This window comes from Melospiza melodia, chromosome 4 (assembly GCF_035770615.1).
Source record: "Melospiza melodia melodia isolate bMelMel2 chromosome 4, bMelMel2.pri, whole genome shotgun sequence".
Taxonomy (NCBI): Eukaryota; Metazoa; Chordata; class Aves; order Passeriformes; family Passerellidae; genus Melospiza; species Melospiza melodia.
The window spans coordinates 21,751,161-21,874,921 of NC_086197.1; the positions used below are offsets into that span (position 1 = coordinate 21,751,161).

Genomic DNA, 123,761 nt, shown 5'->3' on the forward strand with positions numbered 1-123,761 from the left:
TAGCCTTCTGATATCAATGGAGTCAGATGCATCATTTTCCTCCCCTCGTCGGGGTTGCCTTGATATACTATACTATACTCTAGTAATTCCCTTTTCAATCTACATGCAGTAATCTTTTGTTCCTAATACACAAGATCCCCTTTACTGTCTTCATTGCTGGAAACCTTTTGACCAATCTTGAGGCTGGCACCCTCCCAAGCACCAAAGGGAATGTCAAGTCTTGATTATCCCAAGACTTTCTGGGCTGGCATAGTGGTTTTTGGAAAGACTTGCAGCTCTTATTAGCAATTCAGCAAGCTGTGAAGCTATGGAGGTTCTGGAGGCTTAAAAATCCACATTGAATTTATTCTTGAATGACATGTTCAGTTTTGCCTGTTTGGATTTACTATGCTCAAAATAAACCATACTATTAATAAACTCTACTATAAACTGGGCTGAAATGTAATGAATCAGTCCTTAATTTGTTTTCAGTAGAGAAGGATTTAGGATTAGCACATCAATTTAAACGTTCTATACTTTTTAACTGTGTACCCGTGTAGAGGGCATTAGTCTGGAAAGGGAAGGTGAGAATGGATGTTTCCCTCAAAGAATGAATGAAAGCTTTCCAAAATTCAGACTGAAATTACATATGTCAGTCCTGAATCTGTCACTACCCATTTGTGCTGTTTCATTGTATGTAGGACACAGGAATCTCTAATGTTTCTCAGGAACATTTCCTCTCTAAAACACATTCACTTCTCCCCTTTTCCACCAGCTGCATCTTGTCACCAAGGTGAAAAAAAGAGCGCTGTCGTTTTTTTCTGAGGCATTCTGGTTTCAGGCCCTGGCCATGTGTGGTTTTCTGTGTGTAGCACTGACATCTACTGACCGAGCTAAAACCCACAGCCTTAGCACGTGGGAACCGCTCTGCCTCTATTTTAATGGTAATAGCAACATTCGGAGCTTCCTCTCGTTCAGCGACTCTGAATCCAGACCCATGGTGTGCCATTAGGGGAGTTTTCCCAAGAAAGCCAAGCAGAGACTCCACTGGCAGCATCATCCAGGCGTTACTGCACAGTTCACTGTGCTCATCCCTGTACATCTGGACTTTATTATCCAGACCTTTGGGGCTGTAGATCACTTTAAATGAGCTGTGCTCGCGGCAGGGGTGTTATTTCATGTCAAGAACAGCATGGAAATCCATGTTTTATGAAATTCTGTCCCAAGGTTGCACTGGAAAAACTGGCACAAGCAAAATTTACTGATCACTGAGCTGATACCAGCAGATTAGGGATCTGATTCAGTTTTAGCAAATATTTCTCTCATTGTTGTGTTTGCAAATAACTAGGTGGAAGGAAATAAATGGTGGAAGTGGGGAATACAGATAGCAAGACTCTGTCAGGTTTTCTGGTTAAAGATTCAGAAGAAGAATTAAGAGAACATGTAGTGAAAATGGGGACCTGTAATGTGGCTGTGAGTTAATGAGTCTCACCTCTTCCAGAGCACAGATGTAGAAGTTTTTACATTCAAAGCCCCTCTGGAAGCTGTGAGTGTTCCAACAGATGTCTCATATCTTGTTTAATTATCTACTGAGCCTATAATAATTAAACAAGATATGAGACACCTTTTAGGCACATTTCAAAAAAATAATTTAGGGTGCCTTTTCACTTTATTGCTTCGTAAGAAATAAGGAAAATGAACACCCAACCCACCTTTGCTATATTCTATGACTTTGTACAGCCTGAATCTATTTTGAAATGAACAAGGAACATACCAGTAACTCCCATGATACTTTGTTTTGACCCCTTTTAATATTTAGAGAGAAGATCACCAGACCAAAAATATCTGGAAAGATGAGAAAAAGGTTTATGAAACTATTTATGAAACACAGTGGTCATATTTAAAAAACTATTTCTATCCTCACTCAGTATAATTTAGTTTGCATTTTACAGCTATCAGTGCCCAGTGCTTTGAGGTTGGGTTGGGATTTTCTCAGGAAAGAGAACAATTGGGCAGTGCTCACGGGGTGGGATTCCTGGGGTGTCCTGCACAGGGCCAGGAGTTGGACTTGATGATCTGGATATGTCCCCAAGCGCTCCCTGAAAGCCTACTAAGGCCACCAGTAGATGGTGGTAACAACACAGCTTCTTGGTTGGTTGGGTTTTTGTTGTTGTTGTTTGTTGTTTATTGGGTGGCTTTCTTTTCGTTTTTCTTTGCGGGGGGGCATTAGGGTTTGTTGTTGTTTTGGGGTTTTTTTGGGTTTGGGATTTTTTTGGGTTTTTGGTTTTTTTGTTTTTTTTTTTTTTTTTTTTTTTTTTTGCTGTTGTTGTTTGAGGAAAGAATTGGCAAATTTTTGTGCTCCCCAACAGGCTCCAGATGTGATAATGAGCCACAGTTTCATTGCTCAGCAGTGGGAAAGAACGTGGCTCCACCTGAAGCAGGCACAAAAACCCTGTAGATGTAGTTCTAATTTCAGAGCAGCTAGCTGCAAAGGAAAGGGGATGTTTTCCTTGCTTGCTACAGATTTTCTTTGTTTTTCTTCTGTATTTAAAGGCTGGAGGTTTAAATTTGTGGTTTGATTCGCCCTTTAGCAGCAGCGCCCATGTATTGCAAGGGTGATGCTGCAGCAGCTTTGGTTGGTGTAAGTTTTAAAACCTGGTATAAGTTTTTTATAAGGCCCAACCAAATTCCTTTTTGCAATGAAATTTAAAAAGATAATGTAGAGGCCAAGGTAAAGATCTTCCTGTTGCTTGAGTATTTCTTTGTCTGCAGCATTGGTTTGATTCCAGCACAACAAAATTTAATCTAATGAATGTTTAAATGTATTTTGACCACCTCCCTGTTCTTGCATACCTTAAACAGACAATTCAAACAGAAAACTCACCAAACCAAATAACTGAATCTGTGTCTATTGGACCAATGTCCAAACATTGTTCTGCATATGAATTTTTTTTCACTTTTGCAGCCAAGTCCTTGCAAAAGCAGCACATCACCAACCAAGGTTTTCCCCCACAAAAATCATACTGGAATGTAAAATTTTAATTCCCTCTGTCTAAATTAGCATATATATTTGCTGGTAAAAGCATTTCAGCTGATTTAACTACTTAAGGTGTTCATTCCAGTTAACAATAAATTTGATATTGTTGTAGCTAAAAGTGTAAGAATATGAAGGAAATTACACTGGTATATGATTAATTGCAATCTGAGATGAAGACTTACTGGATTATTGCACTCACCTTGATTAAAGAACCATACTCTACAATATTCACTACTAGTTTGAACATTTAAGAAGGTGTTCATTTCAGTTAACAATAAATTTGATATTGTTGTAGCTAAAAGTGTAAGAATATGAAGGAAGTGACACTGATATACGATTAATTGCAACATGAGATGAAGACTTACTGGACTATTGCAGTCACCTTGATTAAAGAACCATACAATATTCACTACTAGTTTGAACATTTATGAAGCCTTCTGAGATTCAGCTGGTAAAGTGAGTGTATTTCCTTCTGGAACATAAAAACTACTTTATATAAAATATAAAATTCTATCTTATGCCATCAAATAAAATATCTGACAAAAAAAAACAAACCCTTATATAACACATACAGTTGTGAAAAGTAGAAAGCTTTTATTCCTAGTTTGAGGCAATTGTTCCACACATTTAATATTTTTGGCATTGCAGGATGTGCTACATTAGCATTCAGTTGTTTTATTATTATGAATCTCACACCATTCTGTGTGCAATGATTAGGCAATGCTGTGATTTATTGGAGCCAGGTGGCCTGCCACCACAACTAATTACCACCTAGGGAGAAGTTATACTCTGGAAAACTCAGGAAAACACTCTTCTCAGGTGTTCCCTTCGTGCCCTTTTCCTCCCTTTTTTCACCGTCCTGGTTCCAGAGCTTCCAAAAAACGAGCATAAATCAGGGCTGAGTTTGAGACTCAGAAAACCTGAGCTACTGGACAAGAAGTGAGTTGAAAGAGCAATGAGTCAGGCCCTTTTTGTGTGCTTCACAGCCCAGCCTGAGCAGCCCCACTGCTCAGAAACATGACTGAGAGCAGCTGTGCACACTGGTCACTGTGCTGCGCTGGGGCTCCAGGACGTTCCCTTTAATCCTCCCCATTAGTCAAAAAATCCAGCCAGAAGAGGTCAAGAAGCTGTAAAAGACGCAAAGCCTCTTGTCTCCAATGCATTCTTTGTGGTCTATTTTTACAGAAATCTCTCCTGGTTCAAGCTGTCCCAAGATTAATGGTTCAGGGAGGGTTAGTCAGCCTTCCCGGCCATGGAAAAGCAATCACGCCACTCAGGCAGCGCAACAAATTGATAAGGTGCTGTGGGAAATGCTCCTTTATATTCTGGCAGCCTGGGCCCCCAGCCTGTGTCAAGTGTGCTCAGAAGATGCCACAGCCACTCGGCCTGTGTAAATATCTGCCACAAAACCTCCCCAATAACGTCAAAGCAAACTCACTCGAGGGAAATGAGCCCTTCCTGTAAATAGCCGTGAAAGAGCCGCTGTGTGGCTGATGGGGGTATTAAACACTGTTTTCCCGGAACATTTACACCACGGCTAATAACAAATAAGCCAGAGTACACTGAAGGTTTATCATTTGTCATTGCATTTGGCAGGTAAATTACGGTTTTGCTCAACAACAGCAGCTTTACAAGCTGAGAGAGGCTTTGCAGGTTCAGCAACCAGCGAGGACCATCTTGATGCTGCAAGTGTGTGGCAGATAAGGGGCTCTGGGGGGACAGCCCCTGGGTGTGACCCTTTAGCAGTGTCCCTGCACCCCTTTGGGGATGCAGCTGGGCTGGTGCCTGCTCGCTTGCACTGACCCTGCTCTGCAGTGCTTATCCCAGAGCTGCTCAGGGTTATAAACTGGCTGATAAACCTCTCTCTCCTACTCTTTTAGAGAAAGTCCTCTTTCTCTTTTAGCTCACCAGGCTGTGAGAGGAGCTGATGCAAAAGCAATTTATTCAGCTCAAACCACCATGTGACACTTTGCCCTGGCTCCAAGTAGGATGGCGAGTGGAAATCGTGGGTTTTATTACCTTGTCCAGTAGATTTTATTCAATCAGATGCAGGATTTAACTCTTTGAATACCTAATGATGCTGGTTGGTAAGTAGTGATGGTTTGAAAACCCCTAAATCTGTCTCGCTGCTTTACAAGGGAACCTGAAACTGAACTCGTGGTTTCAAACTCTGTCAGGCCTGGTGCTGTGATCCCTTCCCTGGGGAGGCTGTTCTGGTGCCCAACCATGCTCCAGATGAACAACTTTTTCCTGATGTCCAGGGTAAACCTTCCCTGACACAGCTTCATACCATTCCCTCAGATCCTCAGGGAGAAGAATGGCACAGTTGAAACATAGCACAAAAATTCTTTGCATCAAGTTGAGTGATCTTCTGTTGCATGAGTCTCTCTCCTACCCTGGGCTGCTCCACAGCAGACTGCTCACCAATTTCTGCTCAGAAAGGTTTTAATCTGGTGGCTTACCCCTGCAAACCCTGTTTTCCTGGTGTTACATACAAGAACTGGACCCTGAGAGGTGGTGAGGACAGCTCCAGAGAGCCCCCTCCCTCAGCCTTATCCATCATACAGAGCCATTTATAGAGGGAGTCCTCTGGTGTGGTACATCCTTGGAAAAAAGTATTTGTGTGGATATCATGAATTAGTTACAGTTGGCACAGAAATTGCTACTGGAATATTAGCTGTGATTATGTTTGATTTTAAAATTTCCTTCCTTCCTTCCTTCCTTCCTTCCTTCCTTCCTTCCTTCCTTCCTTCCTTCCTTCCTTCCTTCCTTCCTTCCTTCCTTCCTTCCTTCCTTCCTTCCTTCCTTGGCAAAGCCACGTTTGAAGTTTTCCCTGTGTACACTGCTCTTTGAACAACCTTTGGCCAAGTGATCATGCTAGTGAAGTGTTTGGTATCAAGGCAGAGCCTTTCTTTCCTTTGTCAAGCATTGGAAAGGGCTGCCCAGGGAGGCAGTGGAGTCCCCATCCCTGGAAATGTTCAGGAAATGACTGGATGTGGCACTCATTGCCCTAGGCTGGTGACAAGGTGGTCAAAGGTTGGACTCCATGATTTTGGAGGTCCTTTCCAGCCTAAATGATTCTGTGATTTTTTCACACACTGTTGCCTATTTCTTGGGCAACATGTGAGAAATCTCATTCTTTTATTTCTTTTGGAACCAGATTGAGCCTCTATAACCAAGTGACTTCACACCTCCAGTACCAGGAATATGAGTAACCATAAAAAATAGCACAGATTTGTGCTGGTCAGTTTTAGGGAAGGTACTATGAAGCTGCCTAATTTTCAGATTTTTTCCTTTTCTATCTATTTTTTTTAAAGTTCACTGATTTCCATCGAGGACAAATGACCATCAGATCTGGTCAGCAGGACAAGTAATCCAAAAAACAGACTTTAGATATGATGCAAATAATCTGTCCCTATTAAGGCAAAGTTCTGCATTATTTCTATAATGGAGGATGAAAATAAACAGAATATTTCTTTAATTGATGTTTTGATTACAGTAGCTTTAGAGTGCAGACAATAATTTTCCTTCACAGATCAAAAAAACCCTTGAAGCTTTAGCAGTGCAACAGAAAGGGAGATGTGGCAAGAAGCTGAGGTTATACGGTTCAGCTCTAAATATTCTTAAATATAGGGAGGCTCTATTGTTGTGGAATTTCTGTACCTTGATTTAAAAGCCTCAGTCTGACCATGAACTAACATGAGTATGAGCTTTGGGTCTCAGACCCAAAATTATAACTGGCTGCTTATCATCAATGGCTCCAGCTTTAATTTGCTGAAACAAGGACAACTGGGGCCTTTATCTCTGTTTTCTTGCCCCTCCTCTTCCCATTTCCTTCTGCTTCCTCTTCCCATTTCCTTCTGCTTTTTAACTTTCCTTTTTTTCTCTTTCTCCATCCCATTCTCCTTCTGTTTCCTTTGCTTTCTGCTTTCTCCTTTTCTCTTTCTTCTAGAGGCAATTTTTGTATTATTACTTTTTTAAAAACAGATTAACACTTCATAGAATCATAGGATCACAGATTGATTTGGATTGGAAGGGATTTTACAAATCATCTTATTCCAACCCCCTGACATGGGCAGGAACACCTTCCACTGTCCCAGGTTGCTCAGAGCCCCATCCAGCCTGGCCTTGGACACTCCCAGGGATGACAAATCCACAACTTTTCTGGGCAGGCACACTTGGTGTTGTCATTGTGTGCTTTGTGAAATTTTTGCCTATGAATTTACATCACCACACTAGGAGAAACACAAGCTTCAGCACCTGTCGTGACTTATGATTTTTCTTTCTCCCGGTCTTATTTTCCTGCTGATGGGTTAGCCTACTCCTAGACAAGTTTTAAAACTCTCAGGGATGCAGCTGTTGAAATGCATGTTAGCTTAATCAAAAAACAAATAAACAGCCAAGATGTGTGGGAAAGGAACCAACCGTCCTCACTGTGAACACAGCAGTGTGCAGGATGGACATCTTTTCCCTTTAGTTCCTCTTGTGATTCAAAGTTGGGTTTTTTCACCCATGAACCAGAGAGTAACATTTGATCTCAGTTTGACTTCTGGAATAGGTCACTGTGGGGTTGGGGAGCAGAGATACGCAGAGATGATGCGTCTGCCTGGAGATCAGTTTCTTGTGGCTAAGGCAGAGCAGATAGGAAAGCATAAATCAAAATAAATATCTTTGTCCCTGCTGTGGTTGACATGGGCTCCTGTGGTATCCAGGGACAGCAGAGGATTTGGAAAGAAAGGTTGCAGTGTGATAGTATTTTTCCCTTTGTGGTTTACTCAGAGTCTTGCATGGGAAGATGGGGAATGGCTCTGAGCACAGATAATTGGGATGAATCAGTGTTTCTAATTCCACCCAGGACAGCCTCTGTGAGAACTGGAGAGGTTAGCCCCAAAACACAGCACTGGTTTGGAAACACTGCTGTCTGTTTCAAGGGGAGCCAGAGTAAATAATGTGCACAAACGTGACTCTGGACTCTCATTACAGAGAATAACATTAAAATTATTTAATCTCCTCTTATTTTTGTTTTATAAACAAACTAGATTACCTTGAGGGATGAATTAGATAGTAAGGACTGCAGTGTGGGAGAAATCTCTGACTTCTGACTCTGTTAATTGGAAGGTGCATGGACTTAAAACTTGCAGACTGAGATGACAAGTTCAGTAGCAGTGTTTCTAGAGAAATGAGTCCAAAAATTATTAAAACAAATGAGTAAATGTCAAAACAAACAAACTGGACACATAGAGCCCACAGGTCCTGATGGGTTGCTCCCACAAGGGTTGACTGATATCATTGTGAGGCCACTCTCAATTCTTTTTGAAAAGTTGTGACAATCAGCAGATTCCTGCTGATTGGAAGAAGCAAATGTCACCTTTATCTTCAGGAAGGGCAAGAAGGCCCTTCTGGTGAACTACAGGCCAGCCAGCCTCACCTTAATCCCTGAGAAAGTGATGGAGCAACTAATCCTGAAAATTATTTCCAAACAAATAAAGGACAAGAAGGTGACTAGGAATAGTCAGGAACAAATGTACAAATCATGCTGATCAAGCTCATAACCTCACAGACAAACTGGCAAAGTGGAATTTAGATAGGTGGGCAGTGAGGTGACCTGAAAAACTGGCTGACCTGCAGGATCAAACACTTGTCATCTATGACATGAAGTCCACTCACCAGTGGTATGCACCAGGAATTCACACTGGGGCCAACACTGTTTTAAAATTCTGTCAATGATGTATAAAAGTGATGATAGTTTGATTTCTTTCTCTTATTGCAAAGAAAAATGATCCTGGATCCTGTTTTACTTCCAGATGCAAAAGTCCCCACGAAGTTTCACTGGATCAAAGACTGAACTGAAGATATCCAACTAAATCCATATTGCAGTAATTATTACACTCCAGATGAAAATTTTCACCTCAGCACTGAAAAGTAGTGGGAAATTCTTGCATTTTCATAAACCAGAGAGGGTTATGTGTGCTTCAATTATTTTGTTCCTTCTTACTACTGCAAAAAAAAAAAAAAAAAACCACCCTTAGAAAAGTTGAAATAAAACTAATGTAAGGAAAATTACTCTGTAAAACAACACTGTGAGATTTTTTTTCCCTCTCAGTGTAAACTATACCAAGCTCGCAGGAAAAGAAAAAAGATTCTTCAGTAATTGTAAATATAGCCTGCAGTAATCAGACTGACATATTATATCTGTCCTACCATGGGAAACAGTACTAGATAATGTTGAATTGCAGTGTGGTTTGTTTGGGGTTTTAGCAGTAATTTCAAATGTTTATTAGGTGCTCCAGTTCTGGGGTACTCATAGTCCCCTGCTCCTCCATGGCCTCACCAGCTGCAGGGTGACTGCCCCCAGTCAGGAATTCCACTTGCTGGGAAGGTCCAAGCCGGTGTGTCCTGGGAGAATAGGACTGCATCAGCCTGGACCCATATCTCTGGGATATCCAGAGGATATCCTGCCTTCTCCATGCCTGGGAGAAAGCTGGATAGCTCTGGAATAGAGTGAGCTGAAAGGTCATCTGTGGAATCAGGGGTTTAAGGAAGAACAGAAAGTAAGGCAAACTGAGAGTGGATGTGTACCCATATTTTCGTGCTTGTGTGAATGCCTGCCTGGTTTAGAGCAATTTCATGAGAAAAACAGGTCAGGGACAGCTGGAAACATGCTGCAGCACCCTCGGGATTTAGAAGAACCTGGACTTCACTGATGGTGGTGAGTCAGTCCCTCACACACCTGTGGTACTCTGACAGCTGTAGCATTTTCATTGGGAAACTCTGAAGAGAAGGGAGTCTCATCCCCAGGCAATGTTCTGTGGCCTCACTCCTCTTCCTAAACCATTAAAGGGACTTCTTTCAGAAAGAAGAAGAAGAAACACTGATCTTTATCCTCATTCCTGTCAGTGGGTGTCCTGGCACACCCGAACATGAGACATCCATTTAAATGGTTGGAAGAATCAGTACTCCCTGGTGGATGTCTCTCAGAAGGCTCTGAGGGAAGGCACACCTCTGGCAGATGGAGGGACCCAAGGAGCTGGTGTGTGACAGGAAAGCTCCTGGCCATGAAGATGGCTGAGGAGATGCTGCTGTGGTGCTCCACCCGTGTCTGCTGGAGGGAGCAGCAGCTGCGGTGCAGGCAGAGGCTGAGCCAGGCTGCAGGTGCTCAGTGAGCCCACAGCTGTGCAAACATCATCACCCCTGCTCCCACAGCTCCCACAGAGTGAGCAGGTACACAAACCCTTGGATTCAGGGCTTCAGGCCAGCCAGGATGGGGAACTATTTGCATTTGGCTGGGGGCACAATCAGAGCTGCTGAGAGCACAGATGATCCATGGGCTTAGACAGCACAGCTGTTAAACTGAGCTTAAGTTAGCTCAGCTGCTCAGAACCTGGTGCTCATAACACCAAAGAGGGTTGATCCCAGATGTATGGGCCATGCAGTGAAGAGCTGGACTCAATGATCCTTGTGGGTCCCTTCCAACTTGGAATATTCTCCAATTCTGTGATCTGAAGGCCCTGGTAAATAAAAACTGAATCTGGTCTTGTGATGCTTCTTTGTCATTTTTCCGGTTTTCCATCTCAAAATAGGCTACAATTTCTGTGCTAAGAAGCTCTGTGGTTTAGGTTATACAGCTGAGGCTGGGTCTTTACAAATTCATCTGACAGGAACAGAGATTTTTTCCATACCTGCATCAGAAAGTGGCACGTACTTCTGAAGCACAGTCCTTCCCTGAGCCTTTCCTGGCACTCCCTGCCAGGAGGAGTGTGAATCCCATTGCCACAGGGTTTTTTGCCTGTGTGACACATCAGTCATCTGCTCAGCTCTGGTGGTGCAAATCCAGAATTTTGGGTAACTTCAGCAGAGCTGCTCAGAAGAGACACATGCAGCTGAGGTCAGGATCTGTTCCGCTTAATTAAATAAATAAAGGTTAAGTATCCTGGAAGATCCATTTTCCAGTGTCCTTAACCTTCTCTTTGCTGGTGACCTCCTTATTTATTTATTTACTTATTTTCCAACTGAGCTTTTCATGGCCATTTCATTGACATAAATTTTCCAGCTTTTTTAATACAGAACATCTGTGGTCCCTATGCAGTGTCCTCTATAGGTCATGGGAAAGCTTTATCTTACTAACAAGCTCCATTCCTCTATATATTCAGGCCCAATTGATGGGGCCAAGTGTGTTTATAAATAAATATTGTCTTGTAATGACCGTTTCCATATGTCCCAGAGGAATAGAGATTTTGTCCTTTTGAGCTGGCCAGCTGCCTCCTTTGTAACAGTGAGAACAGTTTCCCCCTGTCTGGTTAACATTTGATTTATGTGGAAATGAACTCCCCAAGGTGACAGGCCAGTAATACTGAAGAATGCAATGCTCCCAACTACCCTTTAACAGTCAGGGAACTCTGTTCATCCACCCACCCTTCATTTTTCTCTTAACCAAACTAAATTAGTTGTATTTATTGAATCTCTCTATTTGTCCCTGACCAGCTCTGTCTGCCTCAGCCAAACAGGGACAAAAGCATGAGGAAGGCAAGCAAGTTCCACTGCAGCTCTGTCACATATCTGTCACTAAGAAAAATGACCACTGATGTAAGACATGGTTAAATTATGGAAGGATGTGTTTGCTGGGAAATGCAGAGCATGGATTGCCAAAACGTATGGTGGATGATTGCCTCCTCTTTACTGATGAGAGCACCAAGAAATATGCTGCCATATGGCTTCTCTTCTGCACAAAGTGTGATCCAATAGCTGCTTATGACTGAAGAATGATGCTGGGCCCAGAGTTATTTCTTAACTCTGTCCCAACAGAGACAATATGTACTTCTTACACAAGCCTTGATCTGCTCTGCATCCTCTGCCAACTAGGCAGCAGTGCAGAAGAGGTCAGGATCCATCTTTTAAAGGCTTTCAAAAGAAATCCATTGGAGACTTCAGAGAACAACACACAAGACTTATGTAGGATTTCTGTTAATCTTCGCTTCTGAAATTGTTCCTTGAGCTACATATACATGTGTTTATGTGGAGATATACACACAGAGTAAAGAATGTTTATTCTGATTTTCCACTCTCCCACAAGGTTGTACTGTGTGGAAGGGAATGAATGCCTGGGGATTTCTAGGCTTTGGTTTCTGGTAAAGCCAGTCTGATAAACTGTCTCATTATTTATCAAGCCTCCTGGCTTGATAAATAATGAGAATACATTCCTATGGCTGTAATTTCATCCTACCCTGTAGTCTATCAGAAAGGTAATGAGGAAAGAAAGGTAATTTTCAAGAACTTCATTTTATTATGCAGAAAATTAATCCAAGTATTATCCCTCTCCCTTAGCATGCTGGGGTTTAGCACTCAGTAAAGAAAGGTTATATCAAAGTAGGACATGTATTTTGGGTATTTAGGTGTTTCTTCATTTTTGTGAGCTATATTTTTGTGAGAAATCCGGTTTTGACTGGTGCATGAGGGACTAGACAGAGCCTCCCTTTCCTGTACTCTGGGACATGTTCCATGGGAGAATTCAGCAGAAAACCAATTCCTGTAAATTAACTTATGACATCCTTATCATGTTTTCCAACTCCTCTCATATGGTACAGCAATGTATGTCAGAAGGGAATGTGTGCACTGAGGTCTGGTTTCAATACCAGTGAGATTTTGCATTGCAGTCCCAGCTCTTCTATTTCAAATGGCAAAGGGAAAGCTGTGCCACCAAGAAAACGATATAAAATACTGTTTGTGGATATTTAATTACAGGTTTATGAAGTAGGAAAAAACCCAAATCCAAACAATCACACGCCAAACCAGCACAATTGATCTGTTACTGCTGGGATCTGTTCTTTTTTTTGTTGTTGTTATGTAAACTGCATGACGGCCTGGCTTTCCAACGGTGGGAAAATCTCCTGAGAAGAAACGTGTCCCTCGCTTCCTCTGGGAATGCTCAGTACCCTGGAGATTCTTCTTGCTTGACATTTTGTTTCTCAAGTGACTACTGGACCTTTGCTCGGATGAGATAAGTCATTTTTCTTTCCCTGGCTACAAGAAGTACATGTAATTATGCAGTTGTAAGGCTTAAGGCTAAACTGGTTTGTGACAGTGGACATGCAGGGGGTTGTCCTCCCAGAGCTTTTCTGAGCCAGACTGAGCTGGGCTCTGTTACTTTGGCCATGTTTTGGTGGCAGGTAGCACAGCAAGCTCAGGAAATCCCTGGTCAGTGGTGGGCCATTGCCCCTCCCTGCCCTCATACATTTTCCCACAGCAAATTTGGGACCAACATACTTGAATGCAAACTAGGGTGTACTTTTTATGTTTTTGAGCCAGAAACAAACCCTGTTTATAAAATTAAAAAAATTGTTCTATCTTCTGGAAATATAGCAGAGTTAGTGTGAATAAAGGTTATAAAATATGATGAGGTTGCATCTGGAAAACCTGAAATCCTCCACAAAACACCAGATTCAGATTATGCTCAGATTATGTCAAACAAATGTAGCTAACCTGAACGCCTTCTTTGCACCTGATAGTGTTTTCAGACAGGATCTGCTCACATTCACAGCATTTGGAAGGCACTTTGCAGGCAGGACAGATCTAATAAATGCACACAAGTAATCCAAACAGTCTACTTAAATTTATTTTAATTGTATAGTGTTTGGATCTGGCATTTCAAACAGCACCAGTCTATCCTGCAGTGTCTGGAGTTCTGTATCCAAAAGGAGCCAATTCTCTCAAAACCAGTACTGAACTGTGAGATATTATTTTAGGGAAAACCAAATCTTGTTCTCTTACTCGATTACTGATGTATCTTTTTTTCTTTATTGAGGTTCCATTTCTACATAATCTTCTTCTCCTTTTTTTTTAGCCAGAAAACCTATGGAACAAAAGTAGCCAGCTGCTATATGGAAAGGGTAACTAGAGCCTTACTGCTGTTTCCTTTTCCATCAGAGGTTGCACTGAAATGTCTAAACAAGGATATTTGTGTTTGTATGGAAGTTTAGGATTAAAGATCTCCCTGGGACTGGAGGCACACACCCACGCTGCCTGGGAAGAGCTGCTTCAGGATTAGGAAAACTCCCCTGCTAGACAGATTTTTGCTCTGGAGATCCTGCCACTTTTCCCTTTGAACGCTCCTCCTGCCTGGACTCTTTAAGTAGATATTTAACTGTAGGATCCTTAACTGTAGAATTTTCCTAATTTGGAAGGGGCTTCACACAAGTGTGTAGGGATTGCTGAACTGTTTAGGATTTCAGAGCTCCTCAGGTGTTTTACAGAATCACAGAGTGCTTTGGGTTAGAAGGGACCTCAAAGCTCATCCAGTTCCATCCCCCTGCCATGGGCAGGGACACCTTCCACTAGACCAGGTTGCTGACATTCCCATCCAGCCTGGCCTTGAACACTTTTTATCTCAGTAGGTAACAGCGTCCCAAGTGTTTTAATTTTGTTCTCTTTACTCATATTAGCAGGCAGAACTATACAATTCACAATTTCTTAGGTACCTATGTCTTAGCAAGTGATTCTCAAAACAACAACTGGAATCCAGCACTTGAAGATCTCCCCTTCAGAAGCCTTTGATCTGAAATAAACCAAAACCACATTTACTTCACCAGAAAGAAAAGTACATCTACTAAGAAATGTAGTTAAAACTGTGACCAACTGACATTCTCTTCTGCTTTCCTTAAAAACTGTCTGTCCCTTGACTTCTTCAGAGCATTCCCACATTAGCCTGGTTCCCTAGAGGAGCTGTATTCTCTTCTCTTGGATGACAAATTGCTTCAAGCCTGCTCTATCTGATATCCCTGTTTTCCATCTTTCCTGGTCATTGTCTCATTATAATACTCCATGTGTGCTGGAGATGGCTTCTCCTACCATTCCTGGGTTCTATTCTTCCCTTTGGCCAGCAGCCCTTTGTTGAGCTGGTTCACTGGAATGGCCCAGCCATTGTTTCAGCACTCACACTCCTCTGTTGACCACAGAGAATCCACGTTGTCAGTGCTCAGAGCATGAGCAAGACCCTCACATGGCATAATCAGCGGCTTAGTAGGAGGAAAAGCAAAAGCCAGGGAATGGAAGCAGGAATCTGGTTTGCCTTTGACAGCCCCTTGAACTGTGCTCTAGCAGCTGGGAGCAAGCTTTCCCTGGGGGCACATCAGGCACATGTGCTTTGGAGAGCAATGGGGGGATTGGGCTGATCCTCACTGCTGCTGCTGCTGCTGGGAGCTCGCATGGTCAGGCTGTGACCCAGCTGTGTCCCTGCCTGGTGAAGGGGCTGCACGTAGCTCTGTGCTGGCTGCTGATTTCCATCACCGAATTCCATGTCCTGCACGGCATGTGCAGCTCCCCTGTGGCCTCATCCATGGCTGGGGAGTTCCCCAGGGACACAAATGGGCACTGAGAGTGAGTGCTACCCTTTAAAAGCTCACATCTCTGAGGGAAACAATTTGGCAAGCTCTTTGAATCTTTGTTAATGAACATTTCACCCCTTGAAAGATATTTTTGCCCTCTTCTGTGTGCATGGTGCTGATGGGTCTGTGTTTGTGACAATTTTACCAAGCTGAAATGCCACAGCCTCTCGATGATTTCAGGTACCAAATTATTGTGGGCAGGTTTTTCAAAGGGAGTTCTGGAACCTGCTGCTAGTAAGCAAACCTCTCCCCTTTTCACAGCAGGAACAAAACATCAACAAACTTTGAATGTGTATTTGCAAACATATTTGTACATGCACACATTCTTCCTCTGCAGTTTATTTCCCCAGTGTCATATCCCAAATGACATTCCCAAAGTACCCATATGAAATGCCCAGAAATCCTAATGGGGGTAAGTGCTCCCAGCCTTTCTCCACCACTGCATGCAAATGTAAGTCAAGTTGAAAATTGCCAAGAGGAAAGTGACCATGAGAAACTCAGAGACACTTGACAGAAATCTAAACCAACACATTGGAAAGAGTTACAAACAAACTCTCACAACCAGAGCTCCTCCTGTGACATCATGTCGCATTAATCACTGCTAGGTTGACCTAATAAGGATGAAAATTCCCACTTCTGAGCCTGCTCTCCCAAACAAAAAAAATGCATTTTCTGCTGTGTTGGACCTTCCTAATGTCTGCCAGAAGAGATGGAGCTGAGAGTTTTGCTCAGATGTCAGTGTAGTTAGCTGAGGCCCAGGGTGGGAGAGAAGTCCATCTTAGCGAGGGTCTTTTCTCCCTAAAGCACAATGGAGTCTCTGAGAATGAGGATTCATTCTATAAATATATAATGGAATCTTTTGGCTGGAAAACCAAAGTAAAAATAACTTGGAGAATCCCTACTGTCAAATCTGGCAGTGCTTCTTTAAATATATGTGTGTGTGTGTGTGTGTGTGTGTGTGTGTGTATACACACATACATATATATATAAACGTATATATATATATATATGTACAGGTAAACAAGTTTTTCTCCTTTGATTTGATAATGTGCCCAAGGAGAACTTAAGTTGAAGGATTTTACTGAGGAATTAATAGTTCTGTGCTTGAAGTGGAATAGGAAAGAATGTGTTGATGTACACAGATGCATGGTTTTGGAAAGACTAAGCAGTTATCACCACTTGCTGGCTGTGGATTGCAAACACTGTGCAAGGTGTGACTGCCTACTTAAAATGATATTTCTGTTTTGTGGGCACCACTAAGAGCCTCTCAGTGAGCAAGTGCTCAGATGTTGGCATCTGAAATGACAAAGATATGATTGATTGCGTGTTTCCATGCTAAATTATTGTGCTTGTATGTGTCTTGTGCATGATTTCAGATTAAACATTGCCACCTGTAAAGTCTCTGGCACCTCTGTTTTTAAGACTGTTCCACCTACCATTCAGTACATGGTCAAGAAATTTTTATTTCAGTTTTCTGAACTACTTATTTCTCTGGTTTTTTGCCTTTCCTCTCATAATTGATATGGCAGAATTATGCTGCTTTTTATCTTTAACCAGAGTATTGAATTGATATTTGAACAGATTATTGTCCCTTAAGGAAAACACCCATGACTGGTAACACCATACTTGCTGATCCTACAAACTGGAGGATATTAATATCTTTAAAATTAGGTTAAATTTAATATTTTATGGAGCACATCCAGTCTTGTATTCCATTTTTCATGTGGATGTTGACAGTGTAAAGGAGCTGACTATAAGGAAAGCTTCAGTCAAGAAATTTTATTACTCTCTTAATTTAACACAAAATATTCAAAGAATGTAGTGAGATTTTGTATATGGAAAAAATAGCACATGCCAAACAATTTAATCTGATCAGCCAAGAATAGTATCTGTTTATAATATGATTTAAAACACCAGCTAAGGCTGAGCAGACAACATTTATTAGTACTTGATATATTTTTGAAAAGCTGTGAGACGAAAAGCTGACCACCCAAGGGGAAAACAATTGTCACTTGCTCTCACTCAAACTCAGCAGAGTTTCTCTCAGTGTGTGTCACAACCCTTCAGTTTTGCTTCATGTCCTGCCCTTGACTGCATTTGGAAACCGTGACAGTCAGCAGAAGCAGCCCCTTTCTGACAGACCAACCAGATGACCCAGAATGAAAGACCTAACATCAAAAAATACACCCTGAAGGACAACGAGGCTGGGCCACGGGAGGATGCAATCAATTTTCATGGCTATTCTGGTTACAAAAGAAAAAAAAAGCACTTGAGGAAAGCAGTGAAGTTCCCTGGATGAGGATGATGCTGAGCCCCAAACCACAATACCCTTTTGCAGTCACTCCAGTGCCATTCCTCAGATTTATGGTCTTTGTAATAGACCTCAGACCATAAAATCAAGAAATATAATTTCACTTTGGCCCACACAGAAGCTGGTTTTCTCAGCCTTGCTACTAAGCCAAAATTTAACAACAGCAGGAATCCAAGTAAACTCCTGTAACAATGAGATACCCTAATTTTTACAAATTGTCCCCAGGGACATTTGTCAATGCTGTTTGAAGAATCCACAATTAGCACTGAAATGCATTGGTCAAATTAAAACAACCATTTGGGGCTGCCTAACTCTGCTGGGGTTTCTGTTCCCCCATGTTTGTTTGTTTCCTCTGTGGGAGATTAATTTAAGACTCAGAGGAAAGCTTTCTTTTGACCAAAATTCATTAAACTCTCTCTATCCATAAATCTGCAGTGCAGCAGGGACCATTAGATCATCCCATCCGACATACTGAGCAATACAGGCCATGACATCATGCACAGCTACTCCCACACTGGGCCCAGAAAAGTCTGCAGAGAGTAACAAGCATCCTCCAGAAAACTGCAGCATGTTTGTGCTGGGAGTGATGTCTTCAGATAGATAACTCTTCCTCAGGGTACAAAAAACAGGTGTGAAACTTCTGTTAAAGGTGAAGAGGGAATCCAACATGATTTTATTGCCTCTTTGAATTTTTAATAACCTAAATGTTCAAATAATTGGTAGCAATAACTAAAGTATGGACTATATTTTCCTTGAATGGACATTTTTTGTCTTCCTTGCATTGAAGTGTGTCTTGATGAACATTCCCTTCACTGCTAGCTAATAGCTCATCAGTGTTCTGAGAGTCCTCAGCCAGGACTCTTACTTTTATATATAAAAATACTTATTATTTTTAAATATTTCTTTTAATCCATGCCCTTGGTGGTGGGTCCTGACTGTGAGTGCCTCAATCCCAGTGGCTGGTTCTCTTGGACAGCACTGATCTTGTCTCTGCAGGCTAAATTTCTCTTCAGCATCCAATAAGGGAATATGGGAACATATTTTATCTTTAATGTCCAGTTATCACATGAGAAATCTCTTTTTTTTTTTTTTTTTTTTTTTTTTTTTTTTTTTTTTTAATGTTCAAAGAATTCTTAAGGGAAAATAGAAAACACAATTCAGGGAGACAGGATTATTAATAGGAGAAGCATTAGAAAATTCCTGTCTATCATCTTCGATTAGTCTGGATGTCATGCAAACACAAATATAGGGAAAAATATTTTAATATAAGCATGTGGGGGAAAAATGTTAACTCTCACATGGCTATTCAAGCAACACCCCCCCCCCCCCAGTGTTTTGAAAACACCAGGCCCAGCTGAGATTATATTTTGTGAAAATAATGAGAGCTTTGCTCCTTTCATCATATATCGAATGGTTTTTCTCCTGTCAAAGCTCCCTTCTGGTCTTGAACTAACTACTTTTGCAGATTGCAGCAAAAAAACATTTGCTAATAATAACCACTGGAGTGCTTGGAAACTGGTTTCACAAAATGTCCTCAGTCTCTAGTTTGTGATGAAGAAAAGGATGTGGAGAATTAACCATCTTTTTTATTTTCAATCAGAAAAAATAGTGTGTCCATGCTGTTATCCAGATTGCAAAGTAAAAGCACAATTCCTGAACTTTATGAAGTGTAGATAAAGGCTCAGACTTCTATGAAATTCATTCACAATGGCTGCGAGGCAAAACCTCTGAAATGACCCTTTGGCCTGGGGTGACACATGGCTTTAGGGCAAAGGGCCATGGCACACATGAGATGTTAACTAAATCTGAATGTTCCTCTGGCTCTCACTTTACAAGGTCCTGAGTACCCCAGAAGGCCCAGAAGGAAGGGGAGCCCTTCTGTGGAAAGAGCCAGGCACTTGTACTGGCCAGGGCAGATCGCTGTGGGACAACATGCTCATGAAGACATGCTCAAGGGGCAGAACTGTTTTACAGGGCCAGAACTGTTTTACAAGGCCAGAGTGATGCCAGGGGTAGCAGAGAGGTTCAAGGTGTGCCTTGCAGCAGGACCTTGCCAGCGCCAAGCTCCAGCTTCTGTCCCTGGCTCGCACCAGATTCTGCAAAAGAGAGCGCAAGAAGTGCTGAAGGTGACAGCCACAGAATCAGCTGCCAACAGGGAAAGTTTCCTCCAAATCCTATCACTCAGATCTTGGCTTCTACCCTGGAGCATTAACCTTTATATCCCCTGTAAGCACTGCCTGTGTTTGTTTGCTCTGTCCCCACCACAGTAACTCTGAATCTTCTGGGTGTCCCAAATGAGCACCAAGGCTCTCATTGCCATTTCTGTTTAAAACAGAAAAGCTCCTCAGGTGAGAGCTAGGAAGAAAAAATAAAGTGTAATCCCAGACATTATGCCTGTCCTGGAAGGACTTTATAATTACTTTTCTGAGCTTAAAAAATTTTTGCTGCACAAAGAGCCAAAGCATATTAAATTCACAGAATAAGTCATGTCAAGTATGCAGTTCTAGTTACACCATGCTGCAGAGGGATAGGAATGGTAGGGACACAAATAAGTGTGAAGGGATGATGTTAATACCTTATTTAATCTAATTTACTAAATTAGTATCAACGAGATGGACAGTTAACTGCTAACATGAACTGTCAGCACTGTTTGGTAGAAATATCGCCATCATCCTTAACTTGTCAGGCTGTATTGCAAACATTTAAATTTGAAGAAGGCTTCAAATTTAAAATAAAACCCCTTTCTGATAAAGTTGCCAGGGAGAATAAATAATTAAATGTATTGAGCTGTGCTGCTGCCAGCTGATGCCCTCTCAGCAGGCAAAGCTGGGTCTGAAAGGACATGCAATGATATTGCAAAGCTGGGTCTGAAATCTGTCCTTTCAGTCAGGGAAGCATCTCCTAGGCCAAGGACCTCTCTCCTGCTCTCCACCACTGGCTGCCTCTGTCCCTGACCTCTTCCAGGACTGCAAATCTTGCTCAAGAAAGGGGCTTTGCACGAAAGGATTTTCTGCACGTAGCAGGAGCACAGCACATATGAACATTACATTCATGGCACAATGCTCTGCCTTGTTTATCTGTTCAGCATCCTGGCATATGACTGAGGAGTCTTAGTGTTACCTCAAAATACCAATATCCCTGCAGTAGTGTTCCAAGAAACAGAGTGTATAAGGTGTGAAGCAGAGAGAGCCATAAAGATGAAACAAAATTTGGAAGGAGAAAATGAGAAAATGGTTCTGGGGGAAAAAAAAAAGCTCATTTGAAATACTGAGAGAATAATGAGGTAATACAGGTAACATAAAATTATTATTCAAAAGAACCATGGAAAAGGCTGGGATACAGGAAGGACCAGGAGTTTAGAAGAATGAATGAAGAATACAAAGGGACAAGAAGGAGAGGAATAGGGAAAAATCAGAGATGGAAGAAATCATTATTTGTTGGAGGTTAAGATTTTTCCTTTTGTTTCTTTCTCTTATGGAATTTTGTCCCATCTGTGGCTAAGAGACAATAACAAGCAGTACTTAAGAGAGGCAAAACAGTGGGGGAAGCATGCAGCTGGCTACTCTCTTACCTGGGAGGTTTTCTCTTTGGAAGAGCAAAGATGTCATGAGATTTTGGCCAGGTGGTGAGGGGCTGGGCTGGGCTCCTCTTGCCCTTGGCATGGGAGCAGGCACAGCCAGTCTGCAGTCGCTGCCCAGAGGATTCGCTGCCACAATGGAGCTTTTGTCCTTCCATTGCGTCTCCTACTGTGGGTGAGCCTTTGCTTGTAAGAGCAGTTGTTGGACGGGGACATTACTAACACCCAATCTGACTGGAAGGGACCCTTACCATCTATTTGGGTGCCTCAGGTGAGAAACCCAGGACCCCAGCCCTCCTCCCCTTCCCGGCTGCATGCCGCAGCTGCTACAGGAGGAGCCTGGCAGCCACTGCCCAGTCCCACTGCTTTCTCCTCTACACTCTAACCCAGCACCCCTGCCTGCCATGACACCTGCTACAGCTGCGGAGTTTCTGATACATTTCCTTGGCTGCTCTGGTGTCTGCTGCCCCCTGCTGTCCCAGCCGCTGCCCCCCGGTCCCTGCTGAGGCCCATTCTCACCACCCAGCCCACCGCCATTACCGTGTGAGGGAGACGCGGCCGAGCTCGCGCACAGCGCCCCCTGCAGGAATCAGCGCCCCCGCCCTGCCCGGCCGGGAGCCAGCAGCGCCCCCGCTGGCCGTGACCGGAACTGCAGCAAAGGGGAGAGCGCCATGGCCGAGCCGCTGCGGGTGCGCTCCTGGTGCTGCTCGTGTCGCTGCTGCTGTTTGCTTGCCTTGCTACACAGACCAGTAAAGAACTGTCATTCCTTTTCACATATCTTTGTCTAAAAGCCCCTTAATTTGAAATTTGTAATAATTCAGAGGGAAGGGGGTCATATTCTTTTTCCCACCTTCCACGGCAGACACCTGTCTTTCAAACCAAGAGATTATTGTAACTCTTTTTATTATTATTTTGTATAAAACCTGCTTTTGCACAGCATCTGACTTAACCATGTGTCCAACAGAGAGCCTCAGAGAAGTTCACAGTCCTGCAAATGGAGGACAGAGACAAATTGTAATACAGTGCTTCACTCTGACTCTTCTTGGAAGCTGCAGCTGATCACAGTTTGGACACACAAGGGACAGATTAATTTCTCCAGATGCTCACCATCCACCCTTCCAGAACATTAATGGGCAGGCCAGGGAATGAATAATTTCAGCAGAAACTTCAATTTCCTCTGCTGCTTCAGATGAAGTATTTTGTCAGTTTTTGTTCTGAAGAGCATCTGTTCCAAATGCAGGGAGTCCACACCTCAGAGCAATACCCCTCCATGCCACCATCCAACACCTCGTGAAGCCTGAAACCATCCATCCAAAAATTGCTGATGAGCTCCTTCAAAGAGAATGAGAATCCAGCTTTGACTGTTTCACCACAGAGAAAAAAGCAAACATTTAAATGTTTGAGTAGCTTGGAGGGTCAGAACAAGGATAGTACTTCTCTCGACCCACAGACATAAAACAATTTCTGCAAGACATTTGAACAGGAACTTGTCCATAGTTATGCTTACTCACATGAGAAAAAACACATATCAATTTAGGCTACCAAATGGGACAGAATTAGTTGTCTTATTTTTATGTATTCCTGTAGAAAAACGTGTGTTGACATTTTTTGGGAAGGCTCCAGGTAACAAATGCCCATTTTAATTTGAAGAGGAAAGCTTCTTCCCACCAATTCTCAATGCCAGATTATATAAAAACACAGGTGAGGCACTGCTAAAAACTCAGGAATTCAGCAGCAGCATCCAAGTCCTTCTGAAAAGCATTCAGATAATTTTGAAAATACTATCTCTAATATTATTGGCAGGCTTCCCACTCATTCTCGTTCATGAGTTCCCACTGGCAAAAAAATACCCTTCTTCTGGAGGATGCAGACTTAATCCTATGAAAAGTAAGTGAAACAAATACATGTGTTTCCTTCATGTATGAATCTATCAGAGAGAGCAAAACAAGATTTGGTCTTCTGTCATGATGAGAATGTTAAAGAGGCATCTTCTTTTTCCAGCTTGCATAATTTCAGTGAAACAGATGCCCAGGTGGCAGCCAGGAGGACTGGGATTTCTCAGCTTGGCCTATAGCTAATCGAAGATGTGTGTTGCCCTGCAGCCAAGTATTTCACCCTGAGAAGGAGAGCAGCACCCCATCATTTTGCTGGTTTTCCTGCCTGGAATGACACCAACTTTCCTGTGGGATGGACAGGTCACAACACCTGACCTGAATTTGCTCTCAAAATGCCCTTGCCACAAACCAACAAAAAAGAAAAAGCCTGGGAAACCAAAGATCAAATGGTTGCTCTTCTCCAGTGAAATCCTTGAGGAATTTAGTTATTCCCTTTAAGAGAACAACAAATTCACACAAAAAAGATCAATATCCAAATCTCATGCACAAAATCTGTGGGAGCTGTTGACTATAGAAGTTTTGTGAAGCACTCGCTTGCATAGGAAAGCCCCACATTTTGTGACAGCCAGCAGAAGAAAGAGACCCTTGATAGGAAAAATACGATTAAAAAAATCAGCATGCCATAAAAACAAGTATAAATACACATTATATTACATGAGTGAAGTGTGTTTTCTTTAGTGTACGTGCCATTTTTTATTAATTCATACACTAAGTGCTAAGGTGTTTTCTAATGCCATTAGGTGGTGCTTTCGGTAAGTAATGGAATAAATAGTTCTTGCACGGTTCTTTTCTGCATTGTGTTCTTCTTTTCTTAAGTAAAAGGAAATTGAAGCAAAACACCACAGGTGCCTCCTCCTTCTGAAGCCCAGTGCCCTAGCACAAAGCTGTGCATCACGTTTCTGAGGCACTCTGGCTCCCCTCGGGTGTGATGAACTGCACTTTGGGCACGATGAGCGAGGAGTTGGTTCTCCGCATGGAGTTGCTCCTCCGAATGGAGTTGTTTCTCCTCATGGAGTTGCGCTTCCTCAGGGAGTTTTGGTGGGACAGCTCGCTCTTCTGCAGGGTCTGGATGAGGATGGAGGGCTTCTCATCAAGCTCCCGGGCACTGCAGCGCGGCGCAGCCACTTTGACGGTGTTGCCGAACTTGGAGTAGTCGACAGCGTACACGCCTTCCTCCTCGGTGACAATGGGCACAAAGCGGTGACCCCACAGGATCTCCTCTGCCACGTAGGAGGTTCTCGCCTGTGTTGTGATGCCCGTGGTTTCTACAACCCCTTCCAGTATCACAATGAGCTCCAGGTCCTGGAGCGCCAAGTCGGAAGCAGAGATATCATAAAGAGGACTCCGCTTATCAATGACATGACAAATGATCAAGGGAGCCACCAGGAAAATGTTGTTGCTTTCGATGGGGTTATCCACAGGGATATCCACCTGGTGAATGGGTATGACTTCTCCTTCAGGGGTCATGGTCTTCCTCACGACCTGGATTCTCACTGAGGCGCTGATGATCATGCTCTTCCTCAGGTCCCCCACGCGGAACATGAAGCAGAGCTTGCCGTTGCGGACGGCGATGACCGCCTGCCGGCTGAAGATCAGCGTCTCGGCCCGACGGTGAGCCTGCGCCGTCTTCATGAAGATGCAGCCCAGCATGACGGCGTTGATGATCAGCCCCACAATGTTCTGCAGGATCAGGACTGTGATGGCCAGGGGACACTCCTCGGTCATCATCCTGCCCCCAAAGCCAATGGTCACCTGGACTTCGATGGAGAAGAGGAAAGCGGAGGTGAAAGACCTGTAGGGGAAGATTGCACCCAGTTAACTCTCAGGACACGGAGCACACACTGAGAAGCTGTTAACATGTATTTCCAGAAACAAACTTAAGGACATGTTTGTATGGCTCTAGTACACATAAGCCTTCTGTTAACACCAGCCAAAGCATTGCATGCTTGGTGGCTCAGATCTGTGTGCCTGGTGTAGTGTCTAATGGTAGCAGGGAAGAGCTCAGAGCCTGAGCTCCTCAAGACCATCTGGGTGACCCTGAGCAGCTCAGGGAATCTCTGTCCAGGAGCACAAGCTGCCCACTGGCTTAGTGAACAGCTCTGGAACAGCTGGGCTTTCCACCTTCTCCATCCCATGAAGCCCTTGGTGGAGAGAGGTAGTTTTGGCAAGCATGGGCAATCAGCTGGCACACTGAGATCCTTCCACCAGCCTGTGCAGGGAAAGGAAACAGGGAAAACTGCAGCACTTCACTCTTTCTACTTGAATCGTGACCCAGAATTTCCTGGTGGGGAAAAAGGGGCTTTCCCAGATTTGTGACACTTCCCAAACCCTTGCTCGCCTTGTGAGTGAGCAGGATGAGGCTGCAGAGAGAGGCCAGTGGGCCCCAGGTGCCCCCTGCACACCCTGGCAGCAGGACAGTGCTCACTGCCAGGGCAAGACCAGCTGGAAAATTTCAACACAGAAGTGGGATGTAGAAGTGTGGGTTTAAGTGAAATACCCTAAAATGCTATGGTGCTGGACATCAGCAAATGCTGTCCACAAACTTCCCAAAGTACATTATTTATAGTAGCCACAAAGTCATATTCCCTGTATATATCAGGGTCCTTAACTTCCTTTTATATTTATTTATTCCTTTATTCCTTCCAGATACATCCCTCCAGTGCAATCCAATAAATCTGAAGCATCCAATGCTTAACAGGGCCATACCAGAAGAAAATATATCCTGCCCATGAAGATGGGTCTAAATAATTCATTGGCTTTGCTTTACTTTTCAATTAATCTGCTTTTAAATTATTTTTTTTCCTTTTCTAGCCATATTTTCACTGGGGTATCGAAGATACATTTAAATAGCATAGGCAATATCAAGGATAATTTTCTGGGCAATAAGAAAGTCCATCTTCAAGAAAACCAGCCAGTCTCTGCACAGGTATCTTTGAAATAACTTTCTTATTTTGTCTTTTCTATTCTTAATCATTAACAAATTCCTTTGTATTGAGGGGGTTTATTTTGTATTTCACTCTGAAGAAATCAGGGACAAAGGAGTTACTTAATAGAATCCATGGAATTATTTCTTATAATCATGAATATTCAGTTATACGCAGAATGCAGCTTCTGGATTCAATTTCAGTCAGGTTACTTTAGCTTAAAACTCTGTCCAGTAAGTAGTCTGACTTCCCTTAGCAACATCCTTCTTTAAAAAAAGAAAAAAAAAATCCATCTTTTTAACAGTGGAAGTAAGTGAAAGAGCAAGTTTGGAAAGCATTTTAACCACATGAAATGGGAGAGAGAAAGTGCAAATCACATGGTTCCCAGGTCCTTCCCCTCACAGCTGTGCAGCAGCTTTCCATTTTGGATAATGTTTGCTTTCTGTGGCAAAGAGATGTCAGGCTTAGAAATTTCTGCAGTACTTTGTAAAATGAAAGGGCTGTGCAAGCTCTAGGCACTAGTTAAAATTTCCAAAGCCAGGTTTTCCTGTAAATAGGTAATGGCACCCACCCAAGAAGCTCTCCTGAAATATCTGTGGGCCTAAACCTCAGGGAAATAGGCTAAAATTTTTTTGTCATGATTTTGGCATTCCAATACTAAAAGTATTTTACATCCGAAAACTTGCCATTCTTAAAGATGTCAGCAATCACATCATTACTTCATGACTTTGACCAAAGTGGTCGCCAGATTTCCCTAGGAAAGGAAGAGATTTCTCATGGCTTGGGCATGGGCACTGGAGCAGCTGTTGCCCGGACACCCGGATGAGGGAGGGGTGTGTGCTCTTTGGCACGGGCTAAACCTGAAATTGTATTGATTCATTCATTTTGTTTCCAAGCAGATATCCTGGAAGATCCACAGGCAGCTACGGAGAGGGAACAGGGGCAGAGTCCTGGCTGTGGATGTGCCTGGCCCCAGTGGCATGAAGCCCTTGGCCCCCAGCTCAGGATCTGCAGGGTGACACAGCAGCCACGCCGAGGGAGCCACCAGCCACACGCAGGGATGTCCCCTCAGCTGACCCTGGAGAGCTGCAGGGTTGTAGCTGTTCACTAATTCCGGTTGGACAGATCCCACAGATCCCAGAAACGCCGGGGGTAATGCTCCTGCGGGTGCAAGCTGGGTCATGGCATCTCATTTCAGAGGACACTGCTTGTGGCCAGACATCAGAAAAAAAAAAAAAGACAGCAACCCCTGCTCCAATTCCTCCTAACTTGGTGAAGGGAAGCTTGGGAAAATCCCCTCTTCTTTTACCTTGGAAAATCCCAATTTAGCAAAAAACCTGGCTTTTTTGCTAAATTAAATCTGAATTAAATCTCTGCTACCTCATGAGCCAGATACAACGGCCCTTCAGACTTGTTGAGGTACCTCAAAACTTCCTGGGAGAAGGGAGAAAAGGGAAGTGGATTCAGTGATATCTCAGAGCACCCTGCAGCACCCAGACCCTCACAGAATTGCAATGTATAGAGGCAGATGATCTGGGGCAGCCTGGTGGTACAGAACCACCAGGTTCTATCTAAAAATGTTAATGTTTAATCTAATGTTAAAAAAGCAGATTTAATTGATGAGATCCTTAAGTTATCTTACAGTTTACTCCACCTCTAATCCACAGTCTTCTCTTCCATGTATGTTTGTGTCAGCTTATCAGTGCCCTGACAATTCTCATGGCTTTGGGGACACTTCAGCAGGTGATATTTAATCCAGTCACCCCTTAAGCTTTCACTGTCTGACACAAATGCACAGTGTGGAAAGTGTTCCTCTGTCCAACTGCAGGCCTATGGCTTCAGCAAGGTATTTTGAAGCCCCACATATTTAACACTCTCAGGAGAGTCATCTTGAAACACACTCAGTTTTGTCCTAAGTGACACATTTCCTGGCACCTCTGACTGGTGCCCTGCCTGACACCCAGGGCTGGTTCCCTGCCTCTCAGAGGGAGCGCCTCTGGCCGACGTGGCGCTGGGGATGCTCCCGCTGCCGTAGACAACGTTACAATACATATAACACATACCCACTCTTGCAGCAGGCTCTTATCTCGACAGGCAATCGAGTTACCCACAGAGTGTGGAGACACATGAAAAGCAGCAGGTCTCCCTCTCTTTCAGATCCTGTAAGGAATCAAAGACATCTACAGTATAGTATTTTCCAAGCCCGGGAGGCTTGCTGAATTTACACAATCTAGAGGAAAACACTGCACTTTTCAACTGTCTCAACCAAACCCAACAGTTCATGTAAACCAAAAGCTGCACTTCAAACAACACCAGGACAGCTGGCAGCTCTGTCCCCGCCCTTCCTTCATCCCACCAAACTCTACTTTACCTGACACACGTCACGCACGGCGTCCACTTCGTGCTGTTCGAAGGGTTTTCTGTGCTCGGGTCCATGTCGCCATGGGCAAAGGCCACCAGCCACCACATCATGGCAAAGAGCAGCCAGCTGCACAGGAAGGACATGGTAAAGATGACCAGCGTGTGACGCCACTTCAGGTCCACCAGGGTGGTGAAGATGTCCTGCAGGAATCGCCCCTGCTCGCGGATGTTCTTGTGGGCCAGGTTGCAGGCGCCGTTCTTGGCGATGAAGCGGGCTTTGCGCGGGCGGTCGCGGATGCGCGGCTTGCGCAGGTTCTCGGCAGCGATCCGTGCCAGCACATACTCTTCAGGGATGATACTCTTGCGAGCCAACATCTTCCTGCCACCATAGTCCACTCAGCAAGATGCAAAATGGGGGGTGGTCCCTCTAGCAAGTATCTGCAAGGCTTGCTTTACCCTGCAAAAAAGAGTGAACCTGGTCAAAAAAGAGTTGTCACCCGTGCAAGAAGCCCCGATTAAGGTACCCCCTGCCAAACCCCACTGCATTAAATGCTGGTCCTACAGTGCCCTCTCTCTCTCAGACCACCATTTTTATATGAGCAGCTGGTATCAGCTCATAGCAGATATGAAAGATGCTATTTGGAAACTCGTTGCAGGAAGGGAGGCTGCACAGCAGTCTCACAAAGTCGCTGTAAAGTACCGTGACAGACACCAGCTCGGTTCCTCAGGCTGTTTCTCCGGGAGACAGCAGTGCTCAGATGGGGACCGGAACACGAAGCACTAAGTTATTCGCATCCTTCAGGACCCGAAGAATCAGACGTCTGTGGTTAGAGCCGAAGTTAGTCTGCGGAGACGCGAGGAGACTCCCTCCGTACGGCTGCAGCCCCGCAGCTCATCCAGCAGCCTGTGGGGAGCCCCTGCCTCGTCCCCCTAGAGCATCACAAGAAGGAACTGAGCTGGAGGCGCGGCAGGCAGGGAACGGGACTCCTCGGAGCAAGCGGTCGCATTTTCCCTCGCAGCTCTCCTTCCCTTCCGGGATCAGGCGGGGAAACCCTCCCTTTATTCCCAAACTTTGTCCCCAGACGGGTGACAGAACAAACCCACGGAAAGCCCGGCTCCCCGGCGGCCGGCCCGTCCCACCGGGGGAGGGCAGGGCTGCCTGACCCCCCGGCGCCTCGCACGCTCCCCCCGCCCCCGGCCGCCACTCACCGCGCAACGGGGCGGGCCGGGCGGAGCGGGCCGGGCGGAGCGGGCCGGGCGGAGCGGGCCGGGCGGAGCGGGCCGGGCGGAGCGGGCCGGGCGGAGCGGGCCGGGCGGAGCGGGCCGGGCGGAGCGGGCCGGGCCCGGGGGGATGCGCGGAGGGGCCGGGGCGGGGCTCGGCCTGGGGATACGGGGATCGGGGTGGGGATGGGGATGCGGGGCTCGGCCTGGGGATGGGGATGCGGGGCTCGGCCTGGGGATGCGGGGCTTGGGCTCAGGATGCGGGGCCGGGGCTCGGAGCAGCGGTCGGGATGCGGAGCACGGGCGCACGCGCTCCCTGCGCTGCGCGGTGCCTGTGGACGATGGGTTGATGGAGTTTTAGGCAGGTTCCAGCCCGTTTAACAGCGGGACGAGGTGCTAACGCTGCTGGTCTGTGCTAGTTACACAGCGCTGCGCGTCTGCCTGCTTCCCCCGGCGAGCCAAGAGCTGTGCCTTCCTAACTTTATCTTCCCTCGAATCTGGCTGAGGCAGAGGAAGCGAGGCTTGTGCGTAAGTGTTTGGGGGACCAAAGCCAGAATCTCATGACCTTTGCAGCTTTGGATAAACTTAATTACCTGTCTCTGCAAGAAAGGAAGGAAAACATTTCTTTTCACGGGTCACAGCTCTTGCTGAGCAGCGTCAGGCCCGTTGTAATGTTTATCTGGGAAATGGGCGCTGGCAGATGAGGATTTGTATTTGGGATGGGTAGGAAGAATTATGTACAATGACAACCTCTCCTCCACCTCCCCAGTGAAATCCCTGAAGTTCTTTCTCTTTCCCACTGGTTGAAGTTAACAATTTTGGCCCTTTTGTTTAATGGAAACTTGCATTCTTGGAAATTGCAATTTTTTGTTGTTTGATTTTTTTTTTTTTTTGGTTGGGTGGGTTTTTTTGCGTTTTTTGGTGGGTTTTTTTGGTTTTTTGTTTGTTTGTTTGTTTGTTTTGTTTTTTCTTTTTTGTTGTTCTTTGTGGGTTTTTTTGTTTGTTTGTTTTGTTTGGGTTTTTTTTTGTCCTGAAGTCTTAGGGTTTGTGATGGCGAGAATAAACAGTGCATCAACTTTATGAAAATATCTGCATTCAGATTTTAATGAACGCATGTGCAGAGATTTTGTCAGATTAACTCCCTTGTATCCAAGGAGTGAGAGTGTGTGTGTGTGTGTGTGTGTGTGTGTGTGTGTGTGTGTGTGTGTAGTAGGGAGGTTCCAAACTTTTCTGTGTATCACTCAAGTGAATCACCTCTAGGGTATAAAATTTCTACAGAACAAAATACCTCACTCCTCTCTGTAAACTAGGGAAAAGCTTGACAGGCCTGGTGCAATCAGGAAGGTTTTAAGCATACTCAGGCTTGGAAAAACTGAGAAGGCACATTTGACAGGCAGTATAATCCTCAGCTTGAAGATATCCACCCTGCTGAACACATGCACGTGCTGAACTTTAAATAGATGAGTGGTTCCTGGAAACTTCTCCAGCACTGGCCTTTGCTAATACCACATACCCAGTAGCCAGAGGAGAGACAGACACAAAGCCCCAGTCATATTAGGCAATTAGCTAAATATTTATGTGTGAAATTAACTTTAGGCAGATGGGAAGCTGAAAAATCAAGGTCTAAGCCAAATGCCTTTAGATTTTAACCAGACTCTGAGTACAAACACATAAAATCACTTGGGTGGGTATCTGCAGGGTCAGCATTGTTGGTGTGTGGCACTTCATGGGCTGGGCTTGGAGATCTTGGGAAATTACCCTTCTGTGAATGAGGTGGCAGAGACAGCTCTAGAGGGGCTGCTTCATTTGTTTCATGCAGCCCCAAAAGTGCATCTCACTTGCATGTAACTATTGGAAATAACTGGTTTAGTACCAGTTCCCTTTCCCTTTTTCCCTTTTCCCTTTTTTCCCTTTTCCTTATTCTCTTCCTCTACCCTTCTCCCATTTAGCTCCTGTGAAGTTTTTGTTCACTTCTAGGGCTGGTGTTCCCCAGTACAGCTGCTAGGTGCAACCAAAACCAACTGTCTGAGAACTGCATGGAACACTTCCCACCCCTCACTTCTTCATGAGATCCTTGAATTGTATGACTTTGCTTCTGACACAAATTAGCTCGTGCCACATGCCCAATGCACAGTTTCCTCTGAAGTTCTTGAAATCCACAGCTTTATAATCGGGGACACAGAAACACCAAGAAATGTTGTTTTATTTACTTGCCACTTCAGAGCATAAACCCACTTGTGTGGCTGTTTTCAGCCTCATTCCTTCTCACCCAGCCCCTGAAGCTGCTGCTGCACTCCCCACCCCATCTCTGCTGGTATTGAGTGCAACTGTGCGGCATGTAGTTAGTGTGTGGATTAGCAGCATGGAAAAATGGATCAAGGCCATCTTTGAGGGCAAGTGGGAGCAAGGAGTGACATTCCTCAAGCTACTCAAGTGGAACAGAAACTGCTGCCAGCACTGGCACTGTCAGGAGTTCTCTGTGAGCTCTCAGGCCCACATGTTCCTCACTAACCTGCTGGAGGTTTCCTCCCCCTTAAGTGGGCACCATGCAGAGGCTGAAATTCTTGTAGCTGAGATAGGAAAGGATCCATCAAACACACACAAATATCCTGGGCACAGCCCCAATGTGGCTGAACAAAGTTACTGATCCTTTCACCCACCATCACACATTGCAGGAAAAGTGCTTATCTTTTCCTCTCTGCCTGTTAAATACTGGAAGAGAAGCCTTCCTCCTCACTTCTCCTGGAGATGGGTTTTGAGGAAGCCTGCTGGGCCATGACTGCCGGGATGTGAGGATCAGGAGCTCCAGCCATGACTCTCAGCACAGCATCCATTTATTCAAGTTCCAGTCTATGAATATGCTCTGGAGAATGACAGCTACTAAAACCCTTCCCCTCTGACCTTTTAAATACTTGCTTGGTTGCCACATGCACACTTCAGTCTGAGATTTAGTTAATAGCTGGGAAAATCTCCTAAAACATCTCCTAACCCATTTGGTAAGGAACAGAGTGTCTGAGTGTTGTGAACACAGCCTTTTCAGGAAAAAAAATGATCAGAATTGATGGCAGTTTTAGGTCCAGTTTTCTTATGGCCCTTCATGTGTCTCCTTCTTGCTGTTTCATTCCCCTCCACCCACAAGCATTACTGATATTATGGTGAATATCACTTTACAATTATGCCTATCTAAAATCAGGATTAAATAGTGCGCTTAGACATGAATCTGAAATTTCCACATTATAGCTCTGTCCAGCCCTTTCAGAAAATCCTGCTTTGTAATAAGTTTTGTTTGAAATTCTAATCTTAGCTTAGAGATAGGATGACTTTGCAGGCGTCCAGAGATGTCATGTACTTAGAGCAAGGCTTCCACAGAGACACAAAGCTGATAAGCCATATTCGGACAGCATGGGTGAACTCTTCCCTACATGAGCTGGCAGGACATCCATCAAACATGAAAGAGCAGAAACTGCAAACTAAGGGCATCTGTTACCCTGAACTAGCTCTTTCTCCCCCTGTTTCATGCAAGAGCAGCAGGACAGAAATAGTTTTTATCATCAGAATACATGTAACGAGTATTCTCGTATTACCCTTGTCCAGTGTAAGTTGCATAGTGAAGTTTGTTGTTCATTACGTGCCTTTTCCTGGAGTTTATCCTAAGACTCTGGGAAGAGCAACCCCAGTTTGGGACTGTTTCCTTGCCTCCCCATGCCATAATTTATGGGAAGGCTGTAAATCAGTTTCTCAGTGGGTTGAACACAGTGGATCTCTAGCTGTGTTCCTAGAGCATGGTGTCCCTTAGGTGCTTCCCCTCCCTGGCTCACTGGCTTTTTCAGGGTTAAATTAAGATTATGCCACTGACAGAAGACAGATGCTATGTCTCACCTTCAGATCTTGTCACACAATATCTGACAACTCAAAGCCCTCAAATCTCAGAAGCTCTGGTGGGACCTGAATAAATAGATGGCCCCAAATCTGAATGATTCAGCTGTGAAAATCTGCAGTACTCAGAGATTCTTAGGCTCCCACCTTCCTGCCTCTGAAGGAGAAGTCAAATTGCTGAAAGAGTAAGGGCCTAAATGTGGCTGGGAGAATAAAAACACATATAACCATTAAATATGGAAGAATATGCTGCCTTGAAGCGTCTGCAGCTGTGCTCTTGAAGGGTGGAGGTTCTGGACCATGTCATTTACACGAAGCTGCATTAGTTCCTTAGTTACATGGTTAAATATTTTACTGCACATTGAAGTGATATTTATGGATATAGCCTGAAAATCCTGAAATAAATTAGAGGGAGAGTTAAGAAATGTCATGGTAATAGCTATGAGGAACTCTTCTGGGCAGTCCTAGCTGGGACTGTTCATTACTTACTTATACCTTTAATCCAAAGGTTGTATAACCATGTAATGTATTTATGTATAAAGCAGACTAATATACATACATGGGAATGAATTGCAGTGGCCACTGAAATGTGCAGTGTGCTGGATGCTGTATTATTATATAACAGATCATGGGATGAAAATCCCCATGTTCCATGAAAATGAAAGGAGGCATCTTGCACATGATGAATGACAATTACACCTAATAGAAACCAATTAAAATTACCTTTTAAATCTGCTTGTTTATAGTGTTCAGAATGTGCTATATTATGTTAGAGAAATGAGCAGCGCCTGCCAGGAGTGTCTGTTCTGTTTCCACGGGTAATATCTAGCAGCAGACAAATGCTATCAATAGTGAATAATTAATAGTAACTGTAGTAAATAGATTTTCTAAAAATCTCTCTTCTCTTGACAGATTACACTTGGAAGTTTCTTGGCTTCATTCAAGCCAATACTTTAAGCTGCGCTGCCAAAACAAAACAGCATCAGCAAGTTGCTAATTTGTACGAGTCAGCACACTTCTGCCTCACAATAATTTTTTCATCATTTGAATACCTGATAGTCTTTCCTTACAGTTCTGCACAGAGGTCAATTCTAGAGGAGAAAAAACAGAGCAGTGAAAAACCAATGTGGAAATGATTGGTATGTTTGCATGGCAACGAATAATTTGATTTACAGTTTTGTTTTCAGACTTTTCTTAGTAGTCTCTTAGTTTTGCCTCTGAAAGGATTTCGTTTCCAAAGAAGCTGAAGAGTTCTTCACATGCCACCATGGAATTCATATCAGAGAATTTACATAACATATTTTGATTTTAAATAAGGCTTTCAAAAGATGCTACTTGACGTTGCAAATATGCAGAGTTAATTGTCGCTTTTAATCACATTTATTGGGAGAATCTTTGCTCTAGAGAGGTTTTTACAAGTGGCACTGTGGTTTCAGTGGATATTTTAGAGCTGATTTTGACTGGCAGTATCACACTGAGGACACGGGGTTATAGTGCTTCCAAGGGGAACATACTCCAACTTCTGACACTGGATAATGGAAACATGATAATGAAGACATGGCCCCTGTCAACAGCTTTTTTTATAAAAGTAGCTGTTGACTCAAGTGTGTTATATCTCCATTTATTTTTTTGATGAAATATCTACAAGCATTCATGTAAAATGCTCGTGTGAGATTTCCTTCTGCTTTTCGTGATGCATTAACAAAATTGCCTGTGAATGTATTGGCATCTTTACACAATAAAGCACAGCAGTCCATTGCTTTGGGAAGCAAAAAGAGCACACTCAATTAAATTAAACAACTTATGGTACAAGGTGGTTTTACTACTTGACCACATTTGAAATTGTATTTCTATTTTAAGAAAACATATTTCAGTGTTATTGCTCTTTGCAGAGGGTTTATATATAATGAGATGCAAACTTCTTTGGGCTATGTTCCTGCTGGTACTAATTGAGTTCCCTGGAGGTGCATGAATTTATAGCAGAGGTGTTCTGCTGTACCTAAAAGGGGCTTGTCCAAGTGCTTGAGAAGCATTGGAGAATATATTCTTTGAGCTGACTGATACAGCTGGGAAAAGCAGGCACACTCCTGCAAATAAAGAGCTTTTTCAGGTCTGCAGTGAGACTGGAACTTATTATAAGCACTTAAGATACCTCTTGTATGTATCACTTGGCCTAACAAAGCAGAGATGACTCCCTGCAGAGACTTTGCCTGGCTTATGCCCCTGGCTTAACAGAGCTATCCCAAACTGCTCAGGGGAAGTTCTGGTGTTTCCTAGCATGATTAAGATTGGGCTCAGTAGAGGTTGTATGGGATATTTCTAGTCTAGAAGAAGCAGGGATGAGCTATTATGAGCTGTGATGAGTTTGATGAAAGGCCACTTACAGGAAGGGAGCAGTTTGATCCATGCCAGCCCTTAGACCCGGCTCAAGGAATGGAAAAGATACCCACGGGTTGTAAGCCAAAGGTTAAGAAACACTGTTGTGGCTCCACAAGCCATTGCACAACCAATTTCTGTACTTAAAGGGGACCTACAGGAAAGATGGGAAGGGACTCTGTGAGGGAGTGCAGTGGTAGGAGGAGGGGGAATGGCTTCAAACTGGGAGAGTGTAGGTTTAAACTGGATATTGGAAAGAAATTCTTTCCTGTGAGGGTGGTGAGGCCTGGGCACAGGTTGCCCAGAGAAGCTGTGGCTGCCCCTGGATACCTGGCAGTGTCCAAGGCCAGGCTGGATGGGGCTCTGAGCAAGCTGGGATAGTGGAAGGTGTCCCTGCCCATGGCAGGGAGTGGAACAGGAGAAGCTTTAAGGTTCCTCCCCACTCACCATTCTGTGATTCTATGATCAGCAACAACTTTGCTATTTCTCTCCCAGGAACAGTTAACAGAAAAATAATGCAGATGGAATGAGAAATATTATTTATAATTTATCACAGAGGTGTCTTTCCTCTGTCCATAGTTAAATTTACACACAGCCTGTGTTCACATTCAAAGCTCCTTTGGAGAAGGAAGAACTTCATAGTTCTGAAGCACAGTATCACAATACTGAAAGCTTGCTTGGTTTAATGCCTTGAAAAACAAACCAACCCCAAATCATGGTGTCACTAGAGTAAGTGTCCCCCTGAAGAGCAGGGGTGTTATGAAAGAAAGTTCAGGAAAGGGAAAGGGAGAGTGAGTGCAGAGCTGTGTGAGAGAAGAAATGGGACAAAGGGCATGGAGCTCATCTGGGAAGGAGTGGGAGGGCATAGGCATAATAAGGAGCATCCAGAGATGCAAGCAGGAGCCTCAAAGGTCTATGACACAGGGAGATGGTGAAGAAAAAAGAGCAAGGAGGCTGTGGAAGAGAAGAAGGGCCTACCAGCAGAAGAGGCAGTGTGACAAGAATCAAAGGAACAGTCTCCAGCTCATGTTTCCTTTACTGTGCACGTGACAGCCTTAGGAAACTGCTCCCAAATGGGACACACTTCAGACCTTTACATGAAATCAAAAGAAATTTGTTTCAAAGATTTTGTACCTTCTGCACCCTTTTCAGTAACAAAACAGCTGTGCAACCATTGGCACCACCCTCCTCCTTTAGAGGAAAACACAAAAAATGTTCAGCCTAAGCCCTTGGGGTGTCTGTACCATCATGTGGACAGAAGCTGTAACAGGAGGAGATCTCCTGTATCTGCAGCAGGTGATTTATGTTTGTTATCTTGTAAGATTTGTGTATTTTGATTAGGATTAATGCTTTAGAAATGGGATTGTTCTTTTAAACCTGCTGGGCAGCAGTGGGACCCACTGCAGCAGTCACCCAACACATCAGCCATGGTGAGTCTAACATTGGGGCCAATATTCCTGCACTCCTCCCTCCAAATGGATGGAGCATGATGAGGTTCTCTCACCCCATCATGTGTTCCTTTTCTCACATATCTATTTTCTTTTCCACCTGTTCAAACAACAGAGTTCACTTCTAAAGCTGGGGGTGAGCAAACCTGCAATGGCTCTGGGACAAACCTAAGAGAAAAGAGATGCTAATTATTGGCCCCTCTTAAGTATTACAAGACACAGTCCCAGGCTCATGGCAGCCCTTTAATGCAGTGGGAACAGGGATCTCAATGAACTGGCTGGCATCACTTAAAATAAATCAGGATTACATTGCTATCAAAGACACACAAATCAACAAAACTTCTTGTGTTTCATCTCTATACCCAGTCTGGCATCAGGGAATCCAATTATCCAATTATCTTTTCACTAAAGACAATTAAATTAAATCAAGAATAATTTTGGCCTTTTGGCCATGAAATTTGGAGAACAATATGTGCTTCTGCTGCAGGCATCTGTTTTTTAAAAATGTATTTTATTTGAATGACAAAGGTCAGCACGGGGAATTAATCCAGAAAAGTACAAAAACGCTTTCACAGCTGTAGACAGGGAAATCACAGAAATACTTCCCCTCATAAAATGTTCAAGACTGAGCTCTTTTGTTTCGTTGTGTCACACAGGTATATTTTCAATAATTCAGAGAAAATAAAAACTTCCAAAAATTAATTTAAAAATATAAACCACTGTATCATCTTTTGCACTGTGAGACTAAATGGAAGCCAGTTTCAAGTCCTTCAACTTCTCCAAAATTGTTGCGCTTTTTTTGGGAGGGGGGGGAGGGATGGAAATGCTGCCCCTTATGTTATTTTAATGCATTATAAATACACTTAAGTGCACTTAGTGTTCTTCCTAAATGTTGTAGCAGCAGGTGAATAAGAATCACCTTGAATATTACCAGTGAAGCTGATCTCTCAAGCTGTACCTTTGAAAATATGCCTGTGAAACTCCTTCTGGGTGTTTACTGCCCATGGGTCAGGATCAAACTGTGTGTGAAAGTCAGGTGTAGACAACCTTTGCAAAGCTGCCTGATGTAAATATGTGTCTAACTTCATCTACATTCTTGAGGATATAGCACTAATTTGAAAATCACACCTCCTTGCACTAGATCTGATTTAGAGGTAGGCCACAAATATATAAAGGAAAATAAAAGTTGTCTCCAAATAGAACTTGAAGGACTAAAGACATATAAAACAATTAGTGGTTGGCTAATTACATGCCATTTTAAGCAGAATATTTTAGTAGACATGATTAAAGGATTGGCTAATATCAAGTTTATAAATTCAGATCAATTTTAATACAAAGTCTTCAGATACTGTACAGAATTCCTCTATAAGCCTATCAAAGCATGCATAATCATAGGATGATTTGAATCTTTAGTGAAAGTTGGAAGAATATTGATTTAGGAACTCACTGTACGAATAAACCATCATTGCACTGAAAATAGTTCTGTCATGACAGAAGTGTGCTTACTAAAGTGAAGGACAGGAAGAATGTCCTTATTCCTGATGAAATTCCTTTCCCTTATTCACTGCCCCTCTGCTACAACTTGGAGAGCAAAGTTTATGCCTTCGGAATGCAGCAGATTGCCCCAAGTGTTATGGGCTTGGATGTTTTTCCTAATTTTTCCCTCGGGACAGAATGCATCTGGGGAACCTCTTGCTTCCTTGACAAACTGCACGATTTGATTGCTGGTTCCAGCATAACATATGCAGTTTATAAGATCAGTGCTTTTTCTCTCTTTTTCTCTCTTTAAACAAAAATAAAGTCAATAAAAAGTCCAAGGAAAATGCCAAATTCTCAGGAAGTAAAAACTTCTCCCTCCATATGTGCATGTGTGTGTGCGTGCATGTGTGTGAAGTTTAATAGCTTTGAATAAAGTGCCATTTTTATTGCTTCAAGGGATACATATATTGCAATAGGCTTTATTATTTTGAAAGATGGAAGTGTGAAGAAATAAGCTCTAAAAAACAAAACAAGACAAAAAAGGTAAAAGTGATGTTACACTGAGTAGAAAATATTTGCATTTCATCTGTTTAAAAATAAGCTGTTAAAATGCATTGTGTGGCAGTTCACATGTCAGCCCGGACGAAGGAAGCGAAGATGCCATCTTCCTGGGAAAGCAGGTTCTCAGGAGTATCATATTCCAGAATGTTCCCTCGCTTCATGACGATGACCAGGTCTGCAGTGAGGATGGTGTGAACCCGGTGCTGCCACGAAGGAAAGCAAACAGGTTTTCATTTGGGTAATTCTCTCTAATGGGCCTCGTGCAAGGCAAACCCCATTGGGGAAAGGCTGTCCTTATTTACAGCGATATTTGTAATAGATCCTTGTGCTTTAACCTGAAGAGATCTTCAATTACTTTACAGCCTCTGCCACCAAGCCTAAAAATACTTAAGCATGAGCTTCACTTTTTGCCATTATGGACAACACAGCTGTTGGAATAAATCCTATGGCACCATTGAAATACATCTTCCCCTGTGGGAAATAGGGATGAGAAGCATCCTGCACTGTCAGGTGGCTTAGCATCCTCCTGCTCTGCTCCTTGTTCTCTGCACCCCAGCAGTCTGCTCTCCATCTACCTCAGGGCATTCCTGGGCTATTGCCTTCTGTAAATCCCTTTGAGATTTAATTTGAGTGTACTCCAGGCAACAGTTTAATCCCATAAACTACAGGTTTGAAACCAGTTTGAGCTTAATTTCAAGGCCATATGAATACAGCCAGTCAGGTATAGTGTGATATTTCACTAAAGAGGCTGAAACTCAGAGATCACTTCAGGGGTTGGATTCCCTTGACATGGTAGTTTCAGTGTCAGCTGCATGTCTAGGATTTACATATGATCCACATAAATAGTCATGAAATTAAACAAACCCAGGAACCACACAAGAAACACCTTTTTGCACTGTCCTCTCAGAAGCTGTGCAATAGAAAGGAAGCAGAGTGAAAGGAAACTAAAGAGGTAAAAATAACTACCAAAGAGCCAGAAGTCCTGTGAACAGTGTGGACTGAGAGAGTCTACTTGTGAGTCTTCACCAAAGTGGTGAACAGGCCGTCCTCTTTGAGGAGTAAGTTTGAGGCAGTGTCACATTCAACTAGAAAGCCCTCAGAAAGGACTAGGACAATATTGGCATCCAAGATGTGAGACACACGATGCTGGAAAAAAGAACAGAAAAACAGGTGGGTGAAGGAAAGATCAGCTGTGAACGAGGAAAGCAAGGAATGAAGCCAGCTCCGTGAGGAAAGCTAAATATTAATGTGTGCTGTTTCACTTGAGACACTGACTCTGGAAAAGCAAAGCTAAAGAAAAGTGAGATTCCAGCCAGAAGGACAATAAGCATGGAACTGAAGGACAACAGTGTCACCACCAGAATCTTCAGCATTTACACAGCCAAGAACCTTGGAGCACATTGTAAATGGGCTGGGTTAAGTGGCTTGCCTGACACAAACTACTCGATGACAGGCTTGAAACCAGAGTCCAGGAGGCCTGACTGTAATCTCTAACCACAGGATTCCAGATTCCAGACAAGGATTCCAGACAAGGCAAATGAAACAGCTGTTGAAACACGTATTTATCTCGTGGAAAAAGCCTGTTTGTTGACTAATGCCGCTGTCACAGGTGGAAATATTCTTAATGTGTCCACCACATCTCTATGCACGTGTATGTATGAAACATGTATGGATATAGGGAACTTTTGGGCACTAGAAGTGGCAGAAAAATGGGAAAAAACATCATAAACCGCTAGCTGAAAAGATATTATTCTGGGGGGAAATTCCCATTGATTCTGATGCCTTAAGTTTTAGCTTTCATATGTTCCAGATTCTGTACTGCCTCAGTGTGTAACTCTGAACTTCATATAAAGTGTTAGCAAGTTCTCTTCACAGTTTAGTCAGACAAAACAATACTTTTCCAGCCTGAAAAGCAAGGACACTGTTGCAGCTTCAGGCCCCAAAAGTACCAACAATGGTGAATTGAGGAGAGCAATGTGGGAAGATGGGCCTGCATAACCTGAAGCTGTTACTAGACATTTAACCCAAATATGTAAATGGACCAAAAAGTATAAAAGTGTGAAAATTCGTGACATGATGTCCATCTTGGGTGGAGCCATGGCCAGGCTCTTGTACTGCTCAAGGTATATCCTTTGAAGGCCTTTTTAATAAATATCTATCTTATTCTTTAATACTGTATAGCCTCTGGTAGCCTCTTTAGGCATCAATTCCAGTTTTTAAAACTTTTATTGTAAACCCCCAGATTTTTATTCCAAAGGAGAGAAAAGATAACCCAGCTTGAGAAACCACATCAAGAATATTATAAAATCTCAACTCATAAATTTGTGCGGTGTTTGTAGGCACTACACATGCATAGCCTTCAGAGGCAAAATTCAAACCTAGATTTTGATGCAGCTTTCAGTAATAGTTCAAACCATGCATTTGCTTTCAATTTTTTAGTGAGAATAACTTCAAATTTTGTTGGAGACAGTGCAGATGCTGAAGTTCCCTGTAAAGTCTTTGTTCAGATCCAAGTGTTTTCATTTGATAGCAAGATGGCATTTACTGCAAAATTTCAGGTTGAAAGTAGGTGTCTGACTTGTTTTGGTATCATGGGAATATTCTGGCCTTGTGGTTTAGTTCTATTTTGTGATACTTTCAGTTTTATGTTGTGGTGTTTAACTGGTGAAGGCCAAGGTTAACTGCCTGAGGAATGAGGAAAAAAGAGCTTTTTCTGGCTTAATACTTACCGCTATTGTAACAACAGTGCGGTCGGCAAAGGCAGTCATCACAACCTTCTGCAAGATGTTTTCCTGTCAGAGGAAAAGGCTCATTCCAGTTACTTCATCCTGTTACATTCTAATTCACATGTTTTTAAGCATATTCCACACTATCTCTTTCCCAGCAGGGAGATGTCACACCTGTGAAAGCAGGAGTTCTCTAAAGCGTTTTATTTTATCCTGAGAAACAAAAAAACTGCCAGCTTTTTCTGCTACAGAGATCTCACACTTTGTGGCTGACACTTAGGGAAGATGCCTTTCTCCTGGTAGATCCTTAAGTAACTGATTGCTGTACTCACTGTGGCCATGTCAATAGATGCTGTGGCTTCATCCATGATGAGGATGCTGCTCTTGCGGACAAAGGCTCGGGCCAGACAGAAGAGCTGCCTTTGCCCCACACTGAAGTTTTCCCCTCCTTCTGTGACCATGGCATCTGTAACAAAACCAGTTCCTGTGAACATCTGAACACCTCTGAAAGGGTGCCCCTGAGAGCTCTGCTTGTGCACTGTTCCAGGGCCAAGCAAAATCCCCATAAAAGCCTGTAACCATAACCTTGCCTGACCAGTGGGATGGAGGGATACCAAGAAAAATGAGCACAGCCTCTTGGGAAAGGAGAAATATATCACTAAACAAACAGTTGGCACAAATTGTTAGAAAATCTGGTAGGCTGCAGGGTAATATCTTAGTAATATTAAATATACTTAATATGGAAATAAATATGGAAGTTTCCTTCATGAAATGGATCTGAAATGGCAAGAAAAATACTCTGTCAGAGTTTACAGCTCTGCTTGCAGAGCCAGGTTCTGCTAAAGGAGGTAAAATTGTTCTTCTTTCTCCTTACTAATTATCCCACTGTGATTATAGAATCATCAAATTTTCTGAGTTGGAAGGAGCCCACAGGATCACCAAAATCCAGCTCCTGGCCCTGCACAGGACAGCCCCAAGAATCACACCATGATGCTGAGGTGTTGCAGGATTTTTCCACAGTGCATGGGAAACCAGACTATTCTTCAGCTTTTCAATAAAAATATTCTCTACCATGAAGAGTGTCTGGCTCTCCTACATGATGATCCAGAGTGTCAGATGGGATGGATCTGTTTATCTGTGTGCATGCATGACTCCATTATTGGCCCATCATCCAGAGATTGGTTCCGACATACCAAGGCCTCCTGGCAATGACTTGACCATGTTCTTCAACTGAGCAATCTCCAGAGCTTCCCAGAGTCTGTCATCAGTGCACTTGCATTCAGGATCCAAATTAAAGCTGCAAAGAAAACCATAACAGGAGTCTTGTCACCACAATTACTTTCAGGTTTTCTGCAAATTAAAACCTTGGCATTGTGTGTCGCTTGGCAGACTGTGCAGATGGATTGGGCTGGGCTAGGAAGGTTCCTTGGCTGTTCCATCTTCCCCTGTCCCCCAGCTCCCACGACAGGCAGGCTGTGCAATGCTGCCTGCCACCCCCTGATGGCATACACCTACCGGATGGAGCCGCTGAACAGGATTGGGTCCTGCAGAATGATGGAGAGCCGGGACCGGAGCGTGTGCAGAGGCAATTTGCTGATGTCTATCCCATCAATCACTATCCTCCCTGTGTCAAACAACACACAGAACACCTGAGGGAATTGCACAAAGCACGTGATCCACAGGTAGCAGGTGGAAAGGTGGAACAGCCCCTCTGGGCTGGTCTCTGGATGATGGGACACTGTCTCTGTGAGCTCTCAGCCCTGTCAGACACATGGGGAAGGTGAATGTATCTAATTACCCAAATCAGGGATGTCCCAGTTTATTAGTGATACTGCCACCTTGCTCTTTTCCTTTTTCTTCCCTCCACCCTCCCTTAAAGGAAATTACATGTCTTCCCTTCTGTGTGACTAATGGTAGCACCAGAAGGGTAATTTATTGTGGGTCAATTACAGCCAAACAGAGCAAGAACAAGAGCAACTTATGTTGCTGTGCCTTTCTTTGCTCCCCTTGAATTCAACAGTTGCTGAAGACATTTCCTTTGAGAAGGAGCACAATTTCTTTTGCATAATACATGCATATATACTGGGGGTTGGAGGTGACAGGGAAGGGATGGGCCAAGGCAAACTGAATGAGGATATGGTGAAGGCTATTTCCATCAGGCACTTCTGCAGTTTTCATGTGGATTGCTTCACTAGGCAGCTGCACTCCTTGCTGGGATGTACTTAACATTCATTTCATCAGTTCTCTCCCCCAGCAGTGAGAACCTAACTGTGAACTGGCAAGCACGTGGATATTCAGAGCTTTGTACAGGTGTCCCTTCTGTCATTCCCATTGTCATGATACTGCATTTTGTAGGTTGTTCTCTGTGACCCTCTTCCAGTGGAAGACTTCATTGACCCCCTAGCTGGACTACTTCTATTATTGTAGTTTTATGCTTTTACTATATGGCCAGAAGAATCAAGATTTTATCTGTAAGGTGCAAAGTCCAAATCAGGTTATAGGACTTCTGCTTGAGACATTGGTGGTTGCATAAACTTAAGCAAGTCCTTTTCTTCACAAACATGAATATTAGAGTGGGTTAGCAGAAGATGAGGTAGAATAAGGAGGGAAAAATTAATATGGCATGCTTGTGGAATAGGGAAATTTTGATAGAAGCATATTTGATGGAAGCCAGGGTGCTCAAAGAAAAGAGGAGATGAGAGAACCTAATGGAAAAATTAAATTTGAGAGGAGCTGGGAAACTGGGAAAGAATTGAGGGGTGGTTAAGCAAGACACAAGAGAAATGAGAGGTTGTTTGAACATTGAGCAAGAGAAGCGAAACACTAAAGAACAAAGCAAAAGTTGGAAAATAAAATAGGACAGATAAAGATTTAGGGAGATAATGAAAACCTAAGGAACAGCATGAATGAAATTTTGCTTCTAGTAAAGTTACTCGAAATCTTATTATGTAACTTTTATTAGAGTCAGGACCCCACCCAGAAGTGGATCAGCATGGAGGCCAAATATGGATCCAGCTGGGACAGGGATGTGCACAAAGGATAAACAGAGCTTGATTAGAAAAGGCTTAGATGTTCCCATTGGGAAGAATCAGGGATACAGGAGAAGGAGACAAAGAAAATATACAGAAAGAAGACTTAAGTAAGAGGAAGCTTCAAGCTGGCCATAAGCATAGTTATTATTTCTTTGCAATATTTGTAAATCCAGGAATCATGGTCATGAATCAGAAGCCTGTGACCACAGACACGTATAGGCACAGAACCACAACAAAAGCAAGTATTAGCTGCATCAGATTCACTTATCCTCCCACATCCTACTGTGCTTTCTCTGGCAAACATTCCAAGCACAATGGCTAAATTAGAAACATGGAAATTTTTGAAACAAAAAGATGTCTTTCTAGTGGTTTTCTATATTCCCTCAACAGCACACATGTATTTGTATTATAAATGCTGAAAAGCAGTCCATGCCAATTAGCTGGAACTAATGGTAAATGCTACAGGAGTGAAAACATAGCAATATATTTCCAATCCTTGAGTCAAATTCTGCTGCAGATAAGGGAAAGCATAATAAAATAAAAAAAACCAAACAAACAACAAGGGAATGGACTTGTTGAGTTCTAGTTTCTACTCTGCTAATATTTTGACAGCTATAATAAGTTAATGCAGTTATTCTTTAGGCAAACATTTAGACACTCCAGAGAGTTACATATTTTTTGTCCTGTCTCAAAAATTGCATATTGTTTTGTCAGACCATATGCAATTTTTTTTTAAATTAGAAATATAATCTGTGCACAACATTTCCTGGGAGAACCAAGTGCTATTTGCAATAGGGCACTTTGTACTTTGAAGGATCAGGCATAACATTTCTAATCAAATCTCTTCTGAGCCAGAGAACCAGGCTATAAACTATCAAAAAGGCTCATTGCTTCTTCTCAGGAAATAAGGGGGGAGCAGTTGAGGAATAACAACATATTCCAGGGAAAATGGAAAAAACCAACCATCAAAAATGTCCACCATTCTGAAGAACGCCAAGGACAGGGAGGACTTGCCACTACCAGTGCGACCACAGATCCCAACCTGCAAAAAATGGAAGGTGTCACTTACAGAGTACTTACCTACTTACTCCTTACTCCTTACTTACACCTGCAGTTCTCTGGGGAAAGCTGCACTGGATTGTGCTGTTGGTGAGTAGAAAGGTCCTTCCCAAAGGCAGGTGGCACACCAGGGAAAACACAAAACAGCACAGCAAGCATATTCCCCTTTTCTCCCCCTCATCATGAGGACTCGTCCCGGGGGCATTTCAGCATTTTGACATGGATGCCAATGACACTCTGTGCTGAAATGTGAGATACTCTTGTGTTTTTACACAGTTCAGTCTGATATCCTTCTAATTTATCTGCCATTTAGACTTACTGTTAAGCAAGGAAAATGGACTTGGAAAGACATGGGATAGCCAGAAGAAAAATTGCTCCCAGCCAAGAATAAGTTTTATCAGTGTAAGTTTTTCATCTGTGCCCAAGGACCTCAGAGAGGACTGTAAATGTATATATCTGATAATGCAAGTTGTTAATCTTGTTCTTCCGGCACTTCAGAAAGGAAAGCTCAGTAATGAAGAATCTGCACCAGAATGAGGATGATGGGCAATTGCTGGACATGGTACCTTTTGTCCTGGTTTGATATAGGCCTTCACATGCTTCAGAACAGGCTTCAGGTTGTTTTCATAGCGAACACACAAATTTTCAATCTTGATTTCCCCCTCCTGGGGCCAGTCTTTGGGGACTTGAGAGGGATCTGAAATAGTTACAGAAAAACAAACTGAAATGAGTGCTGCCAGAAGGTCACCCTTTACAACAGTCACCTTTCCCCTCTCTCCTGCCCGGGCACCTTCCTTTAAGCCACTGGAAATACAGAGCTGCAGTTCCCTGCCAAGGGGAGGCTGAGCTGGGAACTGCCTGGCAGGCACTTGGCTTCCATATCTTCACACGTAGGGATGAGGGCAGATACTGAAGTGTCTCTTGGCACTGCAAGAGGGACAAGCCAAAGGAGCAGAGAACGCGGTGTCAGAGCAGTGTTAGCGTGGCCTTGGGTCAGTGACCGGCACAGGAAGGGCAGCTTGAGGAAGGAAGTTGTTACTGCCACACAGCGTGAGCTGTTGACATTATCACAGCTCTTGTTTCTTCCTGATTTGTGAATACACAGCAGGTTTTGTCTCTGGACTAAGGAGCTTGGCTTTCCAGGGAAGCTTCTTGACCTATGAGCCATTTCTTGCACTTCAACCACTTCTGAAATAGCAATCAAGGCCAATTTGAAGTGTGTGTAGCACAAATTCCAATGTGCAGCTCAGAGAAGAGTTGCTGAGGTCTGCTTGCCAATGTGGCACTATCTTTAGTTCCCATCTGCTAGAAAGATCAGAGATTTTGAAGCATGTGACATTTCTAATTTTTATCCTTATTTTTGTTTTCTAAACAACTTACATGGATGTTTTGTCATCTCATCTATAACTGTGGTATTTTTGATTGTACTACAGAGTCCTGCTCTGCCTCCCTGGCATTTGATGGGATTTTTTTCATGTTGACTAATGTGAACAACATATTATCATAGCTTCTCTTAGCTATCCTTGTCATCACACCAGTGGCAGCTGCTACACCTCAGTGAGAACAGATTTTGGGCAGAGAGGTCTGTACAGATTTTGGCCAAAGAGGTGTGCATGACCAAGTGTACCATTCTTTCACATTACCATGTAAAAGCCCCAAAAAGATTAAGAACAATACCCAGGTAGCCTTCATAGTTCTCTGACTCCATGTTCAGGAAGCTGTGTACTTTTTTTACTGCACCCATCTGCACCTCCAGATCAGCCAGATTCCTCACTACCCAGTTCAGGTAGTTGGTTATCTGCATCACAAAATGAAAACAAGGACAGGGTTCAGCCTTCTTTTTGTTCATCTACCCATCTGGAAATAAAGGCTGGATACATTTGTGAAAATCCCTGGCCTGATTCAACACTGTGGGTCTCTTTAACATTACAGCAGCTCAAGACTCAGTGCAACAGCATCAAATCCATAAGAAGCCAGTCATACTCCAACACAATTAGCCCTAAGGCAGCAATTTGGTGCTTGGTATTCTCATCCTTGTTTTTTGAAGGAGAAGTATGGAAAAGTTGTACCTATACTCTGACTGATTGAGGGATCTCTTGTTTTTAACATCTAATAATCAGCGCTGAAAGGTGTCTTCTTTAAGCACACAAACAGAAAAAAAATCAAAATTGAAAGTGCTGTTTGGAAATACTTTTTATTATGTATATTCTAATCTTTCAAAAACTGCAACTAAAGATTTAGAAAGTTAACTATTTGCAAATATATTGAAAAGATTTTTTGATAATTTCATTTCTACATATTTAGATAGTCCATTTCCCTCTGTGGAAAATATGAGAAGTTTTTAGCATTGAAATATATGAGGGAAAAAAAGTGTTATCAGCAATATTTCCTTCCTGGTTTTTATTCTCATTTGTAATGAAAAGGATTTCATCAATAGTTAAATCAGTAGTAAAGATATTACTTTTAGTAGATAAGAGTTGATTATTAGTTCTCTAACAATACTCAGTAGCTTAGAAAAACTCTTTTCTAGGCAGGACTTACTGTTTAAGGCTGAAAATTGTAAATCTGTTTCCTAAGTCAGTATTTAGGTGCTTCTGTAAAAAAGAACTGATCTTATTAGGAAGAGTTGACTGACAAGAATCTTTAAAACTTGAGATATTTTATGTACCTGAATGAAGTTTTAGAAACTTAAAAACAAAAACACCCTATGCACAAATGTATTCAGAGAAAGACTTTGCTGTTTTTTCTGGTGAGTGCCAAATAAGGACTTTATTAAGAATAAATCACCCAGTCTCACTTCTTTACCACTAACCTAATATTGAAGCAGTAATCAAACAATAAATAAATTTCAATGAGATTCAGCAAAAATTGTGGTTAGTTTAGAGGACTTGGCTGCTTGCTTTATCCTTAAGATAGAGTTCTTGATGGGGTATTCTCTCCTTTATGTTCAGATATCTGCTTATTTGGTATCCAGCTTTTAAGTTAGGAATTTACAGAAATGGGAAAGTATGCAGATAAGTAAAACACTGAGGAACTACTGCTTGCAATGGCAGGCTGCTATCCTAGATCTGGCAGATTTGATAACACAACCCGGCACCCAAAACTCTGCCCATTACCTCAGGCTTCACCACAGTTGTGCAAAGGAGTTGGCAGGGTTTATAAAAGAGGAGAGAATAAATTCAGGATGTTCACTGTAAACACAATTGCAGTACAAACAGTTTGCTCTTATCTAGGTCCAAATATCAGCCCTCTTTCAGCTGCAAAGAATAATTATTTAAAAAAAAACAAACTACGCCAGGTGAGGCAGGTAATGATCCAGCTGCCTTTAAAAGTTCATCAGGGTTATTGTGGGCAGGAGGGAGAAAGGTGATTACTTGGTGCCTAAATCTCTTCTTCACCTGTTGTGCCAGACTTCAGCACATGCCTGTTTCACACCAATGAACTGTTTGCAAACACAGGCTAAAAACAAAGAAGCCAAGGATGATGCAGACATCCTGACGCTTCCAGATCCCTGCTAATGAAGCAGCATTACCAGGAATGTTTTCAGAGTGAAGCTGAAGCCCTGGGACTGATTTTCAGTTGTTGACAGATTCTCACACTGTTGCAACAGCAGCGCAGAGGGGATCTAAGGTCTCCCTAAGGCAGCTGCTGAGGACTTTCTGTTGTGGCCATGGGCTCACCAGCATTTACGTGCAAAGCCAGATCTCAGGGTTAGACCCACACCTTTATCCCTTCCTCATACCAGTGCTTCAAAGCAGACAGATTTTTGCCATGTCAGTCATGGTTTCAGAAGTTCTTCCTGCCACTATCATCATCCTGCCTTTGTCCCCACTCTCATGGTTCATTCAGTAATATTTTGTCCCAACTCTTGTGCTTAATTCATGAGTACTTCTACTCTCTGTGGTGATTGTCATTCACTCTGTGCTCATGATGAACACTCAGCCTCTCTTACAGCCAGGTACACTAAAATACTGTTCCTTCACACTGCTAATGACGGTGACAGAATGAACCAGATACTGGACCACCACAACCTTGTCATCCTTAAGTCCATCTCCTCTGCATGCCTACTGCTACCTGGCATGATGAACCATGCCCACAAATGTCCCAATGCTCAGATCCATTCATAATTGCATGAACAATCTTGGGCATCTCAGTAATTTCCCTCCAAGGGCAAAACCCATAATTCTGTTTCTTCAGCAATTATTTCATTTGGTCTTTGGTTAAAGATTACCCAGATGATGACAATCTGTATTTCCTGGCAGGTTTTGCCATGTAGAGGTGGAAACAGTGCTGTGTTGTACAAAACAGAGTGCACAGCAGGTCCTCTTACGCATTTTTAATTTTCCTGCTCCACTTGGGAGCACACAGGGCCTGGGAATGGTTGTGTTTTTCTAATTGGCTCATAAAATCTGAAGCAAGTCCAAGTTGCCCTGAACTCTCTCAACTTTGGCTTGAGTCCATTATTTGCAGGATTCTTTTTTTTCAAGATTAAGAAAGCTGGGAGATGACAGTGTACACATAAAAATATTATAAAATTAATGTGTTGGTCTGGAAGTTCTTACACTTGGCCTTGGCACGTACCGTCAGAGCATACAGGAGACCCAGCCCCACGAACCCCGAGTGTGGCCCTTCGGTGATGGAAGTGACAGCAGCAGTCAGGACAATACAAGCACCCAGATAATCCTGGAAGGAGAGACAGGGGGACAAAAAGGAAAAAATGCAACAACCAGAACATTTCTTTACCTGTGGAGCAGTTATGCTTTACTAAGAATTATTTATGTAATGACATCTAGCCCTTAATTTTGGTTTGTTTTTTTTCCCTGGAAAAGGTCATGGTTGTGATGCCCAAACTGAAATACTCAAAGCAACTTGCTGAACACTAATGAAATAGGCCAGTAATCGCTGCAAATTCATTTGGTCTAAGATATCCCATGGTGTCAACCCCAAAAGCAGCAGGGATAAAAAATCTAATAAGCATATTAAAAAAATCATGAGAAGGATATAACAGTGACAACCCTAATTCCCACCACTAAAACAAATCAATTCCACTCTCTGCACTCTCCTTCAGGGCTTCTCAACTATGGATCTGCCTCCTCAAAAAAGGAAGTATCACTGACTTCACAAAGTCCAGGAAGGCTTTTGGTAGAATTTATACAGGCCATGGACATGTTTTATTGGCAAAAGCTTTGCAAGAGCTGGAACCCATTTTCTGGATGTTTACCTCAGGTTTGAAGCATATGCCACATGTCATGTTGTGGAGTCAAGATGCTGATTAATGGGATATAATTGGTATTCCCACTCTCCCACTGCTGCCTGCATTACATTTACTTTGGATCACATTCTCTATTCATTTTTCTCCTCCTGTCTGATAATACCATATCAGGAATCTTTCCTTCTGAGATTTGAAATGAGGACTGCCTAGTCCATCTGTCTAGAAAATTATGAGCAGAATACAGACTGAAATTTTAGGGGAGAATGGATTCAAACTGACAGAGGGGGGAGTTAGATTTGCTATGAGAAAGAAATTCTTCCCTATGCGGGTGGTGAGACCCTGGGACAGGTTGACCAGAGAAGCTGTGGCTGCCTCATCTCTAGAAGGCCAGGCTGGATGGGGAACTACCCATGGCAGGGGTTGGAACTGGGTGGGGTCTCAGGTCACTCCCAGCCCAAATTATTCTGTGATTCTGGGATTCTGTGACTCACACCTATGGAGCATAATGGTCTTGAGTCTCCATCATCTGCTAGGACAGGACTGAACAGCTGCTATTAAATCTCACAAAGTTTTTAGTGATCTTAGTATCACTGTGCCATTAGGCAGAGCTAGATGAACTATTCCTTGGCAAGATCACATTATTTCTAATGCTCTCATGAGGCGAAGTGTATTCTTGGACCAAATTCATTCTGCATGTAAGCAAGTCTAAGACTGTGAGATATTATCAGGCTTCTTCCAGGATTGGCTGTTGCTCTGTATTTATCTGTCTTAGATTTGGAAGCAATTTCAGCTGATCCTGGATGCTGTAAGAAGCTGAAAGCTTCAAGAACAAGGGAAAGCTTTGCCATCATAAAAAATGCAGAATAACTTCATTGCTCCAACAGGAAAAGAAGGTGAGTATACAGCCTTTGATGTGAGGATTAATCACTATTTATGTCCAGCAGAATCAGGTCACTGCTCTGTTTATTCACCGTTCTTTCTGTTTCAGATGAATAAGGGAATCACTTTGCTTACCTCTTCTTGCCTTGCAGATCAGGAAAGTCCCTCACAGAAAGCCCCCACAAAACCCAGGAGCCTATGTCACTGTCATTGGCTGCATTGTGCCCTGCTGCCCATTTTATTTCTGGAGTCTAGCTATGCTGTCTTTCATGATATCAAACAATAAAACCACAAACAGTATGGCCCTGCAAGGGTTTAGCTTACAGCTGTGGGATTAACCCTGCTGCTAGAGAGATACTTCAAGACCTGGGAGATCAGTGTGCCTAAAACTGCCCTGGCAGAAGGATGGCATAGTTCATAAAGCCACTGAAAAGCCACGCTCTGCCTTGAAAGTAGTTCCTGCTGTGGCAGGTCTGTGGATGCTGCACAGTAGTAGAGAAAGTCTTGTTTGAAGTTATGTAAATGTTTGTTCTTGCACTCCCTTCAGACGCTAGACAGCACAGCAGCAGAAGATGAGGCAGACTTGTATTTTCTTACTCCTGGCCAAGAAAGCTGAAATCCTGATCTATTTTAAGGAGCTGTGTGTATTATCTCCTCGCGAGATTAATACTCGTTATTATCTTCTCTGCATCAGGCAAAGTCTCTGTTTGCTTCCAAGGTTTCAAAACCATGGCTGGGACAAAACTGAACGTACCGTCCTGACCTCCAGCCATCTGTTGGCAGCTGACAGAAATAAGTAGGCAATGTTGTTCGTGTCCGTCAGCTCCAGCATACGTTGTTTAAATCTGGCTTCGTGCCTGCCGAGACCAAAGTTGTTACATTACAACACATTACGCACTCACACACAAAAGGGTAAAGCCTTAATTCTGCTCTGCCTTCCCTCCCCCCAGCCCAAAACTTTTTGCCCTTCTGTTTTTGCCAAAGTTTGGGTTAAAAGCTCTTCCCTAAGAACGTCCATCTGCTGCCACAGCTCCCCAGAGCCAGAGCGACACGTGGAGTCAGGATTTGGTTGACAAGCAATTCTGCTGGACTAGGGTTTGGACCAGAGACTGTCCCCTCAAAGAAATTGCAATGCCAGGGTGCTGGGACAGGTTTGGTTTCCTAGAGCTGATCCACCTTTTATAGCTGTGGATTGTAGTCCTCTCCTCCCACAGATGAGTGCTGCTGTGGCCTCTCAGCTCCTCCTCACAGGTCACTAGCAAGGGCAGAGGGCTCACCCGTCAGCTTAAGTCTGATTTCAGAAGTCACCTGGCCAGCTGCAGGGCTCTTCAACAGGGGTGACATCCCTGAAGTTTCAACTAATATGGATGTAGACTGATCTGTAAATCAAACCTTTCAGCTACTCAGCTCAGCTGTTTTCTCAGCCAGTCACACTTTGCCTAAGCAACTGGGAAAATACAATCAGGGAGAGCTAAGGATCACCTCTAAATTAGAAAAATGAGTGGTGTTACCTCCACTGCCACTTGTTCCTCTCTCCCCCACACAATGCCCATCACATTTAAAGAACAGGGCAAGGATGCCAGAGTGCTGAAGAGCTGAGGTACATTTGGGAGGGCAGGAGGAAATCTCTATTGGTGCTGATGTTAAATGCATGGTGCCTTGCACAGTCAGATGGAAATAATTTTGTTTGAAATCATAGTCTATTGTCTGGTGAATACCCTCACTTGATTAAACCAGCTGAACTTCAGCAGCTCAGTGTCTGTTTATCTTCCATTTCAAAGTGTTGGGGCCCTGCTGTGAAGCACCTCTAATGTCTTTTCTTCCAGAAAATTCCTTTTTTTCCTGCTGTTTCCTGCTGATATTTTATTTCCCTCTGCACAGCTTGTAAACAGGACGAGCAACCTCCCCAGAACAACTGGTAACAGTAATGATGCGATGTGGGGAGGAACAAGGATGCACTGACTACTCTGCTCATCTGCTTTCCTGGCAGCAAAATTCCTGCTCTCCTAATGGAAAATCTGACACACTCAATCTGTGTTTTCATCCACGTTCAGCTCATCTTCTGGGCACTTTCAGACTTTTATCCTGTCAGATGACGAACAGCAAAGGTCACTGAGATTGTTCTCTGATCCAACAGTACTGCTTTGCGGTAAGTTATGTGAGGAGCTGCTCAGTTTTATCCTGGAACATACTGAACCCAAGCTGCAGAGAATGACTAACAGCACCAGCAGTAAAAAGAAACTTGCAGACAATAAATGCAGGGGACTTCAGGTTTGGTGGGCAGTGGAGCACAGGCGGGGAAATGAAATGGCTTTGATTAGCACCAGAAATCCTGAAAAACTCAATTGTTGTGGTGCCCTCAGGTGCCTTTTGCTCTCTGCCACCCAAGCCCACGTTACCTTTTTGTGTGGCAAAAAAGAGTTGAACCACTCAGAAAGTGCTAAGCTCCTTCAGCTTGTTCAGGAGATAACCTCAGGTTCGTAACCTTCCTCAGGTCATGAAAGGCCACTCTGAACCTCTTGAGAAGTACTCAGCATACATCAGCATCAGGCCCTAATGATGACTTCCAGTTTCAATACATCATTCTGTCGATGAAACTAGTTAAAGCTTGACCACTGGCTCACACTTCTACAACACAACATGCCTTACTGCAACACTGTGTGCTAACAGCTGAGGTCCTAAAGCTTAGCTTGATGTGAGGAAACAGCCTGAAGCTGATCAAATAGGTGTGGAAATGTCATTGCAGTGGGATCTGCTCTGGTTTGGAATTCTGCATAGTGCAGAATGGGTGCAAGGTGCACTTACTGGGAAAAAACCTCAAGCTGGCACTTTGACAGTCAGCACCATAATGAGTGAACATAGGAGAGTTTGGCCTATATTTCAGGTAGTAGAGAGAAAATGTATGCATGGAAAGCTGGAAAAACTCCCTGGATCTTACAGAACTGATTTCTCAGTTTTGATTAACAAAGGGAGGTTTTACAATATTCAAATCAAGTTCTGTTCTGCTGCAGTTTTCTTGGAAACTCTCTCAAGTTGCACACTGCCTTTCAGTTGGAGAGCACCAAAATGATGTCTCCTTGCTTGGAGTGGGTTAAACACAGAACTGATTCAGGGACACTTGGATATAGCAGGGGGTTTGAAGGGGCAATGCCTCTGCCTGCTTGGCAAAATACAGCTCCCTGCTGTTCAAGTTAAGGGAATGGTTAAAATAGACTCATTAAAAATTTAAATATCATATCCTAAAAATGTAATAATCTTTAAATCAGTGCAACACCAATACATGTGTTACTGAAAATATGCAAAATGTTTAAGAGGCAAAGCAACATGAAAAAAATTCATTAACTTTTTCCTAAATGGCTGAATAAAGTTCTTCAAATTCAATAGCTGGCCCTCAGACATGCTCCAAGGAAGCTGAACAGGCTGGCCTCACCCTCAAGCCTCCCTGTAATAATTTGTTTTACAAATTTTACCCGAATGCTCTGATGGTGGTAAGGCCTTCAGCTGTCTCAGAGAAGTGACACAGCAGAGGGAGCTGGGTGCTGTCATCAAGTTCCTGGAGGTCCCTGGGAGTACAAAAAACAACAGATGCCCATTACAATGCAAACATTTCTGTCTGTAGAAATTTTGCTGCACAGCAGACAAGAACAGATATTTTATGTATTGCACGTATTCTTTTCAGGATCACACAAAATTTCTATAGTACAGAAAGACACTGGCATGGGAATATAACATTCCTTTTTTTTGGCCACAGGAGCCTTTGAATCATCTCCCTGCTGCCCTTTCCATCTACTTTTGGTCACTTTAAGCTTCTATTTGCCCCCTAGGGATAATGACATTATCATGTCTCTCCTGGATAAAAACCTGCTATCCATTTTAGATAGATCCTCATTACATTTTATTCTCACAGATTCTGATATATTAATGAAATTAAATTAAATTCAAAACCATTGATTTTAAACTTTATAGCATGTTATTTGTGACTCTTAGGTCAGGTATGTAATAGAGTCTGTTTATATATTTTATGACAATAACAAAAAAAGCTGTATTTCCACATAAACCTGGCCTCATTTTCCATATCTGGAAGTACTACAACATGCTGAAAGTAAAGTATTTCAGATGATAGCAGATCTTCTCTTTGTGCTGTTAACATTGGTTGTAGCAGAGACAGCACTGACAGAGAAATAATATTAGTGATAAATTTCCCTAATTACTCAGCAATGACACTTCCAAGACCTGCATGGAGCAACAATATTTAAGTCCAAAAAATTCTAGTCTTTTAAAAGAGGAACATCTTCCAAACCACAGAATACAAAATTACATCTTTCTGTAACATTCTGCCATTGTCATAGCAGCCAGTTGTACAAACAGAAGAAAGTCCAGCTCATTAGAGATTAAAACTCGTTATCAAAAGCCTAAAAATTTTGCCCACTGTATTAGATAGGCTAGGAGAAAAAACTGCTTGATGTTGCTGAATGTTGCAGTGTGCAGAACTGAATTTGCTGCTGATGTTTTGATGATAAATATCTTTCAAATTTATGATGGAAAATACACAGAAGTTTTTGAAAGATGTAATGGAAAATAAAACAAAGAGTCAAAGTGCTGCAAGAAATATTGTAAATATTTGCATTTCTAAAAATTATTGAGGCTTATATGCCTGCAAAGGACTGCATGCAAGTGAGTTACAAACACTAGCTGAAGCTATTCCTTCGTCCTACATTTCCCAAGACTAATTTTTAGGGAAATAAATGGGATGTTTTCATTTCTATTGTCCATCAAAAGAACACAAGTCACATCTCAAGTGATTTAAAAAAGTTTAATTTAACAGAATAATTTGAGAGTGAAAACCAGGTCTCCTGATTTGTCAGCCACCTTGAGATCTGGTGTACTACCACACCCAGCTTCATTTTGGAGGTTTGGTAGGGCAAGAACAAGGTTTCTGAAAAATCTCAGAGAAATTAAGCAACTTATTTCAGATTTAAACATTTCTGCTTTGTGAATTCTCATTACAGAGTTTTCTTCTAAATAAATCTTGGAAGATTCTGTCTGATAACAAAAGACTAAGGGATTGAATTTAAGAAAATCTGGCTTCCTGAAGATGTTTTATGAAATTATAGAATAAATTTAGCATCAGAAGCATGACTCTCATTTTACTGAAAAAACTGTACTCTTTACACCCAGCCAAGTCACCCTGAATATGGAACACTCTACAGTGGAAATGACTTTCTGTGGAGTTTTTTCCCCCAATATGAAGGAAAAACCATGATTGATGTTAATCCAGGGAAATATTTTCTGTTCTCTACTAACACTCAAATGTCAAGGAGGAGTTTTGACCAGATGCAAGCTCAGCTGATAAACAAACTTCATGTTCATCTCACTCTAGAGCCAAACAAATGCATTCAGTTGGTGTTACTTCCCCAGATACCCCATTTGTAGCCAGGTCAGTTGGAAATATTCCCCAGTGCATGTCTCAAACTCATGCATCAAGATCAAAAGCAGGATGCCATGGCCATTTCCCTCTTTTTTAGCTCCTACAACCTCACATTCCATCACAGTTCTTATGTAGAATATTTCATGGAGGAAACTTTCAGAACGGTTCTTTAATACGTACTTGGAGGCAACCCTGAAGTATTTCTGGATGAAATAAAATGCTATGCCCAGGGGCACAAGGGCCACGAGGAACCATGGAGTGGCATAGGAGATCATCCCAATGGCTGACAGGCACAGCAAGGTGGATCTGGTCAGAGACTCCAGTGTGGGAGGGATGTGCTAGAGGGAAGTGAAAAACATCCATGAAGAAAAAAATCCTGGTAGCACCACTATACACCTTTTCCTATCAGAAAAGTGACATAATACCACTAGATACTCATTGATGTTCTCCCAATATCAAGAGTCTTTCCATTTCTGTGGGTCTCATAGCCAAATGTACAGGAGTTAAAAAATGAGTCAGTAGGTTTTTGTTTTCTAAAGGTCAGAGTTTTAAAGATCATGGGGAAATAGGAGCCATTTCCACCTCATTTATATATCAGGCAAGGAAGAGAAAATTGTTCTTGATATGCCAGATATTTAGAGAAGTAGAATGCTCTGTCTCAGAGTCTCATAATTTTTATTCCATATTTCCATCAACCTTACCTTCAGGATTATTGTTTATCCAAAAATTTTAATGCACAGTCATAGTGAAAGTTCTTCTCCCTGGATGCTTTAAATCCACAAGTTCTGCCAGTCATGGTGGAACATTTATTTCTCACACCTACTCCCATACATTCAAAGCTGTTATATTTTACTGTCTTTCCTGTTTCAAGTCCAAAATCTGATGTTTTCTTAATCCAATTCTTCCAACAGAATCAACCACTCTGCATATGAAGAAATGAAGAACCACCACCTCCCACTATGTTTATTTTAAAGGTTACTTGCCCTCATTACTACAAATGTTGTACTTTTTGAGTGTCCCTATTATCATTCCCAGAGCCTGGTTTTGCTATGCCCTTCTCTACTGAATATTTTAGTACATCATCTTATTCAGATCTACGTGGAAATTTGCAGAGTCAGGATAATAGAATGTACTGCTACATCTACCTGATCAATGATATTTGTGTCAGCAGAGAAGCGATTCAGAATTAGCCCCAGGGGAGTCATGTCGAAGAACCTGTTGGACAAATTAAAACCAAAAAGTAACCTGTAGAGGAATTCCAGGTTTGGAATTTAAAGTCCAGTCAGACAGAACACAGAACTGTGTACAGCCATTGTCTAAAACAAAGCAATAAACATGAATAACATGCCAGATCATCTTATCTGCATCTTGACTGTCTAAATGCTTCTTTTGGCACTTTCCCCTGAAAAAAAAATTGTCTCCTCTTCCACAAACCAGCTCTCTTGTGTCCTGATCTTTCCTTCTTGCTCCATCAGGATTTAAGATCTCTTCCAAAGATCACAGCCTGTTCTTGGCTGCTGCTCAGCCTCCTTCTTATGGGCACTAACCCCAGATGTTTCATGGAAGTACTGTGATAAATTCATTTGTTATTCAGGCATCCTTTGGCCATTCTGCTGCCTGTGAGACCCTGGGTATTGTGCACAGAAGAAGCCTTGGTGCCCACATGGTTTGACACCATGGCCATTGCTCAGAGCTGGAGCTGTGCACTGGAGCCTGAACTGCCCTCAAAACTGTCCTTGAGCCCCCAGCCCTGAAGGGGTGCCAGCTTTCTGAAAATTTCAGCCAGATAGAAAACAGGGGCAAAATTTCACATGTTCTCTCATGGAATGTTTCCCCCTCCACCATGGTTATCTCACTAATTATTTTCTCTTTCTGATGCCTTGAAGGAAACAGGTCAAATTCAAGAGCTTTTCCTGGGAGTACCCTGGCAGCTGCAAAGAGGACAGGTTTAGACCACGTAGCTTTCCAGGGACATCATTTTTGCTGTACCTGATTGGTCCAAGGATGATCTTGTTGAGGAGATTGTGATGCAGGTTCTTGGCTGCTGTGAGGCCCATCCACTCCACAGTCAGGGATGTGATGAGGCAAAGGACAATCCCAGCTCCAGAGAGGATGCTGAAGACAGCTACATGAGAAGTCTAATGGAATGACAAATACATCAATCCTAGAAAGAAACACCCTCTTTTCTTTTCTGCTAGGAAGTTCCCAAGGTACCTGGTGCCCATCAGCTACTATATCCGATCTCTTGTATTAGAAAATTATATATCATCTTTGAGAAATAAAAGAAATATGATGGAACTGCAGTGATGGAACTGCAATTCACTAAGTCCACATAATTAGAAGTCCTGGCAGGCCTAAGATCCCTCACTCTATTCTACCCCTCAAGACCTTGAAATGGTAGCTCTTAGAGCTGTGAAGACTGATTATGTGGACAAAAAGAAAGGATTGTTAGCCAAGAAACAGGGAAACTGAGTAGAACCTCTCAAGAATTAAGGCATTTGAGAGATGTTGGAAAGTTCCACTTTAGTAAGTTCAAGCATTATGAAATTCACAGGGCAAATCCTAAACTGATCTGCCAGGGTTATAGCCCATTTAAACCTTCTGAAAGTCTAGTAGATCTAGAGATATTGTACTTGAGTCAAAATTACAGCTATACGCAGATTGTGCTTTAGCAGAACAATTGAAGACTTCCATTATTATTTTTCTGGCAGGAAAAAAAACTACTTGACAGCCAGTACTTAGGAAAGTGGGGTCATTGACTTAGAAGACCAGTTGTAAAATCCAGATGGAAAAGTTTAGTATAAGGCTCCTTACTTTGAAAGGTCAGTTATTTTTCTACCCTCAAATATTATTCTGTTTGAGTTCTAAATTGTCAAAATTATTGATAAAATTTGAATTGCCTTATTTTAACATTAAGAATCCATTCATCCTGTATAATAATCTAGCGGTGATTTCAATCCAGCTGGCTTCTAGATGAAAAGCAAAAAATTACTTTAGAACATTTTTTTTTTTCATTTTTTTTCCCTGTCAGGCTCCAATATCTGGCTCACCTTCTCTTTGCTCTTATCCTCATCAGCATTCCTGGCTTCGTTTGCATTGTCCATGGATGTCCATGTAGCAAGCCAGTAATCTATGGCCACAATAACTGAGTGTTTCAACAGCTTGGAGAAAATCATCAGAAAGAGCAAGAAAAATCCTCCAGAGGTTAGATATCTCCAACAGGTTTTCCATGGCATCTTTGTCCTGAGCCTCAAGACAGTTGACATGTTATCATCTTCATCTTCTTCCTCTTCCTCCTCTGTGACTCAGATATTTGATCAAGTTAGCATGGATTCAATAATAACTATACCTTTTTTCCTGGATTTGTTGGGCATTTTTTCTTCTGCTTTGACTTTAAATTTTAAAGCCAAAATTCAATTTGTCACTTAAGAACAGCAAACACTTCAGACATATTTTCATAAGACTTCCCCTGTGCTCTTTAGCTATTCTTTAGTTTGCCAGTCTTTGACTTGTCACAGTTTTGTTAAGAAAAAGTTTTTATAAACCAAGTCTTCACTACTTATTGTTTGGAGCAGAGACCAGGCCTTTCCCAACCTGTTCATCAGCTTTTATTATATAGTCAGAAGAGCAATTTGGAAGATTTTAGAAAACCCTCCAAACTTTTCCATCCAGACTCTTCATCATCTGTTTGCCTGAACAAGTTCAATTTTCTCTTCAGTCAATAGTTCTAAAATGATAACTGATCACGTGCTATTGAAACACAAATGGTGGAAGATTTCTGCTATGGAAAAAATATATTTCAGAGATGTATAAACACTAAATGTTTTTTTTTATTGCAGATAATAAGAATATATATCTCACAGCCCTGCAGGAGGGAAATTTCCCCAAGGAAAGGAAATGTTCACATGCTCTTAACAGCTACTACATTTTTTTTCCTTTACAATTTTTAATATTGTTTTAATGTTGTTTTTAATGTACTTCTACCTCATCCCACAATAACTCCAGGCACTGTGAGTTAGCAAAGACATTAACTTGTTTTGACACATCCTTATCTCTGCATGATGTTTAGGGAAATATATGGAGAATCCCTTGAACAAGTCCTATTGTAAACAGGTAAAAATGTTGGACTTTCCACTATCAATACCAAGTGTCATCAATAGAGTTACACTTTGCTGCTAAGAACTGCCAGCTATTAAAGTGCAAAGGCAATGAAAAATGGTATTAAATAAAGTGAAATTGTAAAACAAACCTTCATCTTCATCTTCCAGTTGTGACTTGGATTCTCTGGGATACATGGCCCTTCTAAGGGTTTTTCTCTCAAGAGTTGTCTGGTCAGCTTCCATATCCTTGAATAATTAGGTTATTATTATTATTATTATTATTATTATTATTATTATTAATAATAATAATAATAATAATAATAATAATAATAATAATAATAATAATAATAATAATAATAATAATAATAATAATAGATTTTATTCATTTGAAAGATCATTTATTAATTTGAGAGCTTAGCTGTTCAACAATCATAGTAGTACTTGCAGTAATCTCAAAGAGACTTTATATGGATCATTTAACTTACAGAATGGAAAAAACACAGTACTTTTCAATTTAAATTTCAGAGAATTCAACTTTGCCCACTTCTTTCCCTCTCTCTGCTATTCTTTCATTCCCTCTCTTCTGGAATGCAAAAAACTTCAAAAATAGTCTTTAGAGAATCCTAAATGTTCATGGCAATAACAGAATAAAAGGATAAGAGATACTATAGGAAGTTTCTGGGTCCAACCCTGGCCCTACCAAAGGATCAGTTGTGCACCACATTTCCAAGGGTTTCTTGGCTAAGATGTGCTTACAAACCATCCATGATGGATATAACACACACTTCGTGGACAATCTATTCCAGCCCCTAAAACTCCTTACAGGTCATGTGCTTTTGCCCTAAAGTCAAGTTGAAAATGTGCTTCAGGCATGGTTTGGGTTTCTTTGAAATTGAACGACAAATATTTCTTTGCAGAAAAGTCATCCTTGCCTAAATGCTCTATTTACCTTTTCCAACTCTTGATCTTGGCGATTCATCAGAGTTTTCCAATGTTCATATAGCTCAACATCCTTGTTTTGGATATCCTTTAGTGTCCCTTCTCTAAGCACCATTCCATCCTTCATTGCTATGATCTAGGGGAGAAAGCACCCAGCACTCAGCAACACAGATACCATAATCACTGACCTGGATCCTACAAGATATGTCTCACCATTAGTGACAACACCATTATGCAAATTTCTGTCTTCGTTTTATTCAATATTTTATTAATAACTTCTTAAGTTTGCTGGCACAGCTCATAAACTGAAACTTGAATAAGTAATGCTTTCCTGCACATCAGACAGGAAAAAGCATTGAAAAGAAGGGATAGACAGTTGCAATTAAAACAAAATTCTCCAGGCCTTTGAATGAACAAAAAACTTAAACAATGTAAAAATAAAATAGTTCTTCCACTATAAAATCTGTGTTAGCTGAAGTGGCAGTTAGCCACATGGCATACAGAATTAAGAAGGGACTGTGTTGCAGAGAAAAGCAATAATCCCATTAAATGTTACGATGTTAACTTCAGGAATTGCCGAGACTGCTTAGAGTTGCAAGCCTCTGAATAAAACTTCAACTCTGCTGGGAATTTTTCAATTTTTCAATAACATCCTGATCCCTGCTTCTGGCAATAATCCTTAGCAAATTTTCCCCTGGTACCTCTTCTCTTACCCAGTCAGCATGTGGCAGATATTGTAATTTATGTGTCACCAGAACAAGAGTCCTCTTGTCTTCTTGTAGAAACTTCAAAATCCCTTCCTGCATTAAGTGATCACTTAAGTGAATGTCCAGTGCAGAGAATGGGTCATCCTGCAACCACATCAAATTGAAAAATATTAGAACAGGATACAAAAGTGAGGTTTTTCCCTAAAATAGTATTTTTAAACTAGGAAGCATCTGTCTTTATTGATGTTTCATTTCTCTCTAGTGACTAGGGCCAAGTCAGAGGGCTGTGCTCCAGTAAGCTGGAATCCACTGTTCTTCAGTTCACAGCAATGGACTCAGTTTCATTTCTTGTGTCTGGCTGTTTGTAGTGCTGGTGCCTCACTGACAGAGTGCAGGAACACCAGAACTGAAATTTCCCATCCAAATTTGAAAATGCCAGGATCCAAAGCCAAACTTGAGCCCAATTTTGGGGTGAAACTGGCACAGGAAAATTAAAGCAGTTAGCAACTCTTCTCATTTCCTCCAAACTAAACTACGTATGTGCTTGGTCTTTACAGTGAGTGAGTGTGGCTGGAAATAAGGCAACATTCAGATAAGGATATCAATATGTAAACACTTTTTCTTCAAGAAGTCTCTCCTTAATTTTGAAGAGGCTCAAACAGCCTCTTCATGAACCTCCTGAAATTCCTAATATGCCTTGAAAGTAATATCAGAGAAGGGAAAGGCTGTCCAACTCCACAGGACTCTGCAGGAGAGTGCTGAGCCCTCAAACTGTTCATTATGGCTCCTTATCATTAATCCTGCTGATTTCTGTGGGACTCTCCTGATAGCAGGTCACCCCTGAGAGCAAGAAGGAGTTAAGACAATCTGTTCCACTCTTCCAGTGTACATCTGTGCAGAAATTCCCACCTTCATTAGTCTCCCAGGATGTTTTGATGCTGCCTCTCTATAGCTTGGTTTTGGAGTTGAATACAGGTCCCCATAGGTCTTCTAAATATAAACTAAATATATGGAATTACAGTTTTTTACTAACTTTGCATGCTCCATGTGAAAAAGAAAAACCTTACCAAGAAGACAATGTTGGTGTTCTGGTAGAGTGCTCGAGCTACACAGATTCTCTGTCGTTGGCCTCCACTTAAATTAATCCCCTAATGATTCAAATGGATCAGAAATAGGCATCTTTGAATAAACCTTATGATAGGCCTTTGGAAATGTGATTTTTTATAATGATAGGATTTATAGTAAATAAAAACTTCATTAAAATGCTAATTCTATTGATAAACAAGCATAGTCCTCATATAATATCAGAAGAAAAGTTATTATTCATGCATAAGTATAAATTATGAAGAGCTGCTCTGAGCACAGTAGGCTTTTTAGATTGCAAATGTAATCAATACCAGCATCAAATTCTGCAAGCAAAATATGGGAGACTTCGGTCAAGAAATCCCATTTGAGAAATAGCTGAAGAAGCTGAAGAGATTTCAAATTTTTTGGGTAGTAACCCTTGGTGAATTACAATTATTTACCAGTCTGGCAGCCCAATACAGACTAGAACTGTCTGAGTGACATCAGGTAGTGTCTTCTTAATACAAAGGCCAAGCAGAGATTAAAGCATTCGCATTATTTACCCTTTCTCCAATTTCTGTCTGGTCACCAAATGGCAGTAAGTCAATATCAGGCTGCAGAGAACAGGCATCTGTAACAGCCTTGTACCTGGAAAAACAACGTGGTCATTGCAATTGTTTACCCAGCCACTCACTCTGCTCACAAAAAAACCTCCAGCTAGATGTCACCACGAAGTTTTTATTGCTCTGTGATGGATGAATAATTGTTAAAATAAGTAGGGCAAAATGATTATTGAGGAATAATCCTAGAGCATTGTAAATGAAGCATTATTTAAAAAATGCATCTTTATTAGAAGCCTTTATTGGAAAGACTGCTTTTTAATGATGTAAATTATTGAATACATTCCTCCCTATCATGGAGTTGTTTTGTTGGACTCCAGAATGTTTGAAGACATTTTCCATTGAGTTTTTATTCTCCCCCTTTAAGTGCCTCTTCATTTTCTTTGGAGTGATGTTACAGGACAAAGTATCCTTAAAGTGCTTCTGGTCTTACCAGAACCAGCAAACCACTTGCAAAATTTTGAAAAAATTTTGGTGACATCTCTGGGTCTGTAGCAGGTGATCTGCTGATAAGCAGCTGGGATCAGACCATATGAGTACTGAAATTAAGCCTTGCCCCTTTGAAGCTAGTGAAACAAGCTGATGGATGCAGTGGCTGAAGAATCTGGTCCCTGAAATGTTGGTGCTTTTCTGGATTTTGAGGCATTTGGTCATGGTTAGGTTTTATCAAGCCAGAATGGAGTCATACATCTTAACACAGCACAGACTGAGAGCTACTGGGTGTATTTTCAGTAACTGAAAACAGAGAGAGTGTTGCCTTTGAAAACATCAGCAATTTGTTTTCCTTAAGTCCAGTCACTTTTTCCACATTTCTTAATTGACTTTTTAGAAGGCTGGAAGAAGCAGGTGCTGGGTAGGCATAATAGAAGCTGTGCACCTCAGCTTTCACACTTCTTTCTCCTGTATTTCTAAAGGAAGAATTAAGGCCATTCCCCAGAGGCACCACATCTTCATAAATGCTGTTTTTGGAAAGTGGTTGCTCCAGTAACTTGATCACAGCAGGATTAGCACATAAACTCAACGGAAACATGCCTAGAATCCCTGTTTTCAGAGTCCTTTGGCAACCTTGGGCTCCATTAAACAAAAGAAAATTACATAAGTAGTCTCCAGAGGTGGGATTTATCTCACCTTGGAAATTACACATATGGCTTCAGCTGTATTCTATGGAGAGCCACTGCCACTGTGGGATTTCTCACAAACATCTTGGACATGTGCACTGGCTAGAGGAGCACCCTGGCTTCAACCAGAAACCTTCCTCTGAGTCAGGTCAGCTAAATCCACCACAGGTGATTTATTTTTTTCAATAATATCAACCATTTGTTCAAAAATATCAATCATTCACTGATTGGTATTTTCCAGAATCTACAAACATCCTCCAGAAGATGCCAAAAAGCCCTCTTTAAAAGGAGCTGCCAGGTGTTTTTGCAAGGAGGTGGATATTTACCTCTGCTTATTAAAGGGGCTGCCAAAGATGATGTTCTCCTCCACGGTGGCATTGAGCAGCCACGGCTTCTGAGCTGCATAAGCCACGGAGTACCTGTTCCTACTGCAGACAGACACAGAGTTTTGGTAAGAAACAAAGCCCTCACACCATAAAATGTCTGATAATCAGGTTTTTTAAAGTTAATTTCATGAATGTGCATTCAGAAAAACACAGGGAAACACATAAGCAAAACAAAAACAAGGGAAGAGTTTTAAATTCGATGCTTTTGTTAGAACAGCACCCACTCTCTCCCCTGATGGCAAAATCTACACTCTGGGTTGCATTCTATTCTACTATAAAAGGCTGGTACCTACCTCAATCTAGTAATTGTAATTCAAATCCAAAAGCAAATTATAAATGATACTAGAAATATTAAATTCTCACAGAAATAGTTATTTGGCATTATTTTCTCTAACATGAAAACAGAGAGAAAAAAAGCACTGTTCAAATGGCACACTTGACTTGCTGCTTTCTGAAGTGTGAGATTATTTTATGTGGCCACACATATAAATACTTTTTTCTCAGTGAATACTTTTTTTCCTTTCAGGTTATTAGATCCTCAATGATATTGGAAAAGAGGGCAGTTTAATACAGATTGGGAAGAAATCATGGGTAGCCTCCCAAGGATTTATTAGACATACCTTAAATGTGTCTAAATGCCTATTGACATTTGTCAATAGGGGCATGAATGTTCTTTACTGCTGTCTGTTTTTCCAAGGCACAGCAGCAAAAATAGTCATGTATTTTCAGAAATTTTTCTGAGATGCCCAAGGTAATGTGAGGAAGGAGGTGTGAACTGGTACCAGCTCATGGATCTGAACACTTATAGAATCATGGAATGGCCTGCATTGGAAGGGACCTTAAAGATCATCTTGTTCCAACTCCTTCCATGGGCTGGGACACCTTCCACTAGCCTAGCTTGCTCAGAGCTCCATCCAACCTGGCCTTGAACATTTCCAGTGATGGGGCAGCCACAGCTTCTGAGCAGTCTGTGCCAAGGCCTCACTACACATACAATAAAGAAGTTTTGTCCAATATCCAATCTAAATCTGCTCTCTGTCAGAGTGAAGCCATTCCCCTTGTCCTATCACTCCAGGCCCTTGTCAAGAGTCTCTATCTTTTCTTTAGGCTCCATGCTGGTTCTGGCAGACCACAATGAGGTTCCTTTGCTTTGTCTCTTTGATGGTATTGCTTCCACCAAAACATTTGCTTAGCTTCAAGCATGTAGGATCTACTATTGAGAGAGGGGTGCTAAGGCAGGAGAAACAGCTGGTTAGAAGCTGTCAGAAATATCCCAAAACTTCCAGGAGTTTTAGCTGTTCATATGCACTCATATGAAATACATCCTCAAGATTATGGGGCAGCAAACCCTGGTGTGGCTCCCAACCACAGCTCTGTGTGCCATTACCTCTCTCTCATTTATGACATACTTTTAGTGGAGTTTGTCCTTCTTTTAAACCTGGAGCCAGGGGTGGAGTCCCTGCTTGGCTTCAGCTGGAGCTGAGCTGGCTCCCTCTGTGCCCTGCTCCATCTCATCCCAGATTAGGCACCATGGGGAACCAGGTGCTGGGCAGAAAACTCAAAAACATGTGGAAGGAGACACCTAATTATGCCTCATACACAGAGATTCTGCCTTGCATAGCAAGGAGCACACTGAACTCCCACTGTGGTCAGATGGGAGCTGAGCATCTTTCAGACAAGAGACAGAGGTAGTGGTTCACTGGCTGTGGAAGTGTGGGATCCACTGGATTTGCACAGTCTATCAATTAATCCCACAGGAAACAATTATCAACATGGTAAGGAAACATGGAGATGGCTTGAGAGCACAAAGATGAGGATTTGGGGAAATTCTGAAGAAATTAATGATTGTTTTATGATACACTAGAAAAGAAATAATACCTTCTGGATGCTTCAAAAGAAGGTTCAGTTTCATTTACACTGTAAGTTATGGTAAATGACATTTAGTAAGCAGGAAATATAAAAAATAACATTCTGTGCTAGTTTTACACACAGTGAACCTGGAGTTAATGACATACTTTAAGAACTCAACATAAGTCTGGGTTTTTATGTTCTTGAAGGGAAAACAAACCAGGTCTAAGCAAAACCATAATACTACTTGAAATGTGACAGTTTCGTATCTACAAGGCATAGTGGCTAAACAGGCAAATTATGTTGTTAGAAAATGTATTTAAAATTAAAATTGTATCATAAAACTTATTAAAAATTAAAATATTAATATTGCATGGCAAGCAATAAGTTAGCTTCTCCACACAGTTCTGCCAGTAGCCTGCAGAAGCTGATAACTGATGTCAAATTTCCCCTGGAGTAAAGATGAGTTTGCAGCTACACTGTAGGATCAGAACAGATTTTGAATCTCTTTGTAGCACTAAGGCTGCATAAAGCTGTGCACAGCCCTACAACATGTAGGTTTTCCTTGTCATCCTCCACTTCTTAAGGATCATATTCTTAAGAAATACATTCTGAAGAACATTCAAATATTAGCAATGGCATGAATGATTTTGCAGTTCCCTCTTTTTGTTAATGGAATTTTTAACAGTGCCAAGAGCCTGGAATGGCAGCGAAAGTGGTTTTGGCCCAGCAATGATGCTCATTCCAGGCATAGGGATGCATCACTGCAAAGTGCAAAACTTAAAAGAGATTATACCAGGTAAATTGAAACAGGCATTGGAAAGGGGTAGAAAACTCATGCTAAAACATTATTTTCCTGACTTAAAAAAAAAGCCATGAATAAACAAATCCTCTTCTCTCAGGCCTATGAACACTCCTGATGAAACACTTTTATGTTGAGACAGAAATGAGTGCCTGACTGCTGGGTTACCAGTAAATGCAGCTGCAAACATTGGCAGGCTATCCAAGTCTAGAAAGAGCATAAAAATTCTAATAGCAAGCAGAGTCCTAGGAATACCAGACTCATGGATTAAGCATCTTCCCAAAATGCCAGAACTGAGACGTTGTTTTCTGTGCTGCACATTAGCTTTCTGAGGACTTGGATAATTCAGGCCTCCTAAAATGCATAGTCTTGTGTTTTCTTCATACACCAATTGCCAGAGCAGGTACTGCATCAGAGCACCTGAGACATAAGTCTCAGAAGTGTCAGAGAGCCACACACTGAGGCTCAAAACAGACAGTCCCTCACTAAAACTTGGTCTCTCATTCAGCAGAAGCTTCCTGTCTTCTTTACAATGGGAAAAAAGTCACAAGAAAGCAAAAGATGAAATCTAAGAAGAGCTTGAAAAGGGACTGGGAATTAGGTGAAGGCAAACAAGAAGAAGAAACCCTAAACTTGCTCTGTTCAAGACCTCCAAACTTTTATTAGGAGACCACTGCAGGGAAAAGAGAAAATGCTTTCAGGGATAAATTTGGGAGCACCTTCTGAGCTACAAGTCAAAAAAACTGGCCACAAGCCTTGCAAGACTCCTTGCAATTCCATGCCAGATTTAATCTGCTTGCCATGATAACAAAACAGACTTTCTCAATGGGAAAGGACTAATTTTAGGAGCTCTGTTTCTTAAACACTTTTTCCTTGGTTAGAAATTTCATTCCCGGCTTGGCTTGACAAATAGACTTTGATTCTCCCAAATTATGAATGAGATTTCTGTGAGAACCCACATTCACCAATAATCCCATGAATAAACACAGAGAAGACCTTTAGTGAGCTGGGACCTTCACAAACAAGGGGATTAAGTATTTGGTTTTGTACTTTATTACCCTGCGGAATCTGAGAGAGTGATGTGATTGCAGGGCATGGGAGTGGGCTGAAATTGAAGCTCCTGAGATTTCTAAAAAGGGTATTTTATTTGCCTGAGGGGATTAGCATTTATTTCCTCTAGTTCATTTATTTATTGTAATGTGGCTATTTATACTGATTTTCAGCTGTACTATAAAATATGCATGTTGCCCATAATGGGGTGTGGTAAGTTCAAGTCTGAAATGGTAGGAAGGGCCAAACTAATCAGTCATTTTTATAGGATTTTGAATATATAAGGTGAAAAAACTAACAACAACATCAAAAAAAATCAATAGAAATCAAGGTTTTAGGAAAAGTAAAAAAGACCTCTTGTTGAAGTTTAGACACTTTTATGGTAACTCATAATATTTTAAAACAGACTAAAGCATGTCTGAGCAGGCCCTGATTCCCTCATTCTACAAATTAATGAGGGAGGAGAAGGAAGATGCACAAAATCTCTGGGGTACCCCTGTAGCCACAGAATGAACCATTACCTCTGCTAATATCAGCAGGGAATTGAGGCAAGATGGGACCAAGCATCTACACAAATTCCATACAGGAGTTCGGAGAAATTTAGGCCTGTGCCTGCAACCAGAACTGGTAGTTCTGCTGGTTTTGGCCACTGACTTTTGTATGGATGATTTTTTTATCCCTCCAGTGCTCATTATGCCCTTCAGTGCTTTCTGTGAGCTCCTGTGGTTGTAATCTTTGGGTGAGTGTTGCTCTTGGCAATCTTTCTGAGGGGGGCACTGACTTTTCCTAATATTTGTCACAGCCTTCTGAATAATTGAGGACAAAACAGGCCATTTTTGAGGCTCTATTTAACAGTTCTTGTGTTTCCTGAGCTTTTAATTTAGTATACAACAAGCTGTTTGCACAGAAACCATTTCAATGTAGAAAAAACACATAGCAAGTGAAAAGTTTCCACTTAGCCCCTGTTCGCTTGGCAGTCTGAGAAGATTGTTTGGCTTGATGTGCATGAGGGGAATACCTGTCCCTGGATGATTCCCACAAATTATTAAGAAATAACTTATTAATAAATAACTCTCATCTGAAACAGTCTTGGCTGAATGACTACACCCAGACAGCCCCATGCACCAGTGTCTAACAAGCCTCTCAAGCTGATTGCTCACTGGGAAAACAAAAACCCAGCTCCATGTCTAAGGATGTCACATTTCTGGGCCATGTCTCATATAAGTGGGAAAAACTGAGACCCAGCCCATAAGATTTGCCCTGGCCAAGATCTTTTACAGAAAGATACATGGCCATGCTTCATTTCCCTGGGATGCCAAGGCAGTGACAACCCCGGCAGCAGGACACACAGCTCTCACAGCAGTCAGCCTCCACAGCAACAGGGCATTTGAATCCCAGTGATGCCTTGCAGGATTGTCCCAATACAACTGGGGCTGCAATCTTATCCATGCTTACAATCACTGTGTTGTTACAGCTGAATTTGTAAAGGAATTCACCTAGCCTGCATTTCATCCCTGGATCAGTAGCTGTGTTAGTCATGCATGGAGAATCACATGGAAAGGGACTTAAAAGAGTAAATAGGACCTTTATTATAGTTTTACAAAATACAGGAGCCACTTAATTAAATACCTGAAGTCTCCTTCTGTATTCATCTGTCTGCCAGGCAGTCTGAAATTACCAGCAAAATATAACCATGTTTGCATCAGCTATATCATAATTATAGTGTACAAGGAAAAAAATCTGAGGTGTTGGCTAAAACCTGAGTTTCTTGGTGTAGTGGTGATGAACAGACTGTTAACCAACTGACAGCATGATTCTATCTCTTGAGCAATATTAAACTTTTTTTTCACAATTCATAATTACAAAACATTTCATAAGCTGTATCTATTATGTTTCTAAGATTTCTCATTTTTCTAATCTTTCCAAGGTTCCATATCTTTGTCTAGGAAAAATCTGAGTCTTTCTCAAATACTTCTTTCAAAACAATTGTGAGAATTATTTCAAGGTACATTCTACTTATTCCTTTTATTTTTTTTTAACTACTGAGAGAAACAATGCCTGATTATGGTATAAAACCTTCATTGCATGTCTCAAAGAAACTAACTGGGGTAGGTCACATCTTCTTCTTCCTTCAAAGCCTAAATTCATATATAATTAAACTAAATTTAGTGTAGCCTTGGCTTCAACTGTACCTGCTACTCCAGTGAGGTCATATGTTTAGAATAGCAGAAAGTGAAGAATAGCTAGAGAGCAAAAATGCCATGGATACTATCACAGGAAAAGCAAAAAACATCCAGTTTACAATATTGCTGTAAGAAAAATATTACAAAGGAGGTTACAAGTCAAGGGATGAGGCAACAAAATATTTGTCTCTGTGACAAAATTCCCTCTTTTCTCAGCAAAAAGATAGTTGAGAGGAATTTGGCATGATGGTTTTAGAGAAACAGAACTGATCTTTAAAACCAAAGAACAAGTCTTGGGGTTATAGCACATCACTTCCACTGTCTCTGCCCTGCCTAGGCTTGAAGAGTGCTTGCTGCCCCACTTCATTACTCTGGAAAGTTCTCATTCACTGGTTCTGAATCCAAGGCCTGACCTCATGAGCACCTCTCCTTTCAGAAACAGCCTTTGCTCAGCCTTTACTTTTAAGGTGTTTGGTGTGCTCAGGCTGCTTTTTGATTGTATTACTGTGAAGAGTGACACTGTTCAATAGTTGAGGCTTGAGTGGGTACCAGGGAAGGAGAAAAGCATTGCTCACTTGTAATTTTTTTTTCTGTCAGCATTATCAGCAGCTCTGAGGGGAAATACATCCTTTCTGTTAGGCTGGCACCCCCCAGATCCCACTGGGCAGTAGAAGCTCCACACTTTCACTGGTACAGGAACAATGGTACAGGAACAATGTGACAATGCTGCCTTCAATTATAGTGAGTACTGAAGCCTATTTGATGAAAGGAATAGCCTATGCATTCTTTCCAGGTAATTTGCTAGGCCAATATATTAGATATTAATCTCGACACTAGCCTCTCTCCCTTCCTTAGGCACCCGGCTCTGCACATGATAAAACAGTGAAAAATACCTCCTGATTTGCAGGTGATGCGTTCCAGAGAGGATCTGGGTGATGGTAATCACTCAACATGCAGTTCTGAGGCATGAAGTTTACATTTCTCATAGCAAATCTCAGCCTCCTCCTTAAATGAATACAGCAATTAATAGCTATATAAACATACTTGCTCCAGTGAACTTTTCCCTCCAGGGTCTGCATCTCTCCCAATATAGCAAGGAGAAGTGAAGACTTGCCACAGCCAACTTGGCCCACAATCATTGTCATCTGACCTATGATAATAGTAAAACAACAAAACATTTTTTAAAAAGAAAGAAAAAAACAGTTATACTCTTGTTCACAAGGCCCAGCTAGATTCAGCTCTAGAGCACTCAAAGTGATTAAATAATTGTTTTAGCATTCACTACTTAATGGGCAATATTGCATGTATTGATCTATGGAAACATTAATGGACTGCAGTAACACACTAATCTCCAAAGGAATGAGACTTTTGCTTTCACCTATATTAACATTTTTTTTATGGAAGTTATTAAAGTTATTTAGGGTCAAACAATATATGGTGGGGAGTGATTATTCAACCTGGAGTTCCATGAAAATTTGGACCAATCTAGTAAATTAACTGAAGTGAATTTGGGCCAATCTAATAAATAAACTGAAAGAAGACCCATTGCTCTTCTCTGCTTTGCTGTACTTCCCCTTCCCCCCACAGAGACACTTTCCTACCTCCAGTCCTACTCTGCAGTGACGATGGTGCTTCTCAGGTCTTCCCATACACTGATTGAACTCACTAACTGCGCTGGCCAGTGCATTTCATAGATTCACAGAAAGTTTGGGTTGGAAGGCACCTTACAGACCACCTCATTCCACCCCCCTGCCATAGGCAGGGACACCTTCCACTAGCCCAGCTTGCTCAAAGGCCTGTCCAACCTGGCCTTGGACACTTTCAGGGATGGGGCAGCCACAGCTTCTCTGGGCACTCTGTGCCAGGGCCTCAGCACCCTCACAGGGAACAATTCCTTCCTCATATCCAATCTAAACCTTTTCTCTGGCAGTGTGAAGCCATTGCCCCTTGCCCTATCACTCTGGGCCCTTGTCAAGGTATCTCTCCATCTTTCTTGTAGCCCCTCCCTTTAGGTACTGGAAATTTTCCAGTTAAACTTCTCTCCAGCTGGGAGCCAAGGGTCTTATTCCTTCCAAAGGAGGCAAACTCTGGCTCACCCAGCCTGTGAACCCATGGCCTCAGACTGTAAACTCCTGGAGCAGAGACATTCTGCGGGTGACACTTAATGCTACATGGAAACAAATCATACAGGCTTGGGGATTACTAAATCACCATGTGACAGCAACCTAAAGTAATACTCTATTTTAAAACAAAGCCTTGATAGGAGATCAAAATAAAGCATAAGACTATTTATTAACATGAAATGCCAGAACACAGTGTTATGAATATTACAGCATTATCAACAACAACAAAAAATTATTGTTGTTATTATTAATAATAATAAAAAATATTAGTTGCTACTTTTCACACTTGCTATGCAAGTATTTCAAAACAAACCAGCATTTTGTAAACCTGCGGAATTCCTAGCCAAAGACATTGAGGATGCAAGGAATTACAGGAACTCAGCTTGATAAAGAGGAATTCATTAAGAAACAAAATAATTAAGGATTTCTTGACAGAAAAACTCCATCTTCTGAATGAAAATAGTGGTGAACTGGAAGACCATAATGTTGATAAATGGCAGGAAAAGTATAATATATGAGTATTGCTGAAAATAGCATACTGAGTTAGATGGATCCTTGGTTTGAATGAGTCTGGAGTTCTTCCTCTTTCTTTTTTATTCAATTTCTCTATTAAAAATAATAATGATATTTTTCAACCATTTTTTTTGTTTATTCTAACTCTTGACTTAGTTTGTGCTATTATAAAATGATATAAACTATATAGATATATAAAAGCCACAAAGTTTATCTAATGATATTATTATATAACAATACAGCTCATGACCTTGTGTACACTTTAAACTCTATTTTTTCTTGTAAAATTCTAAATGTGTACCTTTGTGCACTTCAAAACATCAAGAAGTGGAATTAATAACAATTTGACATTATATATTTCACATTTAAGGTATGCTTTCATCCTACCTGTTGGAATTCTAATGTTTATGTTGGACAGTGTAGCTAAACCACTTCCCCATGAAAAGTATCCATTGGTCACCTACAAAATAATTACCACAAATCAGATATTTAAACACAGGAGGGGAAAAATTAGAATGATTAATTTAGACTTAAAATACTTTCATAAAATAAATCTGTGATTTATGAACATGGTGTGGTATGGCTGTACACACGCAGATAAAAGCAAGATAAGTTTGTCAAGATTTCCAAACCCCCAAAAATTGTGAGTAAGAAAAGATAAATACACAAATGTACATAATGTATGTAAGGCAAGAAAGGAATGATCTTGAGCTGAGCTCTATTTACCAAATACTTTCATTCTGTCAAATATGAGGCTAAAGACTTGGACATCAGATTCATGATACCTTTTTGTTTCCTGAGAAGACATGAAATAACTGTAAAAACTGGTCTGAAGCTCACTTTTCTCACTGGAAATTTTGCTAGATTCTAACTTATTAAACTTGCTCTTGCCATGGAAAATTTGAAGTAACAGCAGCACTTGGGCACCATCAGGTGCTGTTGCAGGAGGACCTGCTCCCTATTTTCATGAGGGAAAACATTTTCCAAACCACCTTGATGGCCACATCATCGATCTCCACAGGCCGTGTCTGCTTCCTGGCTGGCTGCTCGTAGCTCTCGAGCTGATACCTCAGGGGCTGCCTCCTGTTGATGGCCTTGGTGTGCTGCACAGAGAGAAGTGAAAACAGGAGAGAAGTTGGAATACTCAGGAGAAGACAGTATTTGGTGCCCTGTAAAGCAAACAATCCATTCCCTTTCCTACCACCATTCCAGCTCAGGAGAAGCAGCCAGTGCTTTTCAATATGTGATAATACAGATACAACATTGTCATGCACACATTTTAGATGTTTTAAACACCCTTAGCTGAATCACAGAAAATATTGGGATTTTTTGCTTCCCATGCATAACCATCCCAAATTTCATCTCTACCATCCCTCTCAAACCCTCTTCCCCATCATCCACAGTCTCTATAGGACTAAACAAAAGGTGGACAGGACAAATAAAATAAAAGCTGAAACAGTCTCAATTTTATTTCTTTTACTATCATTGCTAGCCCAGAAAAACAAGAAAGGTGTTGTTTCAGGTTGGCAAGCTAAAATAAAATTTATTTTGTGCTAATCCTTTCTGTTTCTGTCTTCAAGTTTCAGTTGCATTTCAAATTGTACAGTCAGTTTGAATCTGTTGAAATATATAGCTTTAGAAAAATGTCAAAATGAAAAAACACCTTTTCCCAAATCATCTTCATTTGTCTTTAAATTTTACTCAAAACAACTCTATGTTTAGTACTCCAGAAACAGCATTTTGGAATCAATTCCTATTTCACAAAGTTTGGTGTTGGTTTTTTCCACCTTTAATTCTGAATTTCCCAAAGCAAGAATTGTTCCTCCCTAAGGATGCCCAGTATAAGATGGATTGTATGGGCAACAGACAGTACAAACCCCATAACCACAAGATATCCTCCTGAGCCTTCTATAAAAACAAAGAAGGTTGAATTTTAGTCATATTTAAATATGTTGGTGTATTATGGTTAGTTTAGGTTGCGGTTTTTTTACTATTGACACTTCAGCAATGCTTTAGTGTGTTTGGGGACCCTTCATTTCATAAGAACACAGAGACTAGGACATAAAAGAGGCAAAACTGGTCAATATTAGAGCCAGGCTAGGAATAAAACCTCCCAGGCTCTGTCAGCTTGGCCACTGCCCTTGTATGGGGCTGTATGGCCTCTCTGCTTTGAAATTCAGTGTCATAAAGCAGAACTTACAAGTCCTGTGTGCTTCTTACAGGATTCATAAGGTACAGAGCTGTCCCCCCCTCTCCAGCTGTCATCTCCAATCTCGTCACTCAGGAGAAACTCATTCAGCTTCTGTACACTTGAAAGAAAACAGAGGACACTGAGTTACATAAACCCAGGTTTCCACGAATACATTTCCTTTTTTGTGCAGTCACGCCAGCAGGATTTATCAGAAATGTTCCATAAGAAGTTCATGGGATACTTTCATCTGCCACCCTGATGGCAAATGAAGATTTATGTGTGTGGAAAGACAGATGAAAATAATTAAGCATTGTACTGGTAGCTGGGAATGAAGAGCAGAGCAAGTCATGAAGGTGCCAAAGGAGCTCCATGGGAATGGTTTCCCTCTTGGCAGGCTTATCTCTTCTGTGCCTTTCTCAGGCTGTTGCATTCAGGGTTCCTCCATCCTCTGGAAATGCCAGGGCAATGGGTGCATCCTGGCACAGCTTTTGCATCATATTAAAAGGAAACTAAATCTGTTAGAGACTGTCTAAAGCAGGTCATGAGGATGGTGAAGGGTCTGGAGGGAAATATGAGGAACATATTCCTCCATATGAGGAACAGTTGAGGTCACCTGGCCTGCTCAGCCTGAAGAAGAGGAGACTAAGGAGAGACCTCACAGCAGTTCTGCAGCTTTCTCACCAGGGAAAGGGAAGGGAAAAGTTCTGCAGTTTCTTCATGATGGGAAGTGAAGAGGCAACTACCAATCTCTGCTCTCTGTGACCAGTGACAGGACTCAAGGAAACAGCATGAAGCTGTGTCAGGGAGCTTTAGGCTGGATATCAGGAAAAATGTCTTCACCCAGAGGGTGTTCAGGCACTGCAACAGGCTCTCCAGGGAAGTGGTCACAGCTGCAAGGCTGACAGAGTGCAAGAAGCATTTGAATACCGCTCTGAGGCACAGGGTGGGATTCCTGGGCTGTTCTGTGCAGGGCCAGGAGCTGGATTCCATGATCCTGGTGTGTCCCTCCCATCTCAGCATATTCTGGGATTCCATGGTTCTAGGCACAGCATGCACACAGGGCCTGGGTACTGCACACCTCAGCACAGCCACAGCCAGCCCTGGAGACATACAGCAACTCTTTGCTTAGCTCTTAAAATTGTCTGCTGGGAAATACAGCACACAAGTTCAATTCATTTTTCATCACAGGGGGATTTGCTCCTCTCTTTCTGTCCCCCTTCCTTTCAGAGTGCTGTAAGCACCTGGGTCTTTATCATTCCAGGGAAGGGATGAACAAAATCACACATCAGTCATGGTGAAGTTATTACCTTGCAAAAACTAAAATCAAGGTGCATTGGGTCAGAGACTGGGAAAGCAGAAGGACATATGCCTTCAGATCAGAGATTTGAACATTAATCTGCAAATGAGAAAGTAGTCTATTTCAAAGCCTGTCTTTGTATTTTATATTAAATTATCAATACATCTTCAAGCCACAGAGAGACAGGTCAGCAAGAAAGCACTGCTATTATCATTATTTCCTCCTGCCAGCATGCCTGTTCCTGTCTTCTCTCTTGAACAGAAAATTTATGTGCCCCATAAATTGGGATATGTCTCCATATCAGAATTTCAGTCTTACATAAGGCGGTAAGCAAGAATTTATTTCCTTGTAGAAGATACAAGACCTTGTTTTGATCATGCACCTAAAATGACATCAACCCTTATTTTGCATTTGAATGAGGTACACTCAGAAGTTTTAGTGGCACTAGAACTACTCTTGAACAGAAAATTGAGATTCTGGCCAAAGTATAAGCTCTTAATCCCAAAAACAATAAGCACATATTCGTGTGTGTATTTGATTGAGGATAGAGCCATGGAGTAGCCAAACACACATTCTTTATCCTTCACTTGGGGGACATGATGTGCATGGGAGAAAGATGTTAGGAAATGGGTTTGACAAAGGATGCAGCTTGTTTTGGCAAATCTGGTCTTTAAATATTGCCCTGGGGGTGGCCAGCAGTGTTAAGGAAAATGTACACACCATTTTGATATTAGGTCTATGCTAAACATAGTACAGAGATGTAGAGGCTTGGATGATTTATAGAGCAGCCTGGAGATTTTCCACTACTCAGAAATCATTTTCAACCTAGGGAAAGCATCTCATGTGGCCCTGCTCCTGCTGCTGCTTTGATAAAAATAAACTCTGTTAAGTTTTTGTTTGTTTGCTTTTTAAAGTCAGTGTGGCACTGGCAAAGGACAGCTGTGGAGCCTGAAGTCCCCTTGACTGATGCTTGATATTACCATTACCCACTGAAAACAGACAGTGACAGCAGCAATACCATTTCTTTCCAATGTGCCTCAGCCTTGGCATAAAGAAAGGATGTTTCTGGGTGGGAAGCTTAGTTCTGTCTTCACATCCTGCTAGTGCTTGGCATCTGACACTTTACTGCCAGCCAGGTGTCATTTTGCATCTCTTGGGACATCTTGACAGGGTGTAGGTCTGCACTATGACTGTGACTGTGTCCATACAGGCCATAGATACAACACCCAAAAGCCTGAAATTCAACTTATGCCAATCTGCTCCTTCAAGATTAAGTGCCCTATAGCCCATCATGAAGGAAGCTGCTCTGTTGGGCTGTTTTACAGAAATAAAAACCTGGAACAGGATGCAGGACATCATTAAATTCTCACTTATAGCCCAATGTACTTTATGTGGAGGTAGGGTTTAGTTACTCTTCAGCAGGGCTGGTCTTGCTAGAGAGCTTCACACCAGGCTCTCTCACCCCCTCAGTGCTGACAAGAGCCCAGAGAGTGTGATGGAAGAGTGGTGGTGGGTGGTCAGAGTGTGAGAGGAGGAGCACCTCCCAAGGAAGGACAGTGAAGCTCTGAATCAATCCCAAGTGCCAAAGTTAGTGAAATTGTAAAAAGAATGGAACATTAGGAATCATAGAATCACAGAATGGCCTAGGTTGGAAGGAATCTTAAAGATCACCTGGTACTAACCTCCCTGAAATGGGCAGGGACACCTTCCACTATCCAAGCTTGCTTAGAGGCCTGTCCAACCTGGCCTTGGACACTTGCAGGGATCCAGGGGCAGCTTCTCTGGGCACCCTGTGCCAGGGCCTCAGCACTCTCACAGGGAACAATTTCTTCCTCATATCCAACCTAAACCTGCTCTCTGTCACTGTGAAGCCATTCCCCTTTGTCCTGTCACTCCAGGCCCTTGGAGTGACAAAAGTCTCTCTCCATCTTTCCTGTGAGTTCCCTTCAGGCACTGCAAGGCCACAGTGAGGTCACCCCCAAGCCTTCTCTTCTCCAGGCGAACAATCCCAATGAACAAGTCCCTCAGCCTTTCCTCCCAGCAGAGCTGCTCCATCCCTCTGATCCCCTTGGTGACCCTGCTCTGGAATGGCTCTGCAGCTGTCTGTCCTTCCTATGCTGTGTTTCTTTGTGTCATGCAGTAAAAAGGAAAGGTCACTGATTTCTCTCACATCTTTAGCATCAGAGGTCCACCTCACAACACTCTTCCATGTGAGCTGGTAGGAACAACTTTTTCTGGTACTGAATGTGAGTGTTCAGGAGTTGGAGGAAGGAGAAGAACCACTTACCTCACGATGGCCTTGACTGCAAAACGAACCACGGTGGAGAGCAGGAACAGAGGAGTGACCAGGATGTGGAACAGTGACAGGGATGCAAATGCCTGGGCGGGCTGCAGTGGCTTGTCACTGGTGTATGCATAAGTCACAAAGGTCTGCCACATCAGGGAAAGAGCATGTCAGGACAAGGACTCTTGAACAAGATGAACAAGGACAGCAAGCAAAATATTTTGCTCAGCTAAGGCTAAGAACAATCTAAGTTCACTGGGAATCAGGATAAACTGAAGAGAAAGGTGTGTTCTGTTAAAACAAAATAGATTTTAAAACCTTGCCAGTGATTTCAAGAGGTTTACATGTTGAAGAATGAAAGTTTTCAATTTTTACAACTTTTCAATTTTTACAATTTTCATTTTAAAATCTGGCATTTGATCACAGCTTTGTAATTGACTTTAGGGTTTACAGGAAAAACACAACCCAGAAAAAAACCCATTAAGAATCTAACAAATCTTGGGGTTTTTTTTTCACAGATGCAGAATTCTGGTCATAAATGTTCCAATTCTTGTACGCACTCAGCATACTCTGCCCCCAAAATTTGGTCTATGAGAGCTCCTTACTGACCAGCATGGCATAGTTCCTCTAGTGCATGAGGCTGAGACTTAAACCTGGAGGACAAGCAAAATTTATTCCTCTTTAAACTGCAGAGTATCCTTTCTAGAAAACTTTAATGGTGCCTCATAATGGATTTTGAAACAGGAATTTATTTTGCTGCTAAAGAAAAAGAAAAGACACTCAAAATCCCTTTCCAAAAGAGCTTTTCAAAATGAGTCCTCTTTCAATTGCAATGGTCTTTCTTTCTTTCTTTCTTTCTTTCTTTCTTTCTTTCTTTCTTTCTTTCTTTCTTTCTTTCTTTCTTTCTTTCTTTCTTTCTTTCTTTCTTTCTTTCTTTCTTTCTTTCTTTCTTTCTTTCTTTCTTTCTTTCTTTCTTTCTTTCTTTCTTTCTTTCTCTTTTCCTTCCTTTCTCTTTTCCTTCCTTCCTTCCTTCCTTCCTTCCTTCCTTCCTTCCTTCCTTCCTTCCTTCCTTCCTTCCTTCCTTCCATTCAAGATGTAATGATTTTTCTTTCTTATAGTAAAAAATTATTTTTCTCTTTGGTTTTACCAATCCACCTTCTGGGAATGAAAACTTCCAGTGTCATGTTCTCCTACAGTTAGCAGAGGCACCTGAATTCATCTGCTGGTTTTTTGAAGAATAGGTCCCACAATAACAATGGTGCTATTTCTTCCTTTTTACACCCCCTCTCCCCACTTTCCTCTCCCTTTTTAAAAAGGAAAACTGAAAAAAAAACATTTCTTACTGCAAGAACAGCTGCTATTGGTATGGCTGCATTCATAAAAACTGCGAAAGAGAAATAAAATAAGCATCAGATTATAGGAAATTAAAAAAAACCCAATTTTACAGTAACTGTATGACACTAAAATAATGGAGTTATTTCCAATTCAAGTAATTAAGACTCCCAAAGGAAAATTAGTCTGCAGGAAGAAATTTCCCTCCCTGATAGTCAGAGATCTTAAACACACCAACAAATATGCCCTAGAATTCTCTCATTTGTCCACTCTACTAAGCTGGGATAAAAATCATTATGTGCACAATTAATATGAAACACAACTAAAATATTACTCAACCCTTCTACATTGCAGAAAACACAATTTATATGAAGAAAATATAATTTATCTTTGCTGCTGTCAGAGCTGCCAATATTACCTGGAGCCTTCTTACTATAAAGCAACTCCTAATTGTAATGTCACAATGATGGTAAGAGAAAACTTACTGCAAAAAAAAACCCCAACAATATGTATTTTATCCTTTTGAATTTCTGTGCTATGTATTTATCATGCCTTTTTATTTTAATGACATTACACACAGACAAAAATGTCACAGGCACAGCTGTATCTCTCTTTAACTGAAGTTGGGAGGAATGTTGACATGAAAAACAGGATAATTTTCCAAGTCCTAAAAGCTCAGTTACTTACTGGAAAGAGATGTATGAAGTGCAAAGGTTTTGAGACTGGTGAGCTCTTTCATTCTCGTTTCTTCCACACTTTTACAAAATATGTGCTCCCAGGCATAAAGCTTTAATAGCTTAATGCCTTTGAGTATCTCATTGGTTTTCTTTAATCTCTCAGTAGAATAGTCCTTCAGTTCAAGAGAAAACCAGGGAAAAAAAATTATAACTGTTTGTAGTCTTATTGACAACCCTCTTTTCCCCTCACTTCTGTTGTTAGATTAATTTAAAAAATAATTTTGTTCATTTGTGATTTTGTACAGGTGCCATACTAAGAGGAAGAATATAAAATTTCATTTTCTTTGGAGGTATTAAAATATTTACAACCACTAGGGGAAATGGTGTCCATAACCATAGACAGAAACCTAAATGGGTGTATTTGCTGATGCAAGAATCATTCTGGGATCTAGTTGTAAAAATAAGTGAGATATTTATCAATGTCTTTAGCTAAATTCCCCTCATCAGAAAACAGTAATAGTAAGTTTTGGTAAAATCATAATCCAAAAGATGTTATGAGTCAGAGGAAGTCAGAATAGAGCAGTAGGAAACTGAGATTATTTACAAAACTATGCAAAGATAAGTCCTCTGTACAATTTTTACAGGTTACAAAAACGGGCACAACTCAACAGGATTGAAGTGTGCTGGCAATTAGATCCATGCATCGATAATTTGCGTATTGAATATTAAGATAAAAAGGATCTCTAAATATTTGGCAATTTAAACATCAAAGGCTTATTTAAAAAGTTCAAGGGTCACAGCAAGAAAGTTAAAAATTAGACAAAAGAGCAGAAAACATTTCTAACTGGTGAACTAAAAGAGGCAGAAAAATAAACTTACAGCACTGAAGAATTTAGATATGAATACATAATAATCCAGCAGTGCCAACTGATTTTTAGAAAATACCAAAGCTTAGGCAGAGAGCAAAATGTCTCTAGACTTTACAGAGGGAGGTTGTGCACATTCTTTAATACTTTTCTGCTATAATTTATCAGTTTTTTGCACTGTTTGCTAACATCCCATGAAATACAACATCTGCATCTGGGAATAACACCCTTTCATGGAGTGGAATTCAGACAAAATGGTGCTAGTTGCATTAAAAATACTCTTTGCAGAGAAGGCAGGTCAAGGCCCACATACTTTTTTGAGATTCTCTTCTGACAAATTGTGGGGAAGGAAGAGACACTGAGCCACAAAAAAAACAGACAGGGAGGGACAGTGCAACTGAGGGATGGCCTGCCCAAATGCACACAGTGGTTTTCACTAACTAGAAGAACAGAACCCAGAAACCCTGTTCTCATTTCTGGATCACAAATATCACTGAAATATTTCACTTACAAGAGTGCTCTTCTGAGCCTCAGCCAGCTTGGTGGCTATGAAATACTGGATGGGAGCTAAGAGCACGATGACAGCAGCCCCAACCAAGGCACTCACTCCCAGCAGGTTATAGAGGAGGATCACACCCATTATTATCTGTGAAGAGAAAAGCAACACAGAAAGAAAAAAAAAAAAAAAAAAAAAAAAAAAAAAAAAAAAAAAAAAAAAAAAAAAAAGTAGATTTCAATGTGCCAGAACCACACCAGGAGAAAAATGTTTGTTCTTCTAATAAACACTTACATGGTTCATAGGAATCAGCTGAGCCCATACTTCAGGAGGTCACATTTGGAAAGTGTGGGAAATAAACCCAGAAGCCTTTCTTTTTGACATTAACTAAATAGTTTGTGTTAGTGCCTGGTAGTTCTAATTCCAGACTGGGTTTCCACAAAACTGAAGGAGCACTAAAATGATGGTGCTTGCCCTGAGGCATTTTACAGAGCTCCTGGCCTCAAGTCCTGTTTACACTAGAGCTCCTTACCTCACTCTGGAAGCATTCAGGGGTCTTAGGGCTGTCATGGATCACAGTTGCATTGTGCTGTACTGTCCCTGTGCAACTGCAGGCAGAGGGACATCACAGACAGGCACTGAAGCACGAAGCAGCTGTGCTGGGGCTGACACAATCTGAGCTTGGGCATCAATACCATGCAGCCCTGGAGGAAAATGCTGCCTTAGCCCTGCAAAGGGCTTGGGAGCACTTCCTTCAGAAGGCTACCTGGGAATGGCTGTGGTGTGACTCCTGTGATTCTGGTTCCTGAGTTAATTCAAGCTCTTCTATATAAATATCTCTATTAAAAGCTCCACTTTGGGATAGAGTGATGTCCTCAGTGATGAGGGCATACAGAATTAGTTGCATATCTCATACTTTTATCTCTTAAACAAGTCTGTCTTTAAATCTCTCTTCTTATTTTACAGTATCAGAAGTAAGAATCAATGGTGTTTAACATTTTTAAAGCAATATTTAGCTTTTCAGGGTCCTGTGCTGCAAATTACCATACCTAGCCATAGCAATCAGATCACCTGTTCATCTAAATAACTTTCAAAGTATTGATAGCAACACTTCCATCCACTTCACAGGATGTGAAACAGTGAAATGAAACCATATATATTATTTCTAATTTCTATTTCCATGTAGCCTTTTTTGCCTTTTTTCATAAACTATTTCATGACACTCTAAACCCTACCCAACCCATTAGTAGTAATAATTACTGACTAATAAAATAGATTACTGATGCAGCTTCAGGAAATTCAGCAAAACAGATCTACTATAAGAGTTGGTTCTACCCCTTCAAAAAATTCTTTAATGTCAGTGGGATCACCATCAGATAAGGACCATGCCAAACACACTCTGAGATAAAATTCTGAAGAGGCAACAGGAGTCCAAGCTTCAGGGAAAATTAGCATGTCTCAGGTCATTAAGTCATTGGCATTTTTGAAAATTTCTTTTGAGCTAAATAATCTCAACCTTTCCTTCCTACAGATCTGCCTCCATTTCTTTCCCAGCCTTTTTAAGAAGCAGGTATGTTCAGTGACTAAGTTGCTTAGATGAGGGCTCCTCTGAGCATTGTCAGTGTTCATGTCAGTCATGGAGCAGGATTCAATTGCTGTTGGTCCTGCCACAAAACCCAGTTACAAGTGGACACTGCAGAAGCAATGCTTAGGGCTGATGCCAGGTGGCAAAATAAAAGCAATGGATTTGTGTTAGCAGTGGAAGAAATATGAGCAGGAAAAAGGATTGCAGGTCCTCATTCTTCAAGTCACAGACATGGAAATCCTGCTAAAAAAACCCTCTCTCTTCACTGGCCCTTGGAAAGATACCTTTCCAGCCCTTAGGGCACCTTTCTGCTTGCTAATCTTAGTGGGAAGTGCAAGTTCCCCTCTGGATTTTGTAGCAGTGTCCCAGACATGCACTCTCCTCAGCCAGGCTGGAGTATCTCTGAAATCAGACCCTAACTTGGATGCTCTACCTGAACAGGCATTGCCCAGAGATTGGGGCACAGGAACAAGAACCACATTAATTGGTTGGTTTCTATGGCAACCAAGTTATTGATTTGTCCCAGTGTCATCTCTCCCATGGACAAGTTGGATGTAGAAAGCCTCAGGATCTTATTATATATCATTGCCTGTAAGAAAGGGGAAAAAAGGAAGTTACTAAAATTATGCAATTATGAAAGAACAGTAGCAGTGGGGTGTTTCAAACTGCATCATCAGCCTTTACCTAGGACAGCCCTTCTCCCAGTCTCTCACCTGAGACAAAGAGAAATGGAGACAGAGTGAGAGAAAGCACAAGAGAGAGAACTGACTTTAAAAAACTCCAGTTCCTCTTAAAAGGTTTGTTGCTTAACGCAGACCTAAAATAGAACAAAAATGACAACAAAACATCAAAATTTAAGAAATTGGCCAAAGAACCTTTTTAATAAGCATTTGGTGAGCTTGCTTTCCTGTGACACTGTCTGTCAAAAAGATCCTTGTTTCTGATAAGACAAGTAAATTCATGCTCTGAAGTTTGATCAGAGTGGATATATATTCCTTTGGGTTCCTCTCCATTACCTGGCCATTCCATTCCATAAATTTTGTAGGAGTTTAACAGGGTTTCAAATTAATCAGGGCTTACATCTACTGAATTTTAAAGGCAAATATTGTGAGCCCAGTTTGCAGTTATGATCAAACATCAAATGCTGCAGCTCTAAGGAAGTTTTTAAAATAATTTGTCCTTTTGGACCCATTTTCTTCATTAATAAAGTATACCCTGTAGAATTAATCAGAAATGCCTGGTGAATTATATCAACTGCATATGCTCCTAAGAGTCTCAATTTTGCTAAGTGGGAGTCACAAAAGAGTCACAAAAAGGAAATAACCAGGAGCTCTTTCATCCCCAAGTCTGCACCATCTATCCTGGGAGAAGGCAGAAAACGTTTGAAGCAGCTCCATGAATCAGAGAAAGTACAAAAAAAAAGCTTCCATGCTGAGATGATATTCCCATGGTTAGTTACATCTGGCAAATCATCAGTTCCGGCTCCTGAATTGCTACTGCTGCCTGTGGAGCTTGGTCTGTGCAGAGCCCTGCTACACTCCCCCACGTGCTGGGCTCTGCTGGCTCCAGTCCACAAACAAGGCTCTCACAGAGGGTTAAGGGATGCTGGGGTTACAGACACAGCCCTGCAGATGAATCACTCCCGTCCCATCCCACAGGGCTCTGTGCTAAAGGGCATAAATATCCAGAGTCGCCACTGCCGACGCACGCACAGCGTTCCCATAGAACAAGCACACTCTGCAGATGGCTCTGTCCACAGTCAGCAGAAGCAAACTCATAAGCAAATGAACAAAGCAGATGCAGAGCCAAAATGACACTGCTGATCTTCATCTATCTCCCATTGTATGCAAAGATGTGTTTTCATATGCATGGGTTTTTATGGGTGTTAAACTTCCAACAGCTTAGAGTGGTGGGATTAGTTTTTAGCAAAAGGAATTGGTGCCAGCAGTTTGCCCGCCCTGCTTTGTCCAGTTTTCTGTATAAAAATACAGGACATATCTTCTCTGAAACCATCATTTCAAGCTCAGTCTTCAGATGAAGAATGAGACAAATGAAAGGACAAAGCTGCAGCTGTTACTAGTGAATCTCCAGGCAGATCTTTGCTCACCAGTAAGGCACCCCGGAGGTTGATGCCAGTCTCTGTAGTCACATAGTAGGAGGCCTGCAGGAATGTCCTCTGCAGGATAAGAGCCAGGAAGAGAAGGACTGCCAAGACATAAACATTCCTGAGGAATTCCTCTGATGAAAGGTAGGAGTTTGATGGATCCTTCACCTGAAAAGAAAGGAAAAAATGATGCAGGTGCCATAGGAGGGATTGTATATTCCCTCCTATGTGAGAAGCTGGAAACAAGCAAATTTAATCATTGCACTGGAAAAAAACATATTGCTGGTGTTATGGGAAAGTTATAGAAATCAGATTTCTCACTGACCTCTACATCAAAATCATTTGGATACAAATTTAAAACTCTGCTCCTGTTCCAAAGACTGAGGATTGAGATGTTTTAGCAGTTCTAAGATTATTCAGTTTTAGCAGGAAAGGAACAATAAGGTCACCATGTCTGCCTTGTCTTTAGTTTCCCCATCAAATTGTGGTGATTTGTAGAATAGAAATGCTACTTAGTAGAAAATAAAGCTCATTCCACCTGTCCCACAGAGAAGCCACAAGAAAATATTTTTTATTATATGGGATTAGTTATTTATGTTGCATTTGCATATTATGGAAACAATTTCTTCCACAAGTATAGTCTATTATAGCCATAAATTCTGAATAACATTAGATTATACATGCCAGTATTCCACACATAACGAAATTTAAATGCCTCAATATGGAAGAGAAAAAAAAATTGTTTAAAGCCCTTTGTTTTCATTTTCTAGTTTTTGTGTTCACTGTTTTGCTCTGTTTCAGGCAGAAAAGGAAACAAAGGTACCAAAATACTCCAAGGAAGACTGTTCCTTTGGTATTTCCGACCCAGCTGGAAGCAGGATGTACTGGAATTCTTACAAGGGAAAAAAAAAAAAAAGAAAAATAAAAAAGAGAAGGAAGGAGCCTGTTCCACTGAAATATCCAGTCTGATTCTCAGATGAAAGGTATGGGCAATATAAGAAAGAAAGCAATCTGCCCAACAGTCCTTGAAAAAAGGGTTGCTTAAGTGCATGAATGGTGACATATATATATTCAAAAACCTCCCTTTTAATACTCTGCTATATCTAACTTCCCCTTGTTTTCATAGTAGGGATATCGTTAAGATAATAACACTTGTATATAGCTTTTTTTTATGTATATAGAGTTCTCAGGAATTAAGGCAGAATAAGCATAAAATTACATGTATTCACATTAACTATAACTAGAGAGAATTTAAAGGAGAAATGTTTAATAGCAAGAAGAACCAAGAGAAAGTTTATCAAAATCCATAAATTAAAGGCACATTCATTCTGAAATGTATCCAAGAGAAACAGTGACTGTCAGCAAGCCAAGTGCTTTCAAGATCTCCAATAATTTCAATCTTCTATTTAGCCAACGCTCATTAAAACTTTAAAATACCACAACTGAAGACGCTACACTGAAGAGGACAAAAGATAAAGGAAGCAGACAAGGTACAGATTCCTAAATCTGAGATCCAGAAATTATTTTCAAATTTAAATGCTTTGTTTGCTCACCATGCAAAAAACCCCAACATTTTTGAAGGCACAAAAACGTGCCTCGTAACTCTGTGGCGCAAATCCTGCATGTGCAGGTTCAAGGATGATAAAAAGCTTTATTTAATAAGCTGTACAATTAAACTCTCCTTCAGTGCAGGAAAGTCTCAAGCCAAACTGAGACCATCAGTCAAGAAAATTAATGTCAAGAGTGAAGAGCCAAGAAAAAGATATGTGGATAGTGATGATAGTCAAATACTTTATCTGGGGAGGAAAATGCTATTCCATTATACACCTATCTGCTCATTCAGAGATAAAACACTCTAAAAACTGTATGGAGATGTTTCTCTGTCACAAGACAAATGCAGGAAAATGTCTGTGTCTTCTCTGCTGTCAGTAAAATAATTTCACCTATATATTTTCATTAGTTACTCATAAATTCTTTTTCTTGTGATAGAAGATGTTCTGTATCAGAGGCTTGCTCAGCATTTAGATCTGATCTCTGAAAGTTCAGTTTCAGTGAAACTTGAAATGAGCATTGAACTGGCATCTCTTGTGCATCTCTAGTATCAGGAACACCATTGAGTAAAGTGGATACTTTTCAATTTCTCAATATGTGCCAACACAGTTCATCACAGCAGCAATCAATACAATCAGCCACAAACAGGGACTGGCTACTGTCAGCCTCCCAGTATAAAAAGAGATTTGAGAGAACTCAAAACTGTTGGTGAAACATAAACTGACAAATGGACAGGAATTAAGCAAAATTCCCAGGCTGGATTCATCACTGAGTTACCACCAGTGTGTGTCCTGCCTGAAACAAACAGGCACAGTTGAAGAGGAGCAGAAAAAATTGTTCCTTCTTCCCAGAACTGCTGGGATGACTCCATCAAGACAGACAGCTGGGGAGCTGGAGGGAGCCTCCACGACCTGTGTTCCATTTCTACCCAAGTCTCTCATTGCTCAGGTTTATAACTTGACTGTCTCTCATAACTGAAATATTCAATTTACTTGAGAGAAACAATGAAATAACACAGTGATGACTACAGACCTATCAAAGCATGCAGCCAGCTGTCTTAAACACCTGATATGACTCTAAAACTACTACCAGAGCCTTGCAATCCACAATGTCAGGTTACCTTTTCTGTGGTGTTTGTATTATTGGTTGTATTCTGGAAGCCCTGGACAATGCCAGAAATGCAGAGTGGCCCAGCAAAGCCCAGCAGGTCGGCCAGGTAGCGGAAGGTGCTGCTGAGCAGGATTGGCCGTCCAAAAGCGCTGTACATGGCCAACCAAATGGAGGGACTCCGGTTGGGGTGGTCCTCCACCTTTTTCTGGAAACACAAACAGGTACGCAGTGAAATAAGAGAAACCTCCCAGGCTTTATATGGCATCATTCCTGTCTGGATGCCCAAAAGGTTCCTGAAAGGTGGTTTAGACCAGGTGAGGCAGCAAATTTGCTGCAATTATCGACAGATTTCCAACATTCTTCACAGCAATTTCCAATTCTGCCTCCCCTTGGTAACAGCGGTTTCTCACCTCTATATCCCACCACTTTCCTCAACCTGTGAACACAGGAATGCAAGCAAGGATTATCATCCTGGCAGGCAGCCATTGTCCCTTGTCACATGTGTGCTCAGGGAAAGGTCTGGCCTTTCAGCCTTTTGCTCACATGGGTAATCCTGGTTTCACAAGCTGTAAAGGCTTCTGATTGCAGAAAAAATACATGACAATTACAAAAATATCGTTTAATTTGATTTATCTGGATTTTTTCCCATCTGTTTTATGCATTCCATGATGACACACTTCAACCAATAACTGTGCTGAAAAAATGAAAGCAGCAGACCAGGATGGGAGGGAAGATTAAATCAACCAAGGGTCCTTTCCAGCCTTCAGATCTGTGAATTTACACAGTATCACAGCTCTTGGCTAAAACACCAACCAGCAGATGTGGTTTTGTGTAATCAGAAGAGTTCTGATATCCCCGAGGTCCTTTCAGTTTAACAAAGGAAGAGTTTTACTGACCAGAGCTGTGCTCTGCAGCATGCTTCTTTGCACTTCAGGCAGCAGCTTTTGACACTTTACACAAGCATCTGTCATTTCTCAAGTAGCACAGATGCCTGCAAGCTGCAAGCCAATCCAAGCTCTCTTGAGCATTCACAGAGACATTTTAAGCACGACCAAGCAACAACCACCCCCTGCCCCAACAAGTCCACCAAAGAAAAAGCAAATGTGCCTGTACCCTGCCTGGCTGTCTCATGTCTTTTTTTCCCCCCTCTTTTCTCAGTTTTTCCCTTTTATGCCATTTCCACAGTGAGATGGATTATATGCATGGTGCCAAAAATGTGCAGGTTTATCAGGTGGCTGCCAGAGACTGGGCCAGGCTAGTGCCAAGGAGCTTAGGAAGGAGAAATAAGCATCATGGGGTCAAATTAGAGCTACCATTTCAGAAAGGGGTGAGAAGGAAACTGCTTCCCCTGAGGAGGGAAAGAGCACAAGGGCCTCCTGTGAGTTGCCCTGAATCTGTGGCCTAATGGGTTTTGAGTTTCAGTGCCCTAAAAGGATTCATCACGATCTTCAAATAAATGATTAATAACTTTAACAGCTTGGGAGCAGCTAAGCTAATTTATTAGATAAATGGCTGCCATCTTTTGGGAAAAAAAGTTTATATTGGTCTGGGCATTCAATTAATAGTAAATCTGTTAAATAGCAATGGTTAATCTTTATTTCTCTAACAATTTCATAGCCATTTTCACTGTTACTGCAATTCACACATTGGCCATCACTATATGAAATCTGTTTCCTTTTCATTGGAAAAAATGTTATTAAATTATCCAATTTATTGCAAAACACTGGCTTTTCTTCTTTTTTTTAAATCAGGAATTTGTATTAGCTGAAGCATGTAATAGGAAGAGGGGAGAAAGACCTTTCTCTAATAATTCCTTCTCCAGAATGGTCCTTGAATGTTACAGGCTTGCATAGAATGTTGTGGTGTTTATTAACCAGTCTGGGATGCTGTTCTCAGCTGTGCCACTTGATTTGGTTTTCCTTGTCTTTGTCAACTTCCTTTCAAATTCCTGTAATTTTCTCTACCTTGGACACTCCACAGTTGGAATAAAGGGCAGTGAGAGAGTACTTTATGATAAATCAAGTCACCTGTAAGGTGTGCCTCAGTAAATACGGAAATCTGACTGTTCCCATCATTCTGGAGCTGGCAGTATAAGCCTAGTGCTGAAGGGCAATGCCCTGTCCCTGTGATTGATAGTTAACACAATTTCATTCCTCCTTTTCTTGGCCCTAATAGCTAAGAGCCATAGTGGCACATGAATAGCAGACATAGGAAACTAATGGTCCTTGAGTTTAAAAATTGATTATTCTATTAAATGCCCAAAAGAAAAGTTTTCTATTGCCCATCACGACAAATTATACAGCATTCAGGCTAGTGGGGTAAACCAAATGTAATATCAATGTGCTAAATCTATTTTTGGATATGTGATATATGATGCACTGATATGTGGTGTGAAACATTTAGCCTGCTTCAATAGAAACTGAAACAAAAGCCAAGCAACAGTTCTGGAGGTTCACTTTTTTTTTTTGGGGGGGGGGGGGGGCAGGGGCAAGGGATGTAAATGGAATGATGTGAGAATTGATACTATTATTTCCATTTTCATAGCATGAAGAAGAGATAGCAAGACAATGTCATGTGAGCTATCTCAAAGGCACTTCACAATACAGAGTATTCAAGGTCGTGTTCAGCATCTTTCATTAAGGTATGAGAAGAAGAGTTTGGGAAGGAACAGGAGTTTTTTCTCTGCAGGGCTATGGAGCACAGCTGAGATCTGAAGGCACAGGCTGGGGTAACCCCACTTAATCCAGAGGGGGCTGTGGGGCTCCCCTCACCAGCAGGAGATTAGTGTAAAATACACACTTGGAGCAGAGGCAGTGGCATATCACCTCCTCCAGACTGCAGACCACACTCCAGTCTGAAGAATTTTCCTAATTCTGTGGCTGTTTTCTGGCCCACCCAGGCACAAGCCAGTGCAATTCTCCACAGGAATGAACTGCAGTGAGTCCCACTGCCTGGCTCCATGGATTTGCTTTAGCCATTTGGTTTACTTTAACTTTATCTACAAAATACCAGTTTACTTCAGGGTTGCAGCCTGTTTTAGAATAGTAGCACAAATGTGGTAGAGGCTGTGGTAATCTCAAGGCCTTAAACAACTACAAAACACAAAATACCTGATGTAAGGCAGCATCAGAAATGTAAGTGTGACTGCATATGGAACATTTATGCGTCTATATGTGCATGATATGCACTGAGGGAAGCTACACGCCGAAAGTTTGTGCTCATGCACAAGAGAAATGCACATTTACCTTGCCTTTTGGCATCTGAACTGCGTTTTTGTGCAGGCACAGACAGTACCTGCAGATGTGAATGAGCTACAGACAAATGCTGGCACCCAGCTGTCGTGCCTGTCAAGAATGGCACAGACTCAGGTCCTTGGGCCACATAGGTTCATATCTCTCTTTTGCCTCTTTAAGGGTTTAGGCACCTTAAGAAGCTGGTCTAAGGGATGCACCTCTCCTAGGCTGCTGTGTAAAGCTCAGCTCCAAAAACTCAGTAGCTTTCTGCCTAAAGCAGCAGGATATTGATCTCTGGTCTCTGTAATCCTCAACTGCAGAAGGAAAAAGAAGCAACCTCTATCTATTAAGGTATAAACATTTGTACTAATAATTGTTTCATCTCAGAAGGCACAGAAAGGAGCCTGCAGCTGCATTAGCTGCTGGGAGCAAAGAGCTGCCTAAATGCATCCAGAAGTTTCCCTGGAAAATCCTGTCCTACCCAGAGAGTTTTCCCAACCATGCTTTCTGTACTGGGTCTGGCTCAGATGGAGTTAATTTCCTTCATCACAGCCTGTATGGTTCTGTGTCTGGGACTGGTGACTAAATCACTGCTAAGACACCAGTGTTTTGGCTATTCTTGATGTGTGGTTTTGTCTATTTTTCTGTCTGAAAAAAAAAAGGTGAAAATGAGTGTTTCCAGCTGAAACTATGGACAGAATGTCTTACAGTTTCAAAAGTAGCTAAGATTTAAACAAATCTTTGACTGTTAAAATCTAGCAAGTGATCAGTCTGTTGTGGTTTTAGTTTCCAGTTGCACTCAGTTTGGCAACTCTCTCCTGCTATAAATTCACTTAAAACCAAACAGTAACTATTGGATTGGAACTTCCTACGCCAATGTTTCACCTTGGAACAAACAGTCCTAAGTTAAAAATTCCTAAAATGAGGATTTGATGAAAGCTGAAGAAATTCAAAGTGACACTTTGGCTTTCTAAAGCTGAACAGTGACATGGACACCTGTTATTACCTTTTGCTCCTCATAGGCTTCTTTGAGACAGACGTAATTTGTCAGTGCTCTCATTGCAATTGGCAGCTTCCCAATGGCCTTCAGGTCCACAGGTTTCTTGTGAGCAGAAATAATGAGAGTGTTCATCCACCAATAGGTTGCCTTTGAGAGCAAATTCACAAATGGCTGCAGGAACCTCACCCCCAGATCCTGCAGATCCTCTGGAGGCTTTACTTTCTGAGGGTTCATGAAAAACACATACCTCTGCAAAGGAGAAAACAGACAAACACAGGCTCAGAAATTATCTTAATGATAGTAATTTTTTAGTAAAAACTATGTGTAAGACAACCACAGTCTCAAATTTACTTTTAAAGGTAACTATATGTGGAATTTGTATGTAAATAGGAGCATTTCCATTTTGACAGATAACTGGCAAACTATTGAGCAACACTGGACGAGGATACTGTTCTGAACCCTATCAGTACCACCTATCTCAAGCTGAAAAACAGTAAAAATTAAATACTTGGAAATAATTTTATTTTAAATTATCATGGGTAAGAACTTATGCTAACCTAAAGATTCACTACATAAACAGTTCGTTAGCACTAACACAGCACATATTTTACAGATTGCACCCACCTATACCCTCCTCATGTGCACAAATATGCATCTAGCTACACAAATATGTGTGCACTTTGTGAGGATAGATGCACACAGGCACACACACACACCAAGCCCAGGGGATATGTCAAGGACATACATTTTTAAGAGATTTAAATCACCACTGATATCCACAGAATTAACCAAACCTTTATGGCTAAGCTAAACTTGGGCCTAAAATTGACACAAGCCAGAATTCCTGGGACTAAGGAGCCATCTTCACCTCCATGATGCCACTGATATTTTTCTAGATCCTGAGGAAGAAGGCACATACCCTGACTCGGATGACATTAATCTCCACAGCCATCAGCAGCCCATAGAGGATGACCATGATTCCAGTGATGCAGAAACGCAGCTGAGAAAAGGGCACCCCGTCCTGGCAGTATCTGACAAGCTTGATGGTTTTGGTGACAAAGGCCATTATCCAGTAAAGGAACAGGGCTGTAAAATAGGTGCATGTGCACAATTTAAAAATAAATTAATAAATAAGTGTAACTACAGCATTTTAGCTTCCATGGCTTGATAAGGTGCACCATATCAAGTGATCCTCTCTGTCACCAGTCACTGTTTTCTTTCCTGGGCCACAATCCTTCAAAGAGATCCACAATGGCAGATCTTCACACAGGTACAAAACTCCACTGAAGAGGACTTAATCTGAAGGGGAACTTTGTTCTTATAGTGAAGGAAAAGGCACACAACTTGACAAAAGTCATATTGCCTCTTAGAAAAAGCAGGATGCATCCCAGTGAGAATATGGAAATGAGCTCATTTGGAAAAAGGGTTTATGGATTTTAGTGTTAGCCTGCATCCTGGCTGGTATCTGTCAGGGCCTTGTTCAGGTGGTTGAGTTACAGGCAATTTGTACTACGTACTTGTATGGAACATTATTCTGTCACATCTGGTCTGACCATCTCCTAACTGACAGAGCAGATGGGATAATCTTGGAATCAGCTGCAAAATATGTTGAGAAAGAGCAGCATCTGCACAGGAGTTTGTGGTCAGATCATTATTCAAAGTGGCCTTTTGAAACAGCCCTTTTGAATGCAGACAAGTTTTTCCTCAAAATTATCAACCATGTTAAAAAATACCCAAAAGCTCCTAATAGAAATGACACAGGCATGCAAGGCTTTCTCTTTTGGAATAATTTTAAAACTAGTTTTCAATGTGTACCTTATGAAAGGTGCAATAACTCCTATGATACTACCATATCTGCAAGAGCAGAGAGTTATTCCTCTCTGTTTTAATATTCTCACACATTCCACCATCCTCCTCGACCTACACAAGCTGAGTTTGGCTAAAATGCTGGGATTTGTAAGAGGACATAAATATCAAACCTAGACTTACCCAGCAGTAACTTTGGAAAGTTGGATGTTTCAATATTATGGTAATAGACTATGGATACAGTGGCAGCCACAAATCCCATTATAGCTGGTAGAAAGAGATGCAGGTGGCGAGATTTCATTTGTCTGAAAATAAAAACAATATAAACTAGTGAATTTAATGCCTTTTTTTCACAATTGTGTGAAACCATAAGTGTTTTGCTAATCTATTGAAGAGGACAAACACGAATTTCTAGAGACAAAAATATTTTTGTCCTCATGAGTGCTTAACTTTGACCAGTATTTTCTTGCTATAATAGCTTGAGAGAAGAATAAATGTTAACAACGGCTTCACCTTCATCCCATTAAAACCTGGATAGTTCATGAAAGGATTCTATGAACTTTCTGGGGTAAAACCTCCTCATGCCTTACTAGCCAGCTCATCAGACATTAACATTGTACATTAACAAATGCAATTAGCATGGTTATCCACCAAACTCTGCCACTTACGTGTCGGAAACAATCCCCTCTGCTATTTCACACACGTGCACGAACAGCAGGGTGAACGTCAGGATCCACCGCAGGTTGTGCCCAGGGAAGTGCAGCCAGGTGTTGTGGTGAATCTGCACTTTGGAGCTCTGGCTTCCCCAGCCTGGGAAATGAGAGCAAGGAAAGAGAAAGCAAGTCAGTGACTGATCTGCTTATGAATTTTCTGGGCCACACTTACATGCAATCCATACAAACCCCCTACAGGCTGAGACACTGTGGGTGTTGTTACGAAAAAGATGACCCAGGAGTGTCTCAGTTGCCCCATAATTTAAATAAAACCCGGAAGACAATGAGACAACGTTTTTTTCCAAATTACAATCAAAGAAAAGTCCTTCCTGGCCAAGAAAAATGATAAGAAAACAACAACAAAAGAAACAACCCAAGTGGCACCCTCATACAACAGGGACCGACAAGAGCTGAAGTGACGGCATTCTCACACCTTTCACAGTCACAGAAAGAGCGGGAAAAATTTCCAACTGATATAAAAGTTGCATCCTCAAATGTGGCCTCAAAGAGATGCATTTACTTGAAACAAGTGACATTTATTATCTGTTTCAGGCCTGGTTGGGAGTACAGTCTGAGTGGAGGCTGAACAGTGATTTTACAGCTTCTCTCCCTCAGGTGCAGCCCAGGCCTCTCCATTGCTGGCCCCTCAGAGCTCCCAACACAGCTCCAGAACTCAAATTAACCAACAGATTCAACTTCAAGCCTATTTCCCCATCATCACCTCAGATGTCAGCTGCCCTTTCCAGGCAAGATCCTCTCTGTGGCCAGCAACCCAGCAAGAGGTGGGGCACAGAGCATCTGCGGGAGGGGACAAGGTCTGACCCCAGGCTGGCCTCTGGTGTGGGGACCCTCGGCCTCCGTCTCTTCCCGCACAGGTACGGGGCTGTCCTGACTCAGTGGGCCCAAAAGTCCCTCTTACTGTAAAGCAAAACCTGGAATTCCCTGACAGGCTTCCCAAAGCCTGTAGCGAATCCCAACAACAGCACATTTTGGGGAAGTAAAGAAACCAAACAAAAGGAAACAAAACTAATTCAGTTTAAAACCCAGGATGTGCTTTTGCTACACTAGGATGCAGTGCCTAATTGTGCTTGGAGGCTCACCAGGTGACTCAGAACACATAAACCAAAACCTAAGTGTATTCATTCTTGGAAACTGTCAGCATTTCACCATTTCATCCTTGGTTAAGACACAAAATTCTTCAAGAACAAATTATTCTCTCTTCTCCATAGCTATCTCAAGCATTTTCTGTAGTTCTCTAAGACTTTCCTAATCTATTGCAAGACTTTCCTAATCTCAAGCACTTTCTAAGTTCTCTAAGACTTTCCTAATCTAATGTGGTTTTCTTTGACCTTGCTCCTGTCTTTGTCTCTCTCAAGATGCTTTTTATTTTTTCTTTGCCCACACATCTGCACAAACACAGCTTATCACCAAATTTCTGGTTTGGAGTCAGTCTATACCATGGACTCCAGTTGGCTTTTAATGCTCTGTTCAACAGTTTGTCCTGATAATTAGCATAAAAATAGAAAACAAAGAATTGCATACTTACATAAATAGCACACAATTTAAAATACTATATTGTTTCCTAATATTGTTATGAAATAGAGGGAATGTTCAGTGGCTGCAATACTATTTCAAAAAGAAATGGCTAATATCTCTAAAACAATTGAAGCAGCACTTAATGTTAGAGTGTTCTAAAATATTATCTTTGCCCTCAGACCTTGCATTGTACTTTCATCAAACACTACTGCACAAAGCCCTGTGCTTCAAGCAGGACCTGCATCTCACCTCAAAGAAAGAGCCAGCACTGAGGTAAAAAATCCAGCACTGTTGGAGAGAGTTTCCATAACCCTGGGGTTTCTTTCTAGTCTTTATAATTTGTTAGAATTTGTTTCTTATTCTCTTGCTTAATTATTTAATTAGTTTTAGTCACTGAATCAGGTCACAGTTAGGTACAGAGTGTTTTAGCCCACAGGTTCCTGTAGCATTTTATTCAACTGCTTTGGAGTCTTTTTGCATGATGAAAGCCCTTAAATATTATGTCCAAATACCGTCTCAAATTCAAATCTTCCTTGTGGAAGAAATGCATTACTGTGCATCTACACATGCAACACCAGGAAAGTAACATGGAAGAGCTGACATGGCATTTCTCATGCAGTTGTCAGGAGAATATTTATTTTCACTAATACTTTTGATGGTTATTCAAGTCTTGTAATCTCCTATGATCAGTTAGAATGCCACTGTTTGACCTCTGTGGAAAAGTATTAAATTGTATTTATTTCACCACTGCAAATTAACTGGGATAAAAAGACAACTGTAGAAAAAACTATCATTAGAGTACCACCTTAGATGGGTTTTTTTACAAGACTATGTGAGTTGAGCCCCTCCACTATCCTACATTCCTCAAGAGAAATTTATCATTTTTATTTTTTATTTCTGTTGGGGAAAAAATCTCTATTGCTCTACTTTTGTTTACAAATGTTAGCAAAGAAGCAATTGTTCTTTATTAAATATTTCCTACACCTGTCCTAGCATTAGATCCAATGTGAACATCTTGGATATTCTCCGTAATGCAGGTAACTTCAAGGAAATTCACACCCACTGCCCTAAGTCTTCTAATATCTAATAAAAACAAAGGTTGCAAGTTGCCAATTTCAAATCTGAAGAAAACTTCTGCAGAGAGAAGTTTCACAGCAAATTTGGACCTGATCTTTCTGGTTCTCATACATCTGTTCATGCTGATTAGTTCAGATTTATATCTAAAATTCCCACATTTCAGCGGGTTGGCCTCACATCCTCTGGGTGAAGCCATTCTTCCTCTTCTTTTTTCAGAATTCATAAATACAAAGCATCCAATAGTTCCACCGAGCCCGTGCAAACATGACTGAGTCTAATCACATGCTCGAGTGTTTGTGGGATGGCAGAGCTCCATGGAATAACTCACCAATGAACAAAATTGGAAAGGTGATAAACAGCAGGAAGACATGAGGGACCAAGTTGAGGGCATCCACAAAGCAGACATTCCTGAGGACACCAGCACTGATGTTGTAGGCTGAGGCATTGTCGTTACCACAAAAAGCGAGTCTCATCTCTTCTGGAGGGTCTGGCTACTACAGAAATGAGAGAGATGTTGACTACCAAGAGTGCCAGCATTCCCTTTGGCTAAAGACAAAATAAATATAATAAAGAGAAAAGGAAGGAGCACACTGAACAACCCATAGAGAATAACACAATTGTATTTTGAAAATTACTTTGGGCCTTGTCAAATACAAGTACATTAGAAGGCTGTGTTTATATGACATTAGTATTGTTTATATTTTTATAATATGGTTTATATTTAGCTGCATTCATTATTTAAGTGCTATTTTTAAATACATTATGCTATAACTTCTAGTGCTCACTATAGGCACAAACACTATGCTTCAATAGCTCTGTGAGAATATAAAGAAAGTAGAAGATTTGAAAAATAAGTATTTGCATTTCTCATAACAAAACCCAAGTGGACATAAGTGGACCTGTGTGTTGCTGTTTCTTTGGTGAGCCAAGACTCTCTGTGCAATATCTCCAACAATCTGTTGCTCCGCATTCCCAGTGCAAGCTCTGAACCTTTGCCATTTGTGATCTGGCAGCTTTGCACTCACTAATATTTTCTATTCCTTCGTTGTCACATAGAACAATGGCCACACACAGGAGACATTACAGAAAAATGACAAACTCTTAACCAAAGTAAGTGGTACTGAAGATTGCCTATACAGTAAATCAGCATTTATGTTTGATCCTGAAAACCCTCAAACATGTGCTTAGACTCATCCCAGCAGTCTCTGACTTCCATGACTTCTAGTGAGATTATCTTTGTACACCATGATAAACTCCTGTGTTCATGCTTGCAGAGCGTGGGCCATAGAGTGACCCAGAGTTATGGCCAGGTTCTGGCTTAAATCAACCTGTGCATCATTTATTATTTCAGTCTTCTGTACAAGAAGATGAAACAGACTGCAAACAAAGCCTTTCCTTGCTCATTTCTTTGCCTGAGACTTACATAGAGCAACACAGTTCTGTAGAGTAAGTTGTGGAAACTCATTTATCCACACCCTTTCTCAAATTTTACATGCTAAAATAGAAGGAATGCATTTAATTTAGCAAAGCACCTGTCTGCAAGAACGTTGGTATTAATAGGTTTTGAGAATCAGAACAAGATAGGGATGCAGAAAATGTATAAATGCAGTTTAAAAACAAAAAAAAAAAGTTGAATAGGGAGAAAAATATTTCCTTCTTTCCTCATATAGTTATTAGTTCTGTAAGTTGTTTAAACAAGGTAATCATAACAAGGTAAGCATAAACTACACAGGTAGTCCCTTAGAGACAGAACAAACATACAGATCTTCACAAAAATATAGAATTCAAATAAGCATTTTAAACCTCTGCTAAACCCCCTGTTAGCTTTTAAGCAAGTTCTTTTTGGATCTGAAAATCACAACCCATATCAAAACCCATCAAAGAAGAGGACTTTCTTTGAAAGGACTGCGATAAATGCACTCCCTTTCCCAAATATATCTGTTGTTTATGGCTGAGATTTACCAGAAGTTAAGCATAACTCGCATTCAGGTACTCACTGTGAGGCAAAAGCTGAGGGTCAACTGACTCAAACTTCAGTAACCACCATCTGCTAACAGTCCATGCGCTGTAACACAATTTGATGGAGATTTTGGCCCATTCTCTATTTTATTTTTATACTAAAATACATTCAAAAATGCATGAGGCTAGTAACGAAAAATAAACATTCAATTAATGTGGGATCTGTCTGAATATATCAAGGAGTTATTAGCAAAACAAATAAGGAACTTTTTAAAAAAATCTACACAGAGGTTGTTTGGGTTTAATTTGTGAAAGCTTGACATGTCTTCTTCAAGGGAAACATAATGATAATGGTAATCTCTTGAAAATCAGAAGTGCTGTTTCCTCATTTTTATCGAAGGTCAGAAGTCCAAGGGAGTTCTGCTGGGAATTTTCCTCCCTTTCCCACAAGGATGACTCTCTTCTGAGGCAGCATAAGATGCTGTTGTGGTCTAGTGGTTGGAGTGGTACTGAAAGGCAGGAGAATCCTGGGTTCAGATGACCACTGAATCATTTACTCCCTGTGTAGCTTTTGGCTTCTAGTCAAAAATCAATCTGGGAGAAAGGATGAAAACCACATCTAAGGGAAGCTAAGGGAACTGTTGGTTTTTTCCCATTTTTCTGGAAATGAAATAGAGGTGACAAATATTCAAGTGAAAGACTATTAACTGCACGAAGAGTGTTTTCTCTTAACTGGAGACCACCATCAGTTTGCAGAGGTTTCCTATCACACCTCAGACAACAGTTGCTAAAAGCCCTCATGCCAGATGCACCTTTGAAGAATCACATTTGAATCTTCACAAGAATGCGTGCTGGGCCTAGTCCTGTGATGGAGTATCACAAACAGTATAGTATGGAGTATCCAGTAACATTCTTAAAACCAATTGTCTTTTGCACATTGCTAGGACTGAGGTCCTATTAATTAATACTGATATCTACAGACAGTGTGCATCATACTGGTGGTCTTTTTCAAGAGAAGGTAAGGGCAGTCTATTCACAATACTTCTGTTCATTTCTAAAAAAGAGAAGTAGAATTTAATTGCCTTCTCCTAAAAAGAGAGAGAAAATCAAGCCTAGGTTGGTTAGTTTGCAAAACTTCCCAGAAAATAAAAAAGATTACATGGCAAATGAAATGAGATAGGGCAATTGACACTAAATTCCTAAGCTTTTTTATCAGAAAACCTCATAATGAATCAGTTTATCCAGTGACCATATTCATTAAACTTCCACAGGCTTAAAATCTATGAAAATATTCTGATCAGTGTGGTGCTGTTGTGCTGCCCCAATGTAGCTTTGGCCTCATAAAATGCCAAATTATAAAATGTACAACTTCCCTGTTTAACAGCACTCAGCTCAGGACACACATCCAGTACAGTCTGGCACTGATAGGGAATGGAGGAGATAAGAACTGTGGAAGCATTAATAGTCCAGTGAGCCTTCCTTCCTCCCTTCCCTCCTTTCTTCCACCCATTTTTCCATTTCCACTGTGCTGGGAATGAGCTGTGGCTGGAAGTGGAGGATTCATATTCTGCATCTGTTGGCATGTCCCACATTTCATAACACCTGCTGCTGGCAGTTCTCTGGATCTTCAAGAATGGTGTATGAAAACACCCTGCACTACCTTAAAGCTCTGAGAAATAATGTCATCTCCAGTGTGCCTTGTGGAGGGACAGGAACCACTCCATCCTTCCCTTCCCATCCATTTCTGGTTCAGAAGGCAGATCCCACACACCCTCCACAGTTTTGTTACTCAAACCGCCGGACCTTGCTCTGTTTTTTGGAAAACTTAGATACAGAGGAGACTCTGGAGGTGGAGACATGCACAGAACCATCACCCCCTGGAATAAATCATGTAGTGTAGCTCCTGCCTCTTGGCTCAAGTTTCCTAGATAAGGAAAATATACTGGATGAAGTTTTGCTGATATCAAAGGGAGGATGTTTTGCATTTACAGTCAATGCCCTTTGCTTTGAAGCTGAAATTAGCCATTGCTTTCTGCAGCATCAGGGCATGCCTCCAGAAGCTCATTTCCATTAGCCTCAAAGTTTAACAAGCTGAGTTCTTCTCCAAAGAAGGACAGAAAGAAAGCCCCTAAGGCAGAAGAACAAATCTTTGATTTCTCTAGACAGTACAGGGTATTTTTCAACAATGCTTTTGCAGTTCCACTAAAAATAACAAGAGTTGGACCATGACAAGTTTTCAGATGCAATCTCTCATCCAAGAAAACAGTGCAGCCCTCAGTCTTTTTCAAATAAAAATCTGATAATATAATGGCAAAATTTCTTGCGCCCACGCTCAGATCCCATGGTTGGAAAGTACAGTGTAGCTACAGAAGGACACATTTTTAGGGCTGCAAACAGATTAAGCTTCAGGCTAATTAAAGAGTCAAAGTTGCACCTTTAAACAGCATTTCAGTATTGCAATTTAAAGAGATTCTAAGAATTTTAAAGAGTTTTAAAAGGCCTCAGCTACACTGACTTTTAATGAGCCCTAGTTTTGAAAGCTTCCACTCATAAAACTGAGCCTGGAAATTAAGACAGTTTGAAGATCTTGTTTGCAGTTACCCAGTGAAAGAGAGAAAAGGTACCATGCCCCTCTTTCTCTACAACCGTAAGATTTCATGAAATGAAATGAAAATGTGAAAATTAAGAATAATAAATTTAAAACAAAAAAACAAACCACAAAATAAAGCCAAACCATGAAGAATTGAAGAATTGCAGTTGTGCTTACTGTTGTAACTCACTGAAAACTGTAGCAGGAAAGGAAGATGGAACACTTCTATGACTGACCACTGATTGAATTTGGTTCCCTCAATAAAAATTAAACTATTAAAGTATTCTTTCTTTGGCTTTTACTCTACTAGTAAGAAAATGCTGGGCTTCAGTCAGAACTACATCTGTAGAGAGGGAAAAAGAGGTATCTTGCCCATGTGAGGAAGTGCTGTTTGTTTCTCTCCACACTGAGCTTTATGCAAGTACATAACTAAATACACTGAATACTTATTCTGTAGTTTCCATCAAAAAAATGACAGAATGTTAATCACACAGAACAGCAAAACTTTTAATGCTGAAGATCTTTGAATTAGGCCTAAGCAAATGAGAATACAGAGCTCACTCAAGTTTTCCCACCTTGTGGTCAAAGGTGATTTTCTCCTTCACAAAGATGAGGAGGCAGACTTTTTAGGCCACAGTACGTATGTGGGGAGAGATCAAAGAGGTAAAACTGGGCTGCAGAGCCACAGGAGGAGAAATTTGAAGAGATTTCTGTTGTAACAGGGATGGAAGAGATTAAAGCCTTTAATGCTCCAACTCAATGCATTCCAGAGCAGCAGCTGCCCTCCTACACCTGCCAGGACCCTTCCTTGGGAATACTGGAAACAGCACTGCCTGGAAGGGTACACAGGTGAATTAAGTAGCAAAGCCAGATGGGTTTATCACCTTCTGCAATCTGCCTGCCTTGCTGTGGGCTCACAGTCCAGCAGAGAGCCACACAAGCATAGTTCAGCCTCACAATCAACAGTCCTAGTCAATGTGGTGCTGTTCCCAAGACAAGAAGCCCTGTTCACATCAAGCTCAGCATCACAGCTGAACTGTTGCAGTTGTCCTAATTTAATTCCAAAGCTGGCTCATGCAGGACTGTCTCAAGGACATAAACACAGGAGAAATGTCCAGCAGCCTCTCAGCAAAACTTTATCTGTGGGGCCCAAAGGAAGGGAGAGGCACTGGAAAACAAAGGCCTCTTCCTCTCATATGCATTGACCTTTCTCTAAGCTCATGCTCAGGTTGGAACCTTTGGAGTTGAAAGCTTCTCTACAGGAAGATGGCTTTGACTGGCCAACAGCAATGTCTGAACAAAATGGGAGCACTCTAACTGCCACATTGAAAACAGAAATTGTGTAACCTAAAAGTGAATACTCTGGAGAAAAGAGATGAAGGGTTAGAAAGTTATTTTGAAATTTGTTGGTCATCTGCAGTTATCGAACCACTACTTCTCATCAGGTAGCAGCAGCCATTCAGAATAACTGTTGAGGGGCTCATAAACTAATTTAAAAAGACAATGTTATTCATAGTCATTGCAAAAAATGGCTTTCCCAGAGAAAGTGTCACTTGCTTTTGAATACAGTAGGCCAACAAGTTATGCTGGGGCAACTGCAGCAATGTGGGTACATCACAGTTTGCTTCACTGCTAATTACAGCAGGAATGTTACACTTTATTATAATATTGCCAAGCATACTAAGTTTAATCTATCATTTCAGACATGGAAATGTAGTAATGGGACAAAGATCATCTGATAACAAGCATGTGCCATCTGAGGTTACCAGCTACATTCAGCAACCCAGCAGGAGTACCAAGTGCCAGGTAATTTTTTGTTTTAACACTTGTAGGCTGAAAGGCCTTCGTCTTTCTAAGTTACTGTAAAATTACTCACTTTAACTTCTGTCTTTATGAACTCTACAACTCATCAGAGATTCTCAGAGGTGGTTTTTCCTTCTCCCTTTGAGAATGGCCTGAGCAGAATAGTCAATATGAGCTAAACCCATCAGCCAAACTTCACAGAGGAGGGGAAAGAACAATTAGGAGGATGGGCCCATGTTGGTACCAGTGGAAGGTAAATTTCAGCTCTCCTTTACATCATTTGGGAATCTGATTCCCTGTTGGTTTACTTTAATGAGGATGAGAACTATCTAAACAGCAGTTCACCCTTCAATGAAATAGCTAAAAAACCCCTCATGTCCTTTAAGCATTTAAATTTTTATGCTAGGGTCCCGGCTACTGGCAAGTTAAGACTTCCTGGTTTTAGGCTAAGGTGGACAGATACAGTCATAAGAGAATAAACAGAAAACAGAACAAAAGTGATTCATGAACAAATATTCACTGTGAAGAGGAGAGAAGTTTTGGGAAGAAAGAAAATAGGTCAAAGTCGTAAACATGGAAATGACAAAACACTGAACCTAAACACTCACAAATCTCATTTTAACAAGCATAAATGGGGATTCTCAGGGCACTAAGCCAGTTCATGAGATATATTTTCCATAAGCAATTCTGAAGAAGACAATTGGAAAATGGTAGATAATCTAAATTTCCATTAAAATTATGAGAACATCCTCACCAAGTGCAAAACTATAAGATTCCTAATTAAAGACAATTTAAGTACCTTAAGGGTCTTTTAAAGTGGACTTAAAAATCTTCATATTCAAGAGTTTGATCTTACCTGAATTATCACTCTGATCGTCATGCTCTGCAAGGTACTTATGACTACAAAAAAATGAGTATAAGTACACTCCTCAGGTGGAGCTTGTTTGGGGGAATAAGAATATTTTGAAAACATTTATTGCAGTAGTTCTGTTGTCCATACTTAAAAAAAAAATATATAAATTGATAGTTGCACTTCCTAATATATCTGTTTACAGAGCATACTTGTGTCTCAGTTCAGATCAAATTTCATTTTGGTTGTAGATAAAATGTGGATTATATGCCCATATATACATATAAACATGTATGTATATACATATGTGTATGCATATAGGTGCAGGGTGAAGAAAATACTCAGAGTTTTACAAAAGTACTTAGTTCTTATCTTCTGGATAAATCACAAAAATAAAATTTGTCTTTCCTTCTGGAATTTCCCACAGTAAATTTTAACTAAGGACAAATGAATCATTTATAGCTTTGAATGGAAGGCCTAACTCTGAGGTTTTCCACAGATTTTAGGTTAGTGCTCTGAACATTTTTCCTTTCTAGGTTGAACCCTTCTAGTTTGCTCTTCTTACCTTTCTAAAAGCACTCTAACTCAGTGCTGCTGAGCTAACGGCAGAAAGCACTGTCCCTTTAAAATCTATTTTATCAAAAACGACCCAATACAAAATACAATTTTCTTTTTATTCCTTATTTAAGCTGTGACCACCTATGCTCCACAGACCCCTCTTCCTTGCTAAGCGCTGTCCCAGCTCCCCTGGGCCTCAGGATGATGAGTTACCTCTGGTGCTTGTCAGCATTCGCAGCGCTAACTGCCGTGTGCCACAGCCTGATCCAAACGGTGCTGAAGTCAATGCAAAGAATCTCATTGACTTCGGGAGCCTTCTGGATCAGGCTCCAAACACAGGGAAAATCACAACGGCAGTGCTGCTAAACAGGCTATTGGCACTGCAAAGCATTTCACACAAACATCTGCAGTGGTCTCACACATCTAAATACATCGCTTTTTTTCTTTTTCTTTCTTTTTTGGAAAGCTTCTCCACACAATGCAATCCCTAACACCAGCGTGCTACGCTGCCTGCTGTAAAACCTTCGACTTCACATTGCCAAGACAGGACAGTTTAAAAAAAGAAACATAACCCTGTGAACAGCAGCAAAGAAAACATCAGCAGGAGGGGACGGTAAAGAGAGAACGCCTGCGAATGAAAAAGGAAAAAGAGATTGGAGTTGTAATCCCAGGAAAGAACGAGGAGCAGCCCTGTCCCACAGATATAAAGGGAAGGAGGAGGAGGAGGTGGTGGTTAGTGGGAGATAATGGGGGGAGGGTCATCGCATGCCCCGTTTGGTTGCTGAATGTTAGATCAAACTCTGCAGCTTACCTTTGTAAACACAACCCCAAAATACAACCCAAAGTGTCACTCGGTTGTGCTATGTGATCAATATCATCCCGATGGCAGGATTTTCCTCCACTTAGTGAAGCCGCTCCAAGCCCTGGAGTGGATTATTTTTAGGCTGGTGATGGGAAGATCAGCTGCTGCCTCCTATCGAGTTTCCAAAGTGCACAAACTCTTCTTGCCTTTCTCATACGCTGAAGGGGGCAGGAAACTGGGAAGAGACAGGCAAGCAAAAAGCACCAATTTTTCGCCTCCTGAAGCTACAGTCCCCTGGGATTTCTTCTGCTTGCTTTTATTTTCATTTTTCCCTCTCTGGAGCAGTAAGATTCCAAGAAGCTGCATTGCAGCACATGGACTACTGGCAGATGGCTATTCTGAAGTAATTGATTTAGACAAGGTAGTCTAACTTTTGGCAGGCTTGCAGAAATTCAGCTTTTGATTTCTATGTAATTAATCTTGGATAATTTGAATTTGACAACATAGTTTTGCATGTCTTCCACTGTATTAAGCAGAAAAGTCTACTCAGTTATTTTACTTTACTCACTTACCTAAGTCCCTCCAGCTCTTCTGCTTAAAATTCTGACCAAATCTCGCTTTTTGATCCACAGGTCTGCTTCTTGTAAAATGCCTTTTTAAATACTTGAAATAAAATTTCAAACTAATTCGATGCTCATACCAGGAATATAGTTTTCAACACAATAGCCCTTATTTACATGGGATAATATTTTTTAGTTGCAAGATCCATTATATATGTTTACTTAGAGGTGAAGAAATCCCAAGAGAGCCCACATGTGGTCCGTTGGTTTGTTTGCTCATTTTCTCACAGCACCATCAAACAAAGATGAACCAAGATTCGGATTTTTCCATCGTGACAGTTTCACTTGAGCCTTACAATTTGAGGCCATATATTGCAAAGATCTGGGACTTGTGGTGCAGCACCAGACATGTGGCAATGCAGGGTGGTTTTGAGTACACTGTTGGAATCACAGAATAGCCTGAGCTGGAAGGGGGACACAAGGATCACCCGGACCAATTCCTGTTCTGTCATTCAGTACTGAAGCTGGAGGCCCTTGGGACAGAACTCTGCTCAGACCTCACAGAATCCAGGGATTGCATCTAGATAATTAGAGAGCAAATGGTTTCCAAGGAATTGAGGTCAAAGATGTTTCCATGTTTCCATGAATGGGGTTACAGAGAATGCTAAGCTGAGAATGGACATGGACAGCTGAGGCCAAACACGGCAGGATTTATCAAAACCTTGGCAAACCCAGACTGCTCCTTTTTCTTTGATGTTTCCAACCTGACTGTTGTAGGGATAAGAAATCAGAAACCTCAGAGCTAATTAGTACCTTTTGTTAGCTCCCATTGATTTGAAATACCTACAAAATACAGCTTTACACTTCAACAGACCTCAACAGTCCTCCAAGGCACTTTAAAACCTTTGACTTGTGTTTAGTTTGGGTTTTTTTTCCTTTTATTTCTTCCCTTTTCAAGTATGAAATGCTTTAGAAAAAAGATTATGGATTGGAAGTCTCTGAGTTCTGCTATATATCTCTGTTGGTTAAAGAAGATTTTTTAAAAAATAAAAAAGTTTTAACCCATCGAATCATCTGAAATAGTACTGTCATGTAATATTTTTGAAAAGACATTTAATTTCTGACAGAAGTGAGTAACATTTATGGTCACAATTTTCTTCACCAAAACATGAATATTTAGTTCACTGTTATTCAGTTCTGTCTTTTCTACAAAATTTTTAAACAGAAAGGAAAAAAATAAGGCAAAGTGAACATGGAATCAGCCAGCATGTTTCATTTTGCTGTTTCTAAATGGGGCGTTTCATTTCTCTACATGACAAGCTAAAGTGTTTTGAAATGCATTTAAAAAGGATTAAGAAAAATGAAAAGCTCTGAAATGTCAGAACAGTCAGCCCTGATCTGGCATTTTGTATGAGGGCTTTTCAATTTGTCAGGGGGAAGGAAGGGGCACGGAGAGGGAAAAAAATGGCAATTACAGGAATTCAAAATGTTTCAGGGAGTGTTTGGACGTTTAAATGGATGGAAACAACCACAGGCCGAACCTCAGGTATCCCCACGTCCAGCACGTCACCGCTTTCCCAGACAGCCTCCGGAAGACGAGATCTGGTACCGACATCTCCCCAAGCCGAGGCTGATTCAGCTGCAGAGGTGCCCGCGGTGCGGGAGCGAACCGGGCACGGCCCCGCCAGCACCGGGACTGCCGCCCTGGCAGCGGATGCGGTGGCGGAGGGAGGCATCGCGGGGAGGGATGCACGGAAGGACGCGGGGAAGGATGCAGGGAGGGATGCGGGGAGGGATGTAGAGAGGGATACGGGGAGGGATGTGGAGAGGGATACCGGGAGGGATGCGGGGAGGGATGCGGGGAGGGATGTAGAGAGGGATACGGGGAGGGATGCGGGGAGGGATGCAAGGACGGATGGGAGAAGGATGCAGGGAGGGATGCGGGGAGAGATGTAGGGAGGATGCGGGGAGGGATGCAGGGAGGGATGCGGGGAAGGATGCAGGGAGGGATGCGAAGAAGGATGCGCCACCCCTCGGGCTCCCGCGGCCGCCGCTGCCCGCGGCACTCACCGGCGGCGGGGGTCCCTCCGCAGGCTGGTAACCCCGGAGCGAGGGGAGCGCCTGACCATGGCGGATGGGCAGCTTAAAGGCAGAAGCTGCTTCACCTGATGGCTTCGGGGAGGGAGAGGCAGAATGCAAAATATTCTAAGCGGATCTTAACAAAACCACTGAGTTTTGGCTCCTTCGTTTTGTGAAATCCATGGCCCGGCCGGCACTGATTTCCACACCCTGCTGGGCTTCCATCAGCTTGACCAGCTGAACCCAAAAGAACCAAAATGGTGGAGGAATAACATGTGTGGGAAAAGGTTTTAATAAATTAGGACTCACCAATGCGAGGGAAATGACCCAATAGGCGCTGCAGTGTGGATTTCTTTGCCACAGGTCCTGGCTGAGCACTCTCCACCTGAACTGTCTTGGTTCATTTAACTCACTAACCAGGAAAGGAAGGTGGCTGCACTCTGGACCCTGCTCACACAACAAGCTGTTCTGGTTTCAGCTGCCAGCAGCTCTCTCTACCATTTCCCATATTGTGGGCCAATCCATAAGTGCCCTTCTACAGCATTTATGGCAATCAAAGCACTGGACCATAAAGAGTTTCCACTTATTAGCCAAACTCAGGGAGATGCCTGCAGGCTCCTTGTCTTTTCCATTTCTTAGGCGAAGAGCTGAGATCACCATGATTTTATCCACTAAAGCAGCTGTTTTGGAGAAAACCTCTCATTGTGCTGAACTGGATAAATTCCTTGACTGATTTTAAACCAACTTACATAATTTACACTAAGGATTTATGCTAATAAAAAAATCAGAGTCGATTATATATTATAAGTTATGGACTATCAAGTCTTTATTTTGCTTCTAAATTTGTCACAGTGACAGAATCTCCACGGGGCTGTGTCAGAACTCGTGCCACCATATAAAAGGATCAGACTGATATAGCTTTCAAGATTAATTTTATTTACACTTACAACCCTACTTTAAAAAAAAGTTTGCTGTTTTCTTATTTTTTTCTTTTAATTACACATTGCTCATTTTATAGAAGGAAAAATTAATGGATCTAACTAAATTGTAAGGAAGTAGCAAAGACCTAATTTTTTTTTTTTTTTGTCATAGAAAATTCAGCCTGTTCTTTGGATAAATTGTCTGTCTGTTTAAAATATTTATTGTTATTAAGGGAGGAGAGGGGAAGCAGCAGAAGCTTAGTATTATTTGAAATATTTTCCACAGCTTTTTTTAAAAGTTATCATGCCTGGTTTCTATGGGGAAAAGTGTTGTGGAAAATATATACAGGAAAATTTCAACAGAGCAATCTAAGTAGTAGTGAACAACTCTATATGGAGAAGGATGAGAAAATCTCAGACCTTAGAGTTCATCTCTATAAAAGGTGTAGAAATCCACAGGCCTTGAACAGGGATTTACAAAGCTTCTTTGAGGGACAACGGTGCTGTGGTGGAGTCAGAGCACCAAATATGATGCTACCATTTGCCTGGGTAGCTCTTGATCTTGGCAAAAGTTAGACCCTGCACACAACACAAATTTTCAGATCTCCATGTTCACCTGTTCTGTTTGACAAAGGCTGTTTAACTAAAAAAACAAACAAACAAAACAACCCCACAACAAACCACCAACACAGGCAACCAAACACTTGTGGTTTGCATTACACTATTTTTTTCTTTCAAAAACCCACAAAGTCTGAGAGCTATTCCTTTCATATTGAAGGGCTTTTCAAGGCTGTCAAGGATAATGCAAGATCTCTACATCCTCTGAGAGTAGAGGAGCTGCATCATAAATATCATGAAGTAAACCTTATGTGCTACAATTTAGATTCTACCAAACCCACTTGTACTATAAATTACAATGATATTGTAGATTTTACATCTATGTCTGTGTGTGAGGAACTGAAGAAAAGGGGATTCTTTTTGTTTTAAATAATCACGGAATCATGAAGGTTGGAAAAGACCTCCAGGGACATCAGGTCCAACCTGTGACCAATCCCTACCTTGTCACCCAGCCCAGAGCACTGAGTGCCAGCCACATTCAGCTGTTCCTTGGACATCTCCAGGAATGGGGACTCCCTCCTCTGGGCTATATTGGATTTGAGTCCTCTAGGTTGACACTGGACAATTCATACCATTCTTTTGCATTGTCCAGAAAATCTTCATTATTTCTAACCCAACAAACCCACCAGTCAGATTTTAAACCCTCTGCAACCAAATCAGAACTAATGTGGGATCAGGTTCATTTTCTCCCACTGAACTCAACAAGGCACCTACATTGTTCAGTCCCATTTACAAATGTTGGCTTTTAGACATGTAGTAGTCAGAAATAATTTTAAGTGTTTAATTTCAGAATGAAGGCCTGAAAGGGGCATTAGATACTAAACACAGAATTTGCCTCACAGAGGATTAAATGGCAGATGCTTGACTGCTTATGTGTCTGCCTGCTACTAGGCTCCCTATATAGAATTTAGAGAGAAAAATACATTTTCAGATGATTATTCTTTTCATTCTAAACCAGATATAGAAGACAGTAGGAACTAATTCCACCCTGGATATGACTATCTCATCCCCTGGAGAATGACAGTGTCTATATGGTTAAAGTTTAGAAAACTTTACCTGTATCTTTCTCTTTTTTTTCTTCTTTTGAGGTATGGAAATAAATTTTCAGCCTGAAATATTTTTGCATGTATATTTTAAAAGGGCAATAACCATCACAAGTGTCTGGTAGAGGCCATCCTTACCATTTTTACTACACCTGGTAGAACCCACACAGAATGTCTCCCACATGCCTTTCCATTTCTCATTGTAATTCCATAAATTTTCCTATTTGAGACCTGCCACATTCGATGCTGGGAAAAATGTATAGCATAAGGAAAAATAATCATCAAAACTATTAGAAATCTCTTTGATAGGAAAAGATGAAATTCATTAGCCTATACTAACCCTGAAATCTGACATGTGTTGCATAAAAAATACAGTTTGCTTTTTTCCTGCTATTTGTTCCATATAGAATACATTCTTTAAAAATCCACTACCTTAAGAGGATGTACCTAATCCTTAAGAAGATTCATATCTTTTTTTGCAGGCAAGATATGTAGTGTTGTGCCTTGCTTTCAGAGAAACATTCAACCATAAAGGGTCCCACATCTGCTTTTTATCTAAATCCTCATCCTCTAGTCTCTGAAGCTGCATATCTGTAAGCTGGAAGCTTCTTAACAAATCTCTGTTCAGACTTCTGGAAACAGAAAAGAACTTGTGTTCAGATTCATTTCCATAAAAAGAAGAAACCCCAAATACATTTAAAATCATTGTGTTCACACTTTATGTTGTATTTCAGTTAACGATTGGTCATCCAGGTAATTCAACTGCTGCAGATTAAGTTCAGGATTAAGTTGAGGATTTAATACACTCTGCCCTGTCCTTTGTATTTATTGCTGCCCCTGTATTTAGCACAAAATACTGATGTCCTGGATCTCAGATCTTTTCTCCTTTTGTTCTACCTGATGCCATCTGCTACCCTTGCTGGAAATCAGGGAATGGTAATGTAAATCTAAAGTCCATTTTATAATGCACAGAACTTTATTAAATGTCACTTTACATGGATTAAAATTGGGAATAAAAATTAATCCAAATATAAAAATTTAGTTAAAATTACTCATTTACAGTAGGACGTGACAATGGCCCAGCAGTGGAAGACAGTGTCTTAGCAGAAAACAAATCTGAAAACAAATTAAAACTTCCTAAATTATCCAGCAATGAGCATACTGCAGAAACTTTATATCACAAGGAAATGTTGCAGCCAAAACACTTTCTGAAGCTCCTGGGTAAGGTTAATCTAAGGTACTTGTGTAATACTTCATCACAGGCCTGTGACACCAGTCTGACAGCATGGTCAAAGGGTTCATATAGGTAAAGAAAAAATGGGATAAATTCCTACAACACAATTGGTTCAGGTCCAAGACAACCACAATACCATATGGTACAGAAATTATAGAAAATTGTACTGCCTTTGTGGTGAAAACAGCAGTTCCTGGGGAACAGTAGCAGCAAAACACCTCCCTGAATTGCACAGTGATTCCAGGCAGACTCTTGGCAGACAGCATAAGATTTATTAATGTGACTTTAGGGATATTTACATCAAATTTGCTGTAATAAAGCAAAAGGTCTGAGAAATGTTAAAGGGAATTAAACAGACTTTCATCATTGTTCACTTTCTTTTACATCTTGTCCCTGTAGCAGTGACAAGCAGCACCATCTCATTTCAAGCGGCCCAATGGGTTCTTTTGCATCATTGCATAAGAAATGCTGGCACACTGAGGCAATCTGGCCACCATCAAAATAATAGGACCAAAGCCACCCTAGCCAAATCTTCACTTTTTGAATTGGTATGTAAATGGACTGCACTCAGCTATTCTGCTGAACTGATCCTTCCCTGCTCCCAGCTATCTCAGGAAGACCCCACTGGTCTATGTGCAATGCTGTGTGTAAGCATTCTCACTCTATCTGCAATTAAAAATGAACCCCATCTGTACAATCCCGACCCACATCTGGTCTGTAGATGCAGCATCATCCAGCAGTTGCTTCAAATTAAAGGGTTTTATCTACAATGAGACTGTTTTTTTGAGCCAACTTGCATCAACTGACTGCAAGATGGAGCTGAGGGATGTCTGAGAGAAGTTGAACACAACTGGGTTTAAATTTGAACCATAAGGCAACAGCCACTAGTGGTAAGAATCACAGACATATGACATGTTGTGCCTGAACAGATTCAATTATACCCTCAGCAGGTCAAACTCCCATTTCCCTCTTCAGAAAATTCTAGATGGAAGTAGGAGTTCATACGTCCAATACCCAGTTCATAGATTATAGGGTGCCCTGAGCAGCTGATGTTCGTGTGAACTCTTTTATTTAGACTAAAACACCACAACAAACTCACTTTATCTGTTGCTATGGCAATACTATGTTGTTGGAAAAAAGTACCTAATGCTATTGTGATTCATGCCATTCCACAGAACTGAGAAAGAAACTGTGAGAAAAAGTGAGGGGAAAAGAAAGGAGAGACACTTTAGAGGATGTCTCTGGGAATATTTGTGTCTTTCAGGGAAAATACAGCTGCACATCCATCTTACCTTCATTGAGCAGACCTTTGTAGGTGGCTTCATCTGAACTGGATATTTGGCTAAATCACCATTCAGCCCAGATAGCTGGTGCTTAATTAAACTGATTCTATGCTAGTTGGTAGGAAAACCACAACTAGCAAAATTGGTTGGAATTTTATTTTGAAAAGTTTTTTGTTATTCTGTCTTACTCATTAAAAAAAGAAATAAGGAGTACTATGTATTTACTTTTTACTTACAAAAATACAATAATTTTTCTTATTTCTACTTTTTTCTCCCTCTTTTATTTCTTCCCTCCTTTTAGAAGCAAAACACAGAGGAAGAAACTGAAAAATCTTATTTTTCTGATGTTTTTAGGGTCCACAGTACCTTGTATTTGTACAGATGACAATTATGATAACATTGTGAAAACTCTTATGTGTCAAAAATTTATCTTTTTCCTATGACGTTTATTTCAGCATTTTCAAAATGCAAAATCTGAGGCTCCATACTTTGAAAGTTTTAACTTGTCTTCTTAAGAAGCAGTACTAACAGTGTTCCTACTGAAGCTGTGAGGAGATGCAGATTCCTGAACTCCTGAGGAAACTTTCAGAGCTAACAAGAGATACATTAATTGCAGTAATAGAAGATGGGGAATATATGGAGAGATTATTCATATATGGTGCAGGGAATATATGGAAGCAGTTATTCAATGTATTAAACATTTTATTATGTCTGGGGAACCCAATAAAGTGGGATCCTGATAAATAAGTTGAAATGCTATTTTCTAGTGGATAATTTACTACAGCTTCTGGACACAGTAAAAATCAAGATTTTGAACAGTAAAAACCAAGATTCTTGTTTAGAAAGCTTTCTCTCCTGCAAAAATGCATTTCAGCTTTCACCAAAAAAATTTTCAAGGGTGGAATAGTTCTCTTATCAAACCATCCTGTGTTTTAATATCAGATATCACCAGTAAAAGTGCCACTACAATTTTGAAACAATCTGCTTTTCACCCTCAGTTTGAAGCATTCAACTCTGGTACCTGAACAAGATGTACCAGTATCCAGGCATATTCCATTGACTTATGGAGCTGTGAGAAGAGTGACACATGGGGAAGTTCCTCCTCCCTACTAAAAACTCTGATTTTCAGACCAACAGGTGTCATTCCCCCTAAGCTCTAAGAAACACATCAGTAAAGACAGAAAGTTACTGGTTGGAGCTGTGGAATACTTGATATGGGGAAATGGGAACACACACAGGAGGCAAATCAGCCTGAAATTTAACCAGGAGACAAAAATAATTGATGGAATCGTTGTGTGCTTGTGTTCAGTGTGGCTGTGGTCAGTGCCATGAGGAGCTCTGGCTCCAGAACAGCATCCCCTTGAAGATACCTGCACTTTCTGCCTCAGTACAACTAAGCCAGCCCAAGAAAAATATTTCCATGTCAAAGATACATACTTTAGGTAGTTTGCACAGGTGGTGAGGGCTAAAGGAGATGTAATGCATTGCAAACACTTTAACAGGTAAGAGATCGAGTTGGTACCATTCCCAACACAGGTCTTTGCAAGTGCTGTGCTGTCAACAGTTACTAAAGTTTTCCAGGAGTCCTTTTCTTAGAGACAAGGCAGAGGTGTGATGTCTGATTGTGGTTTAGAGTATGATTAGAGGTTACATAGTAGTACAACTTGAGATTTGAGTCCCTCATTACCAAAATTTCCTGGTTTCGTTTGGACTGGTTTCATTTTGAAAAAAAGACAAAAAAAACTTGCAAAGGCAAGGATAAGGGTATCATAATAGGCAAGATGATAAAATTATTAGATAATGCTTGTCTCTAAAATGTAGAGCTTTCTGTGTCCCACTCTTTTGCAAGACATAGCAAGGAAAAAGTCCAGGGTATGTGAGTTACTCAGTGTCAGCTTAGTCACTTCTTGGCCCAAATGGTCACCTCAGCCCCCTGTTTCCCTTCAGGAGGCACTTCAATCAAAATTGCATGACTGAAGCTGATCACCACAAACCAGAGTGAAATCAATCAAAATTGCATGACTAAAACAGCTTAAAACCAAAACCAGCTATAAAATCATTTTATAGTGAATGTTCAGTGTCTTCATTAAAATAGTAATCCAATTACTTACTCCACAATCAGCACAGTACTACTTTTGGATAGGGTTAATTTAATGAAAAATAAGAATTTATCACAGATGCCCTATGGCCTGTACAAATACATATTCAATTATTTGTTTTCCCAGCAGCAATTACAAGTGAAATTGGGTGCCTGGGTAGTCCAAAATGAGCATTTGCTGGCTGCTGAGTTGGACTGTGAGAAAACTATCTTCCAAAACTTTCCATGGTAGTGACACAGGAAGATTGTTCGTGCAGCCTGAGCTCGGCAATGCTCTCAGCAGCAGCCTTGAAGCAAGTGAGCCTAAGGAAATGTGACACAAAATATCTGAGAAGACAGCCGGGCCCAGGGGGCACAGAGCTCCCGGAACTCTCTGGCTCTGCCGCCCATTGTGCAAGCCATGGGACCGGGAAGTGCATTTCCCAACAGCCTGAATTCCAAAGGTGGGATCAGGAGCCCCTGATCTCTGCCTGATCTTTTGTACAGCCTTCTGCAATTCACATGCTCATGGAGAAATTATGAAGAGGATTATTTATCCAGCCCTGCAGATTCCTGCTCGGCCTGGGCTCGTGGTGCCATCCTGGGCCTGCTCTGTGGGTCCCAGCCAGCCATGAGCCCGGACACAGGAGCTGCCCAAAGAACAACTCTCCACTCCTTTGTTCCCATCCACCTTGAGGCCTAGGCACAGGGAGGGTGCTGACTTTGAAAGGAAGAGGAGTAACGTGCATGCACAAGGGATGCATCTCACTTAAAAGAAAACCACCACTGCTCTAGACCTATAAGAACAGGAATTCCAACTCAACATAGCCATAAAAGAAGCAAAAAATATAGTAATTAGAAACTGCAAGCTGTAATGGCATAATGGCAACAGCAGAAGCCATTCCTTGTGCAATAGCCTTAGATTAGCTGCCTGGAAATCTGTATACAGTAAAAATAGTGGTTGTGCTGAGTTCTCCGTAGACACATTTTGACATCACTGTTATAGTAAGAAGGGTAATTCATTGCACCTCTGATGACGATTCTCTCAGTTGATTATTATTTGTTGCTGTGCCACATGGTGTTCATGCTGCTCTAATAATGGCACTAGATAGTACTGGTCCCACCAGCTGCCAAAATGACATGTGAACACTCCTTTGGGTTGCTAATTTTGAGTTGCTCAGGGTTACACCAGGCTGTGCTGCAGCAGCAGTTTCAGAAGGCATAGCAGACTATAAGCTGTGTGAATCTATAATTAAACCTACTGCTTTAGACAGACAGAGGTATATATTGCTCTAGACTAGGCCAAAATAAAGCTGTGTTGTGATTAGGCCACAATTTCAAACTGTGGATCTCTCTCCTACTGAGAGGAACACACACTTGACAGACCAAAACCATTAGCAGCAGCCAGGGATGTTCAGTGTCAGGCAAAAAGGAGGCACTATATACACATTCCTGCGCTTTGAGTGAAAGAATTTGTTAATATGTAAAATAAACATGCATTTCATAAATAAATAGTTTTGACATACATTGTGGGCAAACTGCTGCAGCAGATTGAAGATGTTTATGCTCTCAGCTGGTTTAATGACCCAGTGCTCAGATAAAATGAGTGAGCTGGCTGCTACAGTGGTAGAGATTTCTAACAAGAAATATATTAAGAGTGTTATGAACACAGGATGAATGGAAACACATGTATGTGACAGCAGCAGATGAGAAAGTAGAACAAGGGATAAAAGAATAGCCTGTACTGGTAATGAAGAACACCATTCCCTTGACACTGTTCCCAGAACATTGTTCTCAGCAGTAAAACTGAGTCATGTGATATTTAGGGCAAGCCCAAAAGGCCTGCACTGAAGCCCACAGGACAAGATGACTTCAGAGCACAAGATGCTCCAGCATCCTCACAACAGGATGGCAACAAGGCTGCAGCCTTTTGTTCCCCCATTGACCTGTTGGAAAAACAGATAAATTTCAAGCAAACCAGTTAAAATGGGCAAAATCAGCAACTTTTCAAAGGTTTATGGAGGCTGAAGTCAGCAAGAACCCTCAACAACAGACTGCCCTATAACAAACACTGACTCCTAAAGGTTTTCAAAGACCCATCAAAACCTCAATTGTTGTCAATCAAGAATAACACCAGAGAAATGATGAGCACATGACAGACAGTGTCCTTGGCTATCTGTGTTGCACACAAGTGATCCTTGCTGGGGGGACACACATGGGGGCTTGCAGCTGTGATGTGGGACTGTGAGTGAGTGAAATACTTGAGGGAATGTTAGTGCACAACATCAACTCACACAGAGATTTTATAATTAGGTAAAAAGTTCTCTTTCTCTAAATCTAAGATTTTGTTACACTGAATTTTACTCTTTTTAAATATTTCCGTGTCCCTTGATGTCTTCACCTTAAGCATTTCTAACAGCTGGCCTGAATATGCCATGATGTAACTCATGCTTGTAACTTGTCAAAACAAGCCATTGACACTACAAGGATTTTTTTGCAGAAATCTTTTACTTGTGTGACAATAAATATCGTTCCCCTCTCAGTTTCTACTTAAAGAGCTCCATTTCCCCCACTAGTTCTTCACAGTTTCATTATAAAAAGGAAATCCAAGCAGGATTTTTGGTCTTTTGCTTTACCAGCTGCCAAAAAAATTCTTTACCAGAAGTTTTTTAGGTTGATTTAGAATACCATAGGCTGGTTGATAGATAAAATATATAAGAACAACAGGCTACAAAAAAAAAATCATTTGTTCATGCACGGAACAGAGATTTACTTTAAAAGAAACAGAGAGAGAGAGAGAAAAGAAAAAACACCCACAAAATGCTGAACCATGAAATTCCCCAACATTGTAAGAGACACATACAAGTTGGAGGAAAAAGAGTGAAAAGTCATGAACTACAGAAAGAAAATATCATTCCTGTATTAAGACCCTTAAGTAGGATGGAATTTTTGAAGATTTTAGAGAGGATCAGGATTAAATTGCACTGCTAATGATTTTTTTTTTTTTAAACAATCAAGGTAACAAAGATATTTGCAAGTCTGAATTCAGGGGAAAACTTTTTCTGCTTGTAGATCTGGCTAAAAGCTTGACTATATCCATGTAATTAGGACAAACTAACCTGGCATCTGAAAAAGCTGAGTATTTGGGGGTACCTAGCACTGTTAAAACTCACTTTCCAGCTGGGGAAAGCTGCTGATATCCCCTATCTGAGGGTAATCCAAAGTTAAGTTCCTTTCAAATGTTCTCTCCAGGTACTTTCTGAAGGGTATTTGAATTGTAAACTTTGACTGTGCAAAGAAGCTGAGGTATTCAGGCTTCCAGCTCATTGCTCATTTGGACACCTGGATTTATGCAGAATGAATCTAAATCATAGTATCAAAAATGACGTGTATATGTAAATGTCTGCAATATTGACTTGATTTGCCAAGGTGTTTGGATCCTTTTATAGTAAAAATAAATCAGCGTTGTTACTGCAAAAACTTTATAATTTTTGCAGTATTTTATATCCAGACAGGTAATGTCAAATAGTCTTGGTAAAAAAAATACTTCAGAAGTTTGAAATTACTCTTTAATATTCATATTTCAATTCTGATTTCTTCTGAGATTGCCAAAAGGAACACAGTCCGTGCAGCAGGCACTGAATTAAACACCAGCATTTAAATCTGCTGCAGCAAAGTAGTTTGCTCCAATTAATTTCTGCAGAAAGTCCAAAAAATACACCTGTTCAAATATAAACTCTGAGCAATCATGTTCCTTCCTGCTTGCTTTTCAGAAATTTCAGACCCTTGAACAGTTTCTTGGCCTTTTTCATAAACATGGTAACATTTACTCACCTAACTCTCATGTATGGACAAGCTGTGTCAGCCCAAGAACTGCACGAAGCTTCCAATAACAGGAATGGGTAATTTGAGAGATTTCACCAGGCCCATTCCCTCTTTCTTACACTGCAGGGATTTCACTGGAGCTATCCATGATTCGGGAAAGCAGATTTGGAATTCTGAACTTTCTGTTGCTGCAGAGAGTCCTAGAAAGAGCAAATCCCAGTTCACCCAGAAAGGGAAACCCAGAACTTCCCACTACACACTCCCATTGAACCTTCCTTACCTGTTTCCATAGCATCCATTAAATCAGGTATGTCCTAGGAAAAGACACAACCCTGCAGCTGGGCCCACCTGCACTGCTGCTTATGGAGCCTGAATTAGACTGCGTGCACCCCAAATTAAATCCCAGACCCGGCTGGGCCAACAGCACTTTGGCCATTGGTTTTTTTAATGCATTTAGCTGTGACCCACACTCCACAAGGCTGTAGTAAGCTCCAGAGAACCACTGTGACATGCTTTTCCTGTCTTTTCACAGTACAAGGTGTGGATGTCAGAAAGGGCACAGCAGATCTCTGGCAATTTGGAAGGGCAGGGCTAATCCCATGCCAGGCAGTTCAGAGGGTGTTGGTGGGAAAGCAGACACCAGCCATCATTACTGAGAAGTTTCTTGTCCAGCCATGCCTGCTACAAGTTAATAGCAGCTCCAACTGCAGAAAATTTCCCCAATTAACCAGCTAAGTTCCATGACATGCTCCCTGATAGTCAGGTTACAACCTCTAAGCATTAACAGCTCAGCACACACCTACTGAACACTTCTGGGCTTGTCCTTTTGCTCTTACACATAGACATGAATGAATGGACTTCCCTCTTCAGAAGAACAATAATCTGACTGTTTATAACAACTGAATGGTGGCCAGAAAGGAAACTCACAGATTTTACTATTCCCGTTGGAGTCATATGGCATGGAACATATTTTTTAAATAGCTTTATTCCCACTAATTTTACTTCTATACCAGCATTTCCTTGAAATTACCCAATTTGGCTCTTCTTGTTCAGGGACAATTGGGAATGACAGGATGGGATATTAGTGAGGGAAAGGGAACACGTGCAATTCCAAGACCTTGTCCCCACCATGGGATGTGGGAATGAGTGCTGCACTAGCTGATGGTGATGGAAGAACTGAAATCCCTTCCTCCACACTGGGAAACCTGATCCTGCATGCCACTTTCATGATGCCCATAACCAGGGTACATGTCCCAAAGATGCAGAAAGCATTATATTCTTTGTTCTCCACTTGTCTATTACTAGAATAGCAAATGTTCTTATCTCCCTGAGTGCTGTGACCCACACAGTCCCTCCAGGAGCAAGATGTCAGTACAAACACAGAGAAAGGAGTTGGGATGTATTCAGCTGAGAAATGTGTGCTCAGAGCTGAGTTTCATCCTTGGGTGCTGGAGCAGGCAGCTGATGAACCCACTGAGCCAGGCAGAGTT

General features: G+C 41.4%; 2 protein-coding genes across 10 annotated transcripts; both read right to left on the reverse strand.

Moving 5' to 3' along the window:
- Positions 1–22,167: 22,167 nt before the first annotated feature.
- KCNJ8 (potassium inwardly rectifying channel subfamily J member 8) lies at positions 22,168–29,615 on the reverse strand. The gene is made up of 3 exons (XM_063154223.1): positions 29,162–29,615; positions 28,472–28,918; positions 22,168–24,968 (listed from the first exon to the last, which is right to left on the reverse strand). Exons 2-3 carry the CDS (start codon positions 28,834–28,836, stop codon positions 24,068–24,070), a joined length of 1,266 nt encoding a protein of 421 aa, XP_063010293.1. The 5' UTR covers positions 28,837–28,918; positions 29,162–29,615; the 3' UTR covers positions 22,168–24,067.
- An 8,259-nt stretch (positions 29,616–37,874) lies between these two features.
- Positions 37,875–108,850, reverse strand: ABCC9 (ATP binding cassette subfamily C member 9). Of its 9 annotated transcripts, none has more exons than XM_063154227.1 (42): positions 108,642–108,850; positions 102,068–102,135; positions 100,399–100,561; positions 97,413–97,554; positions 96,928–97,049; positions 95,858–96,024; positions 94,945–95,187; positions 90,716–90,910; positions 88,048–88,212; positions 86,374–86,529; positions 84,371–84,505; positions 83,004–83,166; positions 82,328–82,368; positions 80,988–81,130; positions 77,413–77,521; positions 76,205–76,315; positions 75,600–75,672; positions 73,621–73,726; positions 72,023–72,061; positions 68,572–68,610; positions 66,634–66,735; positions 65,133–65,217; positions 64,572–64,652; positions 63,511–63,648; positions 62,808–62,933; positions 62,008–62,104; positions 60,809–61,056; positions 59,748–59,896; positions 58,904–58,973; positions 57,939–58,096; positions 55,801–55,893; positions 53,085–53,187; positions 50,821–50,922; positions 47,917–48,037; positions 46,806–46,936; positions 46,144–46,222; positions 43,664–43,772; positions 43,342–43,445; positions 42,481–42,614; positions 42,152–42,214; positions 40,389–40,568; positions 39,487–39,625 (listed from the first exon to the last, which is right to left on the reverse strand). In XM_063154227.1, exons 3-41 carry the CDS (start codon positions 100,541–100,543, stop codon positions 40,431–40,433), a joined length of 4,725 nt encoding a protein of 1,574 aa, XP_063010297.1. In that variant the 5' UTR covers positions 100,544–100,561; positions 102,068–102,135; positions 108,642–108,850; the 3' UTR covers positions 39,487–39,625; positions 40,389–40,430. The 9 variants fall into 9 exon arrangements, with proteins under 9 accessions (XP_063010294.1, XP_063010300.1, XP_063010297.1 ...); XM_063154225.1 differs by having other exon boundaries at positions 100,399–100,564; XM_063154224.1 differs by lacking the exon at positions 40,389–40,568 and having other exon boundaries at positions 37,875–39,625; positions 100,399–100,564.
- Between the last annotated feature and the right edge of the window lie 14,911 nt (positions 108,851–123,761).

Bases quoted from the DNA above. Each gene is read 5' to 3' on its own strand.
- ABCC9 (XM_063154224.1), bottom strand. From the start codon at position 100,543: ATGAGACTCGCTTTTTGTGGTAACGACAATGCCTCAGCCTACAACATC. The intron at 83,167-84,370 runs GTAAGTGAAATA...CTTGAACTGAAG, and splicing joins AGGCTCAGAAGAGCACTCTT to GACTATTCTACTGAGAGATT. The intron at 75,673-76,204 runs GTGGTTTGGAAA...ATTATTTTGTAG, and splicing joins TCGATGATGTGGCCATCAAG to GTGACCAATGGATACTTTTC.
- KCNJ8 (XM_063154223.1), bottom strand. From the start codon at position 28,836: ATGTTGGCTCGCAAGAGTATCATCCCTGAAGAGTATGTGCTGGCACGG. The intron at 24,969-28,471 runs GTAAAGTAGAGT...CTTCCCCTACAG, and splicing joins CCGTGCGTGACGTGTGTCAG to GTCTTTCACCTCCGCTTTCC.